The following is a 144,179-nucleotide window of genomic DNA, read 5'->3' as shown; positions in this document are numbered from 1 at the left end:
CTGCCACTGCAGCCTGAGTGAAATAACGTCCACGTTATTTCACAGCCATTTTACACTGCACTTAAGTAACTTATAAGTCACCTATATGTCTAACCTTTACCTGGTAAAGGTTAGGTGCAAAGTTACTTAGTGTGAGGGCACCCTGGCACTAGCCAAGGTGCCCCCACATTGTTCAGAGCCAATTCACTGAACTTTGTGAGTGCGGGGACACCATTACACGCGTGCACTACATATAGGTCACTACCTATATGTAGCTTCACCATGGTAACTCCGAATATGGCCATGTAACATGTCTATGATCATGGAATTGCCCCCTCTATGCCATCCTGGCATTGTTGGTACAATTCCATGATCCCAGTGGTCTGTAGCACAGACCCTGGTACTGCCAGACTGCCCTTCCTGGGGTTTCACTGCAGCTGCTGCTGCTGCCAACCCCTCAGACAGGCAGCTGCCCTCCTGGGGTCCAGCCAGGCCTGGCCCAGGATGGCAGAACAAAGAACTTCCTCTGAGAGAGGGTGTGACACCCTCTCCCTTTGGAAAATGGTGTGAAGGCAGGGGAGGAGTAGCCTCCCCCAGCCTCTGGAAATGCTTTGTTGGGCACAGATGTGCCCAATTCTGCATAAGCCAGTCTACACCGGTTCAGGGACCCCTTAGCCCCTGCTCTGGCGCGAAACTGGACAAAGGAAAGGGGAGTGACCACTCCCCTGACCTGCACCTCCCCTGGGAGGTGTCCAGAGCTCCTCCAGTGTGCTCCAGACCTCTGCCATCTTGGAAACAGAGGTGCTGCTGGCACACTGGACTGCTCTGAGTGGCCAGTGCCACCAGGTGACGTCAGAGACTCCTTGTGATAGGCTCCTTCAGGTGTTAGTAGCCTTTCCTCTCTCCTAGGTAGCCAAACCCTCTTTTCTGGCTATTTAGGGTCTCTGTCTCTGGGGAAACTTTAGATAACGAATGCATGAGCTCAGCCGAGTTCCTCTGCATCTCCCTCTTCACCTTCTGATAAGGAATCGACCGCTGACCGCGCTGGAAGCCTGCAAACCTGCAACATAGTAGCAAAGACGACTACTGCAACTCTGTAACGCTGATCCTGCCGCCTTCTCGACTGTTTTCCTGCTTGTGCATGCTGTGGGGGTAGTCTGCCTCCTCTCTGCACCAGAAGCTCCGAAGAAATCTCCCGTGGGTCGACGGAATCTTCCCCCTGCAACCGCAGGCACCAAAAAGCTGCATTACCGGTCCCTTGGGTCTCCTCTCAGCACGACGAACGAGGTCCCTCGAATCCAGCGACACCGTCCAAGTGACCCCCACAGTCCAGTGACTCTTCAGCCCAAGTTTGGTGGAGGTAAGTCCTTGCCTCACCTCACTGGGCTGCATTGCTGGGAACTGCGACTTTGCAAGCTACTCCGGCCCCTGTGCACTTCCGGCGGAAATCCTTCGTGCACAGCCAAGCCTGGGTCCACGGCACTCTAACCTGTATTGCACGACTTTCTAAGTTGGTCTCCGGCGACGTGGGACTCCTTTGTGCAACTTCGGCGAGCACCGTTTCACGCATCCTCGTAGTGCCTGTTTCTGGCACTTCTCCGGGTGCTACCTGCTTCAGTGAGGGCTCTTTGTCTTGCTCGACGTCCCCTCTCTCTGCAGGTCCAATTTGCGACCTTCTGGTCCCTCCTGGGCCCCAGCAGCGTCCAAAAACGCCAAACGCACGATTTGCGTGTAGCAAGGCTTGTTGGCGTCCATCCGGCGGGAAAACACTTCTGCACGACTCTCCAAGGCTTGTGGGATCCATCCTCCAAAGGGGAAGTCTCTAGCCCTTGTCGTTCCTGCAGTATTCACAGTTCTTCAGCCTAGTAAGAGCTTCTTTGCACCAACCGCTGGCATTTCTTGGGCATCTGCCCATCTCCGAGCTGCTTGTGACTTTTGGACTTGGTCCCCTTGTTCCACAGGTACCCTCAGTCAAGAATCCATCGTGGTTGCATTGCTGATTTGTGTTTTCCTTGCATTTTCCCTCTAACACGACTATTTTGTCCTTAGGGGAACTTTGGTGCACTTTGCACTCACTTTTCAGGGTCTTGGGGAGGGTTATTTTTCTAACTCTCACTATTTTCTAATAGTCCCAGCGACCCTCTACAAGGTCACATAGGTTTGGGGTCCATTCGTGGTTCGCATTCCACTTCTGGAGTATATGGTTTGTGTTGCCCCTATCCCTATGTTTCCCCATTGCATCCTATTGTAACTATACATTGTTTGCACTGTTTTCTAAGACTATACTGCATATTTTTGCTATTGTGTATATATATCTTGTGTATATTTCCTATCCTCTCACTGAGGGTACACTCTAAGATACTTTGGCAAATTGTCATAAAAATAAAGTACCTTTATTTTTAGTATAACTGTGTATTGTGTTTTCTTATGATATTGTGCATATGACACTAAGTGGTACTGTAGTAGCTTCACACGTCTCCTAGTTCAGCCTAAGCTGCTCTGCTAAGCTACCATTATCTATCAGCCTAAGCTGCTAGACACCCTATACACTAATAAGGGATAACTGGGCCTGGTGCAAGGTGCAAGTACCCCTTGGTACTCACTACAAGCCAGTCCAGCCTCCTACAGCATTGGTGTCCATGCGGCTTTTGTAGTAGGTTCTTTTGGTAGTGCGGATCAGCTGGTGATGTTTGCGGATGGCAGTCTTGAGGGCGGTGTAGTTGGATACGGTGGGTGCAAGGCGCCAGGTCTTCTCCATTCTTCGACATTCCTGTTTGGAGGCCTGCAGGTCGGGGTGAACCAGCTTGCCTTGGGTCTGTGGTGGGTGTCTGAGGGTTGTTTGAGTGGTGCGAGGGTGTTGGTGCAGTCTTCTATCCAGTTATGCAGGTAGGTGGCGGCTGTGCTGGGCTCCCAGGTCCTGGGAGGAGGTGCCTGGGTGAGGGTGATGATCAGCTGTTCTGTTGAGATTCTGTTCCAGTAGCGCCGGGGGGGTTGAGTGGTGAGGTGGTGAGTGACCGGTTTCTGAAAGGAGAAATGTTATCAGGTAAAGACCTATCAGGAGAGTCTCTGACATCACCTGCTGGCACTGGCCACTCGGAGCCCTCCAAAGTGGCCCCACACCTTGCAAAGCAAGATGGCTGAAGTCTGGGACACACTGTAGGAGCTCTGGGCACCACCCCTAGGGTAGTGATGGACAGGGGAGTGGTCACTCCCATTTCCTTTGTCCAGTTTCGTGCCAGAGAAGGGGACAAGGGATCCCTGAACCAGTGTAGACTGGCGTATGCAAGGAGGGCACCATCTGTGCCCTTCAAATAATTTCCAGAGGCTGGGGGAGGCTACCCCTCCCCAGCCTGTAACACCTATTTCCAAAGGGAGAGGGTGTAACATCCTGCTCTCAGAGGAAGTGTTTTGTTCTGCCTTCCTGGGACTAGGCTGCCCAGACCCCAGGAGGGCAGAACCCTGTCTGCGAAGTGGCAGCAGCTGTAGCTGCAGTGCAAGCCTCAGAGAGCTGGTTTGGCAGTACTGGGGGTCCATAGTGGAGCCCCCAGGATGCATGGAATTTGCTCCTCAATCCTAGATTTTGAATGGAGGGACAATTCCATGATCTTGAACATGTTACATGGCCATATTAGTATTTACCATTGTGAAGCTGCGTATAGGTATTGACCTATATGTAATGCACAAGTGCAATGGCGTCACCGCACTCACAAGGTCCTGGGAAATGGCCCCGAACTTTGCTAGTGCAAGGGTGCCCTCACACTTGGTAAGTTTGCACTTAACTTTCAGCAAGTGAAGGTTAGACATATAGGTGACTTATAAGTTACTTAAATGTAGTGAAAATGGCTGTGAAATAACGTGTGCGTTATTTCAAACAGGCTGCAATGGCAGGCCTGTGCAAGGGTTTGTCTGAGCTCCCTATGGGTGGCAAAAGAAATGCTGCAGCCCATTGGATCTCCTGGGAGCCCCATGCCCTGGGTACCTAGGTACCATATACTAGGGACTTAGAAGAGGGGTCCAGTGTGCCAATTGAAATTGATAAATGAAGTCACTAGCCTGCAATGACACATTTAAAAGCAGAGAGAGTATAAGCACTGAGGTTCTGATGAGCAGAGCCTCAGTGACACAGTCAAGCACTATACAGACACACACATTGGGCCATAAACTATGAGCACTGGGGTCCTGAACAGCAGGATCCCAGTGAGAAACGCAAAAACATAGTGACATAGAGGTTAAAATGGGGGTAACATGCCAAGGAAGATGGTACTTTCCTACAGTTGTTCCCTTGCAATGCTGTCATTGCCAAGTAGTGGTCTCCTGTCATAATATCTAGTTAGTAAGGCTAGTCCAATAAGCATTCATGCAAGGGATATGATGTGATGTGCACATTTCAGGTATTCAGGCAGACGGGCTTGTGCATTGTGGGAGTCGTAGTGTTAATTTTAGGCCATGCTAGACGTGTCGTTGCCAAGGGCTGTGTGGGCATTTGGGCTGGGAGGAGGTGTGGCATGCAGGAAAGGGGCATTAGTTGGATAGGTGGGATGTGTAGTGAGATAGGAAGTACATTGGGGAGTATTTGGGTGGTAAGGAATCATGCAGGGCAAAACAATTGTGTGACAGGGAAGTTGTGGTTACTTACCAGATTCTAGTCCGCCAGGTATTTCAGTCAGGCCCTTAGGATGCAGTATGCCCAAGACCTTCTCCTCCCAAGATGTGAACTGTTGGGGGAGAGGTAGGGGCCCACCACCAGTCGTATGCACAGCTGTCCCAGGTGTTGTAATGCCATGGACTGCTCCTTCCCCTGTAGGTTGTTCCACCTTTTCCTGATGTCCTCCCATGTGCATGGATGGCTGCCGACTGAGTTGACTCTGTTGACTATTCTCTGCCACAACTCAATTTTCTTGGCAATCGAGGTCTACTGGACCTGTGCTCTATACAGTTGTGGCTCTACCCTGACGATTTCATCCACCATGACCCTCAACTACTCGTCTGTGAACTGTTGGTGCTTTTGCGGGGACATGGTATTGGTTGTGTTTTTGGGGGGGTTGTGTGTGTAAGGGTGCTGTATAGGGTGATTGATGGGATGTTGGCGATGCATAGTGGGTGATTGATGCTTGTGGTGTGTGTGTGAGCTCATTATGTATGTTTTGTGTTGGTTGTGCAGTTGTGTTGTGTGTGTTGGGTGAGATGTGTATCTGTGCCTATTGTGTACTGGTGCTATATGAGTGTATTTGCTTGCTCTCTCAGTACAACTGATTATGAACCTATTTAACCATTGGGTCAACCACATATAGAGAACAAAAATTTTTTACACACCCATTCACAAACCAATTTAATCACTTACACACTCTATACTACGACTCCCACATCCACTTATACATCCATGGAGGTACTCACATACCTACTTTCACACCCATACAACCCTAAAGTCATCAACTCACACAATCGTACAGGCAATTCCACGCTTCACCGAAAGGGAGTTAAGGACCATGGTGGACGAGATATTGAAGGTGGAGCCACAAATATTCGCGGCCGAGGTGCAGCACACACCCATCGCAAGGAAGATGGAGCTATGGCAGACCATTGTGAACTGGGTCAATGCAGTGGGACACCATCCATGCACCAGGGACGACATCTGGAAGAGATGGAATGACCTGCAGGGGAAGGTCAGGGGCATGGCATCAAGGCACCGCATCGCAGTGCAGAAGACTGGGGGAGGACCGCCACCAACACCACCAGAATACACAGACTGGAAAAGGTACTGGCCATCCTGCACCCTGAGGGACTCACTGGACTCACTGGAGGAATGGACTTGGGTAAGTCATCAACATATACCCCATATACACCATACCTGTAATGCATGCACCACCCCACCCCACCTATACCCACCAGGACCAACACCCCACCCAGGCATCAGCCACTAAATCCACCCCCCCTGCATGACCACAAACCCACTAACAGGCCCACATTCCTCCCCCTGTGCACAGTGTTACCTACCCCTGCACGTACCCACAATGGAATGACACCCCCACCACAATGCAACCCCACACTTGCACTAAATGCAATGTCAACCTCACAAAGGCACCCTGGAAGGCCATTGAAAGTAACACCAGCACAAAATAGCCCAGTCCTGTTCACCTCAAACGTTCATGCAGCTGTAACAGACATGTTTATGTCTCCCAACAGGCACCACCACCCATGCACCCCTAACGGACGGGACAAGGAGTGCCAGTACCCCCCAGGGAGACAGAGGCACCTCACAGGACACTGGTGAAGGACCCCTGGATACCGATGAGCAGGCAGGCCCTTCACACAGTCCTGGACTCTCACCATGGAGCAGCCACACCCAGGAAACCACCGCCACCACTACCACCCAGTCAAGACCAGCAGCCCAGGGCAGGCGTCCCCACACTAGTGTATCCAGGCCACAGGCTGGTGGATCACAGGTACAGAGGCCACAGTCTCCCACTCCCAACATGTAGGAAGGTGAGGGCCCCAGTACAAGTGCTTACTGCCAGACCTGTGCAGGGGACACAGGCCCAGGGGGCTAGGGCAAGTGCAAGGGTGGCAGGGGGGCAGGGGGGAGGCCACAGGATGGATGCAGCAGCCCAGGACGTGATATCAGAGGTATTGGGGGTCTACCAGCATACCCATGACAGGCTGGCACAGATTGTGTCCACCCTGGAGCACAGTCAGAGGATGCAGCAGGAACACCACCAACAGGCCATGGAGCAGTGGAAAGAGCACTATGTCACAACGGCCACCATAGCAGGAGCACTGCTGCAGCTGGTCCAAAACCAGTCTGACACCCACACAGGACAAGAGGCCCCCACAACAGCACCGAACAACCAGCATCAGATTACCCCATCAGCAGAAACTTCCCAGGAACTACCCTCACAGGAAACCCAAGGGCCTACCATGTCATCCCCTGAAGATCAACAGCAGGTGCCCAAACATTCCCTCAGGCCAAGATATGGCACTGGAACCCTAGCTAAGAACAATGCCCCTTCAAAAAGTAGCTCAACAACAATATGCACTGCAACCATCCCACCCAATCACCAACCACACATTGCTAAGAGGAAATATGAACTACTGTAAGACAAGATGGACCCATCAATACTACCAACAAGGCTGCCACCATGTTGGTCTTGAGGACACCCCCCCTTACGACTTGCCATCACTGTAAATAGCACTATTCACTCACTTCAACCAATAAAACACATATCACACCTGTAACACTATCCCCTGTGTGAAATTGTCAAAAAAGTGAAGTATGGATGCAACTGGCAGAGAACTACTTTATTGCCAAATCTGTGCATGAAGGGAGTCCAGTGCGCCCAAACGGTGGCAATGAGGAAAAGCATATAATTTCAATCTGTCTCATGAAGAAGTGGGCCATGTATCACCTATCATTACCAACCCCCCTTATATGAGTGAGCACACTGACAGTATTTTTCACAAATCCCAATGTCAGGCCCAAGTCCCTCACATTTACTGAAAGTGGAGTTGTATCAGTTGGTTCCTGGAATTGACATCTTCCCCTTCCTCATCATCACCATCACTCTCCTCACCTCTCTGATCAGGACCTACAGCACCCTCCACCTCCAAGAGGGGGATAGAATGTCTCACTGCCACGTTGTGCAGCATGCAGCACGCCACCACTATTCTACACACCTTATCAGGCCCATAGGCCAGGGAACCCCCAGAGATATGTAGAGAATGATGTCTGGCCTTCAGGAGACTTATTGTTAGCTCTATCACCCTCCTAGTACGACCATGGGCCTCATTGGAATTTCTCTCTGCATCCGTCCTGGGATTCCTCACTGGTGTCAGGAGCCAATGCAAGTTTGGATAGCCAGAATCACCTAGAAAATGGTGCAATACAGAGTCGTCATTGTTATGCCCCTTAGTCAGACAGGCTGGTTCTCTGCAATGTGTCAGTTAGTGACAGGCACACTTACCTATGATCCACCCCCGGTCCTCTTGGAGGTGTTCCATCTTCTGTGGCACACTACTGTTCCTCAACACAAGGGAATCATGGACTGAACCTGGGAACATGGCATTCATACTGGTCTGCAGTGCATACCAATTGAATGTTCATGGAGTGAAAGTTCTTTCTCTTTCTGTACACCTGTTCACTCACTCTTGGGGGTATGATCGGTATGTGGGTGCCATCGATGGCACCTATAACATGGGGTATGTTGGCAAAGGCATAGAATTCTGACTTGATGGCAGGGAGGTCAGTACTTTGGGGAAACCTCACATAGGACTGCAGATGTCGTACAAATGCATTTAGAAATCTTGTCAGTACCATGCTGAACATTGACTGTGAAAATCCAGCACCCATGCCCATGGTCACTTGAAATGAGCCTGTGGCCAGGAAATGGAGTGTAGAGAGCACCTGAACTTCAGTTGGCATGGCATGCTGATTACAATTTCCCAGAGTTAGTGCAGGATCCAGTGAAGCACAAAGTTCCTGAATTGTTGCACGTGAGTCTGTAAATGATTATGATGTGACGCTCCACCATGGTCCTCATATCCACAAGTGGTCTGTACACCGATGGTGCCCTTCCTCGCCACAAGGGTCGGTACCTACGAGGGGTTTAAAAAAGGTGTGATGAAGACACATACATAGGCACACTTGTCATCATTTGTGCACTGCATTGTTCATTGTAGTGTCTCTACATTAACTGCTACCTGACAGATATACATGTACATCACAAGGAGGGTACAGAGTATTTCATGTGTGCTACAATACTGAATGGACAGAGGCCTAGGTGCTGCATGTGGCTAGTAGGGCCTGCATTGTGAGAAGTATTTAATTTTAGATGCGTAGGTCATGGCAAAATGTCTGCCCACTGTAATTCTGCCCTTTCGTTATGGAAGTCACCTCATACCACTAGCGGTTGATGTCACAGCGTAAGGCGGTGCTGACGGCCGTTCGCACCCTCATTGGTTAACATGGATGCCAATGGGAAATCCTGGCGTATCATGCGCACTGCTGCGAAACGTACGGGCGTTAGTCATCGTTTATTCACTTGACTCCCTGATCTCGTGCGGACAGGTACTCCACTGTGTGTGCTGCTGTAGCCTGCCTCTGGCTATGGATGTGCCTCGTGTTGCAGGGGAAAGGGCCCTGGCATTCACCCAGGAGGAACTGGATGGGGTCCTGCCCCTGTACGCAAAACTGCACCGACGGCCAGAGGTACAGGTGAGCCTGGGTTTGGGGGGCACTGTGTGTGTGTAATGGATGGTGTTGATTGGACATATGTGTGCACCTCTGTGCCTGCATGAGCCATAGTGCATGGCATGCTGCATGCGTATGTCCTGTATGTCTGACAGTACTGTCTGTCCCATAGTGGACGATTAGCCAGCTGTTCCTATTGTGCAAGTGCCTGACCTCTGTGTTCCATTTCTGTGTCGCCCTTCTAGGTCAGCGCCCACCAGAAGAGGGCACTGTGGCATGCCATCGCCTAGGAGGTGCGGACATTGGGGGTCTACAACCAGCAGAGCACCCACTGTAGAAAGAGGTGGGAGGACCTGCGGCGCTGGGCGCGTAAGATCAGTGAAGTCCAGCCAGGGAAGTCCTCCCAACGTGGAAGGGTTGCCCGTCGGGCACTGACCCCTCTCATGCGACAGATCCTGGAGGTGGCGTACCCAGACCTGGATGGGTGCTTGAAGGCTGCACAGCAGTCACAAGGGGGTGAGTACTCATTTCACATACTTCAGTCTGGAAGGATGTCTGGGTGTGCATTAGGGTTCATGCTGTTTAGAGGCAGGGACTTTGACTGGTGTCCATCAACTTTATGGTCCCCAAAGAGTGTAGGGGTGTCTTTGTCAGGTCTCCCATATGTCGCATCCTTAGGTATTCCAGGGGATGGGTGTAGAGCAGTACTCTGGTCAGTAGTCAGGGGCATGGTCATTGGCATATTGTACGGTGCTGCCTGTTAGGTGTGTCTTCTGGGTGGGTGTATGTCTGGCCATTATGTACCTCCATTCAGCTATTTACAAGTGTCTCTCCTGTTTTGTCTCCCCATCCCTGTTCTCTTGTGTTGGTTTGGTACTGCATCAACATCTGGCAAGGGAGCTGAGGCACCAGCAAGTGGTGAGGCAGCGGCCCACGGATCCTCGGAGGCAGAGACAACTGACGCACAGGGGACCAGTGGGTGGGAGGGCGAGGGGAGTTCCATGGGAGATGCAACTTCCACAGGAGGTAGTGACTCTGAAACCTCCTCCGATGGGGGCTCCCTGGCGGTGGCGGACCCTAGTGCCCACACCACTACCGTGACCTCTTCCGTCACCCCCATTCCATCACCGCCCTCCCTTCTGCTCCCCACCGAGTTGCCTGTGGTGCCCACCCACCCAGAAAGGTGGGTATCTCCTTTGCCCCAGGCACCTCCTCCCCTGCCCCAGTCAGCCCTGCTGCCCTCACAGAGGAGGCTATTGACCTCCTGAGAACCATCTCTGTAGGGCAGACAACCAACGGTGCTGTGTCTGCCCTACAGCGATCTTTTAAGGCTCTGGCCTCCTCTCGGACGGCAGCTAGTTTCCCTGGCCATTCCGTCCCCCCTCCAACCTCCTCTACCCCTTCCAGCACCTCACTCCCTTCACCCGTCCAAGGCACACATTCAGACACACAGTCAAGCACATCAACGCACAAGAAACACACTTCTAAACACAAGCACCACACCTCCCACCACAAGCATTCACGCAGCCAACAGACACATGCACACACAACAAAATCCACTTCCCCCAGTGTGCCCACCTCTTCCGCCTCCCTGTCTGTCCTCTCTATATCCACACCCTCCTGCACTGCACCTTCAGTCACTATTGCTGCTCCTCTTCCTTCACTCACCACAATAGCAGACATCCATACATGCACCCCATACACCACACCTGCACTCACCACCACTACTGTAGTTGACACATGCAGCACACTCACCTGACTTGCGGACACCCTCACAATATACATCCACACTAGCTGTCTGTCTTCTCCCACTGTGTCCACCCCCTTCTCCCAAAACACACAAACGCACCAAGACACTCACCCATCAGACATCTACCACACCACAGCATACTGTCCAGTCACCTGCACCCCCTACACACACCCCGACACCACATACATCCACACCCTCTGCCTCCACTCCCACGCCCTCATCCACAACCACCCCAATTGCTCTGAAGAAACTTTTCCTCTCCTGTGCTGACCTATTCCAACCCGCTGGCCCACCCCGTCTTGTCCCCAAACGTGCTCACCTCCTTGCCCTTGCTACTCCTTTCACATCACAGCCCACCCCTGTCTGCCCTTCACATTCCTGTGCCCCTTCCCCAGATAAAAAAAAGGCCCGGACTGAGCCGAGTCCATCTAGCTCCACCTGATCTAAACAGCCCCCACCCTCTTCAAAGGACAAACCCACCCCTCCTCCTTACCTTCCAAACGAAAGTCCAAGGCCCACCCCGTTGCAAATCCCCACCCCCACCATGCCCTGCCCCTGTTCCGTGAGGTGCCTGGATGCCCATATGTTGCCCCATTAGGTGGAGTACCATGCACTTGTGGGAGTCAGGTTGGGTCCGTTGTGGCCCATGGCAATTGTAGCCATACGGACTGGCCATTGTCCTGTTTGGACTGTTTGGCTCTGTGATCTTCACATTAAAGTTTCTGTGTTGCCTGTGTTTCGGCGGCACGCCGTTGAACCCTGGTCTTTTGTTTCATTGTTCATGGGTGTGGGGCATTTGTATGTACTATGGTCAAGTTGGATTAGCCTTGTGTCGGGTAAGTACCTCTTGCTGTGGGGTGTATGACGTGTGCCGCTGTGAAGGGTTGGGGGGTGTAGCAGGGTGGGTGGGTATGTGACTGTGCCCTTTCTTCCCTTGTTTAGTAGGTTGCGGTACTTACCGTCGTCGTCTTCGTAGGCTGTCTCGGTCGTGGAGGTATATGGCAAGGAGCAGGGCTGGCATGATCTGCAGCTCTCTATCCATGTCTGCTTCGGCACGTTGTGTGGGCCTCCGGTGAGTGTTTCCTTATATTTGGTTAATTTCCGCCTGGCTTTGCGTGGCGGTGGATCCCACCCCGGAACTGGCAGCGGACTGGTTGTTCATTATTTGATGGGCGGGGTTGGCCTTACCGTCGGACTGTGGGCGGACTTTGTCCTCGTCATCGGCACTCCTCTACTGGCAGTGGGTGGTTTGCGGGATACCTGTGTTTCGTTTGGTTCATTATTTGGCGGTCCAGCCCGCTCCTCTGTTGAAGGTTTCTACCACCACTGCCGGCGGCGCGGAACGGACCACCATGTACATAATGAGGGCCATAGTCAGCAACAAACTGACCACCTGCAGATTAATCTGCACCCATTTCAGCCATTCTTTTAAAGCCCAGAAGCAGTTGCAGATTATTCAGCATGCTAATAGAGTAGCAGTTAAGGCTCTGGTACAGGAGATGCCAACACACTGGAACTCGACCTATTATATGTTGCAATGTCTGTTTGCGCAGTACAGACAGATCAATGACTATGTCATTCAAAGAGGACGAATGGGGCCTAGTCAAATGCCTGACACCTATGCTGCTCCCTTTTGAGGTTTTTACACAGGAAGTTAGCAAGGAGAACAGTACGATGGGCCAAGCTATCACATTGCTGCATCTGCTACAAGACAAGCTAAAGAAGGTATCTGAAAGGTTCGTACTCGGATGAGTGAACAAAAATACAGAAGCGCGTTGAGAGTTTGAGCTTTCAATTGACTTGTGATCCAAGACTGCAAAATAAAATTATCTTGTCCAAAAAGTACATCTGTGCACACCTACTTGATCAATGCTACAATTTTTTTTCCCCACTTTCATTCCTCTTTTCCAAATGGGATGTTTCAAAATACAAGAAATAGAGTGATGAGCAAGCCAGAGACCTGGAAGAAGAACAGCTGAAACTTATCGTCCCACTCTGCAGTTCTGGGGTACTGCCTTCAACTTCCAGAGGGGGTAGTCTTGTCTCACAGCAGCAAATACCAGCATCAAGAACCTCTGCAACATGAGCAACAGAAGAATTGGACCCAACATGTACATTGGATTGGTTTCAAGGGGCAGGTTTTAAGTCCGATGCAGAGATGAAGGCAAAAGAGGTTGAGCAAGAGGCAATGCCAATAATTATTCAGAGGATGCTCCAGAAGTGTCTGGCTGACCCAATAGAGGTATATGTGGATCAAAACCCATTGGTGTATTGATACATAAAAATGTGCCAATGGCCAGAGCTAAGCAGGCTGGCAATAAAGTATCTGGCTTGTTCTGTAGCCAGTGTGTCTGCTGAGCATGTGTTTCATGCAACTGGTGCAGTTGTTATAGTGAGAAGTGAGAAGGACCATGTTTTCACCTCAAAATGTGGAATGATTAACCATGATCAAAATGAACTAACATTTCATACCACCTGATTATACCCTTCTGGAAACACCACAGGAGGAGGAAGAGGATGACTTGTCAAAATCAACTGTGTTAGCTGACTATCTTCGGGGTGAACCACCTGGGGACAAACTCCACTTCCCGGACAGAGTGTGGCAGTGCCACCATAGAACTTTTTAATTATTTCTCATTGAACTTCTTTCTTTAAAAAAAAGAGCTAGTGCAACATTGTTTGTGTCAGATTTAATTTTATGCTGCCCTGTCATTTTTAGTCTAATTTATGGTCGGATTGGAGTTGGGCTAGTGTGCAGTGAAAAAGCCTCTACAATACATTTATGACATTGGAGACAATGCCTGCCTCCCTCACTTGGCAGTCCTTTTTCTGCATCACTTAACAGGATTGCCCCAGAAGATCACTTGTTTAAAAGAGTGCCAATACCAAATTCCAATGTGTTACCTGCATCAAAGATACAATAGTTTTGATTGCAAGAGGTAACTATAACTAAGTACATCTATTTCAACAAGGAGTGAGGGATTGTGAGTGATGATTGATGTGTTGACCGCAGAGTGAGGGAGGGTGTTCAATTAATTAAGGTGATTGACCTTTACAAACTTACTAGGCAAAAATGTACCTATACGGTCTACTCTTTTTTTCGGGTTCTTTAGTGACCAGACCAGTCACTTTAGTTTACAAACACAAATCTATACAGCATACAGCAAATCAGTTTTTCTACCTGTTCTTCAAAAGGAGTTCACTATACGTCTATCTTGCTTGTGGCAGGACTGGGATGGAGTTACTCGGAGTCAGGGGAGAATGGAAGGACTAAGGATAGAACCACCTTATCAACAAAAGGAGGGAGTTATCAACTTCAAATAGAGACTATGGGCCATATGTACAAACACATTTTCCCATTGACACAGAATGGGAAAAACCCTTTGCTACATCTGGCCCTATGACTCAGGCCTAGTACTCAGCTATGTGGATTGGAGAGAGGTGTGTTTTTTAAGGAAATGCTGATGGTTGTGTGTGTTTCACTGGTGGCAAAACTCTGAGTCCTCTTGTTTTTTTACTCTGCCTCTGAGTCTTACTGGTACACCCCTCATTAAGCTTACCTTCCTTCTGTCCTTCTCTTTGACTCTATAAAAAAGTCTCTGTTTTACAATCCTCAGGCCTTCACCTCTCGGCACAAACAAAAGACGGAAAATTAGCTCAACACTCATACTTACCTATGGAACTGGTTTTGAGACAGGCTCCCAGGAGGAGAATGCAGATTCACCTCCAAATTAGTCAATACACGATAATCTTTCATTCAGCAATCACATGTTTTAGAACTTGGTGGGTTCAATTCAGTCCTCCGTTTCAAACATAGACAACAAAACATTTAGATAGTCATACCTTGGGTCTCTGGGATAGAAGTATTGTTTGCAAGGCATTTAAGTGAACTCTGTCATACTCATTCCTTCATTTCCTTCCACAAGAGATAGATGATGATGATGTGCTGAGTATCACCCTGATGAATACTGTTGTTGTGTTTGTCTTTCTCACACCTTTTCCCAAATCCCCTTTCCCATCCATTCATCAAACCCCTAACCCTCTTCCACTGGGCTGATTTAGTTATTGAGGAGTGAGTTAAGTTAATTTACACCAAAGAGATTCTACACTTGGTGGGGTGGATGTATTTAAATACGACTCCAACTCACAGTGAGGTCTTTTATTTCCTGAGCAATAGCCCACACCAGCCCTACTTACCCAACCACACATAAGTAAGAAAGGATGTCATTCCTCAAAGTCAACATCATCATTCTGGTCTTTGTTGTCATGCATCAAAAAACCGCTTAATCTTGTTGACTACAGAGTACAGACTTTGATTACATTCTTCATGGTTTGAGGTTTTCATAACTCTGTTTTTCAAATTCCATGCTCATCACTGTTCAGATTAATTTACTATTGCTAGTTTTTGATATGAGGTGTTCTTTAATGTGTAAAGGTGGTATTAGTCGGTCCTCAGTCTTTCTAAACCTATAACATAAATGTATATGTATAACCTACTAACTATTGTTTTGTTTCTTTCAATATAGTGGCCTTTTATCCTTAAGATTGATCCTATATTTGGAGATCACCTAGATGGGAGTAAAGCCTTGCTGTGATGCCTTCCCAGTTAGCGCACCAGCAGTACCATATAAAGGGACATTTGGAAACCCTTCTGTAAGGTGTTGGACCTTGGAAAATTGGTAGCGGGAGCTGTCACCAGCCATCACTTCATCTTTTTAGGTGAGAGAACTATGGGGGTTAAACAAACTACTTTACATAGCATGTAACTATAACTGACTTCTACTACATTTGAGATAAGTGCTTGTTTAGCTATGTTTCTGTAGGCAATATAGGGGATACCCTCCTGACTGGCATACACTTAGAGAAACAGATTAAAAAGACAGGCTCCGGGAAAAGACAGTAAACACGTAAAGACGTAAAACACAAAAAAGGGCTAAAAAGGGTATTATGTATGAGGGTCTTCAGATGTTTAGTGTGACCTTAGGGGCGTGCCAGTCGAAGGCACAATTGGCCAGCTCACCCAGCACACAGCCATGGAACAGCTAGTCTGAAAGGGGGGCAGCACAGAGAAGAGGACAGGCAGCTTCAGGCTGGCGGTGGCACTGGTGTGGCTTGGAGGCTGAAGGTGCAGCTGGTTGGGTAGTGGAACTGGGCCCAGGCATGTGCTGGGCCCTCCTCACCAACCAGCCGCTGGTAATGTGCTCTGGTCACCTCCAAACTCTGATCCTGGAGCCAGGCTGAGATTTCCTGCTGAGTCGGTGGTGGAGGTAGACCAGCAGAAGTAGCTATATCAAGAAAAACAAAAAAGACAAATTGTAAAGAATGTTCTGTGCAAACACTTGTTATGTGAAATTACGTAGTGGCACAGTATTACTACATTGCTGCTGGTCCACTAGGGCCATTGGAATTTTGTTGTGATGATGAGGAAAGTCAGTCACAGGGAGGGACATGATTACAACACCTGTCTCAGAAAACCACTGTTTAGCTGAAAGGAGGCAGCACAATATTTTAGAAAAAAAAAAGTTTTTTTTTTTTATTCTGGTAAGGGATTTCCTAGAAAAAATAAACATCACAGACACGTGTGGAAAAAATAAAAAGAACTCCTTTTAATGAGTGATGCAACATCTACTATGGAATACAAGTATTTTATTCTTGTTGCTCAAAATGACTGGAAGTGTGCTAGCTAGCGCATTGGGGCCCATATTTATACTTTTTGACGCAAAACTGCGCCAACGCAGTTTTGCGTCAAAAAAATTAGCGCCGGCTAACGCCATTCTGAAGCGCCATGCGGGCGCCGTATTTATTGAATGACGTTAGCCGGCGTTAGCCGCCGGCGCTGTCTGGTGTGCGTTAAAAAAAAACGACGTACACCAGGCAGCGCCGGCGTAGGGGGAAAATGGTGTATGGGCGTCCAGAAATGGTGCAAGTCAGGCTGAGGCAAAAAAAGCGCTGCAACCCGATTTGCGCCATTTTTTAACGACGCCCATCCCCCATTGAAATGACTCCTGTCTTAGCAAAGACAGGAGTCATGCCCCCTTGCCCAATGGCCATGCCCAGGGGACTTCTGTCCCCTGGGCATGGTCATTGGGCATAGTGGCATGTAGGGGGGCACAAATCAGGCCCCCCTATGCCACACAAAAAATAAATATATATACTTACCTGGACTTACCTTAATGTCCCTGGGGTGGGTCCCTCCATCCTTGGGTGTCCTCCTGGGGTGGGCAAAGGTGGCAGGGGGTGTCCCTGGGGGCAGGGGAGGGCACCTCTGGGCTCATTCTGAGCCCACAGGTCCCTTAACGCCTGCCCTGACCCAGGCGCTAAAATCCGGCGCAAATGCAGGTTTTTTTAGACCCGCCCACTCCCGGGCGTCATTTTTGCCCGGGAGTATAAATCCGACTCAATAGCATCGGAGTCATTTTTTAAGACGGGAACGCCTACCTTGCATATCATTAACGCAAGGAAGGTGTTCACGCAAAAAAAAAATGACGCTAATTCCATGAACTTTGGCGCTAGACGCGTCTAACGCCAAAGTATAAATATGGAGTTAGTTTTGCGTCGAATTTGCGTCGAAAAAAACGATGCAAATTCGGCGCAAACGGAGTATAAATATGCCCCTGGGTAAATTAAAACTGTGCTACTCTCTACAGTCTGCAACTGGGGCAGCTGCTGTGAACAAAAAATGATCTTTGATTCCAATGGCCCTGCTCACCTTCAAATGCCTTCCAATTGTACCCTGACGAGAGGTAGATGATGATTATGTGTCACACACATCATGTATAACACACAGATAAGAGATGTCCTGTCTGGCTTAAGTAGACGGTTGGAAAAATTATGCACTGCAATACAGGGAAAGGAACAGAATATATAGATTTCATGGGCATGTTCCTCACAGAGTATCCCATCCACAAAAGACAAAATCACAGACACTTAATCCCACTTTACTTGCTGGCCTCACTTTCAAACACAATTTATTTAAATGAAATACATTTACTTGGCAGTAAGGGAAAAAAAAAGAAAGAGAACTTGACTTAGAGACTGATTTAGAGGACTGGAGTTTGGTAGAGGGGTTATTCCGCCACAAACATGACAGATATCCAGTCTACCGTTGTGACAGTGATGAACTCGCCCAAACAAGACAGCAACCGATATGACCCCAAGCTCAACCGAAAGGTACCACTGGGTCACTGAAGGGAGCACTACATCTGATCATACGCCTTGTAGGAGGCTGGCCTGGTTTGCAGTGGGCACCTATAGTACTTACACCTTATACCAGGTCCAGTTATCCCTTATTAGTGAAATGTAGTCAGTATCTAGAACCCAGGCTGTCTAGAGATAGCTGTAGGCAGAGCAACCGAGAGTGAACTAGGAGACATGCAAAACTCTTGCAGTACCACTGTAGTCAAACAGTACTTGCACACATGAAAGACATTACTCAGTGTTACAAAAATAAAGGAACTTTATTTTAGTGACATAATGCCAAAAATACTTTACACTAGTAACCAGAAACAGGTGAGTAAATAGTCAGAAAATAGTGCAAACAGTGAAAATTACAATAGGAGGCAATGGGCCTAGGGGGAACATAAACCATATACTAAAATAGTAGAATGCGAAAGTCGGTTACCCACCTAGACAAGTGTAGTGTTTAGAGGGGCACTGGGACAGTAAGAAAATACCAATGATAAGTAAAATATCCCACCCCACAACTCAGGAAAGCAGGAGAAAAACACAGCAATTTTCCTAAAACACACCAGAAGTCGTGATAGAAAATAATGGAAGAACCAATAGAGATTGCAAGACACTATTGATGGATTCCTGGACATGAAGACAGACCTGTGGAAGAAGGGGGTCATGTCTAGGAAGCACAGAAGAGTCCAGGGAGAACAGGAGCTCCTACTAACCCGGATGAAGGTGCAAAAGTGGAACCTCAGGTTAGAAGATAAAGTCAGCAATGCACCAAAGAATACAGCTATGAGGTCTTGGTTGGTGCAGGAGATGTCCCTCATTGAATGGATGAATGCAGACTGGTTTGCATTGCTGGATTCTGCCAACAAGCCTTGGCTCACGCAAGATACACATTTGGTGGGAAATGGTGCTGCCCGGGAGGGACCTGGAGGTCTCAACTCAGGATGAGGAGACAGAGGGGGCTCTCAGCAACTCAGAAGACCAGCCAGATCCCACAGAAGTCCCACAGTATCGGGACAAAGGAGGTACAAATGACGGTCCATGCAGCACTACACAAAGGGAGTCCAGGCCTCCGGAGAACAACACAGGGAGCTGTGCATCACAGGATAGAGTGCTGGGGACTTGGGCTGTGCTGTGCACAAAGATCTTCTTGGAAAGTCACACACAAGCCCTAGCTGCTGCAAAGCATGCAGTGCATGGAGGTACTGTCTGGCACGGGAAGGCACGTTCTTACTTCCACCAAATTTGGGCAGCTGGACTTTTGGACAATCAGGGTCACTTTAGTCCACCACCAAGTGTTCCAAGATCCACGCTCGTCATTAGGAGAGGGGACCCACATCACCGGTCGTCACTGCAAAGAGGTGCCCGCTGAAGCAAGGAAGTGACTCCATCAATCCACGGGAGATTCCTTCGGTTCTTCTGGTGCAGGCTGAAAACAGGCAGTCCTCGGAGGATGCACGACCTATAAACTGTTGCAGGTGCTGGCAGGAGCTGAAGTTACAATGTTGCAGAAGTCGTCTTAGCTTCTTTGTTGCAGTTTTGTAGAGGCCCTGGAGCAGTCAGCAGTTGACCCGTCTTTAGAAGATGAAGTGAAGGATGCAGAGGTTACCTGCTGGAGTATTGGAATCCAAATCTGAAGAAACACCCAGAGGAGAAACCCTAAATAGCCCTTGACGGGGATTGGTCACCTAACCAGGTAAGCACATATCAGGAGGGATCTCTGACATCATCTGATGCCACTCAGATGCTCCCAGAGTGCCCCATCATCTTGGAATCCAAGATGGCAAATTCCACGGACACTCTGGGGGAGTTCTGGGCACCACCCATGAGTGGTGGTGATGAACAGGGGAGTGGTCACTCCCCTTTCCTTTGTCCAGTTTTGTGCCAGAGCAGGGACTGGGGGTCCCTGAACCAGTGTAGACTGGATGATGCAACAAGGGCACCATCTGTGCCCTTCTAAGCATTTCCAAAAGCTCTGGGAGTATACCCCTCCCAGTTCTGTAACACCTACTTCCAAACAGAGAGGGTGTACCCTCTCCTAAAAGAAATACATTGTTCTGCCAGCTCAATCCCAGGAGGGTGGAAGCCTGTCTGTGAGGTGGCAGCAGCTGGGGCTGGGGTGGAAACCTCAAAGCTGGTTTGGCAGTACTGGGGGCCACTCTGGAGCTCCCAGAGCGCATGGGATTGAGCAACCAATACTGAAAGCAGTATTGGGGTAAAATTCCCAGTTGTTATACACCTTACTGGCTATATTCAGAGTTGCCAGTTGTGAAGTTGTTCATAGGTATTGACCTATGTACAGTGCATACTTAAAATGACATCCCCGCACTCATGAAGTCTGGGAAAATGGGCCTGGATGATGAGGGGGAACCTCTGCTAGTGCAGGGGTGCCCTCACACACATGCACAAAGCCTTCAGGGTTGGAAGACCTGATATATAGGTGACTTATAAGTGACCTGGTAAAGTGAAAATGGCTGTGAAATAGTACATGCACTATTTCACACAGGATGCAATGGTGGTCCTGTCGAAGCCTTTGTATGGGCTCCATATCGGTGGCAAAAGAAATGCTGCAGCCCATAAGGATCCCCTAGATAGCCAATGCCCTGGGTATCTCTGTACCATATACTAGGGACTTATAAGGCACATCCAGTATGCCAATTTAGAGTGAGTTACTGGATTACCATTATGTAAGTACAAGTTTGGAACCAGGGGGAGCAGAAGCACTGGGATTCTGCTTAGCAGGAGTCCAGTGACACAGTTAAGCATGCTGATAAAAACAGTGAAATAGACTTACAAGTAGGCCACAAACCATGGGCACTGGGGTCCTGGCAAGCAGGATCCCAGTGACACAGTTAAAACACGCTGACAAACAGGCCAAAGATGGGGGTAACCATGCTAGAAAGGGGCTACTTTCTTACATGCCTATGCATCAAGACATTCTTAATGGCAACATTGATAACCGGGAGGGTGCTTAGGGAGAAGGAGGAGAGAGGAGATGAAAAATCTGAAGAAGGAGATGATGCGAGGAAGATACACAGAAGGAAACACCACATCGGCTGCACAGATGACAGAGAAGATTGATCCAGGGAAGGGAGCGAGAAAGGGAGTGGTCCAGGAAACCAACAGATGCGAAAAGGAGAAGGCAAAGGATCCTGCCACGTCTCAGGAGGGACATGGCTCTCCCAGGTACGGGACCACTTATGCAGTCATGTTTGGGGTTCTACTGCACAAGGAGAGGAAGCAGGGACCAGGAGGGAGGAGTGAGATGGGAGGGCAGCACAAGGCAGCATATAACTCCTCACAAGTACCCAGGTGCTTAAACAACAGTTTTGGGGAGCACGGGGCAGAGATGCCCAAAGGAAAAGGAAGTGCATGAATGGTGTAAAGTCACACCTCCTCCTTCCCTCTGCATGGATGTAGGAAAGTACCATCTTGCCTGGCATGTTACCCCCATTTTTCACTGTATATATGTTGTTTTAGTTGTATGTGTCACTGGGACCCTGGTAACCCAGGGCCCCAGTGCTCATAAGTGTGCCTGAATGTGTTACCTGTGTAGTGACTAACTGTCTCACTGAGGCTCTGCTAATCAGAACCTCAGTGGTTATGCTCTCTCATTTCTTTCCAAATTGTCACTAACAGGCTAGTGACCATTTTTACCAATTTACATTGGCTTACTGGAACACCCTTATAATTCCCTAGTATATGGTACTGAGGTACCCAGGGTATTGGGGTTCCAGGAGATCCCTATGGGCTGCAGCATTTCTTTTGCCACCCATAGGGAGCTCTGACAATTCTTACACAGGCCTGCCACTGCAGCCTGAGTGAAATAACGTCCACGTTATTTCACAGCCATTTTACACTGCACTTAAGTAACTTATAAGTCACCTATATGTCTAACCTTTACCTGGTAAAGGTTAGGTGCAAAGTTACTTAGTGTGAGGGCACCCTGGCACTAGCCAAGGTGCCCCCACATTGTTCAGAGCCAATTCCCTGAACTTTGTGAGTGCGGGGACACCATTACACGCGTGCACTACATATAGGTCACTACCTATATGTAGCTTCACAATGGTAACTCCGAATATGGCCATGTAACATGTCTATGATCATGGAATTGCCCCCTCTATGCCATCCTGGCATAGTTGGCACAATCCCATGATCCCAGTGGTCTGTAGCACAGACCCAGGTACTGCCAAACTGCCCTTCCTGGGGTTTCACTGCAGCTGCTGCCAACCCCTCAGACAGGCATCTGCCCTCCTGGGGTCCAGCCAGGCCTGGCCCAGGATGGCAGAACAAAGGACTTCCTCTGAGAGAGGGTGTTACACCCTCTCCCTTTGGAAAATGGTGTGAAGGCAGGGGAGGAGTAGCCTCCCCCAGCCTCTGGAAATGCTTTGTTGGGCACAGATGTGCCCAATTCTGCATAAGCCAGTCTACACCGGTTCAGGGGACCCCTTATCCCTGCTCTGGCACGAAACTGGACAAAGGAAAGGGGAGTGACCACTCCCCTGACCTGCACCTCCCCTGGGAGGTGTCCAGAGCTCCTCCAGTGTGCTCCAGACCTCTGCCATCTTGGAAACAGAGGTGCTGCTTGCACACTGGACTGCTCTGAGTGGCCAGTGCCACCAGGTGACGTCAGAGACTCCTTCTGATAGGCTCCTTCAGGTGTTAGTAGCCTATCCTCTCTCCTAGGTAGCCAAACCCTCTTTTCTGGCTATTTAGGGTCTCTGTCTCTGGGGAAACGTTAGATAACGAATGCAAGAGCTCATCCGAGTTCCTCTGCATCTCTCTCTTCACCTTCTGCCAAGGAATCGACTGCTGACCGCGCTGGAAGCCTGCAAACCTGCAACATAGTAGCAAAGACGACTACTGCAACTCTGTAACGCTGATCCTGCCGCCTTCTCGACTGTTTTCCTGCTTGTGCATGCTGTGGGGGTAGTCTGCCTCCTCTCTGCACCAGAAGCTCCGAAGAAATCTCCAGTGGGTCGACGGAATCTTCCCCCTGCAACCGCAGGCACCAAAAAGCTGCATTACCGGTCCCTTGGGTCTCCTCTCAGCATGACGAGCGAGGTCCCTCGAATCCAGCGACTCTGTCCAAGTGACCCCCACAGTCCAGTGACTCTTCAGTCCAAGTTTGGTGGAGGTAAGTCCTTGCCTCACCTCGCTGGGCTGCATTGCTGGGAACCGCGACTTTTGCAGCTACTCTGGCCCCTGTGCACTTCCGGCGGAAATCCTTTGTGCACAGCCAAGCCTGGGTCCACGGCACTCTAACCTGCATTGCACGACTTTCTAAGTTGGTCTCCGGCGACGTGGGACTCCTTTGTGCGACTTCGGGTGAGCACTGTTTCACGCATACTCGTAGTGCCTGTTTCTGGCACTTCTCCGGGTGCTACCTGCTGCTGAGAGGGCTCTTTGTCTTGCTCTACGTCCCCTCTCTCTCCTGGTCCAATTTGCGACCTCCTGGTCCCTCCAGGGCCACAGCAGCTTCCAAAAACACTAACCGCACGATTTGCAGCTAGCAAGGCTTGTTGGCATTCTTTCGGCGGGAAAACACTTCTGCACGACTTTACACGGCAAGCGGGATCCGTCCACCAAAGGGAAAGTCTCTAGCCCTTTTCGTTCCTGCAGAAACCTCAGCTTCTTCTGTCCAGTAGAAGCTTCTTTGCACCCGCAGCTGGCATTTCCTGGGCATTTGCCCATCTCCGACTTGCTTGTGACTTTTGGACTAGGTCCCCTTGTTCCACAGGTACCCTAGATTGGAAATCCACAGTTGTTGCATTGTTGGTTTGTGTCTTTCCTGCATTATTCCTCTAACACGACTTCTTTGTCCTTAGGGGAACTTTAGTGCACTTTGCACTCACTTTTCAGGGTCTTGGGGAGGGTTATTTTTCTAACTCTCACTATTTTCTAATAGTCCCAGCGACCCTCTACAAGGTCACATAGGTTTGGGGTCCATTTGTGGTTCGCATTCCACTTTTGCAGTAAATGGTTTGTGTTGCCCCTATCCCTATGTTTCCCCATTGCATCCTATTGTAACTATACATTGTTTGCACTGTTTTCTAAGACTATACTGCATATTTTTGCTATTGTGTATATATATCTTGTGTATATTTCCTATCCTCTCACTGAGGGTACACTCTAAGATACTTTGGCATATTGTCATAAAAATAAAGTACCTTTATTTTTAGTATAACTGTGTATTGTGTTTTCTTATGATATTGTGCATATGACACTAAGTGGTACTGTAGTAGCTTCACACGTCTCCTAGTTCAGCCTAAGCTGCTCTGCTAAGCTACCATTATCTATCAGCCTAAGCTGCTAGACACCCTATACACTAATAAGGGATAACTGGGCCTGGTGCAAGGTGCAAGTACCCCTTGGTACTCACTACATGCCAGTCCAGCCTCCTACATTGGTTGTGCAGCGGTGGGATAAGTGCTTTGAGACTACTTACCACTCTTGTCATTGTACTTTTCATAAGAGAAAAATATACAAAACAAGGTCAGTGTATATACACATAGCCAAAAAGTTTTGCATTTCCTCTTTTCACTCTTTTCTAAGTGCTGAAAAGTACTCCTAACTTTCTAAAAAGTTCTAAAAAGTTTTAAAAGTTTTTTTTCCCCTGTCTTTCTAAAAGCTCTGACAAACTTTTTATCTTTTACTATCACTTTAACTCTCTCTCAAAATGTCTGGCACAGGCCAAAATGTTGATCTGTCCAAACTTGCATATGACCACCTTAGCTGGAAAGGAGCAAGGAGTCTCTGTGTAGAGAGAGGTTTGAGTGTAGGGAAGAATCCTTCCTTGGAACTGTTACTTAACATGCTTAGAGAACAGGATAAGGCTAGAAGTGCCCCATCTGTTGAAAAAGTAGCTAATGGTTCTCAATCTGATCCAGGGACTCCCCCAGGAAAAGATTCTGGAAAGAAACTTCCTAGCCTGCCCATTACTAGACAGTCTAGCATAGTTGGTAATGATGATGAGCCACACCATATAAATAGTGTTGTCTCACATCATAGCAAAAGCATTTATTCTCACCATACTGGTAGTGATGTTTCTGTTAGCCAAGCTGTTAGGGTGGCTTCTGTAAGGGACAGGTCTCCTTCTGTCCATTCTCACCATACTTCTGTTTCAAGACATGTCCCTCCCACCCACCCTGATGACAGATTGTTAGAAAGGGAGCTCAATAGATTGAGAGTGGAACAAACCAGACTGAAGCTCAAGAAGCAACAGCTGGATTTGGATAGACAGACTTTAGAAGTAGAGAAGAAGAGACAGAAGTTGGGTTTAGAAACCCATGGTGGCAGCAGCAGTATTCCCCATAGTCATCCTGCAAAAGAGCATGATTCCAGGAATCTGCACAAGATAGTTCCCCCTTATAAGGAGGGGGATGACATTAACAAGTGGTTTGCTGCACTTGAGAGGGCCTGTGTTGTACAGGATGTCCCTCAAAGGCAGTGGGCTGCTATCCTATGGCTATCATTTAGTGGAAAAGGTAGGGATAGGCTCCTTACTGTGAAAGAAAATGATGCCAATAATTTCCAAGTTCTTAAGAATGTACTCCTGGATGGTTATGGCTTAACCACTGAACAATACAGGATAAAGTTCAGAGAGACCAAAAAGGAGTCTTCACAAGACTGGGTTGATTTCATTGACCATTCAGTGAAGGCCTTGGAGGGGTGGTTACATGGCAGTAAAGTTACTGATTATGACAGCCTGTATAACTTGATCCTGAGAGAGCATATTCTTAATAATTGTGTGTCTGATTTGTTGCACCAGTACTTGGTGGACTCTGATCTGACCTCTCCCCAAGAATTGGGAAAGAAGGCAGACAAATGGGTCAGAACAAGGGTGAACAGAAAAGTTCATACAGGGGGTGACAAAGATGGCAACAAAAAGAAGGATGGTAAGTCTTCTGACAAGGGTGGGGACAAATCTAAAAATGAGTCTTCATCAGGCCCACAAAAACACTCTGGTGGGGGCGGTGGGCCCAAATCCTCTTTTAATCAGAACAAGGAAAAGAAACCATGGTGCTATTTATGTAAAATAAAAGGCCATTGGACAACAGATCCCAGTTGTCCAAAGAAAGGCACCAAGCCTCCTACCACTACAACCCCTACTGCTACACCTAGTGTCCCTACTAATAGCAGTGGTGGTGGGAGCAAACCTACTAATAGCCAATCCAAGGGAGTAGCTGGGCTCACTATTGGTAACTTAGTTGGGGTTGGCCTTGTTAGGGAGGCCACAGAGGCTGTGTTAGTCTCTGAGGGGGCTATTGATTTAGCCACCTTAGTTGCTTGTCCCCTTAATATGGATAAGTACAAGCAGCTACCCCTAATAAATGGTGTTGAGGTTCAGGCCTACAGGGACACTGGTGCCAGTGTGACTATGGTCATAGAGAAACTGGTCCACCCTGAACAACCCCTACTTGGTCACCAGTACCAAGTAACCGATGCTCACAACAACACACTTAGCCACCCCATGGCTGTTGTAAATCTCAACTGGGGTGGGGTTACTGGTCCAAAGAAAGTTGTGGTAGCTTCAGATTTACCTGTAGACTGTCTATTAGGGAATGATTTGGAGACATCAGCTTGGTCAGATGTGGAGTTGGAGGCCCATGCAGCAATGCTGGGCATCCCAGGGCATATTTTTGCTTTGACAAGGGCTCAGGCCAAAAAGCAAAAAGGACAGGGAAGCTTGGATCCTGGAACAATGGACCAAGTGCTCCCTAAAGCTAGGGCTAGTAGAAGCAAACCACTTCCTACTATCCCTCCCTCTACAGTGGATTCTACTTCTGAGGAAGAAGAATTCCCTCCCTGTGCAGAACCTACACCAGAGGAGCTGGAAGCAGACACTGCTGAGCTTTTGGGTGAAGGGGGGCCTGCCAGAGAGGAGCTGAGTGTGGCACAGCAAACCTGTCCCACATTAGAGGGTCTCAGACAGCAAGCTGTCAAACAGGCTAATGGGGATGTCAGTGACTCTCACAGAGTATACTGGGAGGACAACCTCTTGTACACTGAGCATAGGGATCCTAAACCTGGAGCTGCCAGGAGATTAGTGATTCCTCAGGAGTACAGAAAGTTCCTCCTAACCCTGGCACATGACATTCCCCTAGCTGGGCACCTGGGTCAAATGAAAACTTGGGACAGACTGGTTCCATTGTTTCATTGGCCTATGATGTCTGAGGACACAAAGGAATTTTGTAAGTCCTGTGAAACCTGTCAAGCCAGTGGCAAGACAGGTGGCACCCCAAAGGCACCCCTTATTCCACTGCCTGTGGTTGGGGTTCCCTTTGAAAGGGTAGGGGTTGACATAGTTGGCCCCCTTGACCCTCCTACTGCTTCAGGCAATAGATTTATCTTGGTGGTAGTGGACCATGCCACAAGATACCCTGAAGCTATTCCTTTAAGGACCACTACAGCACCTGCAGTGGCAAAGGCCCTCCTGGGAATATTTTCCAGGGTGGGCTTCCCAAAGGAAGTAGTATCAGACAGGGGAAGCAATTTCATGTCTGCATACTTAAAGGCCATGTGGAAGGAGTGTGGTGTAATGTACAAGTTCACAACACCCTATCATCCACAAACAAATGGACTGGTAGAGAGATTTAATAAAACTCTCAAAGGCATGATTATGGGTCTCCCTGAAAAACTCCGCAGGAGATGGGATATCCTTCTACCATGCCTCCTTTTTGCCTACAGGGAGGTACCCCAGAAAGGAGTGGGCTTCAGCCCCTTTGAACTTCTTTTTGGACACCCTGTTAGGGGTCCACTCACACTTGTAAAGGAGGGTTGGGAACAACCTTTAAAAGCTCCTAAGCAGGATATTGTGGATTATGTACTTGGCCTCAGATCAAGGATGGCTGAGTACATGAAAAAGGCCAGTAAAAACCTTCTGGCCAGCCAAGAGCTCCAGAAGCAATGGCATGATCAGAAGGCTGTTTTGGTTCAGTACCAACCAGGGCAGAAAGTGTGGGTCTTGGAGCCTGTGGCCCCAAGAGCACTCCAAGATAAATGGAGTGGACCCGACACAATTGTTGAAAAGAAGGGAGAAGTCACCTATTTAGTTGACTTAGGCACTGCCAGGAGTCCCCTTAGGGTGCTCCATGTCAACCGCCTGAAACCCTACTATGACAGGGCTGATCTCACCCTGCTCATGGCAACTGATGAGGGACAGGAAGAAGACAGTGATCCTCTACCTGATCTCTTCTCTTCACAGAACAAGATGCTCTGGTGGAAGGTGTAGTTTTGGCTGATTGTCTTACTGCTGAGCAAAAAGACAATTGCATAAATCTCCTAGATCAATTCTCTGAACTCTTCTCTACTGTGCCAGGTACCACTTCTTGGTGTGAGCACACTATAGATACTGGAGACAGCTTGCCTGTCAAAAGTAAGATCTATAGGCAGCCTGACCATGTCAGGGACTGCATAAAGCAAGAGGTCCAGAAAATGTTAGAACTGGGAGTGGTTGAGCACTCTGACAGTCCATGGGCTTCTCCTGTGGTGCTGGTACCAAAACCCCATTCCAAAGATGGAAAGAAGGAAATGCGGTTTTGTGTAGACTATAGAGGTCTCAACTTGGTAACCAAAACTGATGCTCACCCTATACCCAGGGCAGATGAGCTCATAGATACACTGGCATCTGCCAAGTATCTAAGCACTTTTGACTTGACTGCAGGGTATTGGCAGATCAAATTGTCAGAAGATGCTAAACCTAAGACTGCATTTTCAACCATTGGAGGACATTACCAGTTTACTGTAATGCCTTTTGGTTTGAAAAATGCACCTGCCACTTTTCAGAGGTTGGTGAACACAGTCCTGCAAGGGCTGGAAGCTTTCAGTGCAGCATATTTGGACGATATAGCTGTCTTTAGCTCCAGCTGGGATGATCACCTGGTCCACCTATGGAAAGTTTTGGAGGCCCTGCAAAAGGCAGGCCTCACTATCAAGGCTTCAAAGTGCCAGATAGGGCAGGGTAAGGTGGTTTATCTGGGACACCTTGTCGGTGGGGAACAGATTGCACCACTTCAGGGGAAAATCCAAACAATTATTGATTGGGTTCCCCCTACCACTCAGACTCAGGTGAGAGCCTTCCTAGGCCTCACTGGGTATTACAGGAGGTTCATTAAGAACTATGGCTCCATTGCAGCCCCTCTTAATGACCTCACATCCAAGAAAATGCCTAAAAAGGTATTATGGACAGCAAACTGTCAGAAAGCTTTTGAGGAGCTGAAGCAGGCCATGTGCTCTGCACCTGTCCTGAAAAGCCCTTGTTACTCTAAAAAATTCTATGTCCAAACTGATGCATCTGAATTAGGAGTAGGGGCAGTCCTATCACAACTTAATTCTGAGGGCCAGGATCAACCTGTTGCTTTTATTAGTAGGAGGTTGACCCCTAGAGAAAAGCGTTGGTCTGCCATAGAGAGGGAGGCCTTTGCTGTGGTCTGGGCTCTGAAGAAGTTGAGGCCATACCTGTTTGGCACTCACTTAATTGTTCAGACAGACCACAAACCTCTACTTTGGCTAAAACAAATGAAAGGTGAAAATCCTAAATTGTTGAGGTGGTCCATATCCCTACAGGGAATGGACTATACAGTGGAACGTAAACCTGGGAGTAGCCACTCCAATGCAGATGGACTCTCCAGATATTTCCACTTAGACAATGAAGACTCATCAGGTCATGGCTAGTCTTATTGTCCTTCGTTTGGGGGGGGGTTGTGTAGGAAAGTACCATCTTGCCTGGCATGTTACCCCCATTTTTCACTGTATATATGTTGTTTTAGTTGTATGTGTCACTGGGACCCTGGTAACCCAGGGCCCCAGTGCTCATAAGTGTGCCTGAATGTGTTACCTGTGTAGTGACTAACTGTCTCACTGAGGCTCTGCTAATCAGAACCTCAGTGGTTATGCTCTCTCATTTCTTTCCAAATTGTCACTAACAGGCTAGTGACCATTTTTACGAATTTACATTGGCTTACTGGAACACCCTTATAATTCCCTAGTATATGGTACTGAGGTACCCAGGGTATTGGGGTTCCAGGAGATCCCTATGGGCTGCAGCATTTCTTTTGCCACCCATAGGGAGCTCTGACAATTCTTACACAGGCCTGCCACTGCAGCCTGAGTGAAATAACGTCCACGTTATTTCACAGCCATTTTACACTGCACTTAAGTAACTTATAAGTCACCTATATGTCTAACCTTTACCTGGTAAAGGTTAGGTGCAAAGTTACTTAGTGTGAGGGCACCCTGGCACTAGCCAAGGTGCCCCCACATTGTTCAGAGCCAATTCCCTGAACTTTGTGAGTGCGGGGACACCATTACACGTGTGCACTACATATAGGTCACTACCTATATGTAGCTTCACAATGGTAACTCCGAATATGGCCATGTAACATGTCTATGATCATGGAATTGCCCCCTCTATGCCATCCTGGCATAGTTGGCACAATCCCATGATCCCAGTGGTCTGTAGCACAGACCCTGGTACTGCCAAACTGCCCTTCCTGGGGTTTCACTGCAGCTGCTGCTGCTGCCAACCCCTCAGACAGGCATCTGCCCTCCTGGGGTCCAGCCAGGCCTGGCCCAGGATGGCAGAACAAAGGACTTCCTCTGAGAGAGGGTGTTACACCCTCTCCCTTTGGAAAATGGTGTGAAGGCAGGGGAGGAGTAGCCTCCCCCAGCCTCTGGAAATGCTTTCTTGGGCACAGATGTGCCCAATTCTGCATAAGCCAGTCTACACCGGTTCAGGGGACCCCTTAGCCCTGCTCTGGCGCGAAACTGGACAAAGGAAAGGGGAGTGACCACTCCCCTGACCTGCACCTCCCCTGGGAGGTGTCCAGAGCTCCTCCAGTGTGCTCCAGACCTCTGCCATCTTGGAAACAGAGGTGCTGCTGGCACACTGGACTGCTCTGAGTGGCCAGTGCCACCAGGTGACGTCAGAGACTCCTTCTGATAGGCTCCTTCAGGTGTTAGTAGCCTATCCTCTCTCCTAGGTAGCCAAACCCTCTTTTCTGGCTATTTAGGGTCTCTGTCTCTGGGGAAACTTTAGATAACGAATGCAAGAGCTCATCCGAGTTCCTCTGCATCTCTCTCTTCACCTTCTGCCAAGGAATCGACTGCTGACCGCGCTGGAAGCCTGCAAACCTGCAACATAGTAGCAAAGACGACTACTGCAACTCTGTAACGCTGATCCTGCCGCCTTCTCGACTGTTTTCCTGCTTGTGCATGCTGTGGGGGTAGTCTGCCTCCTCTCTGCACCAGAAGCTCCGAAGAAATCTCCCGTGGGTCGACGGAATCTTCCCCCTGCAACCGCAGGCACCAAAAAGCTGCATTACCGGTCCCTTGGGTCTCCTCTCAGCACGACGAGCGAGGTCCCTCGAATCCAGCGACTCTGTCCAAGTGACCCCCACAGTCCAGTGACTCTTCAGTCCAAGTTTGGTGGAGGTAAGTCCTTGCCTCACCTCGCTGGGCTGCATTGCTGGGAACCGCGACTTTTGCAGCTACTCCGGCCCCTGTGCACTTCCGGCGGAAATCCTTTGTGCACAGCCAAGCCTGGGTCCACGGCACTCTAACCTGCATTGCACGACTTTCTAAGTTGGTCTCCGGCGACGTGGGACTCCTTTGTGCGACTTCGGGTGAGCACCATTTCATGCATCCTTTTAGTGCCTGTTTCTGGCACTTCTCCGGGTGCTATCTGCTGCTGAGAGGGCTCCTTGTCTTGCTCGACGTCCCCTCTCTCTCCTGGTCTAATTTGCGACCTCCTGGTCCCTCCAGGGCCACAGCAGCGTCCAAAAATGCTAACCGCACGATGTGCAGGTAGCAAGGCTTGTTGGCGTTTTTTCGGCGGGAAAACACTTCTGCACGACTCTCCACGGCGAGAGGGATCCGTCCACCAAAGGGGAAGTCTCTAGCCCTTTTCGTTCCTGCAGAAACCTCAGCTTCTTCTGTCCAGTAGAAGCTTCTTTGCACCCGCAGCTGGCATTTCCTGGGCATTTGCCCATCTCCGACTTGCTTGTGACTCTTGGACTTGGTCCCCTTGTTCCACAGGTACCCTAGATTGGAAATCCACAGTTGTTGCATTGTTGGTTTGTGTCTTTCCTGCATTATTCCTCTAACACGACTTCTTTGTCCTTAGGGGAACTTTAGTGCACTTTGCACTCACTTTTCAGGGTCTTGGGGAGGGTTATTTTTCTAACTCTCACTATTTTCTAATAGTCCCAGCGACCCTCTACAAGTTCACATAGGTTTGGGGTCCATTCGTGGTTCGCATTCCACTTTTGGAGTATATGGTTTGTGTTGCCCCTATCCCTATGTTTCCCCATTGCATCCTATTGTAACTATACATTGTTTGCACTGTTTTCTAAGACTATACTGCATATTTTTGCTATTGTGTATATATATCTTGTGTATATTTCCTATCCTCTCACTGAGGGTACACTCTAAGATACTTTGGCATATTGTCATAAAAATAAAGTACCTTTATTTTTAGTATAACTGTGTATTGTGTTTTCTTATGATATTGTGCATATGACACTAAGTGGTACTGTAGTAGCTTCACACGTCTCCTAGTTCAGCCTAAGCTGCTCTGCTAAGCTACCATTATCTATCAGCCTAAGCTGCTAGACACCCTATACACTAATAAGGGATAACTGGGCCTGGTGCAAGGTGCAAGTACCCCTTGGTACTCACTACAAGCCAGTCCAGCCTCCTACAATGGACACCCCCTTTCCTTTCTAAAAAACCTACCTAAATAAAGGAAACACTTATCTTACCACTACCTTTGTTTTGTCCCCTTCTGACGCCATGGAGTCGATTTTCTGGGGCAAGGAATGCTGGAAAAGAGAGAGAAAACAAGAAATCAAAGAGGAGAAGAAACACAAAAACGATATCACTAAAGAGACCTCTAAATGAGAGAGCACTAAAGACAATAAACAAAAATATTGCAACCCTAATATTATTTGTCTGTGTATCCTGTGCAAGAAAGAGGCAACACCCAAATCTGCCAACCGGTTACCCCGCTACAGTGGTGTCAGAAGTGGGATAAGTTAAAGCATCGGAAAGCGGGGCCATGGAGTCAAAACCATCTTTAGAGGTCATGATCACTCAACTGGCTGAAGAACAGCAACACTTACCATTGGTTCTTCAGGAGCAGGTGAAGGAAGCACAAGATCGCAAAAATTTACAGAGCGCCATAAAACGTCAAGCCACGATCATTGTGAATAACCAACTGGTGTACGAGACCGCCAATCACAAACTGACAGATACAATAGCTAGTACGAGGTGCACTCAAATGTACCAACTTCTGTATTACAGAAATATCAGGAGGGAGAAGATCCTGATGCTTTCTTCATCAATATTGAGCAAGTGGCTATATCAGCTAATTGGCCACAAGATGGATGGGGACAGTATGTGGATCCACTTCTCACGGGGGTCTTACAGGCTGCCTATTAAACAGTAATCCCTGGTGGTAAAACTCATGCAAAAATCAAGAAAGCAATACTGGAAAGAATGGGGTTTGTCATAGAACACTATCAGATGAAATTCAATAAGATTAAATGGATCACTTCTGAAAATCAAAGCTCCCTCTTTTATTGTGTATAGGAGGCTGGCCCTCTATGTATTGTGCAAAGCTAGGCACACTGTGCAGGGGGTCCAGACAACCATACATTGGTTTCCAGAGGTAAAAACTCGATAACCTAATGCTCTAATTTTTATGATAGGTTGGTCGAGCAGTTAGGCCAATCTTGGAGAAGTGGCAAGCATTTGTTGTACTCACAGTATCAATCATACAACTCACATATTTGAAGGAAAACCGTGAGACCAATTCATAAAAATACGTCAGATTTATACATTTTTAAAATTAAAATTGGTTAAGTACTTTTGAAGATATCGATTTTCGAAATTTAAGAAAAATAGTCTTTTTGTGTGTAGTTATAAACCATAAGAATCAACAGAAAATCATCTTTAAAAAAATATGCATAAAATTACACGATTGGTTTACCAAGTTCTTCTTTTGCAGGTTGGCTGAGGTCATCTGTGGGCACACTGTGCCAGCTGTAGAAGTTCAGGTGGCTCCCCTTTGTGGTGGGAGCAGCAGGGACAAATCTACGGAGCTGGTGCAGGGCCACTGTGTGGGTCCACTGGGAAAGGCACTGCACAGGTAAGTTTAGAGGTGGTTACTTGGGGTCCCCTTGAAGTGTCGAGGTCACAAGGGGTGAGTGTCCCTTAGGGCATAGCAGGTTGTTCATTGCAAGGCGCAGAGCGGTTGGGTGTACAGCAAAGGTGAGCCAGGAGCTGTGCGCAAAGATGTCCTTGGGATCTTGAGGTAAGTCAATTTAAGGATTGTTTACAGGACAACGGGGGCACACTGGCATGAGGTTGAGGGTGTTCCTGATGTCTCTTGACTGGGACTTCCTCTTGGTCTTTTTTCAGTCCTTGTAACGCCACGCTCAGATGCGGTGCCTCTTTCTGTCCTCGCGGATGGAACGTGCTACTGATACTCGGAGCGCCGTTCCCTGAGTTTTTTGACTACACATTCTGGGAAGCATGTATTTTGCTCCCGGTCACGCTACACTTAACTGTAGCCCTTTTTTCTTCTTTTTGTTGTTGTTGGTGGGTTTGTCTGGTCTTTTTGCCTGTCTCTGTGCATGTTGTGTCCATCTTGTCTTCTTCGTGTTTTTGTCCCAGCATGCTCTGTTTTTCTTTTATACTACTTTCTTTTTCCTATACTGGTCTATGGGCTCTTTCCAATTCAATATGGTGTTCTTTCCATTTCCTGTGATGTCACTTCCCTTTTCTCAGTATATAAGTCAGTCAGTTTTGTTCCACCTTGCGTTGCAAACACTTCCTTCTGGTTGTGCTGTTCGCTCCTGTTCTTTGTTCCTGCTTTTTGCCTTGGGAGATTTTTGCCTGTTATTTGTTCCTGCTTTTTGCCTTGGGAGATTTGCCTATTTTTGTTTCCTGCTGTCAAGTCCTGTTTTTTCTTGTTTTTCTTCAGGAGTTCCTGTTTGAGCTTTTTTCCCCAGTGTTTGGGTTTTTTCCCTCTGGGACTCCTTCTGGAAGGTACGGTCTGCTTTGTCGTAGCCTGTCAAGCGGCACCATGGCTACTAGAAAGGGTCGCCCTTATCTGGGAGTATCCAGAACCTGTAGAAGATTTGGTGTATTTGCCAACCCAGTATCCAGAGGTGAGAAGTCCAGCGCAGTACATAACAGTCCTCGGAAGACTGGTTTTCTTGGTGTCCCACATCACCTGATCAGTACCTAGGGTATTGGTACGGTTCGGCCACTGGAGGGTGCAGTGCCACCAAACTCATTGCACTTAAAGGGTGTGTGAAGGGTTTGCCTTTGGGGTTGTTGGTTTGTCATCAGTTCTGACTGCAACTTCCAGTTTGGGAGTTTGTGGCCGGTCAGTGAAGTGACCCTCACTGGATTGCTGATTTCTTCTTTGTTGCACTGTGGGCAATTAGTGAAGCCTGGAGGTCCTCTGTGTTTCTTGAGGTCAGTCCAGTTGTTCAGCAGCTCCTCAGTGGTTATTGTTGGGTCCTGGGTGCAGCAGGCAGGGTTTGGCGCCTTTTCTTTGTGAAGCACATCCACAGTTCTCGTGCCTTGGATGTTTTCTGTGCTGGTTTTCTTTGTGTCCTTTGCATATGATTATCTGGTCTAGGGGAGCCCACCAATTATTGAATTTAGTGAGCATTTTAGGGGGGAGCCTGGTAGTGTCCAATGGGAAACTTACCTTTGGGTGGCTACTCCCACTACTGTGACAACTTCCTGTGTATAGGGTCACTTCCCCATCCCTGATTGGCTATTTTCCTTCCATCTAGATGGAGGAAAATGAAATGGAGTGTCCACTTCACAGGCAACACCTAACAGGTTTTGCATGCCAGGTGGGGCCTGTCCTCCTACCCTTTGTGTGGTTTCCCACCTTTGCTCCCACCAAAAGTGAGGGTTTGCAAAGGGGCTGTCCATCTGCTGCTAGCAGCAGGCCTGGAGGCTGAGTTTCAAGGGTGATAAGCCACTTGAAGCTCCCTGGCAGGGCAGTGTGCATACCTGAGGGAGATGGTGTTAACACCTCCACCCAGGAAGGGTATTGCTTTACAAACCAGAGAGACAGGGCTCTTCTCCAAGGTTTGTAGATTGGGGCTGTATTTATAGGTCCCTAGCGCCACAGGAGCATCACTTTTTGTGACGCTCCTGTGGCGCTACGCAATGCACCGTATTTCAAGGTGGCATTGAGCCACTTTTTGTGGCTTAACGCCACCTTGCAAATACAGTTACTTCCCATGCAGCACTGTGCGTCAAAGGGGCGTTGTGAGAATGTAGCCTCTTTCTGGCATGGTTACCCCCATTTTTGGCCTGTTTGTCAGTGTGTTTTTACTGTGTCACTGGAATCCTGCTAGTCAGGACCCCAGTGCTCATAGTTTGTGGCCTACACGTCAGTAGTAGCTTGACTGTGTTACTGGAGTCCTGCTAATCAGAGATCCAGTGCTTTTGCTTTCCCTGATTCCAAATTTGTACTTACATACTGGTAACCCAGTATTCCACTCCAACTTGGTATACTGGAACCCCCTTATAGGTCCCTAGTATATGGTATCCAGGCACATAGGGCATTGGGCTTCCAGGAGATCTTTATGGGATGCAGCATGTCTTTTGTCACCCATAAGGAGCTCAGACAAACCCTTTCACAGGACTGCCACTGCAGGCTGCGTGAAATAGTGCACACACTATTTCACAGCCATTTTCACTGCACTTCAGTAACTTATAAGTCACCTATATGTCTATTCTTCATTTACTGACAACGCACACATTAGGCCACAAACTATGAGCACTGGGGTCCTGACCAGCAGGATCCCAGTGAGAGAGGCAAAACATACTGACAAACAGGTAGAAATTGGGGGTAACATGCCAAGAAAGATGGTTCTTTCCTACACTGACTGCTCCAGGAACTCTACAAAACTGCAACAAAGAAGCAAGGATGACTTCTGTGACCTTGTAACTTCAGGTCCTGCCACCAACTGCAACAGTTTCCAGATTGTGCACACTTTTAGGACTGCCTGTCTTCATCCTGCACCAGAACTGAAGGAATCTCCTGTGGAGTGAAGGAGTCACTTCCCTGCTTCAGCAGGCACCTCTCAACAGAGACGACTGGTACCCTGCGTCCCATCTCCCAATGACAATCACGGATCCTGAAACACAGGTTGATCAGTGTAGGGAAATGTGCAGAAGACATTGTGACCCGAAGGGTTAATTGGTCTGAGCAGTGTAGATGAGCGTGCTACATGCAGAAACCTGAACAGTATATGGAAAAGTTCATGATGTCGCTTTCAAGCTTGTTTTCCAAAATTCCATAGATAAAACTATCTGCAGTCTGCATGTGCAAGAAGCAGGAAGTGTGGAAGAGAGGCAGACAAAGGTTGCTCGAACCCTGAGAAAAAGAGTTCAAGAGAAGGCCAAAAAATAATGACTAGTGAGCAACAGGGCAGCCAAGGGACCTGTACTGAAAACATAGCTAGAAAATGCGAGAAAAGGATGGAGTCCAAGTTTCAGGTTATCTAAGCACCGAAGCACGGGTGGAGGAATTGAAGCTCTCAGATGGGGTTGTGCAAGCTGCCATCGCCCACATCGCTGCCTCCCTGGTTGTGCTGTTCTTAGACTGCGACGCTCAAGGGGGAGAGAGGCTCGAGGGGGAGGGCTTCCCAGCACTGTGGAGTAAAGGCAAGTTCCACCCAGGGATGAAAGGCCTTTGTTTCTCTGCTTTATTCTGATTGATCAACATACTACTGCTATGTCTGTAATCTAATGTATTCTTCTAATTTATATATGATTTCCTTGAATGTCTCAATGTAAATGTGATGCAGTAGCTGAATATGCATTTCATAGGGAGTCGATTAACGTAGTTTCGTATAGTAAAGCTATATTTGGATTGCTATATTGGTAAACTCTTTGCATACATATAAATAGATGTTGTTATTGCTATTTTCATTTTACTCTGTTGGTGTGCCAAACACACACACACATATATATATATATATATATATATATATATATATATATATATATATTTCACTGATCATTCTATTAAAGCTAATCTGTGTGCAATATTAGTGTGTGGTCCTTCATTGAGCGTCCTTATTGACTTATATCGATTAGATCAGGTGTCAATCACCTGGATAAGACATTTTGGTGGCAGTGGATATAAGTCTATAAATGCCTCTTTGGGGACATAAGAAGAATGGGGCAGAGAGTGAAGGCAGCACGGGGCAGAAGCCAGGTCCATTCCCGGGTGGTTAGCAACTGACCTGTTTTCTGCCATAGCAGGACTCCTGAACCGGTGGGCAGCGCCGGTTTTATGGGAAGCACTAGATGAGAAAGTGACTCCTCTTTTAGTGGAAGATGCAGTTGAGAGTGTGAAACTAAGAGGGGCAAAGCTGGAGTTGAAAGCAGCAGGGCAAGTGAGATGGCTTTTCCTGTCTGCGCTCTGTACTGTATATAAGAAAACATTAACTCAAGATGCAGAAATAAGAGGTTGCAGCCTTGCAGAAGAAGCAGTTACTCATGAAAAAGACTATAGAAAGTGCAGTGACTCGTGGTGATCAAATGGAGGCAAGGTGCACCGCATTAGCAGTACACGTAACAAAGCAGAAGAGTAGGCAGAAGCCTAAAGTACCCTCGGCTGTGCAAGTGAGGGCATTGGTACGTAAAGAAACTCGGGATCCCTATACCTGGGATGTGACACTCTCTGATAATGATGAATGGGACTGGGAGGATGAAGTGGAAGTACATGTAGCAGAACTAGGTGAAGTTGAAAGTGAGAAGGAAAGTGTATTAGAGACTTGTCCCCTTGTGCAAAACAAATCAAGAGGAGTAAATGGTGGGCAAGTACAGAATTCTTGCTTAGTAAGAGACTATACACAAAGTGAGTTGTTGGAAATAACCTGCATGTTTAGACAAGTGCCTGTTGAGCCTTTGTTCAAATGGCTAGTGAGATTGTGGGACACTGGAGCAGATGGTACATTTTTATCACCAACTGAACTCTTGAAAATGGGGTCTGTAACTACCCATGCCATGCCACGGTTGAGAGGTGCACAGGGGCAACAAGCTTTTTCTCTGATGGTTTGGTTGATAGAAGGAGTGAAGCAATTGTATCCAACTGCTATGGATGTGGAAGGGAATTGGGGCCCTTGGCACACAATTTCAGAGGCAAATGAGCAATTACGAGAAATGGGAATGCAGAATGGAGTGTATTCCCAACAATTTGCAGGACCTGATGTTGAACCTGTGACAGCAGGGATCAGGGCACGACTGATTAGGAATGCCCCTCCACATATGAAAGGTGCCTTGTTAGCCCTTTTAGGACTTGCTCAGGGAAGACCAGTGGGGGAAGTAGTATTATTAATGGCACAATTGGAAGTGCTTGACAGACAGAAATCAGCAACAGGTAATTCTTCAGATAACGAATGCAAGAGCTCACCAGAGTTCCTCTGCACTTCCTTCTTCGACTTCTGCCAAGGATCGACCGCTGACTGCTCCAGGACGCCTGCAAAACCGCAACAAAGTAGCAAGATGACTACCAACAACATTGTAGCGCCTCATCCTGCCGGCTTTCTCGACTGTTTCCTGGTGGTGCATGCTCTGGGGGTCACCTGCCTTCAGCCTGCACTGGAATCCAAGAAGAGATCTCCTGTGGGTCGATGGAATCTTCCCCCTGCTAACGCAGGCACCAAAAGACTGCATCACCAGTCCTCTGGGTCCCCTCTCATCCTGACGAGCATGGTCCCTGGAACACAGGAACTCAATCCAAGTGACCCCCACAGTCCAGTGATCCTTCAGTCCAAGTTTGGTGGAGGTAAGTCCTTGCCTCCCCACGCTAGACTGCAAACCTGTGTATTGCGTGATTTGCAGCTGCTCTGGCTCCTGTGCACACTTCCAGGATTTCCTTTGTGCACAGCCTGGCCTGGGTCCCCAGCACTCTGTTCTGCATTGCTCAATCCTCTGAGTTGACCTCCGGCGTCATGGGAACCTCCTTTGTGACTCTGAGCCCGCTCCAGTTCACAAATCTTCTAAGTGCCTGTTTGGGTACTTCTGTGGGTGCTGCCTGCTTCTGTGGGGGCTCTCTGAGTTGCTGAGCGCCCCCTCTGTCTCCTCCTCCAAGGGGCAACATCCTGGTCCTTCCTGGTTCCCAGCAGCACCCAAAAACCTCCACTGCGACCCTTTCAGCTAGCAAGGCTTGTTTATGGTATTTCTGCATGGGAACCCTTCTGCAACCTTCAGCACACCTTGGGACATCTTCCATCCAAAGGAGAAGTTCCTAGCTCTCCTCGTTGTTGCAGAATCCTAAGCTTCTTCCATTCGGAGGCAGCTTCCTTGCACCATCATCCGGGGTTTCCTGGGCTCCTGCCCCCCCTGGACACTATCGCGATTCATGGACTTGGTCCCCTTGCCTTGCAGGTCCTCAGGTCCAGGAATCCATCTTCAGTGCTTTGCTGGTGTTTGTGGTTCTTGCAGAATCCCCCTATCACGACTATTGTCTCTTTTTGGGGTAGTAGGTGTACTTTACTCCTACTTTTCAGGGTCTTGGGGTGGGGTATCTTGGACACCCTGACTGGTTTCTTACAGTCCCAGCGACCCTCTACAAGCTCCCATAGGTCTGGGGTCCATTCGTGATTCGCCTTCCACTTTTGGAGTACATGGTTTGTGTTGCCCCAAGACCTATGTTAACCTATTGCATCCTATTGTAATTCTACACTGTTTGCATTACTTTTCTGACTCTTACTTACCTGTTTTGAGTTTGTGTACATATAACTTGTGTATATTCCTTACCTGCTTACTGAGGGTACTCACTGAGATACTTGTGGCACATTGTCATAAAAATAAAGCACCTTTATTTTTAGTAACTCTGAGTATTGTGTTTTCTTATGATATTGTGCTATATGATATAAGTGGTATAGTAGGAGCTTTGCATGTCTCCTAGTTCAGCCTAATCTTTGCCATAGCTACCTTCTATCAGCCTAAGTTGCTAGAAACACCTCCATTCTACTAATGAGGGATAACTGGACCTGGCACAGGCTGTAAGTACCACAAGGTACCCACTATAAGCCAGGCCAGCCTCCTACACCCCATCCATGAGCAAGTATACCAGTTAGAGAAAGAACTAGCAGGAGCATATTGGGCATTAGTGGAAATAGAACGTATAACCGGTGACTGGCCAGTTACCTTAAGAACACGGGTCCCTTTACTAGGCTGGATAAGAGACGGAGAGGTTGGCGCTAAAGTAAGCAGAGCACATGAGTCTACCATTGTAAAGTAGAAATGGTACCTGCAGCAGAGAGCACAGCCGGGGCCAGCAGGAGTGTCGAAGTTATAGGAAGATATGCTGGGGGCAGTGGACTTGTAGACAATGGCCCCCTCATCAGAACTTATTGAAATGGAACCTTGACCTTTCAAAACAGCCCCACCTTTTGAGCAACTTACTGAAGAAGAACAACAAAATGCATGGGGCACAGATGGTACAACCCAGTATCATCATGGAAAAAGACAATGGCAAACAGTTGCATTCCAGCCTGCTACAGAAACGCTGTTGTTGAGAGGAGGAAAAAATGGATCAAGCCAGTTTGCAGAGCTGCAGGGGGTAGCAGCAGTAATCAAACAGGCTCCCATTGGAGAGAAACCATTTGTGTACACTGACAGTTGAGCCACTTACCAAGGACTAGTAAGCGGGCCCCAGCTTGGCACAGAGATGGATGGAAAATTAAGGGCACTCCCATCTAGGGGGCGAGCAACTATGGGAAGAGATTTGGAAGAAATGACAAAGGTGTCAAATCTATGTGAGCCATGTGGATGCCCATTGTCCATCAGACACCTCCCTTGCATCTCTATTCAACAATACTGCAGATCAGATGGCCAAAACACGGGCGGTGATCATTAATGAAGAAGCAGAGGCTGCTTTAGCAAACTGGGCTCATGCAACTTCAGGATATCTAGGAGAAAATGGCACTTATACATGGGCGCAACAATGACAAATTCCAGTAACTAAAGAACAAGTGCAACAAGCAGTAAAGGAGTGCCCTACATGTAACCAGATCAGACAAATGCCTTTGCAAAAGAAGCCTAGTGGACATATCAATTGGACTATATCGGGCCACTACCAAAAGAAGGAGGAAAAAGCTACATATTGACCATGGTGGACACCTATTCTGGCCTTATGTTAGGTATGCCTTGTAAGTCTGCAGACCAGAAGTCCACTTTGCGAGGGCTAAACTACCTGATAAAACATTATAGGGTGCCTGATGAAATCCAAACAGACAGAGGTACACACTTTTCAGGGAAAGCGGTGCAGCATTGGGCCCAAGAGCAGGGGATTCTGTGGATATTACACCTTAGCTATTATCCACAAGCTGCAGGCATGAATGAGAGATATAATGGGTTGTTGAAAGAACAGCAAAAAAAGTTATCAACACATCAGACTCTAAAAGGGAGGGGTAGTAATTTAGACAAAGCTTTGTTTGAACTGAACAACAGACCAGTTGGGCAGCAGACTCCTTTTATTCGAATGACAGGGCATGACAAAGAACCTACACATACCATGATTGTCTGGAAAACACCCCCTCAAGCCTGATTACCTTTGCAGGCTACTCCTGGCAGTATAGGACTAGATCTGTTTGCTCCAGAGGGTGGAGAAGTGCCTGTAACACAGGTAAAAAACTTACCCTTGGGAATAGGAGTGAGAGTACCACCAGGAACCTATGGTAGGATTGCCCCCCAATCTAACCATTGACCCAGATTATAGAGGAGAGGTTAAAGTAGTATTGTTGAACCAATGAAATGCTGCTGTATCAAATCAAGCACATGACAGACTTGCGCAGTTGATCTGTGAAAAAGCGCACACTTCACATATAGAAGAGAGGTCTGGCCCACCTGATAGTACCCAGAGAGGTGATGGGGGATTTGGAAGCACAGGAAAGAAGGTGTGGGTACATCATCTGGGGAAAAAGCCAGAAGCAGGAGAGATATTAAGTCAAGGGGTGGGGAGGACGTATGTTGTACTTTTAAAGAACTCTAATGTACCTGTGTTTGTACCTGCAGTGAGACTCACACCGCGGTCATAAATGATGACATCTGAATCAATGATGTGGTTCCTGTTTGCAGTCATAATTGCAACTGGAAGAGCCGTTTGGGTTTGACCGAATATGGAAGAGAATGTCGTTACGGACCTCAATGTCATTTGTGCACCACAAGCAGTTAATGTTACTGATGACAAGGGGAAGATTTCACTCTGCAAAGTAAAGGTGCCTGGAGGCAAGTGGATGGCTGCCAAAGCTGTGACCTGGAAGGTAATGGGACAGCAAATTCGACATGCAAATGGACTAAACGATTTGCAAGGAACACCAACAATAGTGCAAGCTTTAAATTATACCTTGAATATCATATGTAAATATTGTGATACAATTGTACTGTTTACGCCAGCACTGACATCCATATAAACCATGTGATTGTTCTGACAAAGGAGCATATTTATACTCTGCCTGCGCTGAATTTGTGCCAAACAAATGTATGCAAATTCAGCACAAACCCTACACCATATTTATACTTTGACGCCCGACCCCGCAAACACAAAAATTCTGCCATGTGCATCATTTTCTGGATGCGTCAAACCGCCTTGCGTTAATGACATACAAGGTAGGCGTTCCCATCCAAAAATTGACTTAAACACCTGTGCGCCATAATTATACCACCGCACAAAAATCCCACACGGCTGGGAGGCGGAGGCGAAAAATGACGCTCAGCCCAATTTGCATAAAAAAATAACACCTGGGTCAGGGCAGGCGTTAAAATGGGGCAAACACACCAGTACTTAAGGAAAACACACAGAAGCAACAGCAGAGCTCCAAAAGGAAGGCATGGATGCGTTATTCATCCAGCATGCATGAAGACGCAGAGCACAGGACCAACACCAGCAGCTTCCACCACACCAGCAGGGACCTCAAAGGCAACGCAGAAGGCAGGAGAGGATATTCAGGACCAGGCAACCCTTCAGGGACTCAGGCAACAAGACATCATCCAGAGCTACAGATTCAACTGGCAAGTCATTCAGCAGCTGCTGCGCAACATCGAGCCACAGTTGGCACCCAGCTTGCAGACACCCCACATCATTCCACCAGAGACCAAGCTGCTAGCTGTCCTCCACATGTTGGCAAGTGGCTCGTTTCAAACCTCTGGTGCCCTGTTTGCCGGGATCTCACAGCCCTCATTCTCTGCCTTCCTACCCAAGGTATTGAATGCCATCATTTCCCTCAAGCCCCGCCACATCAGCTTCCCCAACAAACAGCAGAAGCAGCAGGACACCAAACAGGGCTTCTACCAAATCAACAGCTTCCAACACGTGCTTGGTGCCACTAACTGCACACATGTATGCATTGTGTTACCTGCTGCAACCGAGCATCTATACCGCAACAAGAAGCACACACACGCCATCAATGTGCAGGCCATTGTGGATCACCGGGGTTTGATCACCAACATCGTGGCAAAGTATCCTGGGAGTGTACGTGATTCATTAATCTTCCGCCACTGCACCATCAATCAAAACTTCCAGGATGGACGATATGGAAATGGCCTACTTGTTGATAAGTACAAAACCCTACTTATATACACACAGCACAGCAACCCTGTAGGACACACAACACATACACCACTACATTGACAAATGGGCAGGAAGACACTGAGGTTGTGACACTGGTAGGCATGTTTGATATCCTCTCCCAATTGGATACACACCTAGGGTCAAATGACTGATGCAAATAACAACAGGTACCACTCTAGAGCCGCACGGGACCAATTTAAAACCACACAGTGACAATGAAATGGCCTTAACTGCCAGTACAACTTGGAAGATTAATCTTACAATATCACATCAATAACACTCAATCACACACCCTTCCAAACAATATGTACAGTGTAAGGGGTATGCAATGTGTTTTGCTGCAGGCATAATACCATGACACACATAGCATGATGATGATGATGACTCTAATGAAGGGGACATGGCATCATTGAGGCTGTACCAATATCTCACATCACTCCTGGTCTGACATTTCCCACTACCAATAAGCAAGTGGACTGTGCTAAGAACACATATTGATGTGACAATATTGCAAAGTGCACATTCCTACACATACGGTGTGAAACAATTACACATATACACAACAGATGTACAGGCATATGGACCTTCTGACAATTAAATCGTCAACCTCACAACCAAGTTAGCCAGCTGAACTGGACCAGGTTCAGTAGTATAGGTACACATTTGAACATGAGTCAACTCGGTAATGGCAGATAAATATGTCTGCATAGTGCTTGTCACACATGGGATATTTGTGCATTCTCAATTGTCAACACGTGAGTGCTGCCAACTTATGGAGATGTGTTGTACAACGTCACCTAGCCAAATCAAAGGGCCTCAGTGATGCCATATAGATGCAACTGGTTTACCACCACTGTGGAATTGATTCTGTGTATGGAACACCAGTTAAGACACATGGGCACCTCTTTCACATGACATAATGCATGGGAGTACACAATGTACTGTAAGTCTATAAAAATACGGCTGACATCCGGTCAATCAGCCAAACACCAGTTCACCTAATGAAACATCCCAATGCCTATGGTACATCCTAGAAGCCTAGGAATCCACACAATAACACAAACATAGATGAGTCACAGACAACACAAGAGAACAACTGCCATGCAAAGTGATAATCATCGTGCAAGCAACATCCACATTTTTCACTCATTTTGTCTTTCAGCTGATCAGGGGTATGAGATCCAGCCATGGATTATGACCCCATTTGCAAACCCAGGCACAACATCAGAGCGTGCCTATAATGATGCACATCAGAGGACACGCACCATAGTAGAGAGGATGTTGGGCATCCTGAAGTCAAAATTCAGGTGCCTCGACATCACCGGAGGCAGCCTCCTATACTCACCTGAAATGGTCTGCAAGATCATTTTGACCAGTGCCATCCTGCACAACATTTGTGTAAGGAGGAACATTCACCTCTATGAACCAGACCCACAAATGCCTAAAGAGGAGGAAGAGGAGGATGTTGTCCATCAACATGAGGGGGACCATCCAAACACTGCAGCAGGATTGCGTCGGAGACAACACATTGTACAAAACTTCTTTTAACTATAGTCACCATCGCCATTGTCTTATTATATGTCACTAAACACCTATTCTAATCACTATATCATGGTCTGGGTAATCATTTATGCATCACATTATCCCTAGGATTCATAATCAGAGTGTAGCCTTATGGAGCATTGCAGATATACAGATTAGGATACTGAAAAATCCACATCACATTTGATGGGTCTGAATGTACACCCAATTTCACACACACTGTAGATGACATATCCTGTCCATTTCACATTTGAAGGTCAATTTCAGAGGACCACAGCTATGGCACACATACATGTTGGCAAAATGGTTCATTGCAGCATATGGTACACAACTAAGACACCATCATTCATAAGGTAAAAAACTGCCTCATACATGAGGCAGTGGATGTGCTATTGCATTGGTAACAGGAATGTATGACCAGACCCTTGACAGCAGTAAGTGTGACATCAGCTATCTCTGCAAGGAGTATGTCTGATAAGAAGTACATGTCAGCTGCAAGTGGATAGCATGAGTGCCCCAGGTATGACTGGCATTGCTAACAAGACATGCCCTGCACATGCCATCCCAGGTCATAAGTCCTGCCACTTCCATGTTTTCAGTTTCTCCACACCCTTCTCTAGGGGGCCCTGGAAATTGACTATTTGTAGCCAGATAATCCTTCATCTACACACACCCAGACTCACATTCTGACTCCAGTGTGCTTCCCCTTTTTAGTATGGCATGCCATAGTCATAGTTCATCTGTCTGCATGGACTTCCGGTCAGATAATGCACTGCCAATTAGTCTGTAGGACCTGTGACCACCTGTCCATTGCTTCCCAAGTGAAAGGTACTGTTGGCCCTTTGAACTTGATTCTCACCTACAGGACTTGTGAGAGACTGAAGCTGCACACACCTGTGAGCACTTCCATGCAGACCAGCCATTTGAACCTGCACTGCCCTTATTGCTGCCTGAAACGGCATAGAAGCCGCCATTATATGCATATCCCCGTTATGCATTGCAGTATAAATCACTTGTGTAACACAGACCTTGGGTTATTGTGTAACATTGCAGCACACAGGACAAATACAGTATTAGTCTGCTCACTGTGTATTTGCCTTGTTCATGTTAGTTCCTGACAGAGCCTCCAACCTGTTAGCCTGATTGGTCCCTGTCTTTCTGTTACCATAAAGGTTCCATGTGGCTACTTTTGTCTCATAGTTGCTTTCCATGCCCTCACTTTCCTCCTGGGGTATTGTGTCTGGTGGGTCTACAATGATTACTCAAATACATTGTATATCATAATCAGTTTACTTATCATATCATGGAGTGGGACATGTCTTCAAATACCCTAATCACGGCCCATCCCTTGTCTGGGTTTCATGTATGCATGAGTGACAAATAGTGACAGTGTACCATGGCTGTATGCATGGATTGATTATGGTGCCTCCAGCACAACAAACAGCGTTTGCTAATGTGCATGAAATGTCAAAACATGTCTGTACCCTGATGGTCCACACACTGATTCACATCAGCCCCAACCTATTGATGGGGCTTGCGTGGTGAATAGCTGTGAGATTAATCAGCACAGAGGCACTGATGTTCCCTGTTGCAGTGGGAATTTTAGAGGCCACCCTGTGTACAAATGTTGTGAGGAAACCTGCCGGTTCTAAATTAATGATCCATTAACTTTGTGAGCACACCAAGGTTGCCCTGTTGTCAGTCTCATAAAACTTCTGCAGTGCCATAGCTGGACTATCCCCATCTGTGTTCTCAATTCCTCTTTGGATTTCGTTCAATTCAGCTGTGAAGGATACTTTTTTAATGCAGGGAATGGCTCCACAGACTCATGACTAGACCAGCACGTAACTGTGACAACATGGACCCCAATAATGACATAGGGTACACATGGCCACACACTTGAACTGGACACCTTTGTGCAATTAACCACTGGAAATATGTGAACACATGCTGCTTGGTATGCTGGTCCTCCACTGCCACAAGAGAAACATAGGTCATTAATATGAGTCAAACTGTGGAGTGAAATTACATATTTGAATTGGTTTTGGGACTCTGTGTCACAAACACTGTACAGACATAGCATTTTCAAATGCCTGACTCATGGGTAGTATACAAACAAGTGACCAGGAAGTGGTATCCAATATTCCAGTAAATGTGATGACTTACTCTTGTAACATTGCCATAATCAACCGTCCTCTATCTATTTTGTGCATGGTTTGTCATGGGAGATGCTTTTGTCCCAAAATTCAGGGACGTTCACACAGCATTTGTTGCTATGTGTATGACAAACACATTTCCTGACTCATTGCCACACTGAATAGTATCTGAGGGCTATTTATGCACATTTATTAAAACACGTCTTGTGATTTTCATACAGAGGGCCAACTAAAATTGAAATAGCCAATTCACAGACATTAACACACAGGCAATGAGTTACTGTATTAAGTTGCGTACCCTTGCTATCCTCTACTGACGCACAACCTGCTTAAACTGGGTAATACCAATTTGAATTCCAAAAGTTTGGGTATCTATTGCGTCAGTGAAGAGTGCAAATCCAGTATAACAACTAGAGTATCATGGTCCGCAGTAGTGTGATCTGCCACATGTGCCCAAACACTGGAATGCACAATGTAGGTGCAAACAGCCTATCTCTGTATCGTTACAGCTGCAATGTACTGTAAAAATGTGAGAAATGACCCAAACCCAGTACAAGACATAAATGTTGACGCATACGCGTCAAAAAAGATGCATATGCGTCAAAAACGCTGCATATGTGTAGAAAAATGACACTCACAGCCATGATACATCCATTGGCTCCGAACGGTAATTCCCACACTGTACCCATGAAATTGGTTACCAATGCAAAATATTTTGAACTATGGATGAAGGGTAATTTCTAAGCATGTGCGTAAAAAAAAAAAATGACGCTCAGACTGTAAGCGTCATAATATTTTGACGCATCATAATAAAAACGCACCGCATTTGAAGCAGGAAGTGATGTAACAGGATATCCTGTTTACAGAATTAGTACAGTGGGTGTACTTTCACTTTGCAGTCTGTGATTTTTCTTGACTGTGTGGCAGTGTGTGGACTTGTCTCTCTGCAAATATTGGGAATTTGTCTCCTGTGTGCTCTTTATATTGTCTTTTGGTGTTTTCTAAGTGTCTGTGGTATCCTGTGTAAGTGTATCTTTGTCATTTCTGGTGTCTAATTTTGTCTTTGTACTGTTGGGAGTCTGTTGTGGGTATTGTTAGTTGGGGGATAGTTGGGCTGTTTTAGGGTTATTTTCATTTCATTTTCCTCTCCTCCTTTCCCTTCATTATCCTTTGTACCCCTTAATTTTCTTATTATTTCAGTCATGTTGGGTAGGCCACGTCTGGGGAGAATGGGTGAGGAGGAGCTGGAGAGATTCATTTGGCTGGTGTGCCACTTCCTCCCATTGATGATCGAAGCAGATGGCAGGGTGATACAGCGGTATCACACAGAGGCGAGGAGGCTCTGGTGGCCAAAGGTCTTGTACCATCTGCGATGCGTCTACAACACCGCGCAACAACCACCAACTAAAGCACCACTGAGCTGACCTTGTTTCTAGAGACCAAGACCTGCTGGATCACCTGGGCATCGTGATTGGTGGCCCTATTGGTGAGTACAATTCAGAGTAATGTGCACATTTAAATGCTCTGTAGTGACAGAAGCAGATTTGTTGATATGCTGCAGGCAATGTTTTATGGACATGTGGAATGTAAGTTAAACATACAGTGGCCCTGAGTTATACAATAATTGCTACACAATACCGTCATTTGTTGATGCAACAGCTGCACTAAGTTACAAAACACAACTGGAGCCTGTAAATTAGTGCTGACTTCATGTCAATAGATGATGCCAATGTGTCTCTAACCTATGTTTTAGCCATGGTCTGTGAGTGTACCATGGAAGACATGCTTTTCACCAGATAATTCCAAAAATTAATGTGTTCCCCAGTTATTTCTAATACATGTCTGAACTGTATTCTGGTCCATACGTACCCATTTCTTTCTAACCTCAGGTAATATCTTAGTTTGACTTGGTTGTGCTGCAATTAAATTAGGAATGGATGTCAAAGTAATGCACACGGGTTCATATCTAAATGTTTGGTGCTACTTTCCATAGCTGTAGCATATAAAATTAAGCAAATTATACAAATTGTGGAATAACTACTTTCCATGGCCCTCTGTTCATTTTACCTGTGTGTTTTAAATTGGTCTTGGGCACAATAGCTGGAACCGAGCTAATGCATTTCCTATCTGTGTTACTCTATAGCCATGCACTTCTCCCAAGTTATGGGATCATCATAGGATACCTGACATTGGAGAATGCATGGTCACAATGTATTACGCACTTGATGTTGTGCAAGGGACTCCTGACCAATTCCATCATACATATAAAGGTCCCTAATACTTTGCTAGTTTTGTTTGGTACACCCCAGCTGATCTAGTGCAGCATATGTTCAATAACTAACTTCCCAGTATGGAGGCCATCACAGACATGGGTGTATGCTAAGATCAGAAGACCAACATTCCTGTGACTGCTGCCATTCTGAAGCTACATACAAATTGAAACCTACATCATCATGATTGACACAGTGGTACATTTGCTAAACCATGTGTTAATAATATGACAGTGTCAGTTTGCTGTATACCCACTGATCTCCCAACTTGGCAAATGTAAGATGATGAATGTGGCTAACTGTGATTTCCAAAACCCATTATGGGTACACAGGGCAATGAGTGACACATTTCAGGTGCAATGGCTATACCTGTGCCCATGCAGTCTGTCATGGATGACCACAATATACACTGTCAGCATATATCTCCTTGTTGTATTAAAATATTAAAACTGCTCAATCCATGTCTTGCCTCAAATTGTCACCAATTAACGCACAGGATCCCTGCCATTATGGTGTCATAGGGGGCATATGTGGCTCAGGGTCCATAGTTAATGTAGCATATGTAACCTACACACAACACAGGCCATAGAAAGCATGATAAATCATGACCTTAAATCAACCCACAGGTGCATCACACAGTAGATGATTGTCCCTTGATGCACAAGCCACAATACCTGAGTGTCAAGTATTGCAGTGCTCCAGGAATGTGGCTTTGCATGTCTCTCATTACTACAAATGATGAGAGGAGTACACTCCACAAATGAGTCTGCAACCAATTGATGGAGCATGTTTGTCACCACATGATAGTTAGGGCCACTGCATGTGTGCAGATATTTGTGTATCACTCACTGGAGTGACCGTGTTTGTACATGTTTGCAGTGGTATGTATGTTGGAGTAACATCATGCCTGAGAGGCTGGAATTTTAGATTTAATGTTACACACAGTAATTTTATTTGAAAGTGTTGTACCTTGCACAGACATTGAGCACATTTCTCCCTTCCATGCTTTACAAGTGGACCTGCCCCTTACACAATCGGAGAAGTGGTTCGATTTGCGGACCCAGACATATACAGTAAGTGTTGATATTTCAGTTCTATGTTGTGTTTGCAGCTGTTGTGCGATTGACTCCTGTGTGTTGGACACATAGCAAGGTATGATGTGCTGGCACATGATCTGACATGTTACTTGACTAGAGTTTCACTTTTTTTCCATCTTTGAATTGGACAATCAGTAGCGTATAGTCATATTTTGGGATTGTAGTGCAGCCCTGTGGGCATGGCCATGTGAAGAGGGTGACATTTGTTTTTGACATTTTTATAAAGAAAAATTAGCAGAGGGCCATATTCATGATTTAGTCATCAAGTCATACCCTGAATCTCAAAGAATAGGGATGCCAAAGTCTTACCCTTAGACTTGAGCCTCCCTGTTCACTAATGAACATGTTCAACTGCATGTTTGACTTCCTAGCAGCATCTAGCTCCAAATGTTGTGCTACGTGTAAGTGGCACTTGAGTACAGTGTCATAGGTGTGCATGCAGCTCATGCCCAGATGTGTGCTTGCATCTATCTGCTTGTTGTAAGACAGGTATTAGTGGTATCAAATGATGTTGACAATTGTCTGCATTTACAAACATAACTGTGGATGGGATTGTCCAAGGTTTGTGTCTATACTAGTTGGACATCCTCCTTACCTGTGGTGGACAGCCTAAACCCATGTACAGATGTCCAAAGCTTCCTGGGTGTCCTTGATGTTTGAAAGTATGTGTTGCTTGTCCATCCCCCCGAGACTCAGGCTTAGGGTTATGAAATTTGTACCTAGGTCTGATGATCCAAGTTTATTACACAGACCTGTAAATCTGTAAATCACTTGTCCAAACCTAGGATACCCACTCATGATTAGCAACTGCATTCCATCCTGGCAATTCCATTTACAAATCACAGATCTTGTGGCCCTTGATTGTCATCCAGAAGATAGTCATTAGTTGGCCTTTCACATGTGGAGGACTTGCAGCATTTGTTACACGACTAATGGCTGAACAATGATGCATAGGTCATTTAAGTTGGTACACATCTTTTAGAGCATTGCTGTGCTGTTAGATAGGACATGTGTAGGCTGCATTGGCATCTACTTCCTCAGGGAGAATCTGTGATCTGTATGGTGATCTGACCTGTTTCAGCTACATTAGATGTATTGGCTGATTCTCATCAGTAGCTATGTCACACAATGAAGTATCTAATGTTTGGCTTTATCTTTTTTAACAGCAGCCAATATGGATGCCAGCCAGTTTCATGAGTTTCAGCGCCAGGCGATGCGTTACCGCCACATTCTGGATGTGGAGTCTGGGTTCCACTACATGGCATGGCATTATCGCCATGAAAGGGCTTCAGGAGTGTGGAGGGCATTTGCCCAAGAGGGTCCTTCGGTGTCCACAACAGCCGCCAGCACCACCACTACCACCCAGATGGCACCAAGGATGACAGCCACCACTGCAGGACCATCAACTTCCACTGCTCCAGGACCACTGACAGCAGCACCTACACCTCCCCCTACAAGCATGGCACCACCAACCGGACACACGTCAACAACTGGCACTCAGACCACCCCTGCTGCAGTCATTGACCCTGGTGATTTTAGAGTAATGCAACGTGACATGCAACATAGGTTGCGGAGACTGGACAGGCTGCAGCAGGAGGTGTCACAAATTAATAAGAGGGTGCGTGCCATAAAGAAGACCATGGGGAGGATGAACTTGTGACAATTATACCCTCTGCCATGATTCCCTCCCCTCCCTCCTCTTTCCTGGTTCTTTTAATTATTAGGTTTAGGGGGCTTAGTGTTCGGTTAGAATTGGCTGTTAGTTTAGTTAGTAGTAGTGGGTTGCGGGGTGAGGGTTTGATATTTTTAAATGTTATTTTTTTGTGTGTGTGGGTGGGGGATGATGTTGGGGTTTTGGTTTAAAAAAATGTATATATATAAAAAATATATAAAAATATAAAAATACAAAAAATATATCTTTGTTTAGTATAAGATAGTATGAGTTTAGGTTAGTATATGTTGTCCTCCATTTGTCCCATCTTATAAGGGGGGAGGTTGATGTTTAGAGTGTTTAGTTAAATGTGATAAGTAAGTTTAGCTTAGGTCAGTTAGTGCCAGTTGTGGGAAATGTGTAGTTAGGATAGGTTAGGTTAGTTAAGGTGTTTCCCCTGGTTTTACTATCCTTTTTTACTGTTAAATAAGTATGTAGGTACTCCTTTACAGTATGTGTCATATGCTTGGGGATCAGGGCCTTGGCATGGGTGAACAGTGTCTATTTAGTATTTGCATTTGTGTCACATCCGGCAACCAAATCCCAATTGAGCTGTCACATTAGTAGCTACACCAGAGCTACTTTGCTCGGAATTTGCCATCCATTGCACCCACCACTCAAGGTTACTATGGATCCCAATGTGTTGTTAATTTTTGATGTATGTTTTCAATCTCACATACTTTGGGACCAGATTTGGTATGAGGACACTGTGTTAGGTCTGCCTGCAGCCGGATGTTCAAGGGAAGCCTGATAAGGTGAGTGATGGTAGAATCTAATGTAGTATAGCATACATGACTCACACCTATCATTTGTTACATTGTACAGCCAGGTTACTTATTTATACGTACGCTCATATACATCCATTCCTGCTGTTTGGTGTGTGTAGAAAAAAGTTGTTACAAATGTCACATACGTAAAGATTGTCTAGAACAAAAATTTGAAGGCAATATTTTTTCGGCTTAGACATCCCTTGAAGAATACTTATTCTGTCCAACACATCATTTTACTGGATAGTTTCGAGTTACCTCAGAATTAACCTTCAGGAAGGGTAGATAATGGTACAATCCAGACCACAGTGCATAGTTATCAGCCCATATTCTTTCAGGGCAGTTGTATTGACATTCTATGGGCATTGACATGAGGCAAACATCACTAATCTCCCTTACGGTTGATGTGTCACATTACACAGAGACAAAGTGGTTGTGTAAGTGCTATTTATTTTAAAGTGCTGCAGTGCTATATTTACATTGTCCATTAGTGTGACACCTTCCATTGTGATTCTACACAAGTGCAAAAGGACATGTCATTGGACATGCTGGGGTGAAGTATCATACAGTGCAGAGGGACATGAATTGCCAATGAGGTAGTGAGAGACAATCACAGGGCATTGTGGCAAGGTAAACAGTGGGCTGGAGAACAGTGCTTGAGAGCAGCTGTTGCAAGACTGGCATGTTACGAAACATGGGACCTTGGTTATAAGTGGCCGGGTGCCAGGGACTAGTACTACCGGGTACTCTTACGGGTGAAGGTTATCTGTTCCACGTCTTCATCTTCTGATGTGTGTGTTGTCTCCTCTGCCTTTGCTGGTGGTGGGTGTGTAGGGGCAACACACACCTCAGTGTTTGAAGAGGTGGATTCAGAAATCCCGGTAGCTGCCAACTGTGGAGCTATTAAGGGCAGTACTGCAGCAAGGCGGATCTGCTGGTTCTTAAGAATAGCAGCCACATCACTGTGGTAGGCAGCCAGGTCGGCCCTGAGGGGGTCAATATTGCATTTGTGCACACGCTGAAATGTTTGTTGTTGGAGGTGTTGTGTCAACTCTCTTACAGCTGTGCCGATTTCCTTCACATTTTTTCAAGTTCTTGCAAGATAGATGTTCGTCCTTGCATGGCTGCTGCCTGTTCTGCAGTAGAAATCATGCACGAACACACCCCCTCTAGGCTGGCTGCCATATTTTCCATCCCCACCCACACCTCCTTGGCCAGCTCCCGCTATACTCCAACTACAGTTCTCTCAAAGCTGGTGCCAGTGTCATCAGAGTCTTCAGCTGGGATGGAGCTGGCAGGTCGTACAATTGGGGTGGTGGGTGGTTCCTCTGTGATGGTTGCTGTATCTGTGCTCCTACTTGCAACTGAAGGTGGGGTCTGGAGGGTTCCAAGGACATCTTGGAGCGTCTGCTGCCTGATGTTTGTCAGCGTGTCAACCATGTCATCAGGGAAGTCCAGGACAGGCATATCCCCAGGAGAGCCATCGTCCTCTGCAGTGAGATATTGTACAATTAGTGTGTCTGTGTTGTGGCATTTTTAATGTGATGTGTCTGCCTTCCTTTTAGTTGCACATTGTGATCTTTGTTCCTGTTCATTGTTCCTGTCTTTAATATTAGCATTCTCCCAGGCCCATGCCCCACCTGCATGTCACATGCATTGTGGTCAGTTTGGGGACTTGTCAGCATCACATCCTCTAGGTGTAGGTTCTGCCCAAATTGTATATTGCCACCTTCTTGTCCTACTCATCCCTTCGTCTACTTCCAGTATCAGGGTGAGGTCTTGAACTGGCTGTGGGTGTTCTGATGGCACTTGCACCACACTTAACAATCTTGAACTGCCCCAGTCTCAGATATTTCAAATCCAGCTATATGTTGCTGAAACCTAGCATATACTATGTATAGCATTGGCATGGCACACTACATATGTCACCATTGGTAGTGTGTAATGTTGATGTTGGGGAATGTGTGCTACATAGGATTGCACTGATGGTCTCAGCAGTGTTCCATTTCCTCTTCTGACTGTGCGGGTGTATTTCACTAGCTGGTGACATATGTCCTCCCCCTTAATGCTGTTGTCTGAGCAGTATAACAGTTGGGATGTTGCATGGTGTCATTGGAGCTATTGTGACCCAGGCATATGGTGGACCCTGACATATGCAGTATGGGTATGACATTAGTGCTGTGTACCTCATAATGTTCAAAACAATGGCTGATGTTTGTAGCAACTATGGACATTCACATTTGACAGCATTAGCACATGTGTATTGATTACAGGGGATTGATAACATTGTCATCCTGAGCCCTCTAATTTGGGTGTGTTTGATCTATGAGCACGTAACTGCCATTAGCTACTTGACCTGCACACACAGCAGAGGTGGTAGTGGCAACTGTTGTCAATATTAAATTCCACTTGTGGATATGGCCTGAGACTGTTAATTGAGCCCTAGTTTATGTAGGGAGAATACCAGCTGTCATGTGACAGCAGGCCAGTTTTACGTTATACCCTACCCTCCTGAACTAGCTTCACCTTTCCAACATCCTTGGCATGGCAGCATACCCCCATGCAAAGGTTGTTGGTGTAGTGTAGTGCTGTGCCCCAGGTTTCCTCTGAACAGCCCGTGCGCCCGTGCCATGCCCCTTTACCCATTTCACTCCCTGAATATCATAACTTATATGCATTGTGTACTAGGTATGTCCACCCCCACTGCTTCCAGTTAACATTTGTGCATTTTAATTCCCCATGCAACTTACCCTGCATTTGTGTTGTTTCCTGGTAGTCCGCGCTATCCTGCCCTTGAAACCCTGTGACGATCTCCTCAGGGATGACAGCTGCCACTATCTCCTCCATGTGGTCCAGGGCCTCTTGCGGTGTGGGACTCTCCCCTCCAGTCTGCAGTGCTGCCTTCCTGTTCCTGGCCATCTCTTCCTTTGTCCTGTGCTTGCAGTCATGCAAGCCGTTCTTGCACTCGATGACTGTTCTCGGTACTTCTGCCACACTGTTTATCTTGTCAACAATTTGTTGCCATATTGCCTCTCTCCTACTAATTGGCAATTTAGAGTTGACAAAAAGTTGGTGCTGGTGTTCCGTCACCTCTTTCACCAGTATTTCCTGCTCCTCTGCACTGAACCAACACTTTCCTTTCTTCTTCTCCCTCTCCTGGGTCTTGTGTGGGTCCTACTGGCTGGTTACTGGTCTGTTGTCATCTTCCTGGGGTCTGTCCAAGCATCTGGGATCCATTTTGGCTCTCCTTTGTACATTTTGCAGTGTTTGCGCCATGTTTTGATGCTATTGCGTAAAAAAAAGGCACATATCCGGTTTGCGATGTCGTAAACCAGGTCACAGTCATTTTTGCCACGTTTACATCGTTTTTCTTTCCGAGATGACGCATGGGTTTGAGTAAAACAAAATGACTCACACCAGTGGTTTGCGCCGCCGTGCGTCAAAGTATAAATTTGACGCCTGTGCGGCGCAAAGAAATGGCATTAGCCGGCGGTTCATTTTTTTACGCAAAACTGCGTTGGCTCAGTTGATCGCCAAAAAGTATAAATATGGGCCAAAGTATTTTACCAGGGCATATGGTGGCTGTCACAATGAACAATGGAACCAAAGGCGCACGATATTCCAAACCTCCAGCATTCATGTTTTATGTAGCTGAGAGACGCATGATTAGCAACCTAGGTAACATTTCCATAGTTCGATATAGGATAGGATGTACTCAAGCTTTGCATGCAAGCATAATTAACCATATTGTATTACAGATAAATATTACTAAAGGAAACATCTCAAGTTATGATCCACTATGTGCCCCATGGACATTGCAGATATGGCCATTACCAAAGCTATGTATTAGAAGAGATCTAAGATCCTTGATAGCCGGAGCCACTGGAATAGGGGTAGGTGCCTTAAATTCTTTTGATATTGAAGCCATTTGGAATAAGTTATCATCTACAGGATATAGTACAGGAGAGGCAATTAAAGTAATTTCTTGATGGGAGCCAAGGCACTCACAACAAATATGGAAAGTTCTACGGGGGTTGGACCCTGATTTGCAATGGCATAATTTCACTTATGAGCAATTTGGAAAACGTTTTCAAAACACGCAGGCAGTATCTGTAGGAGGCTGGCCTGGCTTATAGTGAGTACCTGATGGTACTTACACCTTGTGCCAGGTCCAGTTATCCCTTGTTAGTAGATTAGTAGTGTTCTAGCAGCTTAGGCCGATAGAGGTAGCTATAGCAGAGCAGCTTAGGCTGAACTAGGAGGCATGCATAGCTCCTACTATACCACTTATATCATATAGCACTATATCATAAGAATCACAATACTCAGAGTTACTAAAAATAAAGGTACTTTATTTTAGTGACAATGTGCCAAAAATATCTCAGAGGATATACTCCCTTTGGAGGTAAGTAAAATAAACAAAATATACACAAAAAACAAAATCAGGTAAGTAAACAGTTAGAAAATTAGTGCAAGCACTGTAGAATACAATAGGATGCAATAGGCCTAGGGGCAACACAAACCAAATACTAAGAAAGTGGAATCCAAACCTTTAGGAAAGTATCATCTTGCCTGGCATGTTACCCCCATTTTTACTTGCGTGTCAGTTTGTTTTTGCCTGTATCACTGGGATCCTGCTAGCCAGGACCCCAGTGCTCATAGTTTGTGGGCTATATGTGTTCCCTGTGTGGTGCCTCACTGTATCACTGAGGCTCTGCTAACCAGAACCTAAGTTTTTATGCTCTCTCTGCTTTTAAAATTGTCACTGCAGGCTAGTGACCATTTTTACCAATTCTGATTGGCACACTGGAACACCCTTATAATTTCCTAGTATATGGTCCCCAGGTACCCATGGTTTTGGGGTTCCAAGAGATCCCTATGGGCTGCAGCATTTCTTTTGCCACCCATAGGGAGCTCAGACGATTCTTACACCAGACTGCCACTGCAGCCTGAGTGAAATAAAGTTCTCATTATTTCACAGCCATTTTACACTGCACTTAAATAACTTTTAAGTCACCTATATGTCTAACCCTCACTTAGTGAAAATTAGGTGCAAAGTTACTAAGTGTGAGGGCACCCTGGCACTAGCCAAGGTGCCCCCACATTGTTCAGGGCAATTTCCCCGGACTTTGTGAGTGCGGGGAAACAATTACACGCGTTCACTACATATAGGTAAATACCTATACGTAGCTTCACAATGGCAACTCCGAATATGGCCATGTAACATGTCTAAGATTGTGGAATTGTCCCCCATGGCAAATATGGTATTGGGGTGCCAATCCCATGCATCCCTGGGACTCCAGCATGGACCAGGGGTACTACCAAACTAGCTCTCTGGGGTTTTCTCTGCAGCTACCACTGCTGCTAACCTTCAGACAGGTTTCTGCCCTCCTGGGGTCTGGGCAGCCCAGTCCTAGGAAGGCAGAACAAAGGATTTCCTCTGAGAGAGGGTGTTAGACCCTCTCCCTTTTGAAATAGGTGTTAAGGGCTGGGGAGGAGTAGCCTCCCCCAGCCTCTGGAAATGCTTTGAAGGCCACAGATGGTGCCCTCCTTGCATAAGCCAGTCTACACTGGTTCAGGGATCCCCCAGCCCCTGCTCTGGCGCGAAACTTGACAAAGGAAAGGGGAGTGACCACTCCCCTGTCCATCACCACCCCAGGGGTGGTGCCCAGAGCTCTTCCAGTGTGTCCCAGACCTCTGCCATCTTGAATGCAGAGGTGTGAGGGTACAATGGAGGCCTTTGAGTGGCCAGTGCCAGCAGGTGACCTCAGAGACCCCTCCTGATAGGTGCTTACCTGGATTAGGTGGCCAATCCTCCTCTGAGGGCTGTTTAGGGTCTCTCCCGTGGGTTTCTATTCAGATAACGAATACAAGAGCTCACCAGAGTTCCTCTGCATCTCTCACTTCAGCTTCTGCCAAGGATCGACCGCTGACTGCTCCAGGACGCCTGCAAAACCACAACAAAGTAGCAAGACGACTACTAGCAACATTGTAGCGCCTAATCATGCTGACTTTCTCGACTGTTTCCTGGTGGTACATGCTCTGAGGGCTGTCTGCCTTCACCCTGCACTGGAAGCCAAGAAGAAATCTCCCCTGGGTTAACGGGATCTTCCCCCTGCTAACGCAGGCACCAAACTTCTGCATCACTGGTCCTCTGGGTCCCCTCTCATCTTGACAAACCAAGTCCCTGGAACACAGAAGCTGGATCCAAGTGACCCCGAAAGTCCAGTGGTCCTTCTGTCCAAATTTGGTGGAGGTAACTACTTGCCTCCCCACACCAGACATTAATCCTGTGTCCTGCATGATCTGCAGCTGCTAGGGCTTCTGTGCACTTTTGCAAGGAATCCTTCGTGCAGAGCACAGCCCAGGTCCCCAGCACTCAGTCCTGCATTGCTCAACTCGCTGAGTTGACCACTGACTTCGTAGGACCATCTTTTCTAGTGTTGAGATGACCACCGTGCTCAGATTTCTTGAACGCTTGTTCAAGTGCTTCTGTGGGTGCTGCCTGCTTCTGCACGGGCTCTCTGTACTGCTGAGTGCACCCACTGTCTCCTCCTCCAAGGGACTACCTTCTGTCCAGAAGACATTGTGACGCAAAGGTTTAATTATTCTGAGCAGTGTAGATGATCGTACTCATGCAGAAACCTGAACAGTACGTGGAAAAGTTCACAATGTTGCTTTCAAGCTTGTTTTCCAACATTCCATAGCTAAAGTTATCTGCAGTCTGCATGTGCAAGAAGCAGGAAGTGTGGGAGAGAGGCAGACAAAGCTTGCTCTAACCCTGGGAAAAAGAGTTCAAGAGAAGGCCAAAAATAATGACTAGTGAGCAACAGGGCAGCCAAGGGACGTGTACTGATGACATAGCTAGAAAATGCGAGAAAATAATAGAGTACAAGCTTCAGGTTATTTAAGCACCGAAGTACGGGTGGGGGAATTGAAGCTCCCAGATGGAGTTGTGCAAGCTGCCATCGCCCACATCCCTCCCTCCCTGGTTGTGCTGTTCTTAGACTGCGATGCTCGAGGGGGAGAGAGGCTCGAGAGAGCGGGAGAGGGCTTCCCAGCATTGTGGATAACGTTAAGTTCCTCCCAGGAATGAAAGGCCTTTGTTTCTCTGTTTTGTTCTGATTGATCAACATACTAGCGCTATGTCTGTAATCTAATGTATTCTACTCATTTATATCTTTGGTGCAATACTGACTTTATCATCTCACTGGTGGTTCTCGTTTTGCACCTTCATCCGGGTTACCAGGGGCTCCTGTTCTCCCTGGACTCTTCAGTGCTTTTTGGACTTGGTCCTCTTCTTCTACAGGTCTTCAGGTCCAGGAATCCATTGTTGGTGTCTTGCATTCTCTTCTGGTTCTTGCACTGTCTTCTACCACAACTTTTAGTGTGTTTTAGGAAACTTGCTGTGGTTTACTCCTGCTTTCCTTGTGGGGTGGGGTATTTTACTTACCTGTGGTGTTTTCTTACACTCCCAGTGCCCCTCTACACACTACATTTGCCTAGGTGGGATACAAATTTCACATTCCACTATTCTAGTAAAAGGTTTTTGTTCCTCCTAGGCCCATTATAACCTATGGTGGGTCAGCCTTGGTTGCTCTGCCTATAGCTACGCCTAGACAGCCTGGGTTCTAGACACTAACTACATTTCACTAGTAAGGGATAACTGGACCTGGTATAAGGTGTAAGTACTATAGGTGCCCACTACAAACCAGGCCAGCTTCCTACAGGCGTGCAGTGAGTGTTGCTGTTGGCGTGCCACAGCAACACCCATTGCATTTTGACACTGCCTCAGATTTATGAAATTTTGTAGGCCTGAGGCAGCACCAAAATCTAACGCCACCCCCAGGGGTGGCATTAGCGCTACACAACGAGGAGGAATACTTTTATTCCTCCTTGTTTGTTGCTTTTTCTTCCTGCACATAAACAATCATTTGAAACTGAAACTTTGGCACTTCTGTGTATGCTGCATTGTACAACACACACAGAAGTGCCAAAGCGCCACTACTGATTGTTTATGTGCAGGAAGAGACACCATCCTGCACATAAACAATCAAACCCCTCAACACAGACATCCTTCCATGATGGTGCAAATATGCCTGCATTGGCAGCTAAATTTAGTGCCAGTGCAGAGGGAAACGCAGGGGTGCGCCGTATTCCCTTAAATACAGTGCATCCCTGCATCACTAAAGTGACGCAGCATGGCGCTTCCATTTTTGGTGCCAAATGCAAAAAGAAGAGATGATGGACGGAATGCTAAACAATGCAAACATTTCCCCCAGTCACAAAGATCTGGGTTTGATCCATTGTTTTTTTACTCACTGTGCCACCCCAGTTTGGACCCAGCCATATGCAAATCAGTCTTGACCCTGTTCCCCATGGGAACAGTCCAGCCCAAACTGCCAAGCCAGGTCCTCCCTGGACCAAAAACAAACATCCTAAGTCCAGTTTCACTGTATCACCCTTCATCAGCTAAGCTAGCTTGAATCCAGTGGCGCAGTGAGCACGGGACCCACATCTGGGCAAACCCTACCCACTTGGGGCAACAAATGCAAAAACAACAGATGATGGACTGAATGCAGAACAATGCAAACATTCACTCCCAGTCACAAAAATCTGGGTTTAATCCATTGTTTGTTTGCTCACCACACCACCCCAGTTTGGACCCAGCCATATGCAAATCAGTCTTGAGCCTGTTCCCCATGGGAACAGTCCAGCCCGAACTGCCAAGCCAGGTCCTCCCTGGACCAGAAACAAGCATCCTAGGACCGGTTTAAGGGTATCATCCGTCATCAGCTAGGTTAGCTTGAATCCAGTGGCGCAGTGAGCACTGGCCCCACGTCTGGGTATGTCCTTCCCAATTAGGGCGACAAATGAACGGATGATGGACCGAATGCTGAACAAGGCAAACATTCACCCCCAGTCACAAAGATCTGTGTTTAGCCCCTTTGGTGTAGGCGTCGGCCACACTACCTCCCTGGTGTGGGTCACGACCATTGGCCGACACCAGGGAGGGGGTTAAAAAAATTGGAGGATTTTTTTTGTAATTACCCTGGGAGACACAGAAGAACTTCAGTGTCCCCCCCTCTAACCCCCTACCCGCCAATCTGTGACATCACATTTGCCCCCACCGGAGCAGCAGAGGAGCAGGTGAGCGTCCTCTCTCCACTCTGGTGGGGAAAAAAAGGCCAAAACGGCCTCCCCAGATGCCAGGGCAGCATCGATGGAAAATGTCTCCCGATAAAAATGGTACCTCACTTGTGTGGGTAGGCAAGGGTCAATGGTAGTCCTTGCATGAGGGCTACTGTTAACCCTTGAGTGATCCATTCCTGACTCAGGCACGAGGCACAGACACACAAGTGGGGTTGTGTTTTTACCAGGACGAAGGGAGAAACACTGGGTGGTAGGAAGTTTGAGGATCCCTGCACATTCCTGTAGTTTCTGTGATGAAAAAGCAAGGACAAATAGTGTTTTTATTCAACATTTCACTTTTGCAGGCTATTCTGGGTAAGAAAACTTTGTGAAATCCAAACATGCCACACTTCATTGGACTGCCTTGGGTGTCTAGTTTTCAGAAATGTCTGGGTTTGGTAGGTTTCCCCATCTGGCTGCCGAGCTAAGGACCAAATACTCAGATGACTGTCTTACAAAACGAGACTGTTTTGTGGTGGGTAATTTTGATGTCTCCACAATCCGCTTTGGGTACTTCCCTGTTGCAGTCACTTGCACACTCACTAAAGTGAGGGAGTTTTTCACTGGAGACTTAGTAGAACGCTGAGTGGTAGAACTTTTGTGGCTGCCTGCAGATCCCTAGACTGAAGAGTAAGGCAAAAGTGTTTTTTAAGCAAGTTTTGTGATTTCAAGGGGATTCTGGATGAGGTAAAACTGGTGAGAGCTACAGAAGACCTGCACCGTTGGACTCCCCTGGTACTAGTATTTTAAAGTTAACCCACCACTCACACTGGTTAGTTTTAGTAACTCCAGAAATTATGGTTTCATAGCATGAATACTTATCAAAGTATCTGAATATTGAAACCAAGTCTTCTGAAGGTGGGCCCTAAAGCCACATCGAGGCACCAACCTCTTTATGGTCCATTCAGACGCCATTCATGCACAACAAACAACCCTTTCATACCGCTGGCCATGGGCCCAATCCAACCAATCACTGCACTCACAACTTACCGCTGCCAGACATGGGCTCATCACATTCACACACCACAGAACAGAAGACGTTTGACTGCATTTTACCACCTGTCAAGTACCCGCCTCCTCCTTCCGAAACATTACCGAACACATGCGTAGCAAACCTTTACTAACGACTACCAAGACAGCCACCCGACGCTCAGGAAGACATGTTTTTCATGTGCCTTTAATGCACTCACTGTGCTAAATCCAACTCCTTCCAGTTTGTGGATGCAAGTTGGGGGTGTCCAAGTATGCCGTACAAAGTGATTCCTCGACCTGAGTGAACATATCCACCTTTGAAACTAAGGGAGACATGCTGGGAAATTCTTGTGATGTTCCCTAAAGAGGTCATAGGCTATGTAAAAGGGTAGTGTTTGGAACATAGGGGAGTCCGCTGAGTAGAAGGAAGTTTGTGGATCCCCTCAGATTCCAGAACTTTCCATCACCGAAATGTGTGGAAAACTTATTTTTTTGCCAAATTTTGAGACTTGCAAACGATTCTGGGTAACAGAACATGGTGAGAGCCCCACATGTCACCCCATTCTGAATTCCCATAGGTGCCTAGTTTTTAAAACTATATAGGTTTGCTAGGTTTCCCTAGGTGCCGGCTGAGCTAGAGGCCAAAATCCACAGCTAGGCACTTTGCAAAAAACAGGTCAGTTTTCTTTTGAAAAATGTGATGTGTCCATGTTGTGTTTTGGGCCATTTCCTGTTGCAGGCACTCGGACTACCCACACAAGTGATATACCAATTTTATCGGGAGACCTGAGGAACACTGGGTAGAAGGAAGTTTATGGCTCTCTTCAGATTCCAGAACTTTCCATCACCGAAATGAGAGGAAAAAGTATTGTTTTGGCCAAATTTTGAGTTTTGCAAAGGATTCTGTGTAACAGAACCTGGTGAGAGCCCCACAAGTCACCCCACCTTGCATTCCCCTAGGTGTCTAGTTTGAAAAAATGCACAGGTTTGGTAGGTTTCCCTTGGTGGCGCTAGAGGCCAAAATCCACAGCTAGGCACTTTGTAAAAAACAGCTCTGATTTCTTTGGGAAAATTTGATGTGTCCATGTTGTGTTTTGGGGCATTTCCTGTTGTGGGCACGAGGCTTACCCCCAAAAGTGAGGTACCATTTTTATCGGGAGACTTGAGAGAACACTGGGTTGGAGGAAATTTGTGGCTCATCTCAGATTCCAGAACTTTCTGTCACCGAAATGTGAGGAAAAAGTGTTTTTTTGCCAGACTTTGAGGTTTGCAAAGGATTCTGGGTAACAGAACTTGGTGAGAGCCCTGCAAGTCACCCATCAGTCACCCCATCTTGGATTCCCCTAGGTGTCTAGTTTTAAAAAATGCACAGGTTTGGTAGGTTTCTCTAGGTGCCGGCCAAGCTAGAGGCCAAAATCCATAGCTAGGCACTTTGCAAAAAGCAGGTCAATTTTCTTTCTGAAAATGTGATGTGTCCACGTTGTGTTTTAGAGCCCCACAAGTCACCCCATCTTGCATTCCCCTAGGTGTCTAGTTTGAAAAAATGCACAGGTTTGGTAGGTTTCCCTCGGTGGCGCTAGAGGCCTAAATCCACAGCTAGGCACTTTGTAAAAAAACAGCTCTGATTTATTTGGGAAAATTTGATGTGTCCATGTTGTGTTTTGGGGCATTTCCTGCCGTGAACACGAGACTTACCCACACAAGTGAGGTACCATTTTTATCGGGAGACTTGAAGAAACGCTGGACAGGAGGAAATGTGTGGCTCCTCTCAGATTCCAGAACTTTCTGTCACCGAAATGTGAGGAAAAAGTGTTTTTTTGGCCAAATGTTGAGGTTTGCTAAGGATTCTGGGTAACAGAACCTGGTGAGAGCCCCACAAGTAACCCCATCTTAGATTCCCCTAGGTGTCTAGTTTTAAAAAATGCGCAGGTTTGATAGGTTTCCCAAGGTGCCGGCTGAGCTAGAGGCATAAATCTACAGCTAGGCACTTTGCAAACAACACGTTGAATGTCAATGTAAAAATGTGATGTTCCATGTTGCGTTTCCTGTCGCGAGCATTAGGCCTACCCATGCAAGTGAGGTACCATTTTTATCAGGAGACTTAGGGGAACACAGAATAACCCAACAAGTGTTATTGCCCCTTGTCATTCTCTAAATTTTTTCCTTCCAAGTGTAAGACAGTGTGTAAAAAAGACGTCTATTTGAGAAACGCCCTGTAATTCACATGCTAGTATGGGCACCCCGGAATTCAGAGATGTGCAAATAACCACTGCTTCGCAACACCTTATATTGTGCCCATTTTAGAAATACAAAGGTTTTCTTGAAACCTATTTTTCACTCTTAAAATTTCAGCAAATAAATTGCTGTATATCCGGAATGGAATGAAAACTGTTTGCAAGGTGCAGCTCCATTACTGGCTCTGGGTACCTAGGGGTCTTGATGAACCTACAAGCCCTATATATCTCCACAACCAGCAGAGTCCAGCAGATGTAACAGTATATTGCTTTGAAAAATCTGAAATCGTAGGAAAAAGTTGAGAAAAATGGCTGTTTTTTTCACCTCAATTTCAAATGTTTTTTTTTCAGATGTTACTTTCTGTAGGAAAACCCTGTAGGATCTACACAAATTACCCCTTGCTGGATTCAGAATTGTGTTTATTTTCAATAATATTTAGCATTCTGGGATTCAGCATTGGTTTCATACCCATTTCTGTCACTAACTGGAAGGAGGCTAAAAGCACAAAAAATAGTAAAAATGGGGTATGTCCAGTAAAATGCCAAAATTGTGTTGAAAAATGTGATTTTCTGATTCAAGTCTGCCTGTTCCTGAATGCTGGGAAGATCGTGATTTTAGTACTGCAAACCCTTTGTTGATGCCACTTTCAGGGAAAAAAACACAAGCCTTCTTCTGCAGCCCTTTTTTCCCATTTAAAAAAAAAAGCTACATTTTCTCTGTATTTTGGCTAATTTCTTGGTCTCCTCCAAGGGAACCCACAAACTCTCAGTACCTTTAGAATCCCTAGGATGTTGGTAAAAAAGGACGCAAATTTGGTGTGGATAGCTTATGTGGACAAAAAGTTATGAAGGCCTAAGTGCGAACTATCCCAAATAACAAAAAAAGGGCTCAGCTTTGGGGGCGGGGGGAAGGCCCAGCAGCTAAGAGGTTATTCAATTGTTTTTTTTGCTCACCGCTCCACCCCAGTTTGGACCCAGTCATATGCAAATCACTCTTGACCCTGTTCCCCATGGGAACAGTCCAGCCCGAACTGCCTAGACAGGTCTTCCCTGGACCCAAAACAAGCATCCAAGGACTGGTTTCAGGGTATCACCCTTCATCAACGAGGCTAGCTGGATTCCAGTGGAGCAGTGAGCACAGGACCCATGTCTGGGCATACCCTTCCCACTTAGTGCGACAAATGCAAAAAGAACAGATGATGGAACGAATGCTGAAGAATGCAAACATTCACCCCAAGTCACAAAGATCTGGGATTACCATTTGTTGTTTTTTGTGCTTGTCTTAAATACTTCACTTGGCCATGTAACATGTCTAAGATCATGGAATTGTCACCCCAATACCATTCTGGTATTTGGGGGGACAATTCCATGATTCCCCGGCTCTCTAGTACAGAACCCGGGTGCTGCCAAACTGCCTTTCCGGGGTTTCCACTGCAGCTGCTGCCAACCCCTCAGACAGAATTCTGCCCTCCTGGGGTTCAGGCAGCATTGGTCCAGGAAGGCAGAACAAAGGATTTCCTCTGAGAGAGGGTGTTACACCATCTCACTTTGGAAATAGGTGTGAAGGGCTGGGGAGGAGTAGCCTCCCCCAGCCTCTGGAAATGCTTTGATGGGCACAGATGGTGACCATCTCTGCATAAGCCAGTCTACACCAGTTCAGGGATCCCCCAGCCCTGCTCTGGCGCGAAACTGGACAAAGGAAAGGGGAGTGACCACTCCCCTGACCTGCACCTCCCAGGGGAGGTGCCCAGAGCTCCTCCAGTGGGTCCCAGACCTCTTCCATCTTGGAAAAAGAGGTGTTTGTGGCACACTGGACTGCTCTGAGTGGCCAGTGCCAGCAGGTGACGTCAGAGGCTCCTTCTGATAGTCTCTTATCTCTCTTGGTAGCCAATCCTCCTTCCTAGGTAGCCAAACCTCCTTTTCTGGCTATTTAGGGTCTCTGCTTTGGGGATCTCACAGATAGCGAATGCAAGAGCTCATCAGAGTTCCTCTGCATCTCCCTCTTCACCTTCTACCAAAGGATCGACCGCTGACTGCTCAGGACGCCTGCAAAACCGCAACAAAGTAGCAAGACGACTACTAGCAAGCTTGTCTCGCTTCATCCTGCCAGCTTTCTCAACTGTTTCCAGGTGGTGCATGCTCTGGGGGTAGCCTGCCTCCTCTCTGCACCAGGAGCTCTGAAGAAATCTCCTGTGGGTCGACGGAATCTTCCCCCTGCAAACGCAGGCACCAAAAGACTGCATCACTGGTCCTCTGGGTCCCCTCTCAGCACCTCTGTCCAAGTGACTCCCACAGTCCAGTGACTCTTCAGTCCAAGTTTGGTGGAGGTAAGTCCTTGCCTTCCCACGCTAGACTGCATTGCTGGGTACCGCGTGATTTGCAGCTGCTCCGGCTCCTGTGCACTCTTCCAGGATTTCCTTCGTGCACAGCCAAGCCTGGGTCCCTGACACTCTAACCTGCAGTGCACAACCTTCTGAGTTGTCCTCCGGCGTCGTGGGACTCCCTTTTGTGACTCCATGTGGACTCCTGTTCACTTTTCTTCCAAGTGCCTGTTCAGGTACTTCTGCGGGTGCTGCCTGCTTCTGTGAGGTCTCCCTGACTTGCTGGGCGCCCCCTCTGTCTCCTCCTCCAAGTGGCGACATCCTGGTCCCTCCTGGGCCACAGCAGCACCCAAAAACCTCTTCCCCAACCCTTGCAGCTAGCAAGGCTTGTTTGCTGTCTTTCTGAGTGGGAACACATCTGCAAGATTCCTCGCGACATGGGACATCCTTCCTCCAAAGGAGAAGTTCCTAGCTCTCTTCTTTCTTGGAGAACTCCAAGCTTCTTCCAACAGGTGGCAGCTTCCTTGCACCCTCAGCTGGTGTTTCCTGGGCTCCTGCCCACTCTCGACACTGTTGCAACTATTGGACTTGGTCCCCTTGTCTTACAGGTACTCAGGTCCGGAAATCCACTGTTGTTGCATTGCTGGTGTTTGTTCTTCCTGCAGAATCCCCCTATCACGACTTCTGTGCTCTCTGGGGGTAGTAGGTGCACTTTACACCTACCTTTCAGGGTCTTGGGGTGGGCTATTTGTCTAACCCTCACTGTTTTCTTACAGTCCCAGCGACCCTCTACAAGCTCACATAGGTTTGGGGTCCATTCGTGGTTCGCATTCCACTTTTGGAGTATATGGTTTGTGTTGCCCCTATACCTATGTGCTCCTATGGCAATCTATTGTAACTTTACACTGCTTACATTACTTTTCTTGCTATTACCTGCATAATTTTGGTTTGTGTACATATGTTTTGTGTATATATCTTATCCTCATACTGAGGGTACTCACTAAGATACTTTTGGCATATTGTCATAAAAAGAAAGTACCTTTATTTTTAGTACTTCTGTGTATTGTGTTTTCTTATGATATTGTGTATATGACACCAGTGGTATAGTAGTAGCTTTACATGTCTCCTAGTTCAGCCTAAGCTGCTTTGCCATAGCTACCTTCTATCAGCCTAAGCTGCTAGAAACACCTCTTCTACATTAATAAGGGATAACTGGACCTGGCACAAGGTGTAAGTACCTCTGGTACCCACTACAAGCCAGGCCACCCTCCTACATTGGTTGTGCAGCGGTGGGATAAGTACTTGTAACTACTTTCCATTTTGTCATTGTGTACTTTTCATTAGAGAATAATATACAAAACAAGTTCAGTGTATGTACACCTAACCAAAAAGTTTTGCTTTTCTACTCTCAAATGTTTTACAAAGTTCTGAAAAGTTTCTCTAAACTTCTTAAGGTTTCTAAAAGTTAGAAAAAGTTTTGTCTCTGTTCTTTAAAAAGTTCTGAAACTTTTTCTTTCTTCTCACTGTCTCTAAACCTTCTGCTATCATGTCTGATGTAGAGTCTGCTCTTAAAATGGTCAATACTACTTATGACAATTTGAATTACAAGAGCCTAGGGAGTCTCTGCTTAGATAGAGGTTTAGTGATAGGAAAGAACCCCACAAAAGAGTTTCTATATAACATGCTTATTGTGACTGATGAGTCCCCAGGAGGCACTTCAAATGAGAGGTTAATAGAGGGTTCCCATTCTGATTCAGGGGATCTCCTTGAAGGAGGTGGGGAGTGTTCTGTTACAAATCTGCCCCCTAGCAGGCCACCTAGTAATGCTGGTAGTACTGGAGGTTCCCATCATAGTAGGGGTATCTTTCTTCCTGGAGGCCAGGTTATTAGGGTTCAGTCAGTTAGGGACAGATCTCCCTCTGTTCTTTCCAATTTATCTTCTGTGTCCAAGCATTCCCAACCCACCCACCCTTTAGACAACATGTTAGAAAGGGAACTCAAAAAGTTGATAGTGGAAGAGACCAGACTGAAGCTTAAACAGCAACAGCTGGCCTTAGATAGGGAATCCCTAGATCTGGAGAAGGAGAGACAGACATTGGGGTTCGGACCCCATGGTGGCAGCAGCAGTATTCCTGATAGTAATCCTGTTAGAGAGCATGATTCCAGGAATCTGCACAAGATAGTCCCCCCTTACAAGGAGGGGGATGACATCAACAAGTGGTTTGCTGCACTTGAGAGGGCCTGTATGGTACAGGGGGTCCCTCAAAGGCAGTGGGCTGCTATATTGTGGCTTTCTTTCAATGGAAAGGGTAGGGATAGGCTCCTTACTGTTAGAGAAAGTGATGCTAACAATTTTGCAGTTTTGAAGGATGCACACTTGGATGGATTTGGCTTAACCACTGAACAATACAGGATTAAGTTCAGAGACACCAGAAAAGAGTCTTCACAAGACTGGATAGACTTTGTTGACTGTTCAGTGAAGGCCTTGGAAGGGTGGTTACATGGCAGCAAAGTTTCTGACTATGAAAGGCTGTATAATCTTATTCTGAGAGAGCATATTATGAATAACTGTGTGTCTGACTTGTTACACCAGTATCTAGTGGACTCAGATCTGACCTCTCCCCAAGAATTGAGAAAGAAGGCAGACAAATGGGTCAGAACAAGAGTGAACAGAAAAGTTCATACAGCGGTGACAAGGATGGCAAGAAGAAGGATGGGAAGTCTTCTGACAAGGGTGGGGACAAAGCTAAAACTGAGTCTTCATCAGGCCCACACAAATCCTCTGGTGGGGGTGGTGGGTCCAAATCCTCTTCCAATAATCTAGTTAAAAAGCCTTGGTGCTATTTGTGTAAAGTCAAAGGCCATTGGACAACTGATGCCAGTTGTCCAAAGAAAAACACCAAACCTCCCACTTCCACAACCCCTACTGCAAATTCTAGTGCCACTAGTAATAGCAGTGGTGGTGGGAGCAAACCTACTAATAGCCAATCCAAGGGAGTAGCTGGGTTCACTTTTGGTAATTTAGTTAGGGTTGGTCTTGTTAGGGAGACCACAGAGGCTGTGTTAGTCTCTGAAGGTGCTATTGATTTGGCCACTTTGGTTGCTTCTCCCCTTAATAAGGATAAGTACAAGCAACTTCCCCTAATAAGTGGTGTTGAGGTTCAGGCCTACAGGGACACAGGTGCCAGTGTTACCATGGTGATAGAGAAACTGGTGCACCCTGAACAACACCTATTTGGTCAGCAGTACCAAGTGACAGGCGCTCATAACAACACTCTTAGCCACCCCATGGCTGTTGTGAATCTCAACTGGGGGGGGTTTACTGGTCCAAAGAAAGTTGTGGTTGCCTCAGATTTACCTGTAGACTGTCTACTAGGGAACGATTTAGAGACATCAGCTTGGGCAGAAGTGGAGTTGGAGGCTCATGCAGCAATGCTGGGCATTCCTGGGCATATTTTTGCTTTGGCAAGGGCTCAGGCCAAAAAGCAAAAAGGACAGGGTAACTTGGATCGTGGAACAATGGACCAAGTGCTCCCTAAAGCTCGGGGTAGCAAGGGTAAATCCCTACCCACTATCCCTCCCTCTACAGATGATTCTCCTTCTGAGGAAGAAGAATTTCCTCCGTGTGCAGAACCTTCACCAGATGAGCTGGCAGTAGACACTGCTGAGCTTTTGGGTGGAGGGGGGCCTGCCAGGGAGGAGCTGAGTGTGGCACAGCAATCCTGTCCCACATTAGAAGGTCTCAGACAGCAAGCTGTCAAGCAGCAAAATGGGGATGTCAGTGACTCACATAGAGTTTACTGGGAGGACAACCTCTTGTACACAGAGACAAGGGACCCAAAACCTGGATCAGCCACGAGATTGGTCATTCCCCTGCAGTACAGAGAGTTCCTCCTAACTCTGGCACATGACATTCCTTTGGCTGGGCATTTGGGCCAGATCAATACATGGGAAAGGTTTGTTCCCCTGTTTCACTGGCCTAGCATGTCAGAGGACACAAAAGATTTGTGTAAGTCTTGTGTGACCTGCCAAGCCAGTGGCAAGACTGGTGGCACACCAAAGGCTCCCCTTATTCCACTACCTGTGGTTGGGCTCCCCTTTGAAAGGGTAGGGGTTGACATAGTTGGCCCCCTTGGCCCTCCTACTGCTTCAGGCAATAGGTTCATCTTGGTGGTTGTGGATCATGCCACAAGATATCCTGAAGCAATTCCTCTAAGGACCACTACAGCACCTGCAGTGGCAAAAGCCCTCCTGGGAATCTTTTCCAGGGTGGGGTTCCCAAAAGAGGTTGTATCAGACAGGGGTAGCAACTTTATGTCTGCATACTTGAAAGCTATGTGGAAGGAATGTTGTGTAACATACAAATTCACCACACCTTATCCTCCACAGACTAATGGACTGGTAGAGAGGTGTAATAAAACTGTCAAAGGTATGATAATGGGACTCCCTGAAAAACTCATGAGAAGATGGGATGTCCTGTTACCTTGCCTCCTTTTTGCTTACAGGGAGGTACCCCAGAAAGGAGTGGGCTTCAGCCCCTTTGAACTTCTCTTTGGGCACCCTGTAAGAGGTCCACTAACACTTGTGAAGGAGGGTTGGGAACAACTTTTAAAAGCTCCCAAACAGGACATAGTGGACTATGTACTTGGCCTAAGATCCAGAATGGCCGAGTACATGAAAAAGGCCAGTAAAAACCTTCAGGCCAGCTAAGAGCTCCAGAAGCAAAGGCATGACAAGAAGGCTGTTCTGATTCAGTACCAACCAGGACAGAAAGTGTGGGTATTGGAGCCTGTGGCCCCAAGAGCACTCCAAGACAAATGGAGTGGACCCCATCTAAATGTTGAGAAAAAGGGTGAGGTTACCTATCTGGTAGCACTGGGCACTGCCAGGAGTCCCCTTAGGGTGATTCATGTCAACCGCCTAAAACCCTACTATGACAGGGCTGATCTCACCCTGCTCATGGCAACAGATGAAGGACAAGAAGAGGAGAGTGACCCTCTCCCTGATCTCTTCTCCTCCACTGAAGAGGATGCTTTAGTGGAGGGAGTAGTTTGAGCAGATTGTCTGACTGCAGAACAGAAAGACAACTGCATAAATCTCCTTGGACAATTTTCTGAACTCTTTTCAACTGTGCCAGGCACCACATCTTGGTGTGAACACACAATTGATACTGGAGACAGCTTGCCTGTCAAAAGTAAAATCTATAGGCAGCCTGACCATGTCAGGGACTGCATAAAACAAGAGGTTCAGAAAATGCTTGATCTAGGAGTGGTTGAACCTTCTGAAAGCCCATGGGCGAGTCCTGTGGTGCTTGTGCCAAAGCCTCACTCAAAAGATGGGAAAAGGGAGATGAGGTTTTGTGTTGATTACAGAGGTCTCAATCATGTAACAAAAACTGATGTTCACCCTATACCCAGGGCAGGTGAGCTCATAGATACACTGGCATCTGCCAAGTATCTAAGCACCTTTGATTTGACTGCAGGGTATTGGCAGATCAAATTGGCTGAGGATGCTAACCTAAAACTGCATTTTCAACTATAGGAGGGCACTACCAATTTACAGTGATGCCCTTTGAGTTGAAGAATGCACCTGCCACTTTTCAGAGGTTGGTGAACACAGTCCTGCAAGGGTTGGAGGCTTTTAGTGCAGCATATCTAGATGATATAGCTGTCTTTAGCTCCACCTGGGATGAGCACCTGGTCCACCTTTGGAAAGTTTTGGAGGCCCTGCAAAAGGCAGACCTCACTATCAAGGCCTCAAAGTGCCAGATAGGGCAGGGAAAGGTGGTTTATCTGGGACACCTGGTAGGTGGAGAACACATTGCACCACTGCAGGGCAAATTCCAGACAATCATGGATTGGGTTCCCCCATACAACACAGACCCAAGTGAGAGCCTTCTTAGGCCTCACTGGGTATTACAGGAGATTCATTAAAAACTATGGCTCCATAGCAGCCCCTCTGAATGATCTCACTGGTAAGAAGATGCCTAAAAAGGTATTATGGACAGCTAGCTGTCAGAAAGCTTTTGAGGAGCTCAAACAGGCCATGTGCTCTGCACCTGTCCTAAAAAGCCCATGTTACTCCAAACAATTAATTGTTCAAACTGATGCATCTGAATTAGGGGTAGGGGCCATCTTATCACAACTGAATTCTGAGGGCCAGGATCAACCAGTTGCTTTTATCAGCAGAAGATTGACCCCTAGAGAAAAGCGTTGATCTGCCATTGAGAGGGAGGCCTTTGCTGTGTTCTGGGCACTGAAAAAGTTAAGGACATACCTGTTTGGCAATCACTTTATTGTTCAGACAGACCACAAACCTGTACTTTGGCTAAAACAAATGAAAGGTGAAAATCCTAAATTGTTGATGTGGTCCATATCTCTACAGGAAATGGACCATACAGTGGAGCATAGACCTGAGAGTACCCACTCCAATGCAGATGGACTCTCCAGATTTTCCACTTAGACAATGAACACTCATCGGGTCATGGCTAGTCTTATTGTCCTTCGTTTGGGGGGGGGGGGTTGTAGGAAAGTACCATCTTGCCTGGCATGTTACCCCCATATTTCACTGTATATATGTTGTTTTAGTCTATGTGTCACTGGGACCCTGCCAGGCATGGCCCCAGTGCTCATAATTATTTGCCCTGTATGTCTTCCCTGTGTGAAGCCTAACTGTCTCACTGAGGCTCTGCTAACCAGAACCTCAGTAGTTATGCTCTCTCTGCTTTCCACATTTGTCACTAACAGGCTAGTGACTAAATTTACCAATTCACATTGGCATACTGGTACACCCATATAATTCGCTAGTATGGTACTGAGGTACCCAGGGTATTGGGGTTCCAGGAGATCCCTATGGGCTGCAACATTTCTTTTGCCACCCATAGGGAGCTCTGACAATTCTTACACAGGCCTGCCAGTGCACCCTTAGTGAAATAACGTCCACGTTATTTCACAGCCATTTACCACTGCACTTAAGTAACTTATAAGTCACCTATATGTCTAACCTTCATCTGGTGAAGGAAGGGTGAACCCTCAGACAGGGTTCTGCCCTCCTGGGGTCCAGGCAGCCCTGGCCCAGGAAGGCAGAACAAAGGACTTCCTCTGAGAGAGGGTGTAACACCCTCTCCCTTTGGAAATAGTTGTGAGGGCTGGGGAGGAGTAGCCTCCCCCAGCCTCTCGAAATGCTTTGATGGGCACAGATGGTGCCCATCTCTGCATAAGCCAGTCTACACCGGTTCAGGGACCCCCCAGCCCTTCTCTGGGGCAAAACTGGACAAAGGAAAGGGGAGGGACCACTCCCCTGACCTGCACCTCCCAGGGGAGGTGCCCAGAGCTCCTCCAGTGTGTTCCAGACCTCTGCCATCTTGGAAACAGAGGTGTTTGTGGCACACTGGACTGCTCTGAGTGGCCAGTGCCAGCAGGTGACGTCAGAGGCTCCTTCTGATAGGCTCTTACCTCTCTTGGTACCCAATCCTCCTTCCTATGTAGCCAAACCTCCTTTTCTGGCTATTGAGGGTCTCTGCTTTGGGGATCTCACCAGATAACGAATGCAAGAGCTCATCAGAGTTCCTCTGCATCTCCCTCTTCACCTTCTACCAAAGGATCGACCGCTGACTGCTCAGGACGCCTGCAAAACCGCAACAAAGTGGCAAGACGACTACTAGCAACCTTGTATCGCTTGATCCTGCCTTTCTTGACTGTTTCCAGGTGGTAGCCTGCCTCCTCTCTGCACCAGGAGCTCTGAAGAAATCTCCTGTGGGTTGACGGAATCTTCCCCCTGCAACCGCAGGCACCAAAAGACTGCATCACTGGTCCTCTGGGTCCCCTCTCAACACGACAAGCATGATCCCTGGAACTCAGCAACTCTGTCGAAGTGACTCCCACAGTCCAGTGACTCTTCAGTCCACGTTTGGTGGAGATAAGTCCTTGCCTCCCCACGCTAGACTGCATTGCTGGGTACCGCGTGATTTGCAGCTGCTCCGGCTCCGACACTCTAACCTGCAGTGCACAACCTTCTGAGTTGTACTCCGGCGTCGTGGGACTCCCTTTTGTGACTTCGCGTGGACTCCTGTTCACTCTTCTTCCAAATGCCTGTTCAGGTACTTCTGCGGGTGCTGCCTGCTTCTGTGAGGACTCCCTGACTTGCTGGCCGCCCCCTCTGTCTCCTCCTCCAAGTGGTGACATCCTGGTCCCTCCTGGGCTACAGCAGCACCCAAAAACCTGTACTGCGACCCTTGCAGCTAGCAAGGCTTGTTTGTGGTCCTTCTGCATGGGAACACCTCTGCAATCTTCATCGTGACGTGAGACATCTATCCTCCAAAGGAGAAGTTCCTAGCTCTCTTCTTTCTTGCAGAACTCCAAGCTTCTTCCAACAGGTGGCAGCTTCCTTGCACCCTCAGCTGGCATTTCCTGGGCTCCTGCCCACTCTCTACACTGTCGCGACTATTGGACTTGGTCCCCTTATCTTACAGGTACACAGGTCCGGAAATCCACTGTTGTTGCATTGCTGGTGTTTGTTCTTCCTGCAGAATCCCCCTATCACGACTTCTGTGCTCTCTGGGTGTAGTAGGTGCAATTTACACCTACCTTTCAGGGTCTTGGGGTGGGCTATTTGTCTAACCCTCACTGTTTTCTTACAGTCCCAGCGACCCTCTACAAGCTCACATAGGTTTGGGGTCCATTTGTGGTTCGCATTCCACTTTTGGAGTATATGGTTTGTGTTGCCCCTATACCTATGTGCTCCCATTGCAATCTATTGTAACTTTACACTGCTTGCATTACTTTTCTTGCTATTACCTGCATAATTTTGGTTTGTGTACATTTGTCTTGTGTATATATCTTATCCTCATACTGAGGGTACTCACGGAGATACTTTTGGCATATTGTCATAAAAATAAAGTACCTTTATTTTTAGTACTTCTGTGTATTGTGTTTTCTTATGATATTGTGTATATGACACCAGTGGTATAGTAGGAGCTTTACATGTCTCCTAGTTCAGCCTAAGCTGCTTTGCCACAGCTACCTTCTATCAGCCTAAGCTGCTAGAAACACCTCTTCTACACTAATAAGGGATAACTGGACCTGGCACAAGGTGTAAGTACCTCTGGTCCCCATTACAAGCCAGGCCAGCCTCTTACATTCCCCTGCTCTGGCGCGAAACTGGATAAAGGAAAGGGGAGTGACCACTCCCCTGTCCATCACCACCCTAGGGGTGGTGCCCAGAGCTTCTCAGTGTGTTCCAGACTTCAGCTATCTTGCTTTACGAGGTGTGGGGGCACTCTGGAGGGCACTGAGTGGCCCGTGCCAGCAGGTGACATCAGAGACCCCTCCTGAAAGGTCCTTACCTGACTAGGCAGCCAATACCCCTCTCAGGGCTATTTAGGGTCTCTCCTGTGGGTTCTCTTTAGATTCTACTTGAAAGTTTCCAGTAGGAATCCTCTGCAACTACTACTTCATCCTCTGACGTCGGAACAACCGCTGCCTGCTCCAGGAACAGTTGAAACAGCAACAAAGTATCCACAAGGGATACTTTTCTTCTGCAACTTCAGCTCCAGCCAACAACTGCAACTGTTTCCATGGTGTGCACACTCTGAGGACTCCCTGTCTTCATCCTGCACCAGAGGAACCAAAGAAATCTCCCGTGGGTGAAGGGAGTCACCCCCTGCTCACGCAGGCACCTTCCAAGTCGACAACTGGTACTCCTGGACTCCTCTCACAGTGACAACAGTGTTCCTGGAAACAAAGAGGGTGGACCCCATCGACACATACTGTTCTAAGGTCCTGCTGACGCAATTTGGAGGAGGTAAGAGCTTGCCTTCCCTGAGAGTGACAGTACCTATGTGCTCCACGTCTTCTTCACCTCCTGAGGCCTCTGTGTAGTATTTGCAAAATTCCATCATGCACAGCCTGGCTCAGGTCCCCGGCACTCTATCCTGTGACGCTCAACTCGCTGACTTGACCTCTGGCGGCATGGGAACTTTCTTTGTAGTGCTACACCAACTGCGTTTTGCACCTCCTTTGTCCCAGTGTCGTGGGACTCCCGTGGGTGCTGCCTAGCATCCTGAGGGCTTTCTAAAGTTCTGAGAGACCCCTCTTCCTCCTCACAGAGAGTTGAGGCTCCCAGGTCCCTTCTGGGTCCAGCCAGCAACATTTTGATGCAAAATACAACTTCGTGGTAACCAAGGCTTATTGGTGACTTCCAACACAAAACCATGTCTGCATCCATCTTCATGTCGTAGGACATACTTTTCAGCATGCAGGAACCCGCTGGCATCTTCCTAGAGTACATTTCTGCAATCTTCGTCCAAACGGGGACTCTTTTTTTGCACCCTCTTCTGGGTTGGCAGGGGCTCCTGCCCTTCCTGGAACTCCTTTTGACTTCTGGACTTTTCCCCTTCTTTTGCAGGTCTTCAAGTCCAGGAATCCAGCAGTTGTTGTTTGCAGACTTGGTTTGTTATTGCAATAATCCCAGTCACGAGGTGTAGTGTGTCCTAAAGAAACTTGCAAGACTTTACTCCTGCTTTTCTGGGCTCTGGATTGAGGTAATTTAATTACCTTTGCTGTATTCTTACTCTCCCAGCAATTCTGCACACTCTACCCTTGTCTAGGGGTGGATTTGTGACTCACATTCCACTTTCTTAGTATATGGTTTGTGTTGTCCCTAGACCTATTTTCTCCCATTGCATTCTATAGCATTTCTATAGCATTTCCTATCGTTTGCACTATCCTATGTCTAATTAGCTCTGTTATTGTACTAACTTTTTACTCACTTTCATAAACCGTTTTTCTTTCAATATGTCTTCTGTAGAAGCTACCCCTAGAATTGTGAAAACAATATATGGAAATCTTAACTCTAACAGTTTGAGGGGTCTCTGTGTTGAAAGAAGTTTGGGGATTGGGAAGAACCCTAATAAGAAGTTTCTCTTCAATCTTCTCCTCCAAGATGACCAGGGACTCAACACTGGTCCAGATCAGACACAGGAAGAGGTAGAGGAAGATTCCAACCAGGATGGCTCAGAGGAGCAAAATGACAATCCTGAGGAAGGTATTTCCAAAGATTTATCTGTTAACAAGCCCCGTAGTACAACTGTTAGTGGGAAGTGTTCACACACAAGTAGGGCTCCCTTCACCCCTAGAGGCTATTCACTAGAGTGGCCTCTGTTAGAGATAGATCTACCTCTGCACATTCCCATGTTACCTCTCTTTCAGAGGCATCCTATACATCTAACCCTGAGGACCAGTCCCTAGATAGGGAACTCAGAAAGCTGAGATTAGAGGAGGCCAGACTGAGGCTGATGCAGCAACAGTTGGCCTTAGACAGGGAATCCCTGTCTGTGGAAATGGAAAGACAGGTTTTGGGTTTAGTTCCCCATGGTGGCAGCAGCAGTTTCATAAATTCAAATGTTAGGGAACCTTCATTTGATTCTAGGAATCTGCTCAAGGTTGTCCCTACTTACAAGGATGGTGATGACATCTACAAATGGTTTCTGCACTTGAGAGGGCCTGTAAAGTTCAGAGGGTCTCTCATGTACAGTGGGCTGCCATCCTTTGGGTATCCTTCTCTGGTAAGGGGAGAGACAGACTCCTTATTGTCAGAGAGGATGATGCAGATAACTGTCAAATTCTTAAAAGTTTCACTCTTGGATGGTCTGGGCTTAACCACTGAGCAATACAGGATAAAGTTCAGAGAGAGCGGAAAGGAGTCATCACAGGACTGGACAGACTTTGTAGACTGTTCTGTGAAGGCCCTAGAAGGTTGGTTAAATGGCAGCAAGGTGACTGACAATGGAAGCCTATAAAACTTGATTCTGAGAGAGCATCTTTTGAATAATTGTGTGACTGACTTGTTACATCAGTAGCTTGTGGACTCCGATCTGACCTCTCCCCAAGAATTGGGAAAGAAGGCAGACAAATGGGTCGAAACAAATGTGAAGTGAAACATGGACAAGGACAGCAAGACGAAGGATGGTAATTCACATGACAAGGGTGGGGACAAAGATAAAAAATCATCAGAGTCTTTATCAGGCCCACAAAAATCCTCTGGGGTTGGTGGGTCCAAATCCTCTTCTCACAAAGATAAGAAACCTTGATGTTATTTGTGTAGAGCCAAAGGCCATTGGGCAACTTATAGTCATTATCAAAAAAGAAACACCAAACCTCCCACCACCACAACCCCAACTGCAACCTCTAGTGCCCCTAGTAATAGCAGTGGTGGTGGGAAGAGCACTACTAATAGCCAATCAAAGGGTGTAGGTGGGCTCACCATTCATAATGTAATTGGAGTTGGTCTAGTTAAGGAGATCACTGAGGCTGTTTTAGTCTCTGGTGGTGGCATTGACCTAGCCACTTTAGTTGCTTGTCCCCTTAACATGGATAAGAACAAGCAGCTACCCCTGATTAATGGTGTTCAGGTTGAGGCCTACAAGGACACAGGTGCCAGTCTCATAATGGTGATAGACAAACTGGTTGCCCCTGAGCAGCACCTACTTGGTCACCAGTACCAAGCGACAGATGCCCATAGCAACACTGTTAGCCACCCCATGGCTGTTGTGAATCTCAACTGGAGAAGGGGGTTACTGGTCCAAATAAAGTTGTGATAGACACTAATTTACCTGTAGAATGTCAGCTAGGCCCAAATTTGGAGACTTGAGGCCCATGCAGCAATGCTCAGCATTCATGGCCATATCTTTGCTCTTACCAGGGCTCAGGCCAAAAATCAAAGCGGACAGGGAAACTTGGATCCTGGAATAATGGACCAAGTGCTCCCAAACACTAGGGGTAAGAAGGGCAAACCCTTGTCCACTATCTCTCCCTCCACAGATGATTCCCCTTTTGAGGAATAGGAATTTTCTCCCTGTGCAGAACCTACACCAGAGGAGCTGGAAGCTGATACAGCTGAGCTTTTGGGTGCAGGGGGGCCTGCCAGGGAAGAGCTGAGTGTGGCACAGCAAACCTGTCCCACATTAGAGGGCCTCAGACAGTCAGCTTTCAATCAGCAAAACGGTGATGTCACTGACAGACACGGAGTTTACTGGGAGAATAATCTCTATAGTAAAGCAAGGGACCCTAAACCTTGTGCCACCAGGAGATTGGCCATCCCCCTTCAGTGCAGGGAATTCCTCCTAACTCTTGCCCATTGCACCCCTTTAGCTGGGCATTTAGATCAGAGTAAAACATGGGACAGACTTGTTCCACATTTTCACTGGCCTCATATGTCAGAAGACACAAAGGAGTTTTGTTGCTCCTGTAGTGGCAATACTGGTGGCACCCCAAAGGCCCCATTGATCCCACTGCCAGTAGTTGGGGTACCATTTGAAAGGGTAGGGATTGATATTGTTGGCCCCCTTGACCATCCAACAGCTTCTGGCAATAGACTCATCCTTGTGGGGGTGGACCATGCCACAAAGTATCCAGAAGCTATCCCCTTAAGGACCACTACAGCACCTGCAGTGGCAAAAGCCCTCCTGGGAATATTTTCCAAGGTGGGTTTCCCTAAGGAAGTGGTGTCAGACAGAGGTAGTAACTTCATGTCTGCATAACCAAAAGCAATGTGGAAGGAGTGTAGTGTTACCTACAAGTTCACCACCCCTTATCATCCACAAATTAATGGATTGGTTGAGAGGTTTAATAAAACTCTCAAAGGCATTGTTAGAAATGGGGTCTTTGCTTGGCAATCAGGTTACCCCCTGTCCAAGCAAGGACCCTCACTCTAGTCAGGGTAAGTCACACACAATCCAAATTATCCTGTGCCCACCCTCTGGTAGCTTGGCACTGAGCAGTCAGGCTTAACTTAGAAGGCAATGTGTAAAGTATTTATGCAATAAATCATACAATACCACCATATAGCACCAAAAAATACACCACACAGTGTTTAGAAAAATATATAATATTTAGCTGGATATCACCTACTCAAGGCAGTTTTATGGTCCAAGGGACCAACAATGGCGCACCCTTTCAAAGGGGGTGCCAACAACGGGGAGTGGGATCAGGGGAGCTTTAAGCTTTTTCCCTGTCTTCCCACTAGCCTAGCAGGTGGGGCAAACTCTGCAGAAATTATCTGAGGCTACCCTCATTCTGGGCCACTAGAAGTGGGTGACAAGCCTTTTGAAGGTCTTGTCTTGGACCAGATGTCTTGCCAGGGGAATGTCGTGAGCCAGACCCAGTAGGAAGGCATGGTTACACCAGGGGACCACCAGCACACCTGCTGCCCAGGGCCCGGAACCTTAGGCTCACTGTAAAAGAGTCATTTTCCCAGTAAATATGGTGAGTGCCAGAGGCGTCACCTGCTGCTTGGGCTGTGGCCTGTTGCCTCAGACCCTCAAGGGTGGGGCATTCCTTCTGCTTCTTGCAGAATTCTGCCCTGGTCGGCCCACCCTCTACTTGCCAGCCAGCAAATTCAGGCAGGTTGCCCAGGTCAGCTATGTCCTCTCCTTTGGCTCAGGGGCCTCCTCCTCCTCAGGGGCTCTATCCACCACTGTGGGAACTTCTGAGGTGGGTTTACCACGCCTCTTGCCCTTCCTCTTTGCAGCTGTCTGGGCAATTGTTCCAGGCTCCAGCCGCCCTTAACTCCCTTCCAGGTGCAGCTATGGACTGTGTGGTGATGCAGACCCACTCAGGCAAACCTAACATCTCCAGGTGGGATCTGAGCTCTACCTCCTTCCAGGCAGTATGCTCAAGATCATTGCCTAACAATCTTCAGGCATGGCAGGACTCACAGCTACTTTCAGAGTACCAGAGACCCCCCCACTCAAAGGGAACCAGAGCCACCAGTAGGTGACTCTCACGATTGTCAGCTACTATGACCTGGTGGACTATATGCTCTGCTGACTCCAGCTGACTATTGACAGTAGTCATAATGGCTCCTGTGTCATGTAGAGCCTCCACCCTTTGCCTATCAATGGTGACCCACTGCCTTTACTTTGAACTATTTTCTGGCATTTGGGCTTTAGGCACCATCTCTCTTTCTCCCAGGGACACTAGGGAAACCTCCACCTGCCCCCCAAAGCTAACTGGGAATGTCTCCTCCCAATCACTACACCAGCCAACCTGGGTGTCTGTCCAGTGGTGGACTGTGCTCTCTTGGAACACTGGGAGTCACCCTTAAAGTGTCCATGCCGGTAGCACTCTAAGCGTTTGAGGATGAATTTCCCTAATGTTCTATCAAAGTACCCTGTCTTCTTCCCAAATCTAGAAGAAGAATGGTTGCCACCCCCCTGGGAATTCTTTTGGCGGCCTTTTGAGAACTCCTTATCTTTAAGTTTTTCTCCCCCCTCTTTCTTATGTTGGGAACCCTATCCACCTTTGTGGCTGTCCCACCCAGATGTCTTCTTGGACACTCTCGTGCTAACCCAGAGGTCCACCTCCTCAGCAAGCTTTCTGGGATCAGCCAGCTTGCTATCTACTAAGTGCTGGCGCTACTGTGTAAAAGAAATACTGAGCATATGCTTTCTCAGAATCAAGTCATATAACCCTTTGTAATCATCTACTTTGCTGCCCTGCACCCATCCATCCAGTGCCTTAATGGAGAAATCTTAACCATCTACCCAAGTTTGTGTTGAAAGTTTGGTGCTGTCCCTAAACCTCTGATGGTATTTCTCAGGGATCAGCCCAAACTTGGCCAGTAAAGCAGCTTTCATGGGTGCATAGACATATCTATCTTGTGGAACTAGTGTAGTCAGTCAGTCAGTCAGTCAGTCAAAGAACTTTATTCGGCAATTGCCATAAAAGTACAAATTTAGATCAAATTTTCAAAAAACAAACAGACGTAAAAAAAAAAGAAGAAGTATAAACACATCTTACATATATTATCAAAGAAAATAATGACAGAATGATCTTATCCAAGTTCCTTTTTCATAAATATTCCAATATTCTTATCAAAGTGTTTGCTTGTTTCATGCAATATAATACTAAAAAAAAAAAAACTGTTTAAATACCCTAAAATATAATAAAAACCTTTCTTCCACTAGAATAAAAACTATACTAAGCCACACATATAGGGTATAGAATTCTAAAATTTAGAATAAGATATAAAAAATCAACATAGAATAAAATTAATAAACTACAGAATGTTAATACCGGTTCCTAATAGCTATAGATGATCTAATAAAATGTAAAACCTGGTAGAAAATTTTATCATTTGGTAATTTCTGAAAATATATCAACGCTTCCTTATAATGGATTGGTCTTAAAGTACGTAAAATAGGTAAAATGAAAGAATTTCTAGGGGAGGCGTAAAGAGAGCAAAAAAGGAAAAAATTAGAAGTGCTTTGTTTTGAGCTGGCATCACAAGGGCAGGGTGGTAAATCTTTTTACCAGATACACTGCTCGGGAAAAGCCACCTTAAAATGAATCAAATTTAGTCTAAAAGAAGTTAGAAGAAAATATATTTTGGGGCATGAAAACCAAGTCAAATAAGGTTCAATATGTGAAACCGTAGCAATCTGAATATAAGAATCTAAAGATTTCAAATTAAGACAGTGTGACAGATCGAACAGTATAAAGGCAACGGAGAGGTGTGGAATTGATTAGGTAAGTGGTTTATTCTAATTAATTGGTGAAAACAAAATGTTTATAACAAAGGTGGGGTTGGATTTTCCCGGACTTGTGGTCTTGTTCGTCTGCTTTCCCGGATTGGTGATTTCTTCTATTTTTCCTTGGTGTCTCTTTCAGGGTAAATGCGAGCTTGCCCTCTCAGGTGGATCCAGGACGACACCGGAAACAGAAGGACAAAAAACACTCGGGTAAGTATAGGACCTATAACAGGGTTTTCACTCTCTCACTATCACCGACTGGGGAAAAGGTAAGAACACAAGGAGGGGGATTGGTGCCAGTGAGGAGTTGGGGAAATGATGTGACCATAAACTAAGATTGGTGGGAAAAAGTGCCTCACATGTGCTGGTCGCGGTGCCCCTTATTAAACCTCCCTCTTCACCCCTCCTCTATACCCCCTCCCCAGTCCTTTTCTTATTTGTGCCCTTTTTCTGAGTCCACAAGGACCGTACCTTGGTTAGCCACGACCCTCCAGGGTCGTGGCTGGCGTTGTGGCTGTCCTCCGGTTGCTCTCTCCTTTCAGGATTGTCCAGCTCGAGGTCCTCGTCGTCTTCAGGCTTTCCTCGTCCTTCCTTCCTCGTGGGTTTTTCTTCCAGGTGTTCCTCCTCTCTTGCTGTCTCCTCCGATCTCCTACTCTCCTCTCTTCTCACGGGTCGCTCCCCCGGTTGCGGCGCCGTCTCCTTTTCTCCTCTGCCGTGCCGGAAAACCACCTTGGTTTCCCTGGCAACGGCATTCTCCCAGCCTCGCTCTCGTCGCGTTTCCCCGACAACGGGGAGATGCGGAAGTGACGTATCGCATCGTCCGATACGTCACAGGTAGCGTTCTGTGCCGGGAACACCCGGTCACACACCTCTCCCCATGAACGGTCCTGTTCGAGGACCGTAGTAGAGTCCGGGAACCGAGATAAATAATCAGCCGGGGCCTGTTGGGGACCTGGTATGTGACGGACCTGAAAGGAAAATGGTTGGAGTTCAAGGAACCATCTCAAGATCCGGGAATTTGTATCCTTATGAGCGGATAACCAAGTGAGGGGAACATGATCTGTAAAAAGTATAAAAGGTCGACCCAAGAGGTAATACTGTAAGGTGTCCACGGCCCATTTAATGGCCAAACATTCCCTTTCGATAATAGGATAGTGGCGTTCCCGGGGAAACAGTTTTCGGCTGACATATACTACCGGGTGATCCCTACCTTCCCCATCGGGTTGGGCCAGTACTCCCCCCAAACCTACATCAGAGGCATCTGTGTATAGATGGAAGGGTTTTGAGAAATCCGGGTACCGTAGTATTGGGTCTCGAGTCAGATAGGACTTCAGTTGCTCAAAGCTAGCCTTCTGTTGATCCGAAAAAGGGGATAACCGATTAGGATGGGATTTAGATAAAAGATCTGTGAGGGGGGCAGCAAGGGTGGAATATTCGGGTATGAACCTTCGATAGTAGCCTACTAACCCTAGGAACGAACGCAAATCTTTTTTTGTTGTAGGGTTAGGTGCATTTAGAATGGCATCTACTTTCTTAGTTTGAGGTTGTAGGCTCCCTTGACTGATTTTGTATCCTAAGTATGATATGTCGGGTTTTCCTATAACGCACTTTTTAGGGTTGGCAGTTAACCCAGTGTGTGTAAGAGTGTGGAATATCTGTTGTAAATGTATTAGATGATCATCCCAGGTTTCACTAAAGATAACTACGTCATCAAGGTAAGCTGCTGCAAAAGTTTGAAATGGGTTTAGGAGTCTATCCATTAACCGTTGGAACGTAGCTGGTGCTCCATGCAGTCCGAATGGTAACACGGTGAAATGATAAAGACCGGACTGAGTGGCAAAAGCCGTTTTCTCTTTGTCCTCTGGGGCTAATGGAATCTGCCAATATCCTTTAGTCAAATCTAATGTGGACATATATTTTGCCTTTCCCAGTTTCTCTAGTACGTCATCCACTCTAGATATTGGATACGTGTCAAACATTGAATTTTCGTTAAGCTTCCGGAAGTCAATACAAAATCTAATAGTACCGTCAGGTTTTGGTACCATGACCACTGGGGAGCACCAGGGACTAGTCGAAGGCTCTATCACTCCTAGTTTCAGCATTTTCTGGATTTCGTCCTCCATAATCTGTTTTCTTGCCTCGGGGATACGATACGGCCGTAACCTGACAATTTTCCCTGGTGTAGTCCTTATTTTATGGGTTATCAAGGTGGTTTTACCTGGTACTACTGAAAAGAACTTCCTGAAGTGCTCTAGTAAGCTATATACCTGTTCCTTCTCTGATATTGTTAATGTTTCGTTTACTGCGGGAAGCCTTTCTCCATCATTGTGTTCGGTTGGACAAAACTCTATATGCAAGTTTTTGCTAGGACATAGGAATCGGCCCATTGCTCCGGAAGTGTCGGAGTTGTCTGGTTCTTCCCATTTTTTTAAGAGATTTATATGATAAATCTGGGTTTTCTGAGGAGTGTTCGAGATTTCAATTAGGTAAGTGACCGGAGAAACGGCTCGTAGTACCTTATAGGGACCCTGCCATTTTGCAACCAGTTTTTGTTCAGACGTGGGACGCATTATTAGAACCTGATCTCCTGGTTGTAAAACCCTTAACTTACTCCCTCGGTCATAATACTGTTTCTGGTTTTGTTGGGCTTGTTCCATATTTACTCTGACTGTTTCCCATAAACCTTGTAATTGAGACCTTAAGTTGTGGGCATATTCTAATAAAGGTCTTCCCCCTTTTTCCGCCTCTTCTTCCCATGTTTCAATGGCCATGTCTAAAAGGGACCGAGGCTGTCTTCCGAACATGAGCTCAAAAGGGCTGTGGCCTGTGGAGGCCTGTTCATGGGTTCGTATAGCGTATAACACTAGTGGTAACTTCTGATCCCAGTCTCTCCCTGAATCCTCTACTACTTTCCTTAGTAGGGTTTTTATTGTTCAGTTGTACCGTTCCACCAGTCCATCCGTCTGTGGATGGTACACCAAAGTTCTAATTTGGGAAATACCTAATGTCTTACAGACCTGCTTCATGAGCGTAGATATAAAAGGGGTTCCCTGGTCGGTGAGTATTTCATGCGGAAACCCAACTCGAGAGAAGACATTTATCATTGCTTGGGCAACCGTTTTGGTTGTCATGCTTTTTAGGGGAACGGCCTCGGGGTATCGGGTGGCATAATCAACCATAACTAGGATATACATGTGACCTTTCGTTGAGGGTACTACAGGACCAATCAGGTCCATTCCCATCCTACTAAAAGGGATGTCTATGATGGGTAGGAGCATTAGAGGGGCTTTCTTAGGTCTACCCGGTTCAGTAAGTTGGCACCTGGGACATTGGGAACAATATTTGCGTATGTGGGCGAAAACCCTTGGCCAATAAAACCGCCTAAGGAGGTACTCTTAATTTTTTTCCCTCCCATAATGACCCCCACCTGGTTGACAATGAGCCAAAGTTAGGACATGCTCTCTATAATGCTCGGGTACTAATAATTGCTGTTTATGGTCCCCTGTACGTGTAGTGGTTACCCTGTATAAGAGGTTTTTCTTGATTAGGAAGTAGGGACCCACCTCCTCGGTTTCTTCTGATTTTGCTGCCTTCCATGCTTGGGAGAGAGAAGGATCTTCTCTCTGTCGCTGGGGAAAACTGACAGGTACCTCATGTGTTTCGGCAATAAGACCTGGGTTTTGTCTTGGTACCTCTTTTCCCCGGTGATTCGCTCTTTCTGCCCGTTTCTCTCTACGTGACAATTGCCTACGGGTTATAGGGCATTCAATATCACTGTCAGAAAAGGGAGCTTCCCTCCACCAGTCTTGTGTTAGTTTGGGTTTTCTAACGTGGTCCAGGATCTCTTGGAAATGTTCATAATCAGTTCCGATGATACACTCCTCGATCAGATCTGTCATTATTCCCATGGGTAGGACGTCCCGGTAATTTCTCCACTCTACTGTTAGTTTATGTAAGGGGTATTGCTCTTTGTCCCCGTAAATACAGCAAATATTCACCCATCGCTCTACTTCCTTGTCTGCTATGTTTACTATATCTTTCCTCACTACGGATTGGCTACACCCGGAATCAATAAGAGCCCATACTGCGCGTCCATTGATGTTCAGGGTCTGTTTAAACTTCGGGTTACCTCTGCCTGTACACAGTACCTGTCGTCGAGTTACTCCAATCTCCATTGGCTCACTACTATCCTGTTTCCTCGGACACATGCGGGCGATGTGTCCCCATTCCCCACAGTTGTAACATTGGGGTCCAGATACTGGTGGATGGTCGGTTAGTCTGCGAGGAACGGGTTCGTCGGGGATGGCTCTGGGAGTGCTTTTAGTGTTGGATAGCCCTGGTTTTATGCTGGGTCTGGGTGGTACACTTCTTATATCCACCGAGCGATGATAAGCACATGCTAAATCGATCGCCATGTCCGTATTCACCTTTGGATGTTGACGGATCCAGTGTTTTGTAGCCGTAGGCAAGGCATCTAGATATTGTTCGAGAACGATCGTTTGGATCACTTCCTCCCTGCTATTCCCGGAAGGACCCAACCACTTCAAAGCCAAATCCTTTACGCAATAGTAAAAGGTTCGGGGGTCCTCATTCGTTCCCCATTTGATTTTCCGGAATTTGACCCTATAATATTCAGTGTCATGTCCTACACGTTCTAAGATGCTAGTCTTTATTTCTTGGTAGGGTGTGGTTCCACCCGGGTTTGCTGCTTGATACGCTGCTTGTAATATCCCCGTAAGGAGGGGTGCGACATACTGACCCCATCTATCCTCAGGCCATTGGGCTGATGAAGCCACTCTCTCAAAATTAGTGAAAAAGGATTCGGGGTCTTCACCTTCTTGATATTTCTGCAACACGGAACTTGGGACATTGGGGTGAACCTTACTGACAGCAATAGTCTCGGTTAATTTCTTCATGGCCGTCTCGTGGAACAGTTGATTATTTGCAAGGATTGTTGCCTGACTTTTCAAAGCCGACTGTAAGGCTTCCCTGTCCTCTTTTGCTTCTCGCTGGTGGGCCTCTGTAGGAGGCTGGACTGGCTTGTAGTGAGTACCAAGGGGTACTTGCACCTTGCACCAGGCCCAGTTATCCCTTATTAGTGTATAGGGTGTCTAGCAGCTTAGGCTGATAGATAATGGTAGCTTAGCAAAGCAGCTCAGGCTGAACTAGGAGACGTGTGAAGCTACTACAGTACCACTTAGTGTCATATGCACAATATCATAAGAAAACACAATACACAGTTATACTAAAAATAAAGGTACTTTATTTTTATGGCAATATGCCAAAGTATCTTAGAGTGTACCCTCAGTGAGAGGATAGGAAATATACACAAGATATATATACACAATAGCAAAAATATGCAGTATAGTCTTAGAAAACAGTGCAAACAATGTATAATTACAATAGGATGCAATGGGGAAACATAGGGATAGGGGCAACACAAACCATATACTCCAAAAGTGGAATGTGAACCACGAATGGACCCCAAACCTATGTGACCTTGTAGAGGGTCGCTGGGACTATTAGAAAATAGTGAGAGTTAGAAAAATAACCCTCCCCAAGACCCTGAAAAGTGAGTGCAAAGTGCACCAAAGTTCCCCTAAGGACAAAATAGTCGTGTTAGAGGGAGAATGCAAGGAAAACACAAATCAGCAATGCAACAACGATGGATTCCTGTCTGAAGGTACCTGTGGAACAAGGGGACCAAGTCCAAAAGTCACAAGCAGCTCGGAGATGGGCAGATGCCCAAGAAATGCCAGCGGTTGGTGCAAAGAAGCTCTTACTAGGCTGAAGAACTGTGAATACTGCAGGAACGACAAGGGCTAGAGACTTCCCCTTTGGAGGATGGATCCCCCACGCCTTGGAGAGTCGTGCAGAAGTGTTTTCCCGCCGGATGGACGCCAACAAGCCTTGCTACACGCAAATCGTGTGTTTGGCGTTTTTGGACGCTGCTGGGGCCCAGGAGGGACCAGGAGGTCGCAAATTGGACCTGCAGAGAGAGGGGACGTCGAGCAAGACAAGGAGCCCTCACTGAAGCAGGTAGCACCCGGAGAAGTGCCAGAAACAGGCACTACGAGGATGCGTGAAACGGTGCTCGCCGAAGTTGCACAAAGGAGTCCCACGTCGCCGGAGACCAACTTAGAAAGTCGTGCAATGCAGGTTAGAGTGCCGTGGACCCAGGCTTGGCTGTGCATGAAGGATTTCCGCCGGAAGTGCACAGGGGCCGGAGAAGCTTGCAAAGTCGCGGTTCCCAGCAATGCAGCCCAGCGAGGTGAGGCAAGGACTTACCTCCACCAAACTTGGGCTGAAGAGTCACTGGACTGTGGGCGTCACTTGGACGGTGTCGCTGGATTCGAGGGACCTCGCTCGTCGTGCTGAGAGGAGACCCAAGGGACCGGAGATGCAGCTTTTTGGTGCCTGCGGTTGCAGGGGGAAGATTCCGTCGACCCACGGGAGATTTCTTCGGAGCTTCTGGTGCAGAGAGGAGGCAGACTACCCCCACAGCATGCACAAGCAGGAAAACAGTCGAGGAGGCGGCAGGATCAGCGTTACAGAGTTGCAGTAGTCGTCTTTGCTACTATGTTGCAGGTTTGCAGGCTTCCAGCGCGGTCAGCGGTCGATTCCTTATCAGAAGGTGAAGAGGGAGATGCAGAGGAACTCGGCTGAGCTCATGCATTCGTTATCTAAAGTTTCCCCAGAGACAGAGACCCTAAATAGCCAGAAAAGAGGGTTTGGCTACCTAGGAGAGAGGAAAGGCTACTAACACCTGAAGGAGCCTATCAGCAGGAGTCTCTGACGTCACCTGGTGGCACTGGCCACTCAGAGCAGTCCAGTGTGCCAGCAGCACCTCTGTTTCCAAGATGGCAGAGGTCTGGAGCACACTGGAGGAGCTCTGGACACCTCCCAGGGGAGGTGCAGGTCAGGGGAGTGGTCACTCCCCTTTCCTTTGTCCAGTTTCGCGCCAGAGCAGGGCTAAGGGGTCCCTGAACCGGTGTAGACTGGCTTATGCAGAATTGGGCACATCTGTGCCCAACAAAGCATTTCCAGAGGCTGGGGGAGGCTACTCCTCCCCTGCCTTCACACCATTTTCCAAAGGGAGAGGGTGTCACACCCTCTCTCAGAGGAAGTTCTTTGTTCTGACATCCTGGGCCAGGCCTGGCTGGACCCCAGGAGGGCAGCTGCCTGTCTGAGGGGTTGGCAGCAGCAGCAGCTGCAGTGAAACCCCAGGAAGGGCAGTCTGGCAGTACCAGGGTCTGTGCTACAGACCACTGGGATCATGGAATTGTACCAACAATGCCAGGATGGCATAGAGGGGGCAATTCCATGATCATAGACATGTTACATGGCCATATTCGGAGTTACCATGGTGAAGCTACATATAGGTAGTGACCTATATGTAGTGCACGCGTGTAATGGTGTCCCCGCACTCACAAAGTTCAGTGAATTGGCTCTGAACAATGTGGGGGCACCTTGGCTAGTGCCAGGGTGCCCTCACACTAAGTAACTTTGCACCTAACCTTTACCAGGTAAAGGTTAGACATATAGGTGACTTATAAGTTACTTAAGTGCAGTGTAAAATGGCTGTGAAATAACGTGGACGTTATTTCACTCAGGCTGCAGTGGCAGGCCTGTGTAAGAATTGTCAGAGCTCCCTATGGGTGGCAAAAGAAATGCTGCAGCCCATAGGGATCTCCTGGAACCCCAATACCCTGGGTACCTCAGTACCATATACTAGGGAATTATAAGGGTGTTCCAGTAAGCCAATGTAAATTGGTAAAAATGGTCACTAGCCTGTTAGTGACAATTTGAAAGTAATGAGAGAGCATAACCACTGAGGTTCTGGTTAGCAGAGCCTCAGTGAGACAGTTAGGCACCACACAGGGAACATATACATGCACACCTATGAGCACTGGGGCCCTGTGTGACAGGGTCCCAGTGACACATACATATAGGCCACAAACCTATGAGCACTGGGGTCCTGACTAGCAGGATCCCAGTGACACATAACAACCATACTGAAAACATGGTGTTTTCACTATGAGCACTGAGGCCTGGCCATCAGGATCCCAGTGAGACAGTGAAAACAGTGACAAACACCCTGACATACACTCACAAACAGGCCAAAAGTGGGGGTAACAAGGCTAGAAAGAGGCTACCTTCTCACACAACCCCCCCCCAAACGAAGGACAATAAGGCTAACCTTGGCCAGTTGAGACTTTATTGTCTAAGTGGTGATAAGTAGAGAGTAGCTCTGCAATAGACTGGTTACTCCCTTTATCATCCACTATATGGTTACTTCCCTGTGGGGATGTAAACCACCCTGTTTGAAGTTTTTTAGCTAAGCAACAATGTGAAGATGTATTTTCAGAGTTTCTATCAGTAAGTTTTAGGTTAGAGCAGTGGGAATTGTCCACTGAACCTATTTGTAGTGATGGAAATGCCAGACAGGGATGCTGTCTCAGAAAAGCCATAGCTGGGCAAAAACTTTGTCCATCTGGCTGGAAGAGAGAACAGGGATGCTGTTTCTCTTGAGTTGGAGCAGGGCAGGGATGCTGTCCTATGAGCTCCACACTAGGGCAGGGATGCTGTCCTAAGTGTTGTGAGGTAGTGCAGGGTTTCTGCACTAAAGTTTCTCTGGGAGGGTTGGAGGGATGCTCCATGTTAACTAAAATGGTGCTGTTTTTCTCACCAATGTTAGTTATCCCACAGAGAGGTACTTCCACCTCAGGGAGTCCAGCTTTGCCAGCTGATGATTCCCTTGGAACAGGTGCCACCCCAGGAGAGGTTTCTCCCACCACAGGAATAGTATCCTGAATGGTAGGGTGGTTAGGGGATACTGTGATACCCTTTTTACCTGTTGATGGAGAGGGATCCTGAGTTTTCAGGCCTTCTCTCTTTTGCTTTTTCATTTCACTTGAAATGAGAGGGAACAATTCCTCAGGGATGCCCAGCATGGCTGCATGGGCATAAAACTCTACATCAGCCCAACCTGAGGCCTCTAGGTCATTACCTAAGAGACAGTCTACAGGTAAGCTAGGTGATACCACCACCTGCTTAGGGCCAGTAACTCCACCCCAACTAAACTGAATTATAGCTAAGGGAAGAAACTTAGTGGAGTTATGGACATCAATAATCTTATACTGTTGTCCAATGATGTGTTGTTCAGGAGGCACTAGGTTTTCAGTCACCAAAGTGAAACTGGCACCTGTGTCCCTGTAGGCCAAGGCCTCAACACCATTTATTGAAACTGTCTGCCTGTACTTATCCATTGTAAGGGGACAAGCAGCCAGTGTGGCAAGGCCAATGCCACTAGGTGTGACAGAAACTGTCTTGGGACTGATTACATCAGTTTCCACTATGGACCCATAAGTGAACCCAACTACACCCTTTGCTTGACTGTTGCCAGCAGTCCCACCACTAGTACCACTACTGCTAGGGGCACTAGAGCTTGATGTATTAGTGGTGGTAGGCTCAGGGGGTTTACCTGGACAGGACTTATCCCCTGGCCTATGGCCTCTGTTTTTACACACAAAGCACCAAGGCTTTTTAATGTGTGCAGGTTGGGAAGAAGAGGAAGAATTTGTTTTATCCTCACCCTCTGAAGAGTGTTTAAGATTTGAAGTGGGATCTTTGGTTTTACCCTTATCCCCATGCTTATCTTGAGATTTGTCACCATCTTTCTTCTTATTGCCATCTTTGTCACCCCCTGTATGAACTTTTCTGTTCACCCTTGTTCTGACCCATTTGTCTGCCTTCTTTCCCAATTCTTGGGGAGAGGTCAGATCAGAGTCTACCAGGTACTGGTGCAACAAATCAGACACACAATTATTAAGTATATGCTCTCTCAGGATTGTGTTATACAGGCTTTCATAATCAGTAACTTTACTGCCATGTAACCACCCCTCCAAGGCCTTCACTGAATGGTCAATGAAATCAACCCAGTCTTGTGAAGACTCCTTTTTGGTATCTCTGAACTTTATCCTGTACTGTTCAGTGGTTAAGCCATAACCATCCAGGAGTGCATTCTTAAGAACTTGGAAATTGTTAGCATCATTTTCTTTTACAGTAAGGAGCATATCCCTACCTTTTCCAGTAAATGATAGCCATAGGATAGCAGCCCACTGCTTTTGAGGGACATCCTGTACAGCACAGGCCCTCTCAAGTGCAGCAAACCACTTGTTAATGTCATCCCCCTCCTTGTAAGGGGGAACTATCTTATGCAGATTCCTGGAATCATGCTCTTTTGCAGGATGACTATGGGGAATACTGCTGCTGCCACCATGGGTTTCTAAACCCAACTTCTGTCTTTCCCTCTCTACTTCTAAAGACTGTCTATCCAAATCCAGCTGTTGCTTCTTGAGCTTCAGTCTGGTTTGCTCCACTCTCAATCTATTGAGCTCCCTTTCTAACAATCTGTCATCAGGGTGGGTGGGAGGGACATTTCTAGATACAGAGGTATGATGGGAATGAACAGAAGGAGACCTGTCCCTTACCAAGGGCACCCTAACAGCTTGGCTACCAGCATAATGTGAGAGCACATCATCAGTATGATGTGATTCAACCTCTGTACCAACTATGCTAGACTGTCTAGTAATGGGCAGGCTGAGAAGTTTCTTTCCTGAACCTTTTCCTGGGGGAGTCCCTGGATCAGATTGAGAACCATTAGCTACTTTTTCTACAGATTGGGCACTTATGGCCTTATCCTGTACTCTAAGCATATTAATTAACAGTTCTAAGGAAGGATTCTTCCCTACACTCAAACCTCTCTCTATGCAGAGACTCCTTGCTCCTTTCCAGCTAAGGTGATCATATGCAAGTTTGGACAGTTCAACTTTTTGGCCTGTGCCAGACATTTTTTAGAGAGAGTTAAAGTGATAGACAAAGAGAAAAAAGTTTTCAGAACTTTTTGGAAAGACAGAAAAAACTTTTTAAACTTTTAAGAACTTTTTGAAAGTTTAGAAGTACTTTTCAGCACTTAGAAAAGAGTGAAAAGAGGAAATGCAAAACTTTTTGGCTATGTGTATATACACTGACCTTGTTTTGTATATTTTTCTCTTATGAAAAGTACAATGACAAGAGTGGTAAGTAGTCTCAAAGCACTTATCCCACCACTGCACAACCAATGTAGGAGGCTGGACTGGCTTGTAGTGAGTACCAAGGGGTACTTGCACCTTGCACCAGGCCCAGTTATCCCTTATTAGTGTATAGGGTGTCTAGCAGCTTAGGCTGATAGATAATGGTAGCTTAGCAAAGCAGCTCAGGCTGAACTAGGAGACGTGTGAAGCTACTACAGTACCACTTAGTGTCATATGCACAATATCATAAGAAAACACAATACACAGTTATACTAAAAATAAAGGTACTTTATTTTTATGGCAATATGCCAAAGTATCTTAGAGTGTACCCTCAGTGAGAGGATAGGAAATATACACAAGATATATATACACAATAGCAAAAATATGCAGTATAGTCTTAGAAAACAGTGCAAACAATGTATAATTACAATAGGATGCAATGGGGAAACATAGGGATAGGGGCAACACAAACCATATACTCCAAAAGTGGAATGTGAACCACGAATGGACCCCAAACCTATGTGACCTTGTAGAGGGTCGCTGGGACTATTAGAAAATAGTGAGAGTTAGAAAAATAACCCTCCCCAAGACCCTGAAAAGTGAGTGCAAAGTGCACCAAAGTTCCCCTAAGGACAAAATAGTCGTGTTAGAGGGAGAATGCAAGGAAAACACAAATCAGCAATGCAACAACGATGGATTCCTGTCTGAAGGTACCTGTGGAACAAGGGGACCAAGTCCAAAAGTCACAAGCAGCTCGGAGATGGGCAGATGCCCAAGAAATGCCAGCGGTTGGTGCAAAGAAGCTCTTACTAGGCTGAAGAACTGTGAATACTGCAGGAACGACAAGGGCTAGAGACTTCCCCTTTGGAGGATGGATCCCCCACGCCTTGGAGAGTCGTGCAGAAGTGTTTTCCCGCCGGATGGAAGCCAACAAGCCTTGCTACACGCAAATCGTGTGTTTGGCGTTTTTGGACGCTGCTGGGGCCCAGGAGGGACCAGGAGGTCGCAAATTGGACCTGCAGAGAGAGGGGACGTCGAGCAAGACAAGGAGCCCTTACTGAAGTAGGTAGCACCCGGAGAAGTGCCAGAAACAGGCACTACGAGGATGCGTGAAACGGTGCTCGCCGAAGTTGCACAAAGGAGTCCCACGTCGCCGGAGACCAACTTAGAAAGTCGTGCAATGCAGGTTAGAGTGCCGTGGACCCAGGCTTGGCTGTGCACGAAGGATTTCCGCCGGAAGTGCACAGGGGCCGGAGAAGCTTGCAAAGTCGCGGTTCCCAGCAATGCAGCCCAGCGAGGTGAGGCAAGGACTTACCTCCACCAAACTTGGGCTGAAGAGTCACTGGACTGTGGGGGTCACTTGGACGGTGTCGCTGGATTCGAGGGACCTCGCTCGTCGTGCTGAGAGGAGACCCAAGGGACCGGAGATGCAGCTTTTTGGTGCCTGCGGTTGCAGGGGGAAGATTCCGTCGACCCACGGGAGATTTCTTCGGAGCTTCTGGTGCAGAGAGGAGGCAGACTACCCCCACAGCATGCACAAGCAGGAAAACAGTCGAGGAGGCGGCAGGATCAGCGTTACAGAGTTGCAGTAGTCGTCTTTGCTACTATGTTGCAGGTTTGCAGGCTTCCAGCGCGGTCAGCGGTCGATTCCTTATCAGAAGGTGAAGAGGGAGATGCAGAGGAACTCGGCTGAGCTCATGCATTCGTTATCTAAAGTTTCCCCAGAGACAGAGACCCTAAATAGCCAGAAAAGAGGGTTTGGCTACCTAGGAGAGAGGAAAGGCTACTAACACCTGAAGGAGCCTATCAGCAGGAGTCTCTGACGTCACCTGGTGGCACTGGCCACTCAGAGCAGTCCAGTGTGCCAGCAGCACCTCTGTTTCCAAGATGGCAGAGGTCTGGAGCACACTGGAGGAGCTCTGGACACCTCCCAGGGGAGGTGCAGGTCAGGGGAGTGGTCACTCCCCTTTCCTTTGTCCAGTTTCGCGCCAGAGCAGGGCTAAGGGGTCCCTGAACCGGTGTAGACTGGCTTATGCAGAATTGGGCACATCTGTGCCCAACAAAGCATTTCCAGAGGCTGGGGGAGGCTACTCCTCCCCTGCCTTCACACCATTTTCCAAAGGGAGAGGGTGTCACACCCTCTCTCAGAGGAAGTTCTTTGTTCTGACATCCTGGGCCAGGCCTGGCTGGACCCCAGGAGGGCAGCTGCCTGTCTGAGGGGTTGGCAGCAGCAGCAGCTGCAGTGAAACCCCAGGAAGGGCAGTCTGGCAGTACCAGGGTCTGTGCTACAGACCACTGGGATCATGGAATTGTACCAACAATGCCAGGATGGCATAGAGGGGGCAATTCCATGATCATAGACATGTTACATGGCCATATTCGGAGTTACCATGGTGAAGCTACATATAGGTAGTGACCTATATGTAGTGCACGCGTGTAATGGTGTCCCCGCACTCACAAAGTTCAGTGAATTGGCTCTGAACAATGTGGGGGCACCTTGGCTAGTGCCAGGGTGCCCTCACACTAAGTAACTTTGCACCTAACCTTTACCAGGTAAAGGTTAGACATATAGGTGACTTATAAGTTACTTAAGTGCAGTGTAAAATGGCTGTGAAATAACGTGGACGTTATTTCACTCAGGCTGCAGTGGCAGGCCTGTGTAAGAATTGTCAGAGCTCCCTATGGGTGGCAAAAGAAATGCTGCAGCCCATAGGGATCTCCTGGAACCCCAATACCCTGGGTACCTCAGTACCATATACTAGGGAATTATAAGGGTGTTCCAGTAAGCCAATGTAAATTGGTAAAAATGGTCACTAGCCTGTTAGTGACAATTTGAAAGTAATGAGAGAGCATAACCACTGAGGTTCTGGTTAGCAGAGCCTCAGTGAGACAGTTAGGCACCACACAGGGAACATATACATGCACACCTATGAGCACTGGGGCCCTGTGTGACAGGGTCCCAGTGACACATACATATAGGCCACAAACCTATGAGCACTGGGGTCCTGACTAGCAGGATCCCAGTGACACATAACAACCATACTGAAAACATGGTGTTTTCACTATGAGCACTGAGGCCTGGCCATCAGGATCCCAGTGAGACAGTGAAAACAGTGACAAACACCCTGACATACACTCACAAACAGGCCAAAAGTGGGGGTAACAAGGCTAGAAAGAGGCTACCTTCTCACAGCCTCCCACACTAGCTGCAGGTGTCGCTGGCCTTCGGCCAATTGTTTTATCATATCCTCCAACGAGGGAGTGTCACTCATTGCGTATACTGTTTGGTTGTCTGGGAGGGGTCCAAACAAAATATCCCACTTCTGACACCACTGTGACAGATCGAACAGTATAAAGGCAACGGAGAGGTGTGGAATTGATTAGGTAAGTGGTTTATTCTAATTAATTGGTGAAAACAAAATGTTTATAACAAAGGTGGGGTTGGATTTTCCCGGACTTGTGGTCTTGTTCGTCTGCTTTCCCGGATTGGTGATTTCTTCTATTTTTCCTTGGTGTCTCTTTCAGGGTAAATGCGAGCTTGCCTCTCAGGTGGATCCAGGACGACACCGGAAACAGAAGGACAAAAAACACTCGGGTAAGTATGGGACCTATAACAGGGTTTTCACTCTCTCACTATCACCGACTGGGGAAAAGGTAAGAACACAAGGAGGGGGATTGGTGCCAGTGAGGAGTTGGGGAAATGATGTGACCATAAACTAAGATTGGTGGGAAAAAGTGCCTCACATGTGCTGGTCGCGGTGCCCCTTATTAAACCTCCCTCTTCACCCCTCCTCTATACCCCCTCCCCAGTCCTTTTCTTATTTGTGCCCTTTTTCTGAGTCCACAAGGACCGTACCTTGGTTAGCCACGACCCTCCAGGGTCGTGGCTGGCATTGTGGCTGTCCTCCGGTTGCTCTCTCCTTTCAGGATTGTCCAGCTCGAGGTCCTCGTCGTCTTCAGGCTTTCCTCGTCCTTCCTTCCTCGTGGGTTTTTCTTCCAGGTGTTCCTCCTCTCTTGCTGTCTCCTCCGATCTCCTACTCTCCTCTCTTCTCACGGGTCGCTCCCCCGGTTGCGGCGCCGTCTCCTTTTCTCCTCTGCCGTGCCGGAAAACCACCTTGGTTTCCCTGGCAACGGCATTCTCCCAGCCTCGCTCTCGTCGCGCTTCCCCGACAACGGGGAGACGCGGAAGTGACGTATTGGCATCGTCCGATACGTCAGAGGTAGCGTTCTGTGCCGGGAACACCCGGTCACAGACAGCTATAAAGTATTTTGTGCAAAGTATGCTCGGAATGCCGTGCTTTCAACAGGGGCTTTGCAGTATTAGTTAGCATTTGCGGTTCCTCATACATGTGCCTTAGCCCCAGCTTATCAAAAGATGATCGCAAATACGAAAGCCATGGAATCCTAATCGAGTTAGCCAATTGAGTGCATTCCGTAATACATTCCCGCACAAGACTAGCCGCTGGATTTGTCCAACATCTAATCCACAACAGAAGGGGGGCAATAGAGACCGAGTCCTCTGAAAAGCATTGGCCCACTTCCTCGTGGATAATGATGTTTGCTATACACTTAGGTACCATCAATAGTAGGATTGTAGAAGAATCTGCCGGCTGGTAAAGAGTTGTATACCCGTCCAAAAAGAACATATCTTGAGACCAAGTTTCCTGTAGGCAGATTATGTCAAAGGAAGATATAAAACTCACCCAGTCTGGATTATTTATTTTAGATCGGAGCCCTACAATATTTCAACTAATCAGGGATAAAGGTTTTAGTCCCGAGTGAGACACCAAACTATCAATATTGTTCAAATGGGAGCTGTCTGGAATCCTCACTCTAACTCCCTGAGCAAGTTCGTCATAGTCATCATCAGTTGTTGATCTCAACAGGAACTAGTGTAAGAAGTTTGTCCCTTCCCACTGCTGGTACATAAAACAACAAGGCCTACCCCAGTGCTCCTAAGATATCCCATGGGCCCTTAGTGCAACTTCATAGGTAGCCAGCCACGTTTCAATGTCATCTCCCACCACAAAACCTGGCACCACATTCTTGGGAATACAAACCTTTTTCTCCCCAACAGGTCCTGCATGTATGCTGCCACCATCACTGCTGGACACAGACTGTCTCTGTCTGTTCATGAGCCAACAAACGTTTTTCTCAGCTAAGGCCCTTTCAGCTGCTTTTGCTTCTCTCTCTGTCCTCCTTTCCTCTTGTTGAGCCTCACTTTTCAGCCTTGCCATTTGCAATTGAAATTCCCTCTCCTCTCTCCTTTCCTCTGCGGTCAGGCTTTGATCAGATACACTGCTCCCTGGTTTGGCAGGGGGCACAATTGCAGTGGTAACATCATCCACTGATGGCAAAACATCCTCTGGGGAGCAATCTTCTGGCTCCTCCTCCTCAGCCTCTTCCTCTGAATGGACTTCTGCCCAGGCCCTCAGCGCCATTTAAAATTCCTCCTTTCTGGAGGCACCTTGGGTGGGTACTCCCATATCCCTGCAGAACCCTTTCAGCTGTTTGTCAGTATATGTCTCCAACAGTGCTAGGTCAAAATCTCCTGCTTGAGACCCAGCCTGAGACATGTTGAGTGAGGATTTTGGTCAACAAATTGACAGAAAAAACAAAATTGCAGAAAAAGATAAAAAATCAAGTTGACCTCAAACTTTTGGTAGGTAGTGAGATACTTAGCTACTGAATGTCACTACACAAATACAAGTCCTATCCTCACCGCTGATCGCCAATGTTTGGTTGGCAGTCAGGTTACCCCCTGTCCAAGCAAGGACCCTCACTCTAATCAGGGTAAGTCACACACAATCCAAATTATCCTTTTCCCACCTTCTGCTAGCTTGGCACTGAGCAGTCAGGCTTAACTTAGAAGGCAATGTGTAAAGTATTTGTGCCATAAATCATACAATTCCACCATATAGCACCATAAAAATACACCACACAGTGTTTAGAATGTATAAATGCAGGTCAAAACGATCAAAGATGCAATAAGTAAATGTGGAGATATCACTGAAAAGTGACATAAGGGCCCTCAGTTCAACCCTGGCGGTCGGTGACCACCAGGGGAAAGGTGAACACCGCCATGGAAAGGCTGGTGGTAAGGGGATTCGGGGTCCCCCTGGGGGCCATTGCACTGCCCATGCACTTGGCATGGGCAGTGCAGGGGCACCCAGGCACAGCTCCATCGCGCAATCCACTGCCCGAATTACGGGCAGTGGATTCCATGTCGGGTGCTGCTGCAGCCGTCGCACCGTCACAGTGCCGCCCGCTCCATTAGGAGCTGGCTGCAATGTTACGGCCCAGCTCCCCCCTGGGCCGGCGGGCAGAAACTCTGTTTCCGCCCGCCGGCCCAGCAGGGATGTCCAAATGTGGCTGGCGGGCTCCAGGCCGCATAGGCGGCCGACTGGTGGTTCAATATTGGTGGGTGGCCTCCGTCACCCGCCAATGATGAAATGAGGGCCAAAGTGTCTTAAGTCTTATTAAAGCAAACAAAGAGCCTCATTACAACCCTGGCGGCCGGCAGTAAGGTGGCGGTAACCCCGCCAGCCCGCCAGAGTACCTCCAACATACAGCCAGGCTTCTGCCTGGCTGTCATAATCCCCAGGACAGCGGTGCAAGCACTGCTGCCCCTGGGGATTATAAGTCCCCAACCGCCAGCCTGTCCATGCCGGTAAACACCGCCATGGAGAAGCTGGCGTTAACGGGGACTTGGGGTGCCCCTGGGGGCCCCTGCATTGCCCATGCTAGCAGCACCCGTCACACATTTCACTGCTCGAAATTCAGGCAGTGAAATGCGCGATGGGGCTGTGACTGGGGGCCCCTGCACTGCCAATGCACTTAGCATGGGCAGTACAGGGGCCTCCAGGCACAGCCCCATCGCGCATGTCAATGCCCGAATTTTGGGCAGTGAAATGCGCGACGGGTGCTGCTGCACCCGCTGCACATCAACATTACCGCCGACTCTATTACGAACTGGCTGCAATGTTGATATGACTTTTCCCCAGGGAAGGTGCATGGATTTCCTGCACTGACAGTCACAGGAGCTGCATCGATCCGGTGGGCATTGGGTCGAATTCTCTACCACACGGCAGACGCTGCATATATTCCTGGAAGTCGGCTGCGTGCGTCGAAGTTCCGGGCGCTATTCTGGCGCTGAGTTGATCTTCTCATTGTGAAGTCAGGCTGTATTGTTTCGGCGTGCGGTGAAATTTTCATTGCGGTGCAGGCTGTGTGTCGTTTCTGACAACGAGTCCTTCTTGAAGAGATGAAGTCTTTTTGGTCCTGAGACTTCAAGGAACAGGAGGCAAGCTCTATCCAAGTCCTTGGAGAGCACTTCTTCACCTAAGGCAGACAGCAGCAAGACTGCAGGGCAACAGCAAGGCAGCAGTCCTTCACAGAAAGCAGTCAGGTGAATCCTTTGGGCAGCCAGGCAGTTCTTCTTGGCAGGATGCAGTTTCTGGTTACAAGTTTCTTCTCAAGGAAGTGTCTGAGTTGGTAGGGGCAGAGGCCCTGTTTATATACCAAAATGTGCCTTTGAAGTGGGGGAGACTTCAAAGAGTGGCTTAGAAATGGACCAGGTCCCCTTTCAGTTCAATCCTGTCTGCCAGTAGGGTGTGTGGCACTCCTTTGTGTGAAAGGAGGCCCTCCAACCTCCCAACCCAGGAAGACCCATTCAAAATGCTGATGTATACAAGTGAGGCTGAGTATCCTGTGTTTGGGATGTGTCTGAGTGAATGCACAAGGAACTGTCAACTCAACCCAGCCAGACGTGGATTGTAAAGCACAGAAAGATTTAAGTGCAGAGAAATGCTCACTTTCTAAAAGTGGCATTTCTAAAATAGTAATATTAAATTCAACGTCACCAGTCAGCAGGATTTAATGTCATCATTCTGGCCATTCTAAATATGACCATTCTACTCCTTTCAGAGCAGCAGCTACCACTCAAATAATGTATGAGGGCAGCCCCAATGTTAGCCTATGAAGGGAGCAGGCCTCACAGCAGTGTAAAAACTAATTTAGGAGTTTTACACTACCAGGACATGTAAACTACATAGGTGCATGTCCTGCCTTTTGCCTACACAGCACCCTGCCCTATGGGTTACCTAGGGCATACCTTAGGGGTGTCTTATGTGAAGAAAAAGGGGACCTTTAAACGCCAAGTCGAATTGGCAGTGAAACTGCAAACACAGGCCTTGCAATGGCAGGCCTGAGACAAGGTTAAGGGGCTACTTAAGTGGGTGGCACAATAAGTGCTGCAGGTCCACTAGTAGCATTTAATCTACAGGCCCTAGGCACACATAGTGCGCTCTACTAGGGAATTATAAATAAATTAAATAGTCCAATTGGGTATGATCCAATGTTACCATGTTTAAAGGGAGAGAGCATATGCACTTTAGCACTGGTTAGTAGTGGTAAAGTGTGCAGAGTCTTAAAACCAGCAAAAACAGTGTCTAAAACGTGGGAGGGAGGCACGCAAAAAGTTAGGGGGTGACCACCCTAAGGCTTTCAGGTCTAACAGGCATGATTATGGGAATCTCTGAAAAACTCAGAAGGAGATGGGATGTCCTATTGCCATGCCTCCTTTTCGCCTACAGGGAGGTACCCCAAAAAGGAGTGGGCTACAGCCCCTTTGAACTCCTACTTGGTCACCCTGTTAGAGGTCCCCTTGCTCTTGTTAAGGAGGGTTGGGAACAACCTTTAAAAGATCCAAAGCAAGACATTTTGGACTATGTGCTTGGCCTAAGATCCAGAATGGCTGAGTACATAAAAAGGCCAGTAAAAACCTTCAGGCCAGCCAAGAGCTCCAAAAGCAATGTTTTGATCAGAAGGCTGTCCTGACAGAGTACCACCAGGACAGAAGGTGTGGGTATTGGAGCCTGTGTCCCCAAGAGCACTCCAAGAGAAATGGGGTGGACCCCATCTAATTTTAGAAAAGAAATGTGAGGTCACCTACCTCGTGGACCTGGGCACTGCCAGAAGCCCCCTTAGGGTGCTTCATTTCAATCACCTAAAGCCTTACTATGACAGGGCTGACTTAACCCTGCTCATGGCTACATATGAGAGACAGGAAGAAGAAAGTGACCCTCTCTCTGATCACTTCTCCAACACTGAAGCTGATGGCTTAGTGGAAGGAGTGGTTCTTGCACACTGCCTTACTCCTGAGAAGAATGAAGACTATAAAAATCTCCTTGATCAGTTTTCTGAACTCTTCTCACTCACACCTGGTACAACTACTTTGGGAGATCATACAATTGACACTGGAGACAGTTTACCTGTCAAAAGCAAAATGTACAGGCAACCTGACCATGTCAGAGATTGCATAAAAGCGGAAGCTAAGAAAATGTTAGACATTGGAGGTATTGAGCCTTCTGATAGCCCCTTGGCCAGCCCAGTAGTGCTTGTCCCCAAACCGCATAGCAAAGAAGGAAAGAGAGAAATGTGGTTTTGTGTGGACTATAGGGGTCGTATTACAGTAACCAAAACAGATGCTCATCCTAAACCCAGGGCAGATGAGCTAATAGATACACTGGCATCTGCCAAGTATTTAAGCACTTTTGATTTGACTGCAGGGTACTGGCAGATCAAAATGTCAGAAGATGCTCAAGCAAAAACTGCATTTTGTACCATAGGAGGGCATTATCAATTCACAGTCATGCCCTTTGGTTTGAACAATGCACCTGACACTTTTCAGAGGCTGGTAAATACAGTCTTCCAAGGTTTGCAAGCTTTCAGTGCAGCATACTTACATGATATTGCTATATTTAGCACCATCTGGGAAGATCACCTGGTCCACCTCTGGAAAGTTATGGAGGCCAGGCAAAAGGTAGGCCTAACTATCAAGGCTTCAAAGTACCAGATAGGACAGGGAAAATTGGTTTATCCGGGCCACCCAGTAGGTGGAGAACAGATTGCACCACGAAAGGGGAAGATTCAGACCATTATGGACTGGGCTTCTCCTACTACTCACACCCAGGTCAGAGCCTTCTTAGGTCTCACCGGGTATTACAGGAGGTTCATTAAGAACTATGGCTCCATTGCAGCACTACTTAATGACTTCACCAGTAAGAAAATGCCTAAAAAGGTATTGTGGAGAGCTAGCTGTCAGAAAGCCTTTGAGGAGCTTAAGCAGGCAATGTGCTCTGCACCTGTCTTGAAGAGCCCAAACTACTCCAGAAATTCATTATTTAGATGCTTTTGAATTAGTGGTATGGGCTGTACCATCACAACTTAACTCAGAGGGCCAGGATCAACCTGTTGCTTTCATTAGCAGGAGGTTGACCCCTAGAGAAAAGCTTTGGTCTGCCATAGAGAGGGAGGCCTTTGCTGTTGTCTGGGCACTGAAGAAGTTGAGACCCTACTTATTTCGGACACACTTCATTGTTCAGACAGACCACAAACCTCTATTATGGCTTAAACAAATGAAAGGTGAAAACCTTAAATTGTTGAGATGATCCATTTCCCTACAGGGTATGGACTGTACAGTGGAACATAGACCTGGGAGTACCCACTCAAATGTTGATGGACTCTCCAGATATTTCCACTTAGACAATGAAGACTCATCTGGGCAAGATTAGCCTTATTGTCCCGCATTTGGTGTGGGGAGGGGGGTTTGTGTAGGAAAGTACCATCTTCCTTGGTATGTTACCCCCATTTTTACCTGTATGTCAGTATGTTTTTGCCTGTCTCACTGGGATCCTGCTGGTACGGACCCCAGTGCTCACAGTTTATGGCCTAATGTGTGTGTTTGTATAGTGCTTGACCTTGTCACTGAGGCTCTGCTAATCAGAACCTCAGTGATTATGCTCTCTCTGCTTTTAAATTTGTCACTATAGGCTAGTGACTTAATTTACCAATTTCAATTGGCACACTGGACCCCTCTTATAGGTCCCTAGTATATGGTACCTAGGTACCCAAGGCATTGGGGTTCTAGGAGATCCTTATGGGCTGCAGCATTTTGTTTGCCACCCATAAGGAGCTCAGACAAATCCTTTCACAGGACTGCCACTGCAGCCTGTGTGAAATAACGCACACGTTATTTCACAGCCATTTTCACTGCACTTAAGTAACTTATAAGTCACCCATATGTCTAACCTTCACTTGCTGAAGGTTAGGTGCAAAGTTACTAAGTGTGAGGGCACCCTTGCACTAGTAAAGGTGCCCCTACAAAGCTCAGGGCCATTTCCCGGGACATTGTGAGTACTGGGAAGCCATTACATGTGTGTACTCTATATAGGTCAATACCATGTAAGGTCTAAGATCATTGAACTGTCCCCTCATCCCAAATCTGGTATTGGGGACCCAATTCCATCCATCCTGGGGGCTCTACTATGGACCCCCAGTACTGCCAAACCAGATCTCTGAGGCTTGCACTGCAGCTACAGCTGCTGCCACCTCACAGACAGGGTTCTGCCCTCCTGGGGTCTGAGCAGCCCAGTCCCAGGAAGGCAGAACAAAGCATATCCTTTGGGGGCAGACTGTTATACCCTCTCCCTTTGGAAATAGGTGTTACAGGCTGAGGAAGGGTAGCCTCCCCCAGCCTCTGGAAATGCTTTGAAGGGCACAGATGGTGCCCTCCTTGCTTAAGCCAGTCTACACCGGTTCAGGGACCGCTTGTCCCCTGCTCCGGTGCGAAACTGGGCAAAGGAAAGTGGAGTGACCACTCCCCTGTCCATCACCACCCTTGTGGCGGTGCCTAGAGCTCCTCCAGTGTGTCCCAGAATTCAGCCATCTTGCTTTGCAAAGTGTGGGGGTGCTCTGGAGTGCTCTGAGTGGCCAGTGCCAGCAGGTGACATCAGAGATCCTTCCTGATAGGTCCTTACCTGATAATGTAGCCAATCCCTCTCTCAGGGCTTTTTAGGGTCTCTCCTGTGGGTTCTCTTCAGATTCTACATGCAAGTTTCCAGCAGGAATCCTCTGCAACTACTACTTAATCGTCTGACCTCGGATCAACCGCAGCCCCTTCCAGGAACCGCTGTGACAGCAACAAAGTATCCACAAGGGATATGTTTCTTCTGAAACTTCAGTTCCAGCCAGCAACTGCAACAGTTTCCATGGTGTGCACATTCTGAGGACTCCCTGTCTTCATCCTGCACCAGAAGAACCGAAGAAATCTCCAGTGGGGTGATGGAGTCATTCCCCTGCTCACTCAGGCACCTTCCAAATCAACAACCGGTTCTCCTGGACTCCTCTCACAGCAACAAACCTGCTCCTGGAAACACAGAGGGTGGACCTCATCTACACAGACTGTCCTGAGGTCCTGCTGATGCAATTTGGAGGAGGTAAGACCTTGCTTTCCCTGAGAGAGACAGTACCTCTTTGCACTGCGTCTTCTTCACCTCCTGAGGCCTCCGTGCACTATTTGCAAAATTCCTTCATGCACACCCTGGCCCAGTTCCCCATCTTCTATCCTGTGATGCTCAACTCGCTGAGTTGACCTCCGGCGGTGTGGGACCCTTCTTTGTAGTGCTGCACCAACTGTGTTTTGCACCTCCTTTGTCCCCGTGTTCTGGGAATCCCGGGGGTGCTGCCTGGAGTCCTGAGTGCTCTCTAAAATGCTGAGAGCCCCCTCTTCCTCCTCACACAGAATTGAGGGCCTCAGGTCCCTCCTGGGTCCAGATAGTGCTTAGTTGACGCAAAATGCGACTTTGCCAGATCCAAGGCTTGTTGCAGGAATCTAGTGCCAGAACTCACCTGCATCCAACTTCACAATGTGGGACATCCTTTGCATCATGCAGGAACCTGCTGGCATATTCCTAGGGTGCATTTCTGTAGTCTTCACTTCTTTTGCACCCTCTTCTGGGTTGGCAGGGGCTTCTGTCCTTCCTGGAACTTCTTTTGACTTCTGGACTTGGTCTCCTTCTTTTTCAGGTCTTCAAGTCCAGGAATCCACTGTTTGTTGTTTGCAGACTTGGTTGGTTCTTGCAATAATTCCAATCATGAGGTGTAGTGTGTCCTAAGTAAACTTTACTCCTGCTTTTCTATGTTCTGGGGTGGGGTAATTTACTTACCTTTACTATATTCTTACTCTACCAGTTACTCTGCACACACTACACTTGTCTAGGGGGGGATTCTGGATTTGAATCCACTTTCTTAGTATATGGTTTGTGTTGCCCCAGACCTATTTTCTCCCATTGCATTCTATAGTATTTCCTATTGTTTGCGCTATCCTATGTCTAATTACTTACCTTATTTTGGCGTCTAGTGTATATATTGTTTATGATACTTACCTCCAGAAGGAGTATTGCCTCTAAGATATTTTTGGTACTGTCTCACCCACATAAACTACCTTTATTTTTGGATAACACTGAGTATTGTCTTTACGCGTGTACAAGTACTGTGTAACTATAAGTGGTATTGCATGAGCTTTGCATGTCTACTAGTTCAGCCTGAGCTGCTCTGCTAAAGCTAGCTCTATTAGCCTAAGCTGCTAGAACACTACTACATTTCACTAATAAGGGATAACTGGACCCGGTATAAGGTGTAAGTACCCAAGGTACCCACTACAAACCAGGCCAGCATCCTACATGAAGTACATTTATTTTTGTAAAACTGAGTATTGTCTTTCATGTGTGTAAGTACTGTGGCAAGGGCTTTGCATGTTCCTAGTTCAGCCTTGGCTGCTCTGCCTACAGCTTCCTCTAGACAGCCTGGCTTCTAGACGCTGACTACATTTCACTAATATGGGTTAACTGGTCCTGGTATAAGGTGTAAGTCCCTTTGGTACCCACTACAAACCAGGCCAGCCTCCTACAATCAATACCACTTCTTTTGCACTCTCTCTGGCCGAAGCAGAAAGCTGTGTCCCACAAGCCACACTTTGAACATCTTAGAGGTAATCTGGAGAAGCACACAGGAGATGGCTGGAGCTGAATGAGGCTGGTACAAAATGAAATGTAGTTAAAATGGAGTGAAGAAGGTAGAATTGGATTGTGGAGATATGTTTGCTGGTGGATCGGCAGTGAAGCTATGTGGATTTTAAGCAAATGTTGGATCGGTTTTACAAAAATTGGAAAACAGCATTACTGCCTATGTTATGATGATTGTGAAAGCTTCAACCACACCTGCTAAAGATAGTGTAAAAGTATGTATGCTCCAGTCAGAAACAGTTATGAACTTGTGACCTTCTGCAGCAGAATGTTGCAGATTATGTAACCATGGTAAAACAGGGGCATGAGCAGGAAGGGTATTCCAAAAAAGAAGAGACTGTGACTTCATTGTTGCAAATGTAGAAACGACAATGATTTGCAACTATTATTTGTTGGTCAGGCTTGCTTTTGTGTAAAAAGAAAAAACTTTGATATGACTGTTTGTTTTTAATATATTAATGAAATAATTTTCAGATTTCCCTGCGGATCCACTCACGGATGTACAGAAGGGCCACGCTGAGCTCTGTGGTGGATTCGATGATCCTTCGAAAACTCCTATCAAATTGGGCTATCTTTTGAGGAGTGTTGGAAAGGGTTAAGTATAGACATCAGTCATAAATGAGACAACATACGTTTCAAATGAAAGGGAGATTGTGATTCATTTTCTGATTGAGTAACCTTTAAAGCAAAAGTGAAAAGGTTGCTGTTTTATGCATGCCTACTGTGACAGTGAGTTTCCATTCTTGTGGTTGATTTTCTGTACATTTTTCAGTGAGATGAAATTCTAACTGATACTGCAAGGCAAACAAACTCTGCAACAAGCACTCTTATCAGGTATGTGTAGTAAACTGGACTTTATATTACAAAATATTAGTAAATGAATGAATAAATGCTAGGTGAATGCAACCCAATAGTTTACTATCAAAATGTAATCACAAATATACATAGTTAGTTTGTAATTGATGTTAAGAAATTATACAAGCCAGCCAATACATGACTGAAAGGATTTAGTAGACATTAGAAAAGGTGGTTTATGGGAATTTCTATGTTGTTTCAGTATATTTAACTGACCCCCGAGCAATGTTGAAGCTAGTATACAGAACACAATGATAACTTATTAAAACATTAAAAATGTGTATTTAGTATTATCTATGCCTATGCTGATATAGATATTTATTGATTATATCTGCTTTGTTAAAGAAAAACTAAAGAAATATATATATTTTGCACAGCTGGAGCACCCAAAGAAAAAGATGGACTTGGTAAACAAGCATCAGCAACTTTCTTTCTCATGTAACAGAGATATGTTTGCTCATGGTATGTTTTCAAAAATTTTCACATACTGCAGGTACCATAACTATACTTTTTTTCTGTGCCTCTAGAAAGGTATTTTCCATATAGAGTGTGCTCCACATATCTGGCAAGGGCTCTGTTTTTAAAAGTAGGGATAGTGGATATATGTATGTCATACATGGTAATGTTAATTCTAAATAACATACTATGTACTTACGCATTTTTTGAAAGTTAATGTGACTTTTCTACCCCCACTGTTCAAGGATGAGTATCCATATGCACTTAATTTACAGTGCAAAAGTATAGAAGCTGAGAAGTAGGGAGAAGGAAGTTATGATATGCTTAAGTAAAGTTTGTAATTTTTATACAGAAATACACAATTCTTCTGTCTTGCAAATTATTATAATATTATTTGTATTACAGGTTGACAATTTTTGTAAAGTCATAAGTTATCAAAATGCACCTTTAACTTTGATTTATGTTTTCTATTTTTATACAGATTATACAAGCTATTTACTGTGCTAAATTAAGTAACTTATTATATATCACACACCCAGACACACTGATGCATGCAGTACCTCATCCAGGCACACACTGATGGATATAAAAACACATTCAATCAGACATTCATGCATACAGTGGCACAGCCAAGCACAACCTGATGTATATACTACTACACCTAGGCACACACTAATGTACATGCTAACTCACCCAGGCACACACTGAAGCATACACTGATTCTCACGGACACACTAATGGGAACACAAACCCATTTGTGCATACACTGATGCATAGATTAACATATGCAACAACACACTGGTGCTTACACTGACAGATCCAGGCACACACTGATACATATACTACAAATCCAGGCAACACTGATGCATACTCTAACATAACCAGGCATACACTGTTGCATTCACTAACACACGCATTCACACGATGATGCATACATTAACATACCCAAGCACACATTGATTGATACAGACAACATACCCAGGTACACAGAAATGCATACTCCAACACATCCAGGTAGACACTGATTTATACAGTGACACGCCCATGCACACATTGACACAAACACTGACACACCCACAAACATACTGATACATACACTGACACAGTCATACACAGGATGATACATACAGTCACCCATTTATACATACACTACCACATCCAGAGGCACACTGATGCATACACTGACACATCCAGGGGCACATTGATGCACATCCTGACAGATCCAAGTACATACAGATGGCACACACTGATGCATACACTGACACAGCCTGTCATACACTGCTGTATTCACTGACACATACAGTCACTCACTGATGCATGCACTACCACACCCAAGCACACACTGATGTATACACAGACACACCCAGGGACACACTAATGCATATTCTAATATGTCCACATAGACACTGATTTATACAGTGACACACCCAGGGATGCACTGTCACACCCAGGAACATACTGATGCATACACTGACCCAGCCATGCACACAATGATGCATACACTAACTCATTCATGGACACATTCATGCATATATGACCATATTCAAACACACTCTTATGAGCATACTGACACATCCAGGGACACAGTCATGCACAGTGTTACAAATGGGGTCTCTGGTTGGCAGTCAGTTTGTACTCTGACCAAGCAGGGACCCTTATTCTAGTCAGGGTAAGTGAGTTACACTCCTCAGATAACCCCTGCACACCCCCTTGGTAGCTTGGCACAAGCAGTCAGGCTTATCTCAAAGGCAATGTGTAAAGTGTTTGTACCAACACACAGAGTAATACAGTGAAACACTACAAAAGGGCTAAAACACCAGTTTGAAACAATAGCCAATATTTATCTAAATCAAACAATTCCAAAATGACAAAAATGTAACATACATAAGCAAAGATAGGAATTGTTAAAGTCAAAATTAGTCTTAACCCATAGAAATCAATGGATGCATTGTTTTTAAATAAAGTACCTGGTTTCCATCAAAAATGAAGCCACACGGGTGAGCGTGCATCAGAAAAGTCAGCATGTGTCGATTCCTGATCAGCATGTGAGGGTGTGTGTCATTTCTTCCTCAGTAGGGTAAGTGATGCATTATTTTTCTCTGCCTCAGAAGGGCGGTGCAGTGATTTCTGGCCTGGGTCACTATGGTTTTGATGCCCAGCGATGATGCGTTTAAAATCCTGGCTCAAGGTGGTAAAGAGCTGCACTGTATGGGTGATGCTTTTGGCAGCCACAAGCTGTTGCGTTGATTTTCCATCCACGATGCAGGTGGTGTGTCGATATTTCAGCCGCTAGGCGGGTGCTGCATCGATTTTTCTCCCGCTCAGCTCCTGTGTGAGGATTTCAGTCTTGGCTGCACTAGCTTCTCCTTTGAAGGGCCCAGGGACTGCATTGGGCATCACTTGGCAGGGTAGGAGTCTCAGCAAGAGAGTTCAGGTGCTGGCAGAGGAAGCCTTTGGTGGCCTTGAGACTTCAAAACAGGGGGCAAGCTCAGTCCAAGCCCTTGGAGACACTTTATAAGCAGGAAATCACAGCAAACATCAGTCTTTTTCTTCTCTCAGATAAAATGAGCAACTGCAGGCCAACCCAGGAAAGCACGCTTAAAGGCAAATGGGCAGTACTCCTCCTCCAGCTCTTCAGCTCTCCTCCTTGGCAGATGTTCCCGTTGATCCAGAAGTAATGAAAAAGTCTGGGGTTTTGGGTCCACTGCTTACACCCATTTCTGCCCTTGAAGTAGGCAAACTTCAAACGAAAGTCTCTGTTGTTGACAAGATCCTGCCTTGCCCAGGCCTGGCCCCAGACACATACCAGGGGGTTGGAGACTACATTCTGTGAGGACAGGCACAGCCCTTTCAGATGTTAGTGTAAGCTCCTCCCTCCCCACTCTAGCCCAAAATACTCATCAGGATATACAGGACACTCCTGAGTTCTCTTTGTCTCAATATCTAGAGGGAATCCACAAACAGCCCAACCGTCAGTCAGTCTGACCTAGACGTGGAATCCACAAGCTGGCAGAGGCACAGAAAGTTTAGGAGTGTTTCTTCTACTTGGTAAAGTCAGTGGAGATCACATTTTTATCAGCAGTAGGGATGCATTTTGAAATGGTCTTTCTTTTGCTTTCCAGGCTAGATTATTGTTACGGTTTCATGTGTTTGATTTGTGGCAAGTGATATCTTTTTGCACATTTTTTTTTTCTTCCAGCTTGCTTTATTTAAAATGCTGTCTTAATACCCCTTGGCTGTAATTTATTTTATCACTGTGTCTTTGTCGTGGTAAATGGAACTTGCATGGAACTGGTAACACTTTAGCAAAGTTGTTTTGAAATTTGTGTTTTCAATCGACTTTACATTGTTGAATTCTTTTGAAAACACACACTTTTGGCTACAGTATTAGTATTATGTTGCAATGTGTAACAGTGAGGCCATCCATTTTTTTCATAGAAATGAGCGACCCCTGCTTTAGTGGTAGCTAATCATAAGATGTCAGTTCCTACTGATCAGGTATTTATAATGGAATGTGTTAAGGGCATATTTCTGAGAGCTGTTGGCATTCTTTCTTTTAGTAGTATATGTGATTTTTGTTAACAGTTGCGTTTAGGTGTTCTGTGTCCTGAAGAGAATCCTTGAACCCAGTGGTTCGACAATAGGGATCAGCAATGAGCACCATTAACGGAGATTAGGCTTTCAGGGAGAAACTAAAGTATTGTCTTGTAATGTACATCATTCCTGATTGAGCTATCACAAAGACTTATAATTAGCGACTCTGCGCTATGTTGCTCTTTGAGGAGGAGCCAAAAACATTTTTCAAATGAGTTAGGCTTCTAGTTTTAACTTTTTTAATTGGTGCAGAAGCTGAATTTTATTTTTTAATGTGATGTGTTGTTGTTTAAATGTGTATTATTTTCAAATGTTTTTGATGTAAGTAGTTTGCATAGTGCCAATTTTTTATATGAGGTAATTGTTCATTTCTGTATTTGTTTTTCTGTATGCGATAAATGTTTTTCAATTAAAATAATTTTTGGGGGATAAATGCTATGAATTGATGCCAGTGACAGGTAATTGGTTTTGCCTTCTAATTGTGAATAATAATTCTTTCCAAGTAAATTACAGTTTTGGCTCTTGTTTCTTTTGTACACTTTGTAAAAGTGGCATTTTCAAGCTGGCAATCTAAAAACCAACTTTACCAAAAGATGTATTTTTAAATTGTGAGTTCCAAACTCCTTGGGCCAGATGTGTGAAGCAGTTTTTCCATTTGCAACAGGTAAAAGGCTTCTGGCCATGTACCATTCCCATGTTGCGAGTCGGTAACTTGTTACGGATTCGCAAAATAGGAATTGCAAGTCGCTACTAGGAGGGGGGGTGCCAAAAGAGTCCCTTCCTAAGAGCGAGTCAAAGGGCCATGTATGAATGTTTTGCAACTGTGAATGTGGTTTTCAAAACATTCTCAGGCCCATATTTATACTTTTCATTTTTCTTTTTTAAATGCATCCTGTTTTCCTTTAAGGAAAACATGCTGCATTTAAAAAAACAAAAGATTGCTTTATTTAAAAACAATCACAGACATATTGGTCTGCTGTCCCCAGCAGGCCACTATCCCTGTGATTGTGGCCATTCCCAATGGGGTAGCAAATTGCAACCTACCTCATGAATATTAATGAGGTGGGTAATTTGTGACCCCATTGGGAATTGCTAAATGTGTCTGAGACACGTGTACATTTCTATTTACGAGTCTCTAATTGTGACTCCCAAAAAGTCACAATTAGAGACTCACAAATAGGAATGGACATGCATCTGGCCCCATATCTCTATCTGCTCTCAATGGGATACTGCAAATAATAGATATTTGAAGCAGTCCCCATGTTAACAATAGGAGAGAAAGCCCTTGGAATAGTGAAAAACTAATTTGGCAGTTTTTCACTATCAGGACATGTAAAACATATCAGTACATGTCCTACCTTTAACATACACTGTACCCTGCCCATGGGGCTACCTAGGGCTGACCTTAGGGGTGCCTTACATGTGCAAAAAGGGAATGTTTGGGCCCAGCAAGTGGGCACACTTGCCAGGTCGTATTTGCAGTTTAAAACTGCACACACAAAAACTGCAATGGCAGGTCTGAGACATGTTTACAGGGCTACTCGTTGGTAGCACAATCAGTGCTGGAGGCACTAGTAGACTTTGATTTACAGGCCCTGGTCACCTCTAATGCACTTTACTAGGGGCAATCTAGTAAGTTAAATATACCAATCATAAAAAAGCCAATTACACATACAGTTTACACAGAGAGTATTTGCACTTTAGCACTGGTCAGCAGTGATAAAGTGCCCAGAGTACCAAAAGGAACAAAAACTAAGTCCAGCACAAGTCAAAAATACAGTAAGCAGAGGCAAAAGGACAGGGGAAACCATTCCAGGGATGCCAGGTCTAACACACACACTGACACATCAAAGCACACAGTAATGCATAGAATTAGAGATCCAGGTACATACTGATGCATACACTCACACAGCCAGGCATATACTGCTACATTTACTGACACATCCAGTCACATAATAATGCATACACTACCACACCCAGGTACACACTGATGCATGTACTGAGACACCAAAGCACACATTCATGCATACACTAACACATCCAGGCACAAACTGATGCGTACACTGACACACCCAGGGACACGCTGATGCATACACTAAAAACACCCAGGCACACACTGATGGATACACTAATGGACCTAGGGACTCACTGGTGCATTCAGTTAGAGACCTAGGGACATACTGATGCATTCACTGACAGACTCAGGTACAGTCTCATCCATAAACTATAAAAATACGAACAAGGACACAGCTCTTTCCAGTAAATATACGCCATATTTCCTACAAAGAGCTGTGTCCATGTTCTTATTTTTGTAGTTTATGGCTGAGGGTACACCTGGATGTGTCAGTGAAAGCATCATTATGTCTAAAAGGAACTTTTTTTAATTTAAAAAAAGAAAAACATTTGTCTTTTTTTTAAGAAATGGCTTAAGAAACAACTTTTATAAACAAGAAAACTATATGCAAAACTTTCATATTCAAAAAACTGTTTTCTAACTACAAAATAAGTATAAGAAATTAACAGCATTGGATCTTCACTTTTTCAAGCATGCTGATTACATCTGCATTCATTTTAACACGTTCCTGGCACTTTCCACAATGTATGACCATGGAATAGATATATTTTGCATAGATGGAGCTCTAGAAGAAGTAATTGGTCCTGGTGCAGTAGGATCAGAAGCTCTCTACATAATGTAACATGCGAATGGTAAGTTTTTAAATGTTTCCACATACTGGATGTACCATAGCTGCACTTTTTCTCAGTGCGTCTGGAAAGGTTTTTTGCCTCACAGAATGCACTTCACATATCTTTCACAAGCAAGAAGTGGCGATAGTGAACCTTCTCCACACATCACTTTCCTTTCCATGGGTTCCATGCACATCTTAATCCTGTTCCTTCATGCTTACAGACCAACCAGGTTCTACACCTTCTGCCATTTCAAATCCCAAATACCAAAACGCACCCTTCTTCATCAAGAGATAACAGCAAAATTACTGTTGAGTGTGCTTTCTTTGAAATGCTGGGTGTGGTTCCTATGAACCAATGGAAAGGTAGGAATTTCTTTTTTTTCCTTCCCCAACTCCACGAATTCGACGTATTTTCAAAGTTCGTTAATTCCATATAAAATAAATAGTACAAGGTTTAATGAGGTGTGCAACACATGTAATGCTATAGTATATTTTAATTTACACAGTATTGCATCCCCAAAAAATTACAACATAAATCAGTGACTCTGCTGATCACAACACAAACTATCATGTAGTCAAAGGAAAAATACCTAGAGTTTATTCACTTGTCAAGTTGTGGGTCGGCGGAAATTCCGTGGATCCAATTTTCTTTTTGCAAAAGAAAAATGTATCTGTTGTGCAATAAATCCCTATTATATTATAATATTTAGTTTAAATAAACTTCAATGCTTTTACATATTGTTTGCAATACCTTTAACTTATTTACTGTTTTCAAACAATCAAAGGATACATAATACGTTATGCTACATCAGTACACAATGATCATATAATTTCAAAAAATATATACATAAGGAGTCACCATATTTTTCAGGACCACAGAAAGCACATTTAGTAAAAGAAATAAAAAGTTACAGGGAAGTTGTAGTTAGGAATTTGTATTGTTTATATTAAAAAAATATATAAATTCACTGAAAAAAAACAAAGGTTTCAGGAATGTTATAGTTAGGAAATACAATTTAAAAAGCTATAGAAATTCAATGAAAAAAATCAAAACCTACAGGGAAGCTGTAGTTAGGAAATACTTGTAAAAGAACCTCCGAAATTCACTGTAAAAAACAAATGTTACTGGGCTAGGTGAAATGGTATTAAAAAACCTTACAAATTCACTGAAAAAAACAAAGGTTACATGGACATTATAGTTATGTTCTGAATTTACTCATATAAAACCTAAGAAATTCAGCAGTTATAGTTACCTGAGCTGACTATAACTTTTGGTCCCAAAAAATCCTTGCTTATTACCTTACATATTACATAACTCGAGGCATGATTGCTGATGATATCACAGATGACATCTCAAATAACATCACTGATGATATAGCTGATGGCATCATCCGATGAGTGTAATTGGTTGTAGAGAGAAAGTAACTGTGATTTTCATTGCTCAATCATGGATACGCTCAAATGGGTTTCCTCTTCTGACATCCATGAGAGTAAAAGAGGAATGGAATTTGCCAACTTCACCTCCCCATCTCTCTTTCCCGATTCTACAATAGAAGGCTCTAGCCAGACTCAAGTTCATAGTCTTGAATCCAGAAGCTGGTGTTAGCCAGAAGTAGTATTGTCAATACCTCAGAGTCTACTCTACAGGTATCTTTGTGATCTTCCACCCTTAAAGCATACTCTGGACATTGGAGATTTTATACTTCATGGTGTTCTTCTAGACAGTGGGGTCCTTCTGGTACAAATCTGTTTGAAGTAATGACCTTTCTTCAGGGTGCGGCTTCCATGGCCTAGTTTAGTTTAAATAAACTTAATTGCTTTTACATATTGTTTACAATACCTTTAACGTATACACCTTTACCTCAGAGTCTACTCTACAGGCATCTTGGTGATCTTCCACCCTTCAAGCAGACTCTGGACTTTGGAGATTTTACACTTCATAGTGTTCTTCTAGACATTGGGGTCCTTCTGGTACAAATCATTTTGAAGTAATGGCCTTTCTTCAGGGTGCGGCTTCCATGGCCTAGTTTAGTTTAAATAAACTTCATTGCTTTTACATATTGTTTGCAATACCTTTAACTTATTTACTGTTTTCAAACAATCAAAGGATACATAATACATTATGCTACATCAGTACACAATGATCATATAATTTCAAAACATAAATACATAAGGAGTCATAATATGTTTCAGGACCACAGAAAGCACATTTAGTCAAAGAAATCAAAAGTTACAGGAAAGTTGTAGTTAGGAATTTGTATTGTTTGTATTAAAAAATATATAAATTCACTGAAAAACCCAAAGGTTACAGGAATGTTATAGACAGGAAATAGAATTTAAAAAACTATAGAGATTCAATGAAAAAAACAAAGGTTACAGGGAAGCTGTAGTTAAGAAATACTTGTAGAAGAACCTCCAAAATTCACTGAAAAAACAAATGTTACTGGGTTAGGTGAAATGGAATTGAAAAACCTTACAAATTCACTGAAAAAAAACAAAGGTTACATGGACGTTATAGTTATGTTCTGAATTTACTCATATAAAACCTAAGAAATTCAGCAATTATAGTTACCTGAGCTAACTATAACCTGTGGTCCCGTAAAGCTTTGCTTATGACCTTACATATTACAGAACGCAAGGCATGATCACTGATGATATCACAGATACATCTCAAATGACATTACTGATTACATCGCTGATGGCATCATCCGATGTGTGTAATTGGTTGTAGAGAGAAAGTAACTGTGATTTTCATTGCTCAATCATGGATACGCTCAAATGGGTTTCTTCTTCTGACATCCATGAGAGTGAAGGAGGAATGGAATTTGCCAACTTCACTTCCCCGTCTATCTTTCCTGATTCTACAACAGAATGCTCTAGCCAGGCTCAAGTTTATAGTCTTGAAACCAGAAGCTGGTGTTAGCCAGAAGTAGTATTGTCAATACCTCAGAGTCTACTCTACAGGCATCTTGGTGATCTTCCATCCTGAAAGCATACTCTGGACATTGGAGATTTTATAATTCATGGTGTTCTTCTAGACAGTGGGGTCCTTCTGATACAAATCTTTTTGAAGTAATGACCTTTCTTCAGGGTGGGGCTTCCATGGCCTTTCAAGTCTCTACTCTTAAAATCTTGTGGTCCTCAATTAAGGCTTTTAGAATTTCCTGGGGTAACCCCCTTGCTTCTCAGTATTTGGTTACTAGATTTATTAAGGGGTAAGTGAACATGCATTCCTGTTGTACTCATCTTTTTCCCTCCTGGAATCTGCTTGCAGTCTTGAAGGCATTGCAGTTGCAGTATTTTTGAACCTTTACAAGAGATTTATATTAAATCATGTGAGAAAGTAGCCTCTTTCTAGCATGGTTACCCCCGATTTTGGCCTATTTGTCAGTGTGTTTTTACTGTCTCACTGGGATCCTGCTAGTCAGGACCCCAGTGCTCATAGTTTGTGGCCTATATGTCAGTGTGTTTTACTGTCTTGTCAGTATGCTTGACTGAGTCACTGGAGTTCTGCTAACCAGAACGCCAGTGCTTATGCTCTCTCTGTTTACCAAATTTCTCACTATAGTCTAGTGACTGCATATTCCATTTCAGATTGGCACACTGGACCCCCCTTCTAAGTCCCTAGTATATGGTACTGAGGTACCCAGGACATTGGGGTTTCAGGAGATCCTTATGTGCATTTATTTTGCCACCCATAAGGAGCTCATACAAACACTCCTTCAGAACTGCCACTGCAGCCTGAGTAAAATAGTGCACACACTATTTCACATTTTCCACTGCACCAGGTAACTTATAAGTCACCTATATGTTTAACCTTCAGTTACTGAAGGCTAGGTTCAAAGTTACTATGTGTGAGGGCACACTTGCACTAGCAAAGGTGTCCCCACGTTGTCCAGGACCAACTTCCCAGACTTTGTGAGTGCGGGGACATTATTATAAGGGTACACTACATATATGTCAACACATATATGTAGCTTCACAATGGTAACTCCGAATATGGCTATGTGAGGTGTCTTAAATTGTGAACTCGAACCCTCAATCCAAATCTGGTATTGTGGGGGCAATTCCATGCACCCTATGGGCTCCACCCTAGGCCCCCAGTACTGCCAAACCAGCTCTCTGAGGTTATCACTGCAGCCCCAGCTGCCTCCACCTCACAGACAGGTTTCTGCCCTCCTGGGGATTGAGCAGCTCAATCCCACGAAGGCCGAACAATGCATTTATTTTAGGAGAGGGGTGTTACACCCTCTCCCATTGGAAATAGGTGCTACAAGCATGGGAAGGGTATCCTCCCAGAGCCACTGAAAATGCTTTGAAGGGCACAAACGGGCCCCTCCTTGCATAATCCAATATACACCGGTTCAGGGACCCCCAGTCCCTGCTCTGGTGCGAAACTGGACAAACTCTACTGTCTATCACCACCACAGGATGGTGCCCAGAGCTCCTCCAGAGTGTCCCTGGCATTAGCCATCTTGTATTCCAAGGTGTGGGGACCCTCTGGGAGCATCTGAGTGGCCAGTGCCAGCTGGTGACGTCAGAGACCCCTCCTGATATGTGCATACCTGGTTAGGTAGCCAACCCCTCTCTAAGGGCTATTTAGGGTCTCTGCTCTGGGTGTTTCCTCAGATTCGGTTTGCAAGACTCCACCAGGACTCCTCTGCATCCTCTGCTTCAACGTATGTCAATCAGATCAACCCCAGACTGTTCAGGTACCTCTGTAACTGCAACAAAGTATCCAGAAAGGCTACTGTGACCCTGCAACTTCAGCTCCAGCCAGCAACTTCAACAGTTTCCATGTTGTACATGCTCTGAGAACTGCCTGTCTTCATTCTACACCAGAAGGACCGAAGGAATCTCCCATGGAGTGATGGAGTCACTTCCCTGCTTCAGCAGGCACCTCTCTGCAATGACAACCAGTACTCTGGGACTCCTCTCCTGTCATTGAGTGTGATCCCTGGCACATAGGTGGTGGACCAAAGTGTACCTGGCTGTCCAAAGGTCCAGCTGTCCAAATTTGGTGGAGGTAAGAGCTTGCCTCCCCATGCCAGACAGCACCCCTGTGCACTGCGTCTTCTTGGGCTTCTGTGCAGTTCTTCCAAAAGTTCTTTGTGCACAGCGTGGCCCAGGTCCCCAGCACTCTATCCTGTGACGCTCAGCTCCCTGAGTTGTTCTCCTGCAGCGAGGATTCTCTTTGTGTAGTGCTGAGTTGACAGCACTTTGCAACACCTTTGTCCCTGTGTCCTGGGACTCTTGTGGGTGCTCCCTGGTCTTTTGAGGGTGCTCTGAAGTGCTGAGAGCCCCCTCTGTCTCATCCATCAAAGTCGAGGCCCCCAGGTCACTCCTGGGCCCGGGCAACACCTCTTTGATGCAAAATGCGTGAACCAAGGCTTGTTGGCGGAATCCAGCGACAAAAAAAGCCTGTATCAAACAACTCTACCTGGGACATCTCTTGCACCAAGCAGGAACCAACAGCTGTCTTCTTTGGTGCATTTCTGTACTTTTCTTCTAACTGGAGAATCTCATTTTGCACCTTAATCCAGGTTGGCAGGGACTCCTGTTCTTCCTGGACTAGTCATCGACTTCTGGACTTGTTCTCCTCTCTTCATAGGTCTTCAGGTTCAGGAACCCATTGTTGGTTTCTTGCAGTTGTGCTTGGTTTTTGCATAATCCTTTACCACGACTTCTAGTGTGTTCTGAGGAAACTTGCTGTATTTTACTCCTGTTTTCCTGGGCTCTGGGGTGGGGTATTTTACTTACCTTTGGTGTTTTCTCACACTCTAAGCACCCCTCTACACACTACACTTGCCTAGGGGGGAATCTGACATTCGCATTCCACTATTTTAGTATATGGTTTGTGTTGCCCCTAGGCCCATGCAATCTATTATGTTTTTTTCACTGTTAGCACTATTTTCTGACTGTGTACTTATATGATTTTGGTTACTAGTGTATATATTGTGTGTAATACTTACCTCCAGTTGGAGTAGTGCCTCTAAGATATTTTTGACCTTGTGTCACTAAAATAAAGTACCTTTATTTTTGGTAACACTGAGTATTGTATTTCTTGTGTATCAGTACTGTGTGACTATAGTGGTATTGGAAGAGCTTTGCATGTCTCCTAGTTCAGCCTTGGCTGCTCTCCTACAACTACCTCTAGACAGCCTAAGCTGCTAGACACTGCCTACATTTCACTAAGGTAGATCACTGGACCTGGTATAAGGTGTAAGTACCTCTGGTACCCACTACAAATCGGACCAGCTTCCCACATTGGTGGTGTAGTGGTAGGATAAGTACTTTCAATTGCCTTATCACTTTGTCACTGGTACTTTTCACAAGAAAAGTATACTCTAATACTTAGAGCTATATACAATTGTACCTAGCAGCCTCAATCTCACTCTAAACAAATTGTTTCCAAAATTGTTTCTTTCTCTCTAAAACGTTAGGTAAAATAGTTGTGCTTACTTCTTACTCCTTTTCCTAACTTTTCTATCACTATGGCCCTCATTTTGATACAGACGGTAAAAACCACCTACCTCCACAGCGACGACTGCCAAAAGACTGCCGCCGTGGCTACCAGACGTCTGCCATATCATGACCACAGACGAATTTCCGCCAGAAGGATGGCGGAAATCTGGCTGTGGCCATGCCAGCAGATGGCGGTAAGGTGGTGCTTCTGACACCAGCAGTGCCACGTCAGTAGACCGCTGCCAGCCGTATTATGACCCATAATACGGCCTTGCAGTGTTCTGCTGGCGGGCGCTGCTGGTGGCAGCAGCGCCCCGTCCTGTCTCCTGCTGGATGACCCCCTGGATCCAGGTAAGTTGGGTCTCCAACAGGGGAGAGGGGTGTGGGGTGTTGTGTATGTGTGGGGTGTATATGTTTGTATGTACGTGGATGCGGGTGTGGGTTGCGTTTTGGATGCAAGTGTACATGTATGGAGGTGTGAGTGTGTGTATGTTGTGTTTTGTGAATGCATGTGTGTGTGCATATTTGAAAGTGTGTTCAGGTGTGTGTGAATGGATGTATGCATGCGTGGATGTTTGTGGGAAAAGCGTGTGTGTATGTATGTGTGTGTCAAGGGGGTTGTGAATGTAGGAGGTGGGGTGGGGGGCTTTGGAGAGTATTTTTCTTTCATTTATCTTATGACCGAGCTGACAAAACTTCTCTGGAATGCACTTCTTAGTTTAAAGAAGACATTTATTATTACTTCACCACGAGGTTCCTGAGAGAAGAGATTAGTAGGTTGGAGGCATACGTTTAAAAGTAGTCACAGCAATGAAAGGAAAATATATCAAAGTACTTCTCAACTGCAATGTACACAGCAAATATATGTGATTATATTATAGCATAACTTCAAAGCAAAGAATAAAAGTCAAAATTCATCACCGTAGGGCCTATCACTGCTCTTCATCTTTCTTATGCCTGTAAATTGATGACTCCTGTTCAACTGCGAGAAAGAGATTTTCCACCCATACAGGAGGTCAGGTAGCTGACGTCCGCTTCTGACTGAAGTCTTGGAAAATTCCCCCGCTGCTGCCCAGGGACACTGTTTATAATGAAAAAGCCTGCTAACAGGATCGTTCCTCTAATAGTCAAAACATGCTAGCACCGTAGATCAGAGTTGGGAAAAAAACAAGCCAATGGAGGTTGTCCAGATCTCCTAAAGCCCGTTCTTTCCCAAGGCTGGGTAGAGAGGGAAAAACACAAAATACACGCTCTCTTATCACGCTAGGGCTCGGTGAAAATTCAAAATATGAAAAACACACCTTGGTCTGCCATGTGGAAAAACACAGCTCATCTGCAATGTCTCAACTGCAATATCTAATGCCACAATAAGGCCCATAGGCAGCTAAACTGAATATGAAATGTAATGTCTAAAGCCACGTTAAAGCCAACAGGCAGCTAACCTAAATACAACATGTAATGTCTAATGCCACATTAAAGCCAATAGGCAGCTAAACTGAATACAACATGTAATGTGCTACTGGTGAACATTGAACAACTAATATGCGCAGTGGTGAAACACAAAGTTAGTGGTCAAACACAATTAATGGCATAACATATCCACCCTCTGACCAATGACTTTGTTTACATTTCTCTTTTTTCAAACAAAACAAAAAAAAAAAACATTACAAGCAAATCAGATTTGAATGATAAAAATAATCACTGCAAAGCAATGGAAGTGGATTAACATATTGATCTCACAACCTTTTCAATCAGATACACCTACAATGAAAAGACTGAAGCTTATATACTCTGATTTGGATAATAACTGATTGAATAGTGTCTCTAAAACAAAAAGTTGATGTAGCATGAGTTCTCCTCATGTAAAGGTACACGGTCCACCTGAAAGGTTTGCTGGAATGTAAGTTAAAGTCAGGTTTCCACACGAAACACAGACAGTTTACTGGCAATTTTGCTTAGTTCTAGTGGAAGAATGTAATCAAACAAGTTGACAAACTTTATATTAATCCCATGTAGAACTTGAACCGAAGGCGGCAGTTATGTAAAATGGATCCATGGGGTTTGTACATTAATCAATCAGGTTCAGGTTGGGGGTGCGGTCCCTCCCCCAACCCCACACGCAAACACCCGAAGGGAGACCTCACAGCACACTCATGGTCAGTGGTGAATAGTAGTAGGATCTGCAAAAGAAAAAAGTATGACTTTTCTTGCAAATAGCATTTGTCATCTGAAATGTGCCCTCCTTTCCTTTTTCCTTGTTTTATAATCAGCAGGACGTTATTTGGGCCCTTTGTTATGATTTCTGCAGGTTCTGGAGGGTCATTTGGGGATAGAACCCACACCTTAGCACTGAGGTTTTTATCTGCTGCACCACAGCTTCCCTTTCCTTGCACTGTCAGAAGGGCTGGGGCAGACTCCTTCGTTACCAAATCTCCATTCACTGCACTTATACCAGGTTGGGCAATTCTGTCTCCAATCTGTATGAATGAATCAGACTCTCTTCTAGTTATCAGAATCACTTGGATTTCTCCTTGGTAATCTGCAGCAATCACACCCCTTAAAACCTGATCAATTTACCACATCTGTCCTGGTAACTTTCCTCTCCCTAACTGATCTTTGACAGTTTGTGGGACAGATCTCTGTTGTGTGTGCTGACAAATAGGACATTTCAAAATCACAGTTTTTATCAAATCTAGGGGAATGTGCATCTCTCTAATCTCTGCCCACCCGTAAGTGGCTTTTTCTCCCAGATGTCCACATTCCTGGTGCGCCCACTTAGCCATCCCCACCAGGTCAGAATTCTGGGTTGACACTTCTGCCTTTGAACTTTTGGCTTATCACCATCCTCTGAATATATGAACCAGTTATGTACAAGCCATGTGGAAAACCAAACGGCTAATCCATTGGCAGTGAACCAAGAATCAGTGTAAAAATGACACGTCTCAAGCAGCTCTTGCTGTAAAGTCTGACACACATTGTACAACTCTGCATATTGGTTACTTTTTCCTTCTCCTGTAATAGACAACAACTTTTCAGTAACTGGATTGTGTAACACTGCTTTCCATTGTCTTTTAGTATTCATGCATTTCAATGAATTATTAGTCAAACAAACACTCTTTCTATCCTCAGGGGACAAGAATTCAAATGGTGCACTCAATTTCACTAGTAACTCTTTCACCTGTGGTACTCCCTGCACCCTCTCCTCATCCTGTAAAGGGGCTTGTGACACATGTTCATGTAGGGCTGTAGTGCCTATAGGACCTACTTGAGCCCTGTTTTGTATGTACCAGATCCAAAGTATGATACTAGCCTCTTGTGCCTGTCCTATACTGTGAGATTTAGGCAAACTCATCACCCACTGCACGATTGGTAGTTCAGGTTTCAGAATTACATTATCATTTAATGTTATTTGCTCAGTATTCACTAGAGCCCAATAACAAGTCAAAAGCTGTTTTTCAAAAGGAGTACAGCGCTCCACAAAGTCAGATAGTTTTCTAATCCAAAGCCCCAGGGGCACCCTTGTCCTCCCCTGTTTCTGCCACACATTTAAGTTGGTACATGGTCTCTGATTTACATGTAAATCAGTATTTCCCTCTTGAACTGCGCACAAATCTAGTCTGTTGAATTATTTCATTTGCCAAATCAAAAGCACGCAGCTGCTTCTCACCCCCTTCAAACTCATGTTTTTTCCTAGTTACTTTGCACCAAAGTGTTAAGATTTTACTCAGATGAGGGCTGTACTGTTTCCAAAAATCAAACAAGCTTGTGAAACTCGGTGTCTCTTGCTTAGTGCAAATAGTAAGAAACTCTAAAATCTTTTGTTTTACCTGTGACACCATGTGTCTATTTTCTGGATTCCACTGAATCTGCACATTTTGCGACAGTACCTCTGCCTTGTCTGAATTAATTTTACACATCGAACTTTGCAAAAGCGGTCTGAGTATTACATTCTCAACTTCATGTTCAGTGTAATCTTTTAAGGAATGCACTGCTCATGGGACTCACACTGGCCCCCACCTTTTTTAACCTCCTCATTACTGGAATGGGAAAAGCCAGATTCTCCTGCAACAGCTTTATAGATTTCAGTTTTATCTTTCAACAATTTGTTCTGGCTAATTTGCTCACATAAATTCTTATTTTCATGTTCTAACTGCTTACATCTCTCATGCATTTTTCTGCAAGCAGACAAAAGTATCCAAACCCTTCTGTCAAGAACAAAAGGAACCAAATTTCTTTCAAAAAGCACATTTTCTAAATATGAAAACCCTTTTTCTTTATCCAAGCACTCATCCCAAGACTCAGAAGGTCCTGATAAACAAGAAAACATGTTTCTCACAGCACCATAAGGCAGTTTAACTTCACATGCATTTTCAAACATGGTCTGCCGTGCTTCTTTAATTCTCTAAACAACAAAAACAATTATACTTTAAAATCGTGCACCTCCAATCTCCACTCCCAGACTGACGACTCACACCAAAATATTTAGCTTTCACTTATCTTATGACCAAGCTGACAAAACTTCTCTGGAATGCACTTCTTAGTTTAAAGAAGACATTTATTATTACTTCACCATGAGGTTCCTGACAGAAGAGATTCGTAGGATGGAGGCGTATGTTTAAAATTAGTCACAGCAATGAAAGGAAAATATATCAGAGTACTTCTCAATTGCAATGTACACAGCAAATATATGTGATTATATTATAGCATAACTTCAATGCAAAGAATAAAAGTCAAAATTCATCACCGTAGGGCCTATCACTTGTCTTCATCTTTCTTATGCCTGCACGTTGATGACTCCTGTTCAACTGCGAGAAAGAGATTTTCCACCCATACGGGAGGTCAGGCAGCTGACGTCCGCTCCTGACAAAAGTCTTGGAAAATTTCCCCCGCTGCTGCCCAGGGACACCGTTTATAATGAAAAAGCCTGCTAACAGGACCTTTCCTCTAATAATCAAAACATGCTGGCACCGTAGATCAGAGTTGGGAAAAAAACAAGCCGTTGGAGGTTGGCCAGATCTCCTAAAGCCCGTTCCTTCCCAAGGCTGGGTAGAGAGGGAAAAACACAAAATATACGCTCTCTTAGCACGCTAGGGCTCAGTGAGAATTCAAAATATGAAAAACACAGCTTGGTCTACCATGTGGAAAAACACAGCTCATCTGCAATGTCTCAACTGCAATGTCTAACGCCACGAGAAGGCCCATAAGCAGCTGAACTGAATACAAAATGTAATGTCTAATGCCACGTTAAAGCCAATGGGCAGCTAACCTAAATACAAAATGTAATGTCTAATGCCACGTTAAAGCCAATAGGCAGCTAAACTGAATACAACATGTAATGTGCTACTGGTGAACATTGAACAACTAATATGCGCAGTGGTGAAACACAAAGTCAGTGGTCAAACACAATTAATGGCGTAACAGAGAGGCAGGGGGGTAACTGGAGAGGGAGGAGGGAGACCTCTATCAGTGACAGGGAATGATTTCCCTGTCACTGATAGTACCTACCGCCATGGTTTTGGTGGTGGCTAGGAAGCCACAAAAACCATGGCGGTAGGTGAGGTCATAATCCCACAGGTGGAACAGTGACGGCCGCCAGGCTGGAGATGTATATCTCCAGCCCGGCGGCTGTTGCAAACCCGCCAATGTCATAATATGGCGGTAAATACCGCCAGCCTGTTGGCAGTGCTTACGGCCATGTCACCGCCCACCGCCGGGGTCGTAATGACACCCTATGTCTTCTATTGAGGCTACCACCAGGGTTGTCAAGACAACCTATGAGAATCTTAATTTCAAATATTTAAGGGGGCTCTGCTTAGAAAGAAGCTTAGGGATCAGGAAGAACCCCAATAAGGATTTCCTTTTGAGTCTTCTCTTGCAAGATGACCAGGAGCATCCTGACGGTCATATACAACCAAGGGGGGAGATAGATGGGGAACCTGACCAAGTAGATTCAGGAGAGGGTCCCAAAGATGCAGGGGATGGTCCTTCCACAGATCTTTCTCTTAACAAACCATCTAGTGTAGCTGGTAGTGGGAAGGGGTCACACACAAGTAGGGCACCCTTCACACCTAGAGGCCAGGTCACTAGCATCACACAAGTTAGGGAAAGATCAACCTCTGCCCACTCCCATGTCACTTCTGTGTCAGAAGTGTCCCACACATCAAACCCTGAGGACCAGTTCCTAAAAAGGGAACTCAGAAAGCTGAGGTTGGAGGAGGCCAAACTGAGGCTACAGCAGCAACACTTGGCCTTAGATAGGGAATCCCTAGCTATGGAAAGGGAAAGACAGGGTTTATGGTTTGTTCTCTATGGTGGCAGCAGCAACAGGAGTCTTAGAAGTTACAATGGCAAGGAACATACATTTGATTCTGGAAATCTTTATAAGATTGTTTCCCCGTACAAGGAGGGGATGTCATCTAGAGGTGGTTTGCTGCTCTTGAGAGGGCCTGTAAAGTTCAGAGATTGCCTCAGGTACAGTGGGCTGCTATTCTGTGGTTGTCCTTCTCTGGCAAGGGGGGAGATAGGCTGCTTCCTGTCAGAGAAGATGATTCTGATAATCAAAATGTTCTGAAGACTGCACTCTTGGATTGATGTGGCTTAACCACTGAACAATTTAGGATTAAGTTCAGAGAAACCAGAAAATAGTTTTCACAAAATTGGATAGACTTTCTGGACTGTTCAGTGAAGGCTTTAGAAGGTTGGTTACATGGCAGCAAGGTGTCTGATTATGAAAGCTTATATAATAAAATCTTGAGAGAGCATATTCTTAACAATTGTGTGTCTGATTTGTTCTGCCAGTTTCTAGTGGACTCCGATCTGACCTCTCTGCAAGAATTGGGAAAGAAGGCAGACAAATGGGTCAGAACAAGCATGAGCAGAAAAGCTCATACAGGGGGTGACAAAGAAAAGAAGAAAGATGGTGAAATTCTCAGGGTAAGCATGGGGATAAAAAGAAACATAAAGATCCTTCTTCAGGGCCACAACACTCCTGTGGTGGTGGGGAAAAATCATCTTCCTCTTCTTCACACTCTATACACTATAAGAAGCCCTGGTGCTATATGTGCAGAAGTAAAGGCCATAGGCTAGGGGATAAGTCCTGGCCAGGTAAAGCCCCTGAACCTACCACCACTAATACATTCACTTCATATTTTACTGCCCCTAGCAGCAGTAGTAATAGTGGTGGGACTATTGGCAATAGTCAAACAAAAGGTGTAGTTGGGTTCACTTTTGGGTCCATTATAGCAACTATGGTAGGTGTAGAAACCCCCAAGACAGTTATGGCACACCTGGTGGCATTGGCCTTGCCACCTTGGCTGCTTGTCCCCTTAACATGGACAAGTTCAAGCAGTCAATTCTAATAAATGATGTTGGGGCTCAGGTCTACAGGGACACAGTTGTCAGTATCACTTTGGTGACTGAAAACCTGGTGTCACGTGCACAACACCTCGTTGGACAGAAGTACCAGGATACTGATGTCAATAACTCCACTCAGTCACTCCCCTTAACTGTAGTGCAACTTAGTTGGAGTGGAGTTACTGGCCCAAAGCATGTGGTGGTATCACCTAGCTTACCTGTAAACTGTCTCTTAGGTAATGACTTAGAGGTGTGTGGTGCATAGAGTGACCCCTGACCTGTTTTTAACATTGTGATCATTCCCCACGCAACACAGCCTCACCTAAATGCACCCGTGCCCTTGACCCTGCCCTTGCTGCTGCTGCGAGTTCGAGGCCCTCCACCACCCCCTCAGGCTCCCGCCTGTGCCTCATCCCTGGTATCTAGTGGTTGCCGTAAGTATGGTGCATCTGTCTTGTGACTGTTTATTTTTTGTATTCTTTACTGCTCTTTGTTTCCTTTTTCTGCCTTTTTCTCCTTCTCCTAATCCTTTTCTAAACCGTTCACCTCTTTTGCCGTTTTTCCCCCTTGCTCAGCCCTTGCGCTCTGTTCCAGTCCTGCCTCTGAGTCCCCTGTGGCCCCACTCCCCTCGTGCCCCCATTCGACCAACGCTCCCGCCCCCCAGCTGCTCCTCCCTCCTACCTCCCCTACTTAATGGCAGCTGTTGTGTGGTGCAGAGAGTAACCCCTGACCTGTTTTTAAGGTCGGGGTCACTCCCCACACCACGCAGCTCCACCTAACTGCGACCCTGCCTTTCACCCCACCCTCGCTGCTGCTGCGAGTTCGAAGCCCTCCACCACCCGCAGGCTCCCGCCTGCGCCTCATCCCTGGTGTCTAGTGGTTGACGTAAGTATTGTTCATCTGTCTTGAGACTGTCTGTTTATTTTTAGTATTCTTCACTGCTCTTGGTCTCCTTTTTCTGCCTTTTTCTCCTTCTCTTAAGCCTTTTTTAAACCATTCACCTCTTTTGCCGTTTTTCCTCCTTGCTTAGCCCTCGCGCTCTGTTCCAGTCCCGCCGCTGTGTCCCCTGCGGCCCCGCCCCACACTCGCGCCCCCATTCTACCAACGCTCCTGCTTCCCAGCTGCTCCTTCCTCCCACCTCCCCTTCTAAATGGTGGCTGCTGGAACAAGGTCACTGAAGACCAACTGATCTCCACCCTGGCCCGCGCCCCGCCACCCATCACCGCCGACCCCAACACAGATGCCCGCAACCTCAGACAATGGATAGACAACTGCGCCAACACCCTCGCCCCTATCAAGGAAAACTCCAACAACCACACCAGCACTAAGGCTATCTGGTTCACCGCCGACCTTCAGGCCTCCAAACGGGAGTGCCGAAAACTCAAGAAGAAGTGGCGCCATGAACAAACAGAGATCAACCACACTGCCCTCAAGTTCGCCATCTGCAAGTACCACCAGCTCATCCGGACCACCAAGAGATCCTCCTATAAGGAACGCATTGACAACAACGCACACGAGAGTAAAGAGCTCTTGAACATCGTTAAGGAACTCGCCAACCCCAAATCCTGCACCAACGACAACCCACCTTCGCAAGACCTCTGCGACTCTCTCTCCACCTTCTTTCACTGCAAGATCACAGACATCCACGAAAGCTTCAACACCTCGACCCCCACAACAGCTGCTGTCACCACAGCCCCTGACTCACAGGACGCCAGCCACACCAACCTCCTGCTCTCCTGGACCCACATCAACGACGACGAGACCTCCCTCATCGCCGCCACAGACGACATCAGGACCATGCTAGACAGAGGGGAAACTGCGGCCCTCATCCTCCTAGACCTCTCGGCTGCCTTCGACACCGTCTGCCACCACACCCTACGCACACGCCTCCATGACGCAAGGATCCGCACAAAGCCCTGGACTGGATTACATCCTTCCTCTCCGGCAGAACCCAGAGGGTCCACCTCCCTCCCTTCCTATCTGAAGTCACCAAGACCATCTGCGGAGTTTCCCAAGGATCCTGCCTCAGCCCAACCCTTTTCAATGTCTACATGGCACCACTCACCAACATCGTCCGATCACACAACCTCAACATCATCTCATACAACAATGACACCCAGCTGATCCTCTCACTCACCAAGGACCCCGCCACCGCCAAAACCAACCTCTACGACGGAATGAAGGCCATCGCCAATTGGATGGAGAGCAGCCGCCTGAAACTGAACTCAGACAAAACAGAGATCCTCATCCTCGGCTCAAACCCCTCCGCCTGGGACGACTCCTGGTGGCCTGCCACTCGAGGAACCGCACTGACACAGTCCCACTGCCCCACTTTACACCTTACAAATAGAAAATCTGAGAATTTGCACTTGCACTGTTTTCTAGGTAAAAATCTCCAAACAGGGTGGTTTACATCACCACAGAGAAGTAACCATAGAGTGGATGATAAAGGGAGTAAACAATCTATTGCATGTCTAGTCACCACTTATCACCAATTAGACAATAATGTCTCAACTGGTCAAGGTTCTCTTTATTGTCCTTCATTGGGGGGTGTAGGAGGCTGGCCTGGCTTGTAGTGGGTACCTTGGGTACTTACACCTTATACCAGGTCCTTTGCATCATGCAGGAACCCGCAGCCTTGGTGCTCTTCTGCAGTCTTCTTCCAACCGGAGACACCTCTTTTGCACCATCTTTTAGGTTGGCATGGGCTCCTGTCCTTCCTGGAATCTTCTGCGACTTTTGGACTTGGTCTCCTCTCTTTACAGGTCTTTACGTTCAGGCATCCACCATTTGTTGGTTGCAGTCTTCCTTGGTTCTTGCAATAACTGTAATCACGACTTGTAGTGTGTCCTAAGGAAACTTGCAGTACTTGCAGTACTTTATTCCTGATTCCCTGTGCTCTGGGGTGGGGTACTGCAGGAGGCTGGCCTGGTTTTGCTCTGGCCTACATGCCCAGCTAAAGGGATGTCATGAGCCAGAATTAGGAAGAATTCCCTGTACTGATTGAGGATGACCAGTCTCCTGTTGGCACCAGGTTTAGGGTCCCTTGTTTCAGTATAAAGGAGATTATTCTCCCAATAAACTCTGTGGGTGTCAGTGACATCACCGTTTTGCTGCTTGACAGCTAAAGGAAAGTACCATCTTGCCTGGCATGTTACCCCCATTTTTACTGTATGTATGTTTGTTTTTGCCTATGTGTCACTGGGATCCTGCTAGTCAGGACCCCAGTCCTCATAAAGTATGCCCTGTATGTGTTCCCTGTGTGGTGCCTAACTGTATCACCGAGGCTCTGCTAACCAGAACCTCAGTGTTTATGCTCTCTCTGCTTTTAAAATTGTCACTGCAGGCTGGTGACTAATATTACCAATTCTCATTGGCACACTGGAACACCCTCATAATACCCTTGTACCCAGGGTATTGGGGTTCCAGGAGATCATTTGCAGCATTTCTTTTGCCACCCATAGGGAGCTCAGACAATTCTTACACACGACTGCCACTGCAGCCTGAGTGAAATAATGTCCACGTTATTTCACAGCCATTTTACACTGCACTTAAGTAACTTATAAGTCACCTATATGTCTAACCCTCACTTGGTGAAGGTTAGGTGCAAAGTTACTTAGTGTGTGGACACCCTGGCACTAGCAAAGGTGCCCCCACATTGTTCAGGGCAAATTACCTGGACTTTGTGAGTGCGGGGACACCATTACACGCGTGCACTATATGTAGTGTCACAATGGTAACTCCGAACATGGCCATGTAACATGTCTAGAATCATGGAATTGTCACCCCAATACCATTCTGGTATTGGGGGGACAATTCCATGCATCCCCGGGTCTCCAGCATAAAGGTACGGCCAAAATAACTTTACGGCGTCTCCACTGCAGCTACTGCTGCTGCCAACCCCTCAGACAGGTTTCTGCCCCCCTGGGGCCTGGGCAGCCTGGTCCCAGGAAGGCAGAACAAAGGATTTCCTCTGAAGAGAGGTTGTTACAGAGGTTGTTACACCCTCTCCTTTGAAGATAGGTGTGAAGGGCCTGGGAGGGGTAGCCTCTCCTGGCCTCTGGAAATGCTTTGAAGGGCACAGATGGTGCCCTCCTTGCATAAGCCAGTCTACAAAAGGTTCATGGATCCCCCAGCCCTGCTCTGGAGCGAAACTGGACAAAGGAAAGGGGAGTGACCACTCCCCTGACCTGCACCTCCCAGGGGAGGTGCCCAGAGCTCCTCCAGTGTGTCCCAGAACTCTGACATCTTGGAAGCAGAGGTGTTTGTGGCACACTGGACTGCTCTGAGTGGCCAGTGCCAGCAGGTGAGATCAGAGGCTCTTCTGATAGGCTCTTACTTCTCTTGGTAGCTGTAGGAAAGTACCATCTTGCCTGGCATGTTACCCCCATTTTTCACTGTATATATGTTGTTTTAGTTGTATGTGTCACTGGGACCCTGCTAGTCAGGGCCCCAGTGCTCATAAGTGTGCCTGAATGTGTTACCTGTGTTATGACTAACTGTCTCACTGAGGCTCTGCTAATCAGAACCTCAGTGGTTATGCTCTCTCATTTCTTTCAAATTGTCACTAACAGGCTAGTGACCAATTTTACCAATTTACATTGGCTTACTGGAACACCCTTATAATTCCCTAGTATATGGTACTGAGGTACCCAGGGTATTGGGGTTCCAGGAGATCCCTATGGGCTGCAGCATTTCTTTTGCCACCCATAGGGAGCTCTGACAATTCTTACACAGGCCTGCCACTGCAGCCTGAGTGAAATAACGTCCACTTTATTTCACAGCCATTTTACACTGCACTTAAGTAACTTATAAGTCACCTATATGTCTAACCTTTACCTGGTAAAGGTTGGGTGCTAAGTTACTTAGTGTGTGGGCACCCTGGCACTAGCCAAGGTGCCCCCACATTGTTCAAGGCCAATTCCCCGGACTTTGTGAGTGCGGGGACACCATTACACGCGTGCACTACATATAGGTCACTACCTATATGTAGCTTCACAATGGTAACTCCGAATATGGCCATGTAACATGTCTATGATCATGGAATTGCCCCCTCTATACCATCCTGGCATAGTTGCCACAATCCCATGATCCCAGTGGTCTGTAGCACAGACCCTGGTACTGCCAAACTGCCTTTCCTGGGGTTTCACTGAAGCTGCTGCTGCTGCCAACCCCTCAGACAGGCTTCTGCCCTCCTGGGGTCCAGCCAGGCCTGGCCCAGGATGGCAGAACAAAGGACTTCCTCTGAGAGAGGGTGTTACACCCTCTCCCTTTGGAAAATGGTGTGAAGGCAGGGGAGGGGTAGCCTCCCCCAGCCTCTGGAAATGCTTTCATGGGCACACATGGTGCCCATTTATGCATAAGCCAGTCTACACCGGTTCAGGGACCCCTTAGCCCTGCTCTTGCGCGAAACTGGACAAAGGGAAGGGGAGTGACCACTCCCCTGACCTGTACCTCCCCTGGGAGGTGCCCAGAGCTCCTCCAGTTTGCTCCAGACCTCTGCCATCTTGGAAACAGAGGTGCTGCTGGCACACTGGACTGCTCTGAGTGGCCAGTGCCATCAGGTGACGTCAGAGACTCCTTCTGATAGGCTCCTTCAGGTGTTGCTAGCCTATCCTCTCTCCTAGGTAGCCAAACCCTCTTTTCTGGCTATTTAGGGTCTCTGTCTCTTGGGATTCCTTAGATAACGAATGCAAGAGCTCATCCGAGTTCCTCTGCATCTCTCTCCTCACCTTCTGCCAAGGAATCGACTGCTGACCGTGCTGGAAGCCTGCAAAACTGCAACATAGTAGCGAAGACGACTACTGCAACTCTGTAACGCTGATCCTGACGCCTTCTCGACTGTTTTCCTGGTGGTGCATGCTGTGGGGGTAGTCTGCCTCCTCTCTGCACTAGAAGCTCCGAAGAAATCTCCCGTGGGTCGACGGAATCGTCCCCCTGCAACCGCAGGCACCAAAGAACTGCATCACCGGTACCTTGGGTCTCCTCTCAGCATGACGAGCGAGGTCCCTTGAATCCAGAAACTCTGTCCAAGTGACTCCCACAGTCCAGTGACTCTTCAGTCCAAGTTTGGTGGAGGTAAGTCCTTGCCTCCCCACGTCAGACTGCATTGCTGGGAACCGTGACTTTTGCAGCTACTCCGGCCTCCGTGAACTTCCGGTGGAAATCCTTTGTGTACAGTCCAGCCTGGGTCCATGGCACTCTAACCTGCATTGCACGACCTCCTAAGTTGTTCTCCGGCGACGTGGGACTCCTTTGTGCAACTTCGGGTGAGCACCATTTCACACTTCCTTGTAGTGCCTATTTCTGGCACTTCTGCGGGTGCTGCCTGCTGCTGAGAGGACTCCTTGTCTTGCTTGATGCCCCCTCTGTCCCCAGACGCAATTGGCGACATCCTGGTCCCTCCTGGGCCACAGCAGCATCCAAAAATCATTACCTCACGATTTGTAGCTAGCAAGGCTTGTTGGCGGTCTTTCGGCAGAAAAATACTTCTGTACAACTCTCCACGGCGTGAGGGATTCATCCTCCAAAGGGGAAGTCTCTAGCCCTTGTTGTTCCTGCAGAAACCTAAGCTTCTACTGTCCAGTAGCAGCTCCTTTGCACCCACAGCTGGCATTTCCTGGGCATCTGCCCATCTCCGACTTGCTTGTGACTTTTGGACTTGGTCCCCTTGTTCCACAGGTACCCTCGCCTGGAAATCCATTGTTGTTGCATTGTTGGTTTGTGTCTTTCCTGCAGAATTCCCCTATCACGACTTCAATGTCCTTTGGGGAACTTTAGTGCACTTTGCACTCACTTTTCAGGGTCTTGGGGTGGGCTATTTTTCTAACCCTTACTATTTTCTAATAGTCCCAGCGACCCTCTACAAGGTCACATAGGTTTGGGGTCCATTCGTGGTTCGCATTCCACTTTTGGAGTATATGGTTTGTGTTGCCCCTATCCCTATGTGTCCCCATTGCATCCTATTGTAACTATACATTGTTTGCACTGTTTTCTAATACTATTACTGCATATTTTGGTCTTGTGTACATATATCTTGTGTATATTTGCTATCCTCATACTGATGGTACTCACTGAGATACTTTTGGCATATTGTCATAAACATAAAGTATCTTTATTTTTAGTATATCTGTGTATTTTGTTTTCTTATGATATTGTGCATATGACACTAGTGGTACTGTAGGAGCTTCACTCGTCTCCTAGTTCAGCCTAAGCTGCTCTGCTAAGCTACCATTATCTATCAGCGTATGCTGCTAGACACCCTATACACTAATAAGGGATAACTGGGCCTGGTGCAAGGTGCAAGTACCCCTAGGTACTCACTACAAGCCAGTCCAGCCTCCTACATTGGTTGTGCAGCGGTGGGATAAGTGCTTTGAGACTACTTACCACTCTTGTCATTGTACTTTTCATAATAGAAAAATATACAAAACAAGTTCAGTGTATGTACACCTAACCAAAAAGTTTTGCATTTCTTTTCTCACCTCTTTTCTAAAGTGCTGAAAAGTACCTCTAAACTTTCTAAAAAGTTCTTAAAAGTTAAAAAAGTTTTTTTTCTGTCCTTCTAAAAGTTCTGAAAACTTTTTTCTCTTTTTCTATCACTTAAACTCTTTCTAAAAATGTCTGGCACAGGCCAAAATGTTGATCTGTCCAAACTTGCATATGACCACCTTAGCTGGAAAGGAGCAAGGAGTCTCTGCGTAGAAAGAGGTTTGAGTGTAGGGAAGAATCCTTCCTTGGAATTATTGCTTAACATGCTTAGAGAACAAGATAAGGCCACAAGGGCCCCATCTGTTGAAAAAGTAGCTAATGGTTCCCAATCTGATCCAGGGACTCCCGTAGGAAAAGATTCAGGAAAGAAACGTCCTAGCCTGCCCAATACTAGACAGCCTAGCATAGTTGGTACTGAGGTTGAGTCACACCATACAGATAGTGTTGTCTCACATCATAGCAAGAGCATTCATTCTCACCACAGTAGAACTGATGTTTCTGTTAACCAAGCTGTTAGGATGCCTTCTGTAAGTCCCAGGTCTCCTTCTGTCCATTCTCACCACACTTCTGTGTCAAGGAATGTCCCTCCCACCCACCCTGATGACATATTGTTAGAAAGGGAGCTCAATAGATTGAGAGTGGAACAAACCAGACTGAAGCTCAAGAAGCAACAGCTGGATTTGGATAGACAGCCCTTAGAAGTAGAGAAGGAGAGACAGAAACTGGGTTTAGAAACCCATGGTGGCAGCAGCAGTATTCCCAATAGTCATCCTGCAAAAGAGCATGATACTAGGAATCTGCACAAGATAGTTCCCCCTTATAAGGAGGGGAATGACATTAACAAGTGGTTTGCTGCACTTTAGAGGGCCTGTGTTGTACAGGATGTCCCTCAAAGGCAGTGGGCTGCTATCCTATGGCTATCATTTAGTGGAAAAGGTAGGGATAGGCTCCTTACTGTGAAAGAAAGTGATGCCAATAATTTTACAGTTCTTAAGAATGCACTCCTGGATGGTTATGGCTTAACCACTGAACAATACAGGATAAAGTTCAGAGAGACCAAAAAGGAGTCTTCACAAGACTGGGTTGATTTCATTGACCATTCAGTGAAGGCCTTGGAGGGGTGGTTACATGGCACTAAAGTTACTGATTATGACAGCCTGTATAACTTGATCCTGAGAGAGCATATTCTTAATAATTGTGTGTCTGATTTGTTGCACCAGTACTTGGTGAACTCTGATCTGACCTCTCCCCAAGAATTGGGAAAGAAGGCAGACAAATGGGTCAGAACAAGGGTGAACAGAAAAGTTCATACAGGGGGTGACAAAGATGGCAACAAGAAGAAGGATGGTAAGTCTTCTGACAAGGGTGGGGACAAATCTAAAAATGAGGCTTCATCAGGCCCACAAAAACACTCTGTTGGGGGTGGTGGGCCCAAATCCTCTCCTAATCAAAACAAAGAAAAGAAACCATGGTGCTATTTATGTAAAATAAAAGGCCATTGGACAACAGATCCCAGTTGTCCAAAGAAAAGCACCAAGCCTCCTACCACTACAACCCCTACTGCTACACCTAGTGTCCCTACTAAGAGCAGTGGTGGTGGGAACAAACCTACTAATAGCCAATCCAAGGGAGTAGCTGGGCTCACTTTTGGTGACTTAGTTGGGGTTGGTCTGATTAGGGAGACCACAGAGGCTGTGTTAGTCTCTGAGGGGGCTATTGATTTAGCCACCTTGGTTGCTTGTCCCCTTAACATGGATAAGTACAAGCAACTACCCCTAATAAATGGTGTTGAGGTTCAGGCCTACAGGGACACTGGAGCCAGTGTGACTATGGTCATAGAGAAACTGGTCCACCCTGAACAACACCTACTTGGTCACCAGTACCAAGTAACCGATGCTCACAACAACACACTTAGCCACCCCATGGCTGTTGTAAATCTCAACTGGGGGGGGTTACTGGTCCAAAGAAAGTTGTGGTAGCTTCAGATTTACCTGTAGACTGTCTATTAGGGAATAATTTGGAGACATCAGCTTGGTCAGATGTGGAGTTGGAGGCCCATGCAGCAATGCTGGGCATCCCAGGGCATATTTTTGCTTTTACAAGGGCTCAGGCCAAAAAGCAAAAAGGACAGGGTGACTTTGATCCTGGAACAATGGACCAAGTGCTCCCTAAAGCTAGGGCTAGTAGAAGTAAAGCACTTCCTACTATCCCTCCCTCTACAGTGGATTCTACTTCTGAGGAAGAAAAATTTCCACCCTGTGCAGAACCTACACCAGAGGAGCTGGAAGCAGACACTGCTGAGCTTTTGGGTGAAGGGGGGCCTGCCAGGGAGGAGCTGAGTGTGGCACAGCATACCTGTCCCACACTAGAGGGTCTAAGACAGCAAGCTGTCAAACAGGCTAATGGGGATGTCAGTGACTCTCACAGAGTTTACTGGGAGGACAACCTCTTGTACACTGAAGCAAGGGATCCTAAACCTGGAACTGCCAGGAGGTTAGTGATTCCTCAGGAGTACAGAAAGTTCCTCCTAACTCTAGCCCACGACATTCCCCTAGCTGGGCATCTAGGACAAATGAAAACTTGGGACAGGCTTGTTCCCTTGTTTCATTGGCCTAGAATGTCTGAGGACACAAAAGAATTTTGTAAGTCCTGTGAAACCTGTCAAGCCAGTGGCAAGACAGGTGGCACCCCAAAGGCACCCCTTATTCCACTGCCTGTGGTTGGGGTTCCCTTTGAAAGGATAGGGGTTGACATAGTTGGCTCCCTTGACCCTCCTACTGCTTCAGGCAATAGGTTTATCTTGGTGGTAGTGGACCATGCCACAAGATATCCTGAAGCAATTCCTTTAAGGACCACTACAGCACCTGCAGTGGCAAAGGCCCTCCTGGGAATATTTTCTAGGGTGGGCTTCCCAAAGGAAGTAGTATCAGACAGGGGAAGCAATTTCATGTCTGCTTACTTAAAGGCCATGTGGAAGGAGTGTGGTGTGACTTACAAGTTCACTAAACCCTATCATCCACAAACAAATGGACTGGTGGAGAGATTTAACAAAACTCTCAAAGGCATGATTATGGGACTCCCAGAAAAACTCCGCAGGAGATGGGATATCCTTTTACCATGCCTCCTTTTTGCCTACAGGGAGGTACCCCAGAAAGGAGTGGGCTTCAGCCCCTTTGAACTCCTCTTTGGACACCCTGTTAGGGGTCCACTAACACTTGTCAAGGAGGGTTGGGAACAACCTTTAAAAGCTCCAAAGCAAGATATTGTGGATTATGTACTTGGCCGCAGATCAAGGATGGCTGAGTATATGAAAAAGGCCAGTAAAAACCTTCAGGCCAGCCAAGAGCTCCAGAAGCAATGGCATGATCAGAAGGCTGTTTTGGTTCAGTACCAACCAGGGCAGAAAGTGTGGGTCTTGGAGCCTGTGGCCCCAAGAGCACTCCAAGATAAATGGAGTGGACCCCACATAATTGTTGAAAAGAAGGGTGAAGTCACCTACTTAGTTGACTAAGGCACTGCCAGGAGTCCCCTTAGGGTGCTCCATGTCAATCGTCTGAAACCCTACTATGACAGGGCTGATCTCACCCTGCTCATGGTAACTGATGAGGGACAGGAAGAAGACAGTGATCCTCTACCTGATCTCTTCTCTTCCACAGAACAAGATGCTCTAGTGGAAGGTGTAGTTTTGGCTGATTGTCTTACTGCTGAGCAGAAAGACCATTGCATAAATCTCCTGGGTCAGTTTTCTGAGCTCTTCTCTACTGAGCCAGGTACCACTTTTTGGTGTGAGCACACTATAGATACTGGAGACAGCTTGCCTGTCAAAAGTAAGATCTATATGCAGCCTGACCATGTCAGAGACTGCATAAAGCAAGAGGTGCAGAAAATGTTAGAACTGGGAGTGGTTGAGCACTCTGAAAGTCCATGGGCTTCTCCTGTGGTACTTGTACCAAAACCTCATTCCAAAGATGGAAAGAAGGAAATGCGGTTTTGTGTAGATTATAGAGGTCTCAACCAGGTAACCAAAACTGATGCTCACCCTATACCCAGGGCAGATGAGCTCATAGATACACTGGCATCTGCCAAGTATCTAAGCACTTTTGATTTGACTGCAGGGTATTGGCAGATCAAATTATCAGAAGATGCTAAACCTAAAACTGCATTTTCAACCATTGGAGGCCATTACCAATTCACAGTAATGCCTTTTGGATTGAAAAATGCACCTGCCACTTTTCAAAGGTTGGTGAACACAGTCCTGCAAGGGCTGGAAGCTTTTAGTGCAGCATATTTGGACGATATAGCTGTCTTTAGCTCCAGTTGGGATGATCACCTGGTCCACCTATGGAAAGTTTTAGAGGCCCTGCAAAAGGCAGGCTTCACTATCAAGGCTTCAAAGTGCCAGATAGGGCAGGGGAAGGTGGTTTATCTGGGACACCTTGTTGGTGGGGAACAGATTGCACCACTTCAGGGGAAAATCCAAACTATCATAGATTGGGTTCCCCCTACTACTCAAACTCAGGTGAGAGCCTTCCTAGGCCTCACTGGGTATTACAGGAGGTTCATTAAGAACTATGGCTCCATTGCAGCCCCTCTTAATGACCTCACATCCAAAAAGATGCCTAAAAAGGTATTGTGGACAGCTAGCTGTCAGAAAGCTTTTGAGTAGCTGAAGCAGGCCATGTGCTCTGCACCTGTCCTGAAAAGCCCTTGTTACTCTAAGCAATTCTGGTGGTCATTCTAACCCTGGCGGTAAAAACCGCCAGGGCGAATGACCATGGTAGCACCGCCAACAGGCTGGCGGTGCACCGCTGGGCATTCTGACCGCGG

This window comes from Pleurodeles waltl, chromosome 5 (genome assembly GCF_031143425.1).
Source record: "Pleurodeles waltl isolate 20211129_DDA chromosome 5, aPleWal1.hap1.20221129, whole genome shotgun sequence".
In the NCBI taxonomy this organism is placed as follows: Eukaryota; Metazoa; Chordata; class Amphibia; order Caudata; family Salamandridae; genus Pleurodeles; species Pleurodeles waltl.
The sequence above is the reverse complement of the archived record's forward strand: the minus strand, read 5'-3'. Positions refer to the sequence as shown.